The following is a 103706-nucleotide window of genomic DNA, read 5'->3' on the forward strand; positions in this document are numbered from 1 at the left end:
CCTGTTTTCAGCTGCCATCGAGGTGGGCAGCTCCAGGGCAGACCCCCGGTCAAGTACACACTTTGAGTCTCTGCTTTTGGCCTGGGGGCGTCTCTGGTTCCAGGGTGGCCTCTCCCACCTGTGGCAGGGGCAGCCCAGCCATTTGGGGGAGTTACTTGTGGTGGGGATGGGAGGGGCTGGTGGCTGTCCCGCCTCCCAGACTTCTGAGGGCCAGTTGCACTCCCACTCCCTACAGTTTGCTCTGCTTATGTCTTCCTCTCTGCCGGTCAGCGCCTAGCGCAGTGCCCCGGAGGAGGGTCAGGGAGGGGACACGGAGGCCCCCCAGGGGCCTGGCATTTCCTCCTTGGGGATCCTGACACCAGGAGCCTCTGAGCAGCTCTGCTGTCCCCGGGGCTCCTGCTTTCCAGCAGGTCCTGCCTGTGGCTGGATGCCGGGCAGGTGAGGCCTCTGCGAAGGCCGGGAGGAACCGAACGCGACAGAACCCTGTCCTCTGGCCAGGCTGAGCTCATGACTTCTTCCCCACTCTGAGCCAGCACTGTGAGAGCTTTTACCAGGGGCCCCGTGACGAGAGCTCGGAGGGGCTGTGGGAGCCTAGACGTCAGGGGCCAGCTGTCCACACCTGTCCCCCCGACCGCCGCTGAATTGGGTTCTCCCACCCCGCAGCCCCGGCACAGGCTCGCCCAGCCTCCTTGTGAATCCTTCCAGCCACAGAAAGGGCCCGTTTCTCTGCGGACCGCATCGTAAGCACCCTTACTCCCGGCAGCATCAGGAGCCTCCCAGACCCCATCACGGGGAGGGCGCCCTGGGCAGCAGGGGGGAAACTGAGGAAATTGGGTTAAGTCCAGACTCACAGCACCTGCTCCTCCCACTGAGCCTCTTCCCGGTGCTCTATCAGCCGTGGAAATCTCACCTCCCCCCGGAAGTCCTTCAGCCCGTCCAAAGGAGAGAAAGAACTCCCAATTCTTTGTAAATGGGACGTCTTTTTCAGATGTGCTCTACTGCGCATAAGTCACCATGCGCTCCGCAGCCTCGCTATATTTAGTTGGAGTGTTCTAAGTGTATTACGTGTTAGATCTCAGTTAAAAGAAGGGAGCGCCTTCCCAGGACCACCCTCCTCTACTGTGCAAAGAAATAAACACGGGCCGGCGCTGTGGCTCACTTGGCTAATCCTCCACCTGTGGCGCCGGCACCCCTGGGTTCTAGTCCCGGTTGGGGCGCCAGTTCTAGTCCTGGTTGCTCCTCTTCCAGTCCAGCTCTCTGCTATGGCCCGGGAGGGCAGTGGAGGATGGCCCAAGTGCTTGGGTCCCTGCACCCGCATGGGAGACCAGGAGGAAGCACCTGGCTCCTGCCTTCGGATCAGCACAGCGCCGGCCGTGGTGGCCATTAGGGGAGTGAACCAATGGAAGGAAGACCTTTCTCTCCATCTCTCTCTCACTGTCTAACTCTGCCTGGCAAAAAATAAAAAGAAAGAAAGAAACGCAGCAATTTAAAAATGAAACAAAATCATAGCAACCACCTCAAGCAGCTGGAGTCTCCAACGTGAACCACTCAAAAGGGTAGAGCACACACTTTGAAAAGTGCCGGACAAGGAAAGATGCAGAAGCTTCTAAACCAGGTGGCTTTTACTGTGCCCTCACATAGAAGGTACTATGTTCATCAAGAACATCCCAGGGCAGTGGCTAAGACGCTGCTCGGGAAGTCAGCAGCCCGTATCCGAGTGCCTGGGTTCAAGTTCTACCTCTGCTTCGGATTCCAGCTTCCTGCTAATGTGCACCCTGGAGGCTGTAGGTGGTGGCTCCCAGATATGGGTCCCTGCCACACACACGGGAGATCAGGATGGCGTCCACGCTCCTGGTCCAGCCGCAGCTGTTGTGGGCATTTGGGGAATGAACCAGCAGATGGAAGATATGTTGTCTCTCTGCCTCTCAAAGACAGAAAAGAGAGACAGAGACAAAGAGGAAGGAGGGAAGGCGGACAGAGGAATGGATGCAGGCAGGGAAGGAGGCAGGGAGGGGGGAACCTCTTCGCCAACGCTGCAGTTTGGAGAGCAGCTGCCTGCAGCTAGCAGCGGGGGCAGGAAGGGCTGCCCTTGGCTTGCTGTCTTTTTTTTTTTTTTTTTTTTTTGACAGGCAGAGTGGACAGTGAGAGAGAGAGACAGAGAGAAAGGTCTTCCTTTGCCGTTGGTTCACCCTCCAATGGCCGCCGCGCTGTGGCCAGCACACCGTGCCAATCCGAAGGCAGGAGCCAGGTGTTTCTCCTGGTCTCCCATGCGGGTGCAGGGCCCAAGTACTTGGGCCATCCTCCACTGCACTCCCTGGCCACAGCAGAGAGCTGGCCTGGAAGAGGAGCAACGGGGACAGAATCCGGCGCCCCGACTGGGACTAGAACCCGGTGTGCTGGCGCCGCAAGGCTGAGGATTAGCCTAGTGAGCTGCCGGCCCATTGCTGTCTTCAGGGTGGGGTGCAGGGTCGAAGGCAGAGGCTGCAGCCCATGTGGCAGGCCGCCCAGGAGGAATAAGCCTGTCCATGTGGGCTCTACCGGTGTGCTCAGGCAGAGGTGCACACCGCTCGTGAGGGACCTGGGGGTGAGCGCACAGCAGCAGCCCCCGGAGGAGATGGGCGTGTGCTTCTCCGCTTCCCCACTCAGAGGGACCCTCAGGGGCTCAAGGCCTTCACGTCCACTTCCTTCTGGCCAGATTCTTTGCACCTGCGTCCCGTGCCCACCACGGCCACTTCTCCCCCACCCTTTGGCAGCAAGAAGCACCTGTCAAATGAGAACCCTGTCGGTGAGACTCTCCTCCTACAGTTAGACAGGGCCCCTCTGCCGTCCAAGGCCCAATCAGCCAAGGCGCAGCCCGACCAATGCCTCTACTGTGCTGGCAGCCTCCTCCCCGCGCCCAGAGCTCTCATCCTCACTGCGGTTGTCAGTCCTCCTCTCACGGGACAGATGATGCTGCGCTTCCAGTAGTCAGCTATTCACTGCCCCACCTCCAAGGAGAAACCTCCTTGTTAGTGCCACAGGCATTCACGTGTTCACGCATTCACTGCCGGGCCATTCCTGGCAATCCTTCACACAAAGGCCGGCTTTCAAACGCCAGCCCAGGACTTCTCCAAATCCTGTGATACCTAAGCAGGCATCTGTGTATCTGGGAGGGCTCATTCATCCCAAGCTTCGTCCAGATCTGTTCCAGGTGGCAGCAATATGGTGCAGCTGGTTAAGCCGCAGCCTGCGATGCCAGGATCCCTTATGAGTCCCGGCTGTTCCACTTCCCATCCAGCTCCCTGCTAATGCACCTGGGAAAGCAGCAGCAGATGGCCCAGGTGCTCGGGCCCCTGCACCCATGCAGGAGACCCAGATGGAGTTCCTGGCTCTTGGCTTAAGCCTGGCCCAGCCCCAGGATGGAAGATCTGTGTCTTCCTCTGCCTTTCAAATAGACAAATCTTAAAAAAGTCTGTTTTGAGAAACCTGTTCCATAATTTCGTCTTGGCCCTGCATGCTCTTCTGGAATGCCCACCGTCGGTTGCTACAGTGCAGCTCTGTGCCCAGTGGGCCGGGCCGCTTGTTAGCTATGAGATTAGGGAACCAAAGGCTCTTCGGGCAGGTGAGGCTTTGACACATCAGCTGCTTATCACCTCTTCAGCCCCACCTCAGCAGAGCTGGGCTTGCAATGCACGCCTGCTGCCCTAGCTGGGCAAGTTTCACTGTAGCCTATGACGTCACTGCCGGCACCTCAATGACCATGGGCAGCGTTGGATTCTAACCTGCCCAAAGCATTTTTGTATCTGGATTCCTAAGACTTGAGCATGTGGTGCTTAGCCATTGGAAGAGAACATGTCACATCTCCAGATACAAACTTCCGAGTCATTTGCAACTGGAGAGGAAAAAGTTTAAAATTACTTTGACCTTCTTGAAGCTGCAGGATGCGTCCAAGGCTGTTTTATATTTAGGATGGCGTGAATTATACACGGAGAACCATGGTTGGTGAGGAGCTTCCAAATACTGGAAATTCTATTTCCCTACCTTTTGATCATCAGTTCAAGGGCTTCACCACAAGTGACATCATGTCTCAGAAGCAAAAATAGGCCACTGTGAAGACGATGTAATGTTTTTGTCCAGCAGATCCTGTTTCCTCCGAATGCCCTCGTCTCACCTTCCTAACCGGCTCTCCCACCCCTGGAGGGCCTGAGCTACATGACACAGGGTGATGATGCGGGGCTAGGAGCTGGCCACGCTGATGGTGGCTGCCTGCCTTAGGGACCCAAAGGACCCAGGGCTGTGGAAAATGGGCTGGTGAGCACTCAGGACCTCAGGGAGCACGGCACAATGTCTCCGCACAGAACTGGCCATTTGGAGTTTAGGCACAGCTGAGCAGGGGAATAATTCATATCCTCTGTGAACTCAACAGGGGTGGGATAGAAGTCCTTACCTAATGGATAATACTGTTCCAGTGTCCTGTTTTGTGTACATGATCTCATTTAACATTGAAAAGAACTCTCTGGAAGTTTCCCATTCAACATACGAGGGGAGTGAGTTGAGAGGGTAAGGACAGAGATGGGGTTGCACTTGATCTTAGCCAAAAAGCCGAGAAGCGATAGAGATGGGATTGAAGTTCATGGGCCAAGTCCTGGTTCCTGCTGCCCTTCTGTGGGTTCCCACTTGGACAAGACTTTGCCCTTGGTGCCATGATGGAGGAGGACTATGGTGCCAGAGACAGTCAACCTAGAATTATCACTGCCAGTTTCAAATGAGAATGACTATGAGACTGAAATTGTTACCCCCTTCAATGTTAAGAGAGGCATTCTCTTCAGCTTCTGCTACATAGGGTAAAAACAATAACATGTATTTTACTTGTATGTCTAAAGACATAAATCATGGATTTCAGACATTTTTTTGTGAGTAAAAAGTATTTCCCTACAACAGCTGAAGGGGAACATTAGTTAAAAAAATAACATTTAGGCTGGCGCCGCGGCTCACTAGGCTAATCCTCTGCCTTGCGGCGCCGGCACACCGGGTTCTAGTCCCAGTTGGGGCGCCGGATTCTGTCCCGGTTGCCCCTCTTCCAGGCCAGCTCTCTGCTGTGGCCAGGGAGTTCAGTGGAGGATGGCCCAAGTGCTTGGGCCCTGCACCCCATGGGAGACCAGGAGAAGTACCTGGCTCCTGCCATTGGATCAGCGCGGTGCGCCGGCCGCGGCGGCCATTGGAGGGTGAACCAACAGCAAAAGGAAGACCTTTCTCTCTGTCTCTCTCTCTCACTGTCCACTCTGCCTGTCAAAAAAAAAATTACCATTTAGGTTTGGAAATTACTGTATTCACTTTAAAATTGGGGAAAACGAAAATATAGAAAGAAGCTTTTAGATACACTGTCCCTTTAACAGTTGGACTTAATCCTTTGCATTTAACTCTTGTTTACCAAACACCTGTTCAGAAACCTGAACAGAGCCAATCTCTTGTTTTTGGAGAAAATGTCTGAATGGAAGTCAACAGAGCTGGTTCCAGTCCTTTAGTTCTCATAAGCAGCCATTTCAATGCCGCCAGCAATGGACCAGGACTATACCAGAATGGAAGCTGCCATCCCAAAACAAGGTAATTTCCAAAATTCTGCTATTTCTGAAATCCTAAAAGGCAATGACTTAGGCGGCAATGTCAAAAATAATACAATGATTACTCCCAACAAAGCTTCTTTCAGCCAGGGGTCCACTGGATCAACATGGCGTACAGGAACTGAGGGATGGTACAATAGATCTAGGCCTCTTCCATGGTCTGGAAACTCAGAGCATCCCCAGTGAATGGAAATCACGGGCAGCCTTGTCACAGTGCGAGAAGTCTCCAGACTTACCTAGTGTTTTCTATACCTGAGGACTTTCCTACTGGGGTAGCTCATCTTCAAAGATGGCTCCCCAGGGGCTGGCATTCACAGCCTGCTGTAGGCCATCCGACACGCAATCTGGACTGGACCTGGGAGCTGCTTTCCCAAATGAAGGCAGCAGCAGGAGACACTCCCCCAGGCCGGGGGCTGTGCTCTAAGCCTCTGCTCATGCCTTTGGGAACCACACACAGCCACGGCTCATTGTCCCACATTAAATAAATCAGAATAACGGGCCCAGGCGGCCGCTCCAATGCCATCCTTTGTCCTTACTAGAATGTAAGTCAGGGAAAGACACAGAGACCTATTGTGGGCTACAGATGCCTTGACTAAAAGAAGCGTTTGTATCCTCAATATCTGGAAGCGTCCCTTTGTTGGGTGTCCTGGAGGGAGATGCCTGACGGCTGAGAGGTAGGCCTTTCTTCTGTAAAGCGGGGCGTTCCTGGAAATGGGAGGTGGGGGCCTCTCCAGAGTCTTCAGGGAGGTCACTCTTAGACCAAAGCTCACGCGGCAGTGGACTCCCCCCGGAGAGTGTGTGAGCATCAGGGCTGTGTGCACCTGTTTGTGGACAGCAGCCTCCGGCCTTCCCTGTCTCCTGACACTCCTGCTTCCTCTTCCTAGCACTCCGAACCAGGAAGTGCTGCTTTCTCTGCTTCCAGGTAACTGTTTCCCCCCCTCCCCCATCAGCTGGTCCTGGCACAGTGCCGACTGGTGACACAACTGAACACAGCCCCTTTCAAGGGAGTTCTTGCATCAGAAATGAAACAAAGGGATGAAGACTCAACAACTGGCATTTAGGGGAGGGCTCGCAGCTCTGTTTGCTCAGTGGCACCAGGATACTGCTACAGGCACAGAGTGGCTGAGAGCTCTCTCTTGCTTCAGGTAAGGAGTGAGAACTTAACCACTGAGGCAGAATGCGTGCCAAGGGGGAGGCGACACCTTTCCAAGGGAAAGCTCAGGCTGAGCTCTGCAGGAGGCGGCAGACTCGCTGGCAGGAGACACGCTCCAGTTTCTTCTTTCGTGAACTGAGCATCGAGCCAGGACTGCCCTGAGCAGGAAAGGACCAGGTCTCGCTTCTGGGGTCAGCCGATCCTCTTCCCACATTCTGTGTCCGGTTCTCTGCACTCTGTACTGCTGGGACTTCACATCTCGCAACCCTCCAAGAGTTAAGAACACGGCTACCCAAATCCTGAGAGATACACATTTATTGATTGCTATCATATTGGCATGTTTTGATGCAGTTATACCTGCTCATACAGCTGACTTTTTCTTAAGAGCCAAAAGAGGATTTTTTTTCCTTTAAAAATACATATTTTCAGCAGGAAGACACATTTTGTAAACAAACACTTTCATATTAAGTTGGAATTAAAACCAATGGCTTTCCTCCACCAACTCAAGGGGATGAGGGCCGGTCAGCAGGTCTCTAAGTGCTCACAACTGGCTTGAATTTAGGGCCTCTGCCCCAGCAGTCTGCCCTTTGTCTTCTCAGAAAGTAGGGCCAAAAAAAAAAAAAAAAAAAAAAAAAGCAGTCTAAGTCTAGAGAGAAAAGCAGAGGTAGAAGGGGAACTTAACTACTAACTTTTTGTAAGACCATTCAAGAAGTTTTAATACATTTCAATTTTTTCACTGGGACAAAACATATTCTACAAATACCTAAACCACTGATGCTTTTGATGCATACAATCTTAGAAATGTCTACACTGAGTTTACTTAGCTTTGAGAAACATAAAGCAGAAAACCAACTTTAAGAACATACGAACTTTCCATATATTTTAGAAGTTTATCTTTGTTAAGTTCTTCAAAGTCAAAAGCTCTCACTCTGTCATGCTGATGTTCCCACAGCTGGTGCCCACACCAGGGTCAGAGAGAAGAATGACCTGAGGCCAGTGAGTAACCAACAATGAGGAGTTCACTCAACACTCACAGTTTAAACAAAACAAAGCAGGCTGAGGTGGACGTGTGCTGGAGACACTGGTTTCCAAGAGCCAACTGTTAACTTTTAGAATTTTGCCAGCAGTTGTTAAACACCCATCATTAAAACTGGGTTACATACACTTACAATTAGTGCTGAAGCTAAAGGCAGTTTTAATGAATATAATTCATGCAAGGGTAAGAAGCAGTTTAACAACAGACCATACATCAGTCTGAATGACAATAAACTGATGGAGAAATGAGTAAGTGGATTAGGAGAGAACACCATTTTTCAAATCATGGTTGAAATGTAATCACAGGCTGGCTATAAGGGGTCAGCAAAAAGCTGACAATCAATTGGCTTCATGGAACTTATACTACAGTATTTATAGTGTCATTATTTAATTGTGTCATACATCCTTGCTATGTAACTCACAGGTACCTGTGTACATAGTTTTTTCCGCAGGAGAATGGGCTGTGAGCCGCTCCCCGCACGCCCTGGGCGGGAGAACTGGAGCTTTCCCACTGGATTCTTCAGTTTGCCCGCAGCATTCACTGCCCCAGCTCTGAGGCACTCCTGCAGGCGCCAACACCCAAACAGCTCAGGTAGCAGGCAAACCCCCACTGCCACTACTCAGAATTAAAAGCACTTCATTTGAAAAAAATCAACTTTATTTCTCTAGGTTTTAAAAAAAAATAGAACCAGCTATTAATTTTTATTGAGAAAATGTTTCTTTTGGTGTTCACAACTAAATATCTGAAAAGGTGATCCGGTTACTAAGATCACCCCGATGCATTCATAAACCAGATCCACATGTGACCAGCCCTTTACAAAAATCAGTTACAGTTGCCACAGCCTTTACATTCATCCTTACCACACATTACAACATGCAGATCCTCAGAGAAAGAAAAGTCAACAAGCTGAAGAAGTAAACATTACAGCATCAGGAAACGAAAATCCATCTGTATCAAATAAATACAACTTTGTAATAACTGTAAAGAAAATGAAAGCACTTAATAAAAATAATGGCAGCTGAATGGATAACTGTCTCATTACCCGGTCATAACCTAAGCTGCTGTAAAATGCATAGACTCCTCACATGGAAAGGATTTGTGCATCACAGTCATGTGTTCAACAGTTTTACACAAGAAAAATAAAGCCATTCAAAATGTGGGCGTACTTTGCAACTAGGATACACTTAAAAAATGTTTGCTCTTTAAACTGTTTTAAAAAAATATTAAATGTAAAAATCCTCAGATGGAAATTGTGCAGAAAAGCCCCCATTTTGTCTTCCATATGGCTACAGTCACCCTCCCCCAACAGGTCAGCACCCTCAGCTTGGGCCCAGGGTCCAGTTCCTAACTGCTGGGGATTGGTGCGAAAGGATTACAAGAAAGCACCAGCCAATGACTGCTCCAGAGTACACCGGCCCCTCTGTGATCCAGAACCTTCCAACTTAGGTGATTTTGGTCCCAAACATATTTGTCTCCACCCCTGCTGAACTGAGCCAGTACTCCTGCTGCCTGTGCTGCTCCTGGCTTTGCCTTCTCTGTTAACAGATGTAAGGCTCACAGCACTGCAGGGCAAAAACAAAACAAAACAAAACAACACAAAACAAGAGAGTGAGAACAAACCATTTTTATCCATCCTTGTGGACCAGAGCTGAGCACACTGGCAATGGTAACCCTGGAGAGAAGTCTTGTGTAATGACTTCAGAAAAAGAACGGAAGAAAACAATGAACGCTTCCTATTCAGTAGTGCAAACAAAACATTTTCTTTTTAAATATAAAAAGAATCCAAGAAGACTACCCATGATTAAAGACTACTTTCTATGTTTATAAGCAGGTCCAACCAGTTCAGGAGAGTCTTTTGGGAGGTGATTGTCAGAAAACATTACTCAGACGAATCCACAAGAAGTGAGCGACGGGGAGCAGAGGAGGAAGCTTTCTCCACAACACTGGCCGCGGGACAAGCGCAACACCCCAGGGTGCTCGGCGATCAAGGGCTCCACTCAACAGAGGCTGGAAAGCAGCTTTTACTCCACCAGCTCTGGGCCAGTGCAGGGATGGCTTTGCTAGCCTACAGGGTTCTCGGGTGCTTGCCTCCTCTTCTGACAGTGGCCTATCCGACATGCGCGTCATTTCCCTGCTTGTTAACAGCCACAGATCCATAGGCAGAAGGAATTAATAAACAACTCAGTGTATTTTTAATTAGTAAAGAAAGTTTGATGAAAATAAAAATTCAAACTCCTAATAAAATGAAGAGTTTTGGTTCAGCTTGGCTTATTACTGGATTCATTATCTATTCATTAATTATCCAGTAATCCCTCATTCCTTTACCATGGAAAATTAAAGATTTAATAATATTACAGATCCAAACTTACAACTATATTTTTAAAAATCTACTATTTAGATTCGCTACTAATTTGCCCACCCAAAACATCATTTCCACTCTTATTTTAATTTACCTTTCATTGCTTGTAGGTTGTTCTACAATATATGTATATTTCAACAGCAATAATTATTCCTGAAGTTCAGAGTGAACTGCTAGCCTGGTGACTTCTGAAGTCGCTGGACCTGCCCATGGCCAACCACAGGCTCCATCTCTGCGACTGACTGACGCCAGGGTTCCAGCAATGGATTCTTCAACCCTGTGTTCTGTGGGAATCCAGGCAGCACAACCAAGACCAGGAGGTGCTACAAGTCTCCAAGATACCGGTAGAAAACGGGCCCAGTTTTACCTTCTTTCTCCTTGACAACACATGCATCACTTACACCTCCTGTCGTCTCACTTCACAGAGAAAGCACAGATAGGAGTAACTGCCCAGTTCTGCACAGTGGCAGTGTGGTGGCTCCCCAGGCTATTTCAGAACACCGATTCTCTCTTCACACTCCCTAGTGGAAGCAGGTGAACTCCAGGTACCGATACAGAAAGCGCCAGCAATGTGCTCAAACATACTTTGCAAACAGAAGAGAGAGAACATGTTGATAAAGGATCAAAGAGGGGTAGGGCAGATGAAATACACAGCTATTTACACTCACAATCTCTCTCAAAGATTAACTCACACACCCACCGGTACTCGTCACTCTAGAGACTGCGGGAGGGCGCCCTGCTGGAGAAGGAAAGCGTCCTGCTGGAAGGTTCCTTCCACGTGTGCAGTGCACCTAACGGTATCCCGCTGCTCTGGAGCAGAGCGACGGCAAAGGTGGCCCCGGGCCGCGACTGCACGTGCATGAATGCAGTGGTTTTGGCCAGGAGAACTGGCACTCGACCCTGCGGCTCGCTTTAGCAGCAAGGACTCAGCCTATCTTCCCGCATCTTGGCATGTGCATGTTATACTTCACGGTGGGCAATTTCTTCCCCAGGCGGCTGACTGATCTCTCAAACGATTCCAATTCATCTTGTAATTCAGCGGTGTTTGCTAGGCCTTAGACAGAAGCATCGTTAAGCTCCTGTCTGGCTTCTTATCATCATCTACACCTCTAAACGGAGATGAGTTTCACTTATTCACCGTCACCAGAGAACACATAACAAAATGCTTACATGTTGAACAGCGTGCATTTTATAACCACCGTTATACCCAGCCAGACACACGACACTGTCCCCTGCACTGTGCCAGCGCTGGCACAGTATTCAGTGAGGTATTTCAGTTAGCACATCAGCTCTCTATAGAAGCACTGAGTTCCCCAAAAGAGGAAGCTGCTGTGGGCTTTTATTTGGTGTTGCTTTACCTTTCCCACAAAACTGGGGAAAAATTCACATCTTTTCCATTTTTTTTGGTGTATTCAAAAATAGGAAACATTAGCTTTTAGTTTTGATTTATAGCCTACTTCTCAGAATTGTTATCCGTGTAGTTAGTGACAACCGGGGAACCTAGGATACTCCCATCACAGAAAGCTACGGCTGGCTCACTGGGGTCTCAGCAGGCTCTGAGCCCGAGCCCGGAAATGTCACCTCCACCCTGCTGCAGCGCCAGCACTGGTAGAGAAGTGTGGTTCTCCTGGGAGGTACATCACAGGAACACAGAAACAAACAACAAAAACGGTTTTTCTAGAACAAGAATTGTGACTTTGCCCTCTTCCAAAGCAAAGGGAAGCCTTCCCTGCTGGTCTCTCTCCTGGCTGCACCCACCCTGAGAGGCAGCTCCTTGATGTGGCAACAGGACACACACTGCTCCAGTTCTGGGGGAGCTGTGTGCACACTTGTCACCATGAATAAGCCAGTGTCTGGCTTTGGCTCTTATTTTTCTAAGAAACAAGTCTATTTCCTCCTAAACCGATCATTGAAATTGGACATTAATTTGTTTCCATTGTCCCCAAATGTATTTGGTGCTAACATGTCAAGATGGAAAGAAAAAAAAGCCCTCCGTCAGGTCAGGTGGCATCAGGCCGTGTGGCATCAGGTTGGGTAGCATCAGGCCAGGTGGCATCAGGCCGGGTAGCTGAGGCAGGCAGGAGGTCCTGCAGAGCAGCTCCAGCCAACACCAAGTGGGACGGGAGACTCGCACTCCCCTGTCCAGGCCACACTCCGCATCTTCTGCTATATCTGCATCCGATAACAGTGCATTTTATAAAATACAATGATCAATCTGTGATACGCCTTCTATACAAAAAGAGAAGTCGGGTGAGCCCCTCCCCGCAGGGGGAAGGACCAGTGCCTGTAAACAAGGTCTGGTTTAAGAGCACAGTCTAGTACCAGCAGGTGTTCAGCCCACAGAGAATCCCGCAACACTGCGCCTCGTTAGCGGCCGTGGATGGACTCAGTCCTGTGGAGGGTGCCACCGGCGGCAACACAGCACAAGTGGCAGCGACGGGGATGCCCGGGACACTGCCCTACCACGGACTCCTGGCTACCGGGGATGAATACAACTTTGCGAGCTTGAACTAAGTTATCACGTCTGTCTGGAGCAACAGTATTTCTCTCAGATAGTCTTCTAGGATGATTTTATGATTTCCTTTTCTTCAAATGTGATGTTTGCTTAAATACGTGGTAGAGCGTATCTTTTTAAAACATGAAAAGTTCTTAAAATATATTAGCAGGTCATTATATTACCGATCCTCATTTTAGTAGAGTTTTAAAATATCCCAAAGGGGGATAAATATTAATCCATCCATTGAATTTCCTCTGCTTTATATATATATATGTGTATATATATATATATGTATTCTGATTTGCATGTGTAAAATAATGCACACTTATGAAAGTCTGAATTCCTATGTGACCTTGACAAGTCCAAGTCAATTCTTAAAATAGGCAGTGGTAAAAATACTGAATGATGTTGTACCACATATAGCCTGACAAAAACGCAAAAGACTGTATGAGAAAGATCCACGTGTTGCTGAGGGTCATCTCCCTGGAAACAGCTTCCTTCTGGCCCTTGGGAGGTGGAAAAGCTCCTGAAAGACAAGAGAGAGACACCGATTTGCTTTACCGCAGCGGCAGGGGTATAACTAGGTTGCAGTTTTTAAAAAGCACCATGTGACCTTCCATTGCTCTTGAAGACGGATCTTACTCGAACTGCAAATTCCAAACTGCCTGCCCCTGCACCACTGCTTTACGCTCTCGACTGGAAGGCGGCCCCTCCATCTCAGCAAACATCAGCATCCTCCCATACCAGGGAAATGCCCACTCCCCTGGCCCTAGTCACTCTCCCCCACAGCCAGGTTTGTGTCCTTCCTGGCTCTTCCCCACTATGGAATGGTCTAGATCCACCACCTATCTTCCTTTCCTCCCCCTCCATCTCCCCATCCCTCCCCCCCTTCCTTCCTTCTTCTCTCTCTTTTTTAAAGATTTATTTATTTATTTGAAAGGCAGAGTTACAAAGAGGCAGAGAGGGCAGAGAAAAAGAGGTCTTCCATCCACTGGTCCACTCCCCACATGGCTGCAACAGCTGGGGCTGGGCTGATCTGAAGCCAGAAGCCTGGCTTCCGGGTCTCCCACATGGGTGCACAGGCCCAAGGACTTGGGCCATCTTCTGCTGCTTTCTCAGGCACATTAGCAGGGAGCTGGATTGGAAGAGGAGCAGCCAGGACTCAAACCAGTGCCCATATGGGGTGCCGGCACTGCAGGCGACAGCACCCCCCCCCCATCTTTCTACAGACTTGTTTACTACCTGTCTCCCACAGGAGTGGAACCTGCATGAGGGCAGGTGCTTTGCCTTATTTCCCCAACAGATCCTTAGAGGTTTCCACCATCCTGGCCAGGTGAAACCGACATTGCATAATTTTTGAAACAGAGTGCAATTTATATCCTCTATTTGTAAATGAAATCAGGTTTTTTCTTTTGCCACAAAAAGTGGTCTTTTAACACTGACATTTTCGAAATGCCATATAATTTATGAAATATCTCTTAAAAAGGAGAAAAACAAAATAAACAGATGTCTTTAAGTTCTTTTCTGGGAAGGAAAGCGACATCATCACTCCAGAGCGACAGTACCTAAGGTCATGGCCATTACACTCTGCAGCACTTCAAACAGTCTTTGTCCTTGCGATAATCCCCCAGGGTAAGCTGATTCATGAGGGGATTTGCTTCTCACAAGCAATTTACTGAGTGCACTTCCAAGTTTCAAAGTCTAACATGCAAAGAGCTTTCTTAAAAAGAGGTCTCCATTATTATTGGTATAATTTAGGCCAAGTGTGGTAAGGCAAGGGACCAAGGTTGTGAAAGGAGGGACACACAGTGGGCACCTTGTCACCTCCTGCCTTTCAAGCTCTGTTAATCTAAAACCTCCCGCCCGCTGCTCACTCAGGAGGTGGCAGGCACTAGAAAACAGGTGCAGCGCACAGCACTCTGGGAAGCAGTCTGCTAGTGACTGACCTTCTACCACGGCCCTTTCGCTGCGTTTTAGTCTTCCCACAACATGGAGAGTAATAATAGAAGGGAAATAGTCTTTATTCCTCCCAAGGAGAAAAGTCCAAGACTATATTCATGAAAACTTAAAAAGTGAGCCTATTCCTACTTGTAAAGAAAAGATAAACATATAACAATGTACTTAAAACGATCTCAAATGACCACCCTATGATGGTATTCAAATAATCAAGTGCAATGCCAATGTAGCTTCACCCCACATAATCTCACACACAACACATGTCGCCTGTGCAGTCCCCTGAATTAGATACTTGCTGCAACAGGTTCATGAACACTTAACTTGTCATCACAAAAATTTAAAGCTGAAATTCTTAAATATAGAAATATTTTTATTCCTTTATCAGAAACATCAAAAGACAGTTATCTCCCCCAAAGTCTACCTTTGGAGTCAGCAGTACCTTCAGAAAAGTTCAGAGAATGCTGGGTACCTGTTTCATAAAAATGTGACAAGAGGTCCTCTTTCTCAATGAACCGCTGGTAGAGCCAATTGGAAAGGTCATCGTCAGTCTCCAAGGGCACATCTTTGATGGGGAAGATCCTAAGAAGAAAAGGGCAAATTCAAAAGTCAAAACCACGAGAAGGATCGCTTAGCTCGGGTAATGGCCAGCTGAATAAAAATGAGAAGCCACCTTTTGCTTTTGTAAAGGTTTTTCTCTTCAGCTTCTCAGGGCATCTTGGTTTTTGTAAACCGTTGTTGTGAACTGCACAATGGAGACCAGGTATGCCTCCTTCAAACATTTACTGGCCCATCATGTGTTGGGTCCAGTGACAGATGCTGAAGACATACTTTTAAATTATACCGCATCTATAAATAATTACTGAGAAAACTATGACTTTCTGTACTTGTGGATTAAGTAGGAATAGTATATAGAATATATGAAGTTTTAAAATGCAGCTAAATCCAAAGATGCAGTCATATGTTTAAATGTTAGGCCAAATAATGTATCTCAGCAATCAATGCTTTTTTTCGTAGGTCTAAGAACCAAACAGAATCTGCCCAAATTGGTGGATTTTCACTAATTACGTCAGAGGTACTGGTTACATGGGTAGAGACAACGTTTACTGACAGAATGCCACTGGAACCCTACTGTGAAGAGGCTGAGACCATGTCTGACTCAACAGGACACGGGTGGTGATGTTCAGTGACACCCACGGATGTCAGAGGAGAAAGGGGTAGCATGAGGACCCCCCGTATTTGCTGACTTTGAAAAGAGTTTCTTTCCTTTTCTGTTTTCCAACTTTGTGTATGTGGGAGGGATTTCTCTTATTTCCTTTTCTCTGTATTAAGGTACACAGTTTTTCTAAGATTTCTTTATGTATTTCAAAGTCAGGGAGGGGGTGAGGGGGAGGGAGGTGGAGAGTTTAAGGGACAGGGAAAGGTTTTCCCCAGGCCATTAGCAGGGAGCTGGACCAAGACCCATATGGAATGCCTGTGTGGCAGGTGGTGGCTTTAACCACTATGCCACATCATCCCCCAAGGCACACAGTTTTACAACTGCAAAAGGTTTGTTTGTATTAAGAATCACAGCCCTGTCTGTCCCTCCAGAGCACTGATTTTCGCCTCTCTAGCCAGTTACCTTGGTATTTCTCAGCAGAATTCTCACTCAAGTTTAGGCCTTATCTACCAACTCCCCACTGTGGAAGATGGGGATTAAGCTCTCTCATCTTCCTTTTCCCTCTAACATTCACATCCTCCCACTTTTCCAAAGGTGATGTACAATAATGTGAACTAGCTCAGTACTAGACGTCCCATTATTATGTAAATAGATTCACCTTTTCTTTCTTGCCCTATTTTTATTTGCCCTGGCTTGGGCAATTATATTATTTTTCATTTGCTTAATTTTCTATTTACATATAACTAATTCAACCACCAGCTTTCAGTCAAGGTCTGAAGTCTATTCTCTGAAGAGGGTCAGCAAAAAAAATTTTTAAGGACCAGAGAGAAAATAGTCTAGGCACAGGCAGATATTTGGCACTGCTTAGGACGCCTGTATCCCACACTGAAATGCCTAAGTTTGAGTCCTGGCTCTCTTCTCATTTTCGCTAGTGTGCACCCAGGGAGGCAGCAGATGATGGCCTAAGTAGCTGAGTCCCTGCCATCCATCTGAGAGACTCAGATTAAGTTCTAAGGTTCTGGCTTTAGCCTGGCCCAGCCCTGACTGTTGTGGGCATTTGGGAGTGATGGATGGAGATCTCTATCTCACTGCCTTTCAAATAAATAAAAATTTTTAAAAACCCAGACAAAATTTTAGGTCTTACAGGCTATATAGTCTCAGCCACAGACAGTGTATAAGTGAATGTACACAGCTGTGATTGAATAAAATTTTATTTAAAAAACAGGCAGCAGCAGAGTGACCTGTGGTCTGGATCTCCCAGCGTACTCTCCTCCATCACACATCCTTTCAATTTCACCTTCCTGAAGAAATCTCACCTAGACTACGGACTTGCTGCCTGTAGTTTCCATTCTTTTTTTAAGAAAAGATTTATTTGAAAGGCAGAGTTAGAGAGAGAGAGAGAGAGAGATCGATTTCCATCTGCTGAGTCACTCCCCAATGGCTGGGAGAAGCCAGGAGCCGGGAGATTCTTCTGGGTCTCCCACGTGGGTGCAGGGACCCAAGGACTTGGGCCATCCTCTGCTGCTTTCCCAGGTGCATCAGCAGCGAGCTGGATCAGAAGTGGAGCAGCTGGGACTCAACCTGGTGCTCATACGGGATGCTGGTCCCCTGAAGCTTCCATTTTGCAGAGTCCCTTCGCTGTTGTCTTGGTGACGTCCCACACTCCTGAAATGGATGAAGAGCTTCCTGCACCTCACGCCTTCCTCCTTCTCTAAGACAGATTGTGATAGGGGACATCCTCCAGCTGTTTCTTAAGAGAGGGCTACTTGAAGCCTTGCAGTCAGCCAAGGTCTTGTTTAAGGATCCCTTTATTGTTTTAAGCATTCTTTTTTTTATAGTTCATTATTTTATTGTTATCGTATATTTATGAGAAAGTTTTAAATTGTAATGGAAATTTCTAGCCACAAAAGTAAAGGGTTAACGCACTCCTGTGCACTCTTAGGAGTCTTGGAGGACATCCTTTCCTGGAGAATCTCTTGCTCAGAGCCACCTCCTATGTCTGTTTTAGTTTCTCTCTTTCAACTGGTTGGATTACTGGATACCTGGTAATTCACTGTTTGCTGACAGCTCAGTGAAAGCTCTCAGCAACTGAGTGCAGTCCATGGACCTCAGGTCTCATGGAAGATTATCTGGGTGGGCCATTTAAATTGACCTTTCTTCTTCAACTTGCCCATCCCCCCAGCGCAAGATCCTCAAATTTCCTGCCTAGATAAAGAAGGCCTAGAGAGAGGTTGCTGGCTTTGAGGTCCCAGTGAGACAAGCGGGCTGGGACTCTCAGTGCTCAGCACCCTGACTTCACTTTCTCAGGCGTCTTCATTATGGTGCCCCTATGTTTGCCAAGGTAGGGAAAGAATCGCCACACTGGGGAAGGCGCTGTGGCATAGCTGGTAGAGCCCACTGTCTGCAATGTTGGCATCCCATATAGTCGCTGGTTTGAGTCCTGGCTGCTCCCCTTCCAATCCAGCTCTCTGCTATGGCCTGGGAAAGCAGTAGAAGATGGTCCAAATCCTTGGGCCCCTGCCCCCACGTGGGAGACCTGGAAGAAGCTTCTGGCTCCTGGCTTTGGCTCAGCTCAGCTCTGGCCATTGTGGCCATTTGGAGGGTGAACCAGCAGATGCAACACCTCTCTCCCTCTCTCTGCCTCTCTGTAACTCTGCCTTTCAAATAAATAAATAAATCTTAAAAAAAAAAAGAATCATCATGCAACTGTGGGGTGCAGGTTTAGTGTTTTAAGGGTCTGAATTCTTAAAATAGATTTGAGAGGCAGGCATTTGGCACAGTCATTAAGATGCCAGTTGGGACATCAGCATTCCATATTAGAGTGTCAGGGTTTGAGGCCCAACTCTGCTTTCAATTCCAGCTTCCTGCTAATGTGTATCCTGGGAGACAGCAGGTGATGGGTCAACTGGATGGGTCCCTGACACCCACGTGGGAGACCCAGGTGGAGTTCCTGGTGCCTGGCACTGCCCTGGCTGTTGTGGGTATTTGAGAAGTAAACTAGCAGGATGGAAGATCTGCCTGTCTGTTTTTCTCAAATGAATATTTTTAAAAAGAAAAAAAAATATTTCAACCAGGGTTCCCAAACTCAGCAATGCTTGTAACCTCACTTCCACGGGTACAGGTGCTGCCTGCGTTCTGGAAGTTCTATGGTAGGATAGGTGAGTCCCTGGCTTTCCCATAGGTGGCTGGTTCTGTTACCACATGTAATACTCTGTTTTTCCAGCTTCCCAAAAGTTTTGTTGCCATCGTCTTCCCTGCTGTTCTTCTTATGCTTGTGAGCTTATACTTACAAACAAACAAACCAAGCCTCATTTCAGGGCAGGCATTTGGCTTAGCAGTGAAGCAGCCCATCGCCCACATCAGAGCATCTGGTTTAGACTCGGCTCTGGCCCCCGTTTCCAGCTTCCTGTTACTGCAGACCCTGAGGGGCAGAGGTGATTGCTTAAGTGACTGGGTCCCTGCCACCCACAAGTGAGAGACTTGGATTGAGTCCCCTCTTCCCAGTTTCAGCACTGGGCCTGGCGCAGGGCCAGCGTAGCCATTTGGAGAGTGAACCAGAATGTGAAAGACTCTATCTGTCTCTCAAATAAAAGTAATTAATTTTTTTACAAAGTGACCTTTGTTAAATCTGCTTTCTCATTTAGTGTTATTTTATTGGGGTTTTCAGAGGTCATCAAAGTAGACAGGAGGGTAACCCACAAGCTCCTCTGCGAAGGCGCCCTGTTATTTCTGGAAGGTCTATGATGATTTTTCTACCTCTGGTTAGGATTTACAACTTGCCATTCCTCAAAGGGCCTTCTGCTGTTTCAGGTTTAGGTAAAATGCATGTCAGTTACTTAGTAAGAATTTGAAAATTATAGTGATGTTGACAATCACAGAAACTCAAGCAAATTTCTATGGTATGATCAGTAGAATATCCAGTATACACACAAAGGATTCCAAAAGGACAAGAATGACTATACTCAGATGCCTTCAAAGACTCGAATTCACCACCAGACTGCTTTCTCTCATTATTTAAACATCTAAACATCAGGTCAGGGGTATCTTAACATTCAAAATTATTAGGGGCCGGCGCTGTGGCATAGCGGGTAAAGCCGCTGCCTGCTGTGCCAGCATCCCATATGGACGCCGGTTCAAGTCCTGGCTGCTCCGCTTCTGATCCAGCTCTCTGCTATGGCCTGGGAAAGCAGTAGAGGATGGCCCAAGTCCTTGGACCCCTGCAGCTATGTGGGAGACTTGGCTCCTGGCTCCTGGCTCCTGGTTTTGGATTAGCACAGCTCTGGTCGTTGTAGCAAATTGGGGAATGAACCAGCGGATGGAAGACACACTCGCTCTCTCTCTCTCTGCCTCTCATTCTCTCTCTGTGTAACTCTGACTTTCAAATCAATCTTTTTTTTTTTTTTTTTTTTTTTTGACAGGCAGAGTGGACAGTGAGAGAGAGAGACAGAAAGAAAGGTCTTCCTTTGCTGTTGGTTCACCCTCCAATGGCCGCCATGGCCGGCACACTGCAGCCGGCACACTGTGCTGATCCGATGGCAGGAGCCAGGTGCTTCTCCTGGTCTCCCATCGGGTGCAGGGCCCAAGCACTTGGGCCATCCTCCACTGCCTTCCCGGGCCACAGCAGAGAGCTGGCCTGGAAGAGGGGCAACTGGGACAGAATCCGGCGCCCGACCGGGACTAGAACCCGGTGTGCCGGCGCCGCAAGGCGGAGGATTAGCCTATTGAGTCGCGGCGCCGGCCAATAAATCTTAAAAAATTATTAGTACACAGAAAAAAAGAAGTGAGGAAAGAAAGGAGCATGGTTTGAAAAAAATCTACTATAAATCAATTTCAAGAACTCACACAGTTTTAATTAGAATTTTACTTTCAAAAACTTAAAAAGAGGGGCCAGCATTGTGGCACAGCAGGTTAACCCAGTGCCTATGATGCTGGCATCCCTTATGAGTGCTGGTTCGAGTCCTAGCTGCTTCCACTTCTAATCCAGCTCCCTGGTTACGAGCCTGGAAAGGCAGCAGAAGATGGCTCAAGGGTTTGGGCCCCTGCACCCACATGGGAGACCAGGATGGAGTTCCTGGCTCCTGGCTTTGGCCTGGATCAGCCCTGGCCATTGTAGCCATTTCAGGAGTGAACCAGTGGATGGAAAATCCTGATCTCTCTGTCTTTCCCTCTCTCTCTCTGTAACTCTGCTTTTTAAACAAAATAAAACAAATAAACCAAAAAAACTTGAAAAGATAAAAGGTGATCAAAATCCAGGTATGCCAAAACATTTGTAGATAATGGAATTACAAGATACATTTAAAAGAGTCTTCAAAAAGTTCATGAAAGGTATGCTATGAAAAACCTTTTCATGAGTTTCAAAATCTCTTTGCACCAAAACAAACCTATCTCTAAATTCCCTTTCCCATAATCTTTTTGAATCTCACATCTCCTCATCTGCTAAGTCTTGTTTCCTTGGCTACAAATAGCCAAACTCCAGCCACCATCACCATGTAAAGTGGATTTGAAAGCAAAATGATTACCAAAATAGCAAGTCAGTTGGTGAAATGCCTTTCCTAACTCTTTCCTTTTTCTAAGAAGTCTCGTAAGCAGCCAGCTGAGTGAAGCTGCATTCACATACACAGTTAGGCTCTAAACCAGTGAATGAGTGAGTGTCTGTGCACACCAAGTTCAGTAGCTTTCCCATTCTTAATAATCTTTCTATATCCCAACATATAATACCACGGTGATCTAAGGCAGCGATACAGAAATGCTTTGATTGCCCAGGTATTTTAATGAAGCAGAAGATGAGCAGGTGCAGAAACCACGAGTTCTGGCTTTTTTCCCAAAATCCCCCTCAGAATGTATGAGAGGTTTCCTCTGCTCTGAATGAGTTAACAGCATGATACATCAGAGAACTGGAACATTTATCATACTGCATAGAATCGTCTGATAGGCCACTCTTTTGTAGCCCTCTGAAGACCTGCACTCCCAACTGAAAGATCTCCTTTTGAAGGGACAATTCCCCTCTGCACTCTCAACATCAGGTCTGATGTGCCTCTGAGCTGGGCGAGACTCCCCAGCTGAGATGCCCCCTTACACACTGTGTGTGTGTGTTTCTTTCTCTCCAGTGTCTTTGCTTTTTAGGCACCACTAAGTAATCCCAGAAGACAGTGTGGCACAGTAAGTGAGAGCATACATCTGGGGCACACTGCCTAGGAATGAATCCTGACTCTACCATTTACCAGCTGTGTGACCTTGGGAACATTATTTAACCTCTGTAGGACTCAGTTCTGTTATTCGAACAATGGGCTAGTAAAACTGTTTACCTTACAAAGCTGTAAAGTGCTGCCGATGGTATATGGGCTAGGGTAAGAAAGGTGAGTGGTGGTGTGGCAGACACATGCCGTGCCTCCAGGATTTCAGGTTCACCCAGCAAAGTGGCTGGACCCACAGCCGAATTTTCATCCAGTGTACTTTACACGTGCAGTGAATATGTTCAGTTTCTTCCATACTAGCAAAGCAATAAAGAAGCCAGCCTCAAACCAGTAACACAAAAGGACAAACAGCTGCTATCAAATACAAATGATGCATTCTTGACAGAGCTTCTACAGGCTCTCTTAACATCAATGCTGACAGAGCCAGAGAAACACAGACAAGCAGATGACATTTCAAATGAGGAGCCCCTGGGCTGTTTAAAAAGCTTTCTCTTTCTGATTTTTTAAAGGGTAACTAACCGCAGGCTTTGAATTAGAAGAAATGCTTACATTAGAAATGATGTTCCTAGAATTTTACTGCTGTTTCCCCCATTTTTACTAAGAACGCACATTCTTATGGGGAATGCTTGGACAGGCCACTTTACCACAGGACTCAAGCACAGGTTTCCATGGAAAAACATCTAGTGTTCACCTGACAGTGCTAAGCTCACATCTCCTCACCTGCTGTATCTTGTTTCCTCGGAGGATTTGAAAGAGAAATGATTACAAAAATAGCAAGTCAGTTGGTGAAACGTCTTTCCTAACTCCTACCTTTTTCTAAGAAGTCTCTTTATTAGCTGGCTGTGTGAAGCAGCTGTTCACATACAAGGCTAGGCTCTGAGTCAGTGAAAGAATGAGCGAGCATAGGTACCCACCAAGGAACTTTATCATCTTCATTTGCAGGTAGGAAGGAAAATTAATGCAAATAGTGAGTTTTATTTTTATCTTTCCTAGTTTACTCTTAAAGATTTATTTATTATTTATTTGGAAGGCAGAGCAAAAGAGAGAGAGGGAGAGACAGACAGATTTCCTATCTGATGGTTCACTCTCCAAATGGCTGCAACATTCAAGTGTGAGGCCAGGCAGAAGCCAGGAACTCCATCCAGTCTCCCAAGTGAGTGGCAGGGCCTAAGTCACCTACTGTCTTCCCAGCACATTAGCAGGGAAGTGGAGCAGCCAGGACAGGAACTAGCACTGGTATTATGGGATGCTTGCATGAAAAACAGCAGCTTAACTCACTGCACCACAGCACTGCCCCTGCTCAGTTTAAACTTTTGATTTCTTTTTGTTGCCTTGTTGTCTTCCTTAGGATCTTTGGTATGCTGCTGATCAGAAGCAGGGATCATGAGCATTTTTTAAAAATATATTTATTTGAAAGACAGAAAGAAAAGGGAAGAGAGAGAGAGAGAGAGAGAGAGAGAGAGAGAGAGATCTTCCATCCACTGGTTCACTCTCCAAATGGCTACAATGGCTGGGGTTGGGCCAGGCCAAAGCCAAGAGCCAGGAGCTTCTTCCAGGTCTCCCACATGAGTGCAGGGACCCAACTACTTGGGCCTTTTTCTGCTGTTTTCCCTTGCGCATTAGCAGGGAGCTGGATTGGAAGTGGAGCAGCCAGGACTCAAACTGGTGCCCATAAGGGATGCCAGCACCACAGGCAGCGGCTTTACCTGCTACATCATAGTGCCAGCCCCTAATACACACATTTTAAGGCTATAAATCCATGCAGAGATTAAATTGTATCCCACCAGCTTTTAAAAATTAATTTCAGAGGCAGAGAAGAATTAGTGGGAGAGTATGCTCCTCTCCTCAAGTTCCCAAGAACTCAATCCCAGTCTACAATGTGGTGAAAGGAAAAAACTACTTGAGCCACACCACGGCCTCTGCGGGTTTCATCAGCAGGAAATGCAATCAGGAGTGGACAGGTACTGAACACTGTGGCAATAAATGACATATAAATGACCTTAATATATATGCACGTTTACCTATCGTTGCTAGGACCAAAGTGAAATTCATTAGTAGTTTTCAAAGACATTCTTATTGTCTTTATAAAGACTATACCAATTTATATTTCTACTAGCAATTTTTTAGACTGGAGAATAACAATTCAGAAGGATCTTATTAGATATAGATGACAACTACCAGTATTTGTCAACTGATCTATGTCCGTTTGAGGACATACTACTCTTGGGACTCCTTCCATGATACATTCTTGGGGCCCTTCCATTCTAAGAACACAGACATCTTGAGTTTTCATTTCAACATTCTTTTTTTTTTTTTTTTGGACAGGCAGAGTTAGACAGTGAGAGAGAGAGACAGAGAGAAAGGTGTTCCTTCCATTGGTTCACCCCACAAATGGATGCTACCACTGGCACGCTGTGCTGATCTGAGGCCAGGAGCCAGGTGCTTCCTCTTGGCCTCCCATGCGGGTGCAGGGCCCAAGGACCTGGGCCATCCTCCACTGTACTCCCAGGCCACAGTAGAGAGCTGGACTGTAAGAGGAGCAACTGGGACAGAATCTGACACCCCAACCAGGACTAGAACCTGGGGTGCCAGCGCCGCAAGCAGGGGATTAACCTAGTGAGCCACGGGGCTGGCCAACATTCTTTTTTTTTAATATTTATTTATTTAATTGAAAGAGTTTCAGAGAGGCAGAGGCAGAGAGAAAGAGAAAGAGAGAAAGAGAGAGAGAGAGAGGTCTTCCATCCTCTGGTTCACTCCCCAGATGGCTGCAACGGCAAGAGCTGCACTGATCCGAAGCCAGGAGCCAGGAGCCTCTTCCTGGTCTCCCAAGTGGGTGCAGAGGCCCAAGGACTTGGGCCATCTTCTACTGCTTTCCCAGGCCATAGCAGAGAGCCGGATCGGAAGTGAAGCAGCTGGGACTCGAACCAGTGCCAATGTGGGATGCCAGCATCGCAGGCAATGGCTTTACCCGCTATGCCACAGTGCTGGCCCCTCATCATTATTAATAATAAATACATTCTGAGACATAAGCATCTTATTATTTAGTGCTGCCGTGTGATATTGGTGCACATTTAAAATCATTTTGAAAAAAAATGAAAAAAATTTAGATACACTGTGAAATTACTTTAAAAGTAAAAGGCTGGGCCAGCGCCGTGGCTCACTAGACTAATCCTCCGCCTAGCGGCGCCGGCACACCAGGTTCTAGTCCCGGTCTGGGAGCCAGATTCTGTCCCAGTTGCCCCTCTTCCAGGCCAGCTCTCTGCTGTGGCCCGGGAAGGCAGTGCAGGATGGCCCAAGTGCTTGGGCCCTGCACCCCATGGGAGACCAGGAAAAGCACCTGGCTCCTGGCTTCTGCCATCGGATCAGCGCGGTGCGCCGGCCGCAGCGCGCCAGCCGTGGCGGCCATTGGAGGGTGAACCAACAGCAAAGGAAGACCTTTCTGTGTCTCTTTCACTGTCCACTCTGCCTGTCAAAAAAAAAAAAAAAAGAGTAAAAGGCCAGAAAAGCAGACAGAGGCACACTGAAGAGCAAAACATATTCTCTCACCTCTTAAGCTTTGAAATTTAGCTGTAACTTTCCCTGTGACTTTTAACATCTATTAAAATAAAGTAGGAGAGGGGTTCTGCTCCTTGTAATGGCAGAGTAGTTCATGGGTAACAATTGGAAATTCTGGACAAAACATAAAAAGTAATTAGTGGACAGCTCTGGAAAGTGACTAGAAGCAGGCAGATATTGGAGAAGTGCCAGTACTTGGAAGGTGGGAATGGCACTGGGTGAATTTCTCATTTTTCTACAACTTTTCACTTGAGAATAGTTCCCTGCTAGTATCAAATGGGGAGACGAAAACTTAAACAGAAACACATTTCAGGTCCTTACAGAAACGTAATCTGTAAGTCGTAATGGTTGAAAGATTCAGAAGAGAGATTAGGGTGACTGTAGTAGGTGGGAAGCGAGGAATCCAGAAAGGAGTGAAGTAGAGGCCGGGGCCGCAGGTCACTAGGCTAATCCTCCGCCTTGCGGCGCCGGCACACCGGGTTCTAGTCCCGGTCGGGGCGCTGGATTCTGTCCCAGTTGCCCCTCTTCCAGGCCAGCTCTCTGCTGTGGCCCGGGAAGGCAGTGCAGGATGGCCCAAGTGCTTGGGCCCTGCACCCCATGGGAGACCAGGAGAAGTACCTGGCTCCTGCCATTGGATCAGCGCGGTGAACCAATGGCAAAGGAAGACCTTTCTCTCTGTCTCTTCTCTCTCACTGTCCACTCTGCCTGTCAAAAAAAAAAAAAAAAAAAAAAGGAGTGAAGTAGAGGAGGGTGGCCATGGCCTCTCAGTAGACACCCTGCTGAGTTTCTGCATGACCCCTGAACTGTGCACAGGGGAGGGGGGGAGGCAGACTCCAAGCACGAGACAGCCCTTGCTTCTTAGGCAACACAGTTCCTGGTGCAGGAAATGTAATCATTTCTCTTTCCTCCAGTTTAAATGTCCTTAAATATTTGAATGTTTAGGAAGGCCAGAGATGTCTTATGTTAAAATTTAAGTTACATTACAGATTACATTACAGATTATAGAATTTTTATTTTTAGATGATTATTTTAACCCAGTTTCGCAGTATAAAAGAATCATATATTTTTTTAAAAAATTATTTCTATTTATTTAAATGGTGGAAAGAGACAGAGAGAGATATCTCCTATTCTCTGGTTCACTTCTCAGATGCTCACAACAGCTGGGGCTAGGCCAAGCCAAAGCCAGAAGCCTGGCCACACCCAGGTCTACCATATGGGTATGTCAGCAGTAAGCTGGAATTGGGAGTGGAGCTAAGACTCAGACCACAGCATGCCAATGCTGTCCGGCTAGGCCAAATGCCTGTAACCTCAAAGTACCATTTAAAAAAAAAAAAAAAACAAACTATTCACCTTTACCACCTGAGTATCAGCCAAATACCTGCATTACTTTTTCACTCATCTTTGCCATGTGACAGTATTTAACATAAAAGGTTTATCCACACAGGCACTCTTAGGGATCCTCTCATCAAGAATCTATTTATATTTATTGATTCTTTTAAAAATAAAATAAGCCATCCAAAGCAGAGGTCTGCAAATCTGTTATCACTCAGCTAACTGTGGTAGTCCTGGCATCATGACCATCAAGAACCATGTCGGAGTCTGTTGTCACATACCATGCCCTCGTTGAAGAAAAATCAAAGTTAATCAAGTTTTTCCTTAAGTTCATCTTTAATGGAAGTGTGAGGTCTTGACTTTTTTTTGGCTTTGTAGCTCCTGGGTGAGGATGAAACCAACACACGAAGGAGAGAAGAACTGGGGAAACAGCTTGAGTCAGGAGATTAAGCCCTTCAGAACCTGTCTTACTTTGGATGTCCGGTTATGTGAGCCAATACATTCTCTTATGGGTGAAGTCTAATTCCATTTGAAGTGAGTTTTCAGTTACTGAGAGCTACAAATATTTAGCTTGACTTTTATGAAGCACCAAAATCTGAACTTGACTTTCTACAACTTCTCTTTATGCATGCTATGTTATAGACCACTTACTGTTTCCTACACATGTGCTATGCTTCCACTGTTTTGTGTTTATTCATACAGTCACCGCACAAAACATCTATCCAATATACCTTTCCCCTTCCTACCTATCTAAATTCTATCATTCCTAAGATCTAGTACAGATAATTCACTGAAAAGCTTTCTCTGGTTGAAGCAAGTTCTAAGCCCAGCGGTTAGTGCAGAATAGTAGTCTTTGTAAGGGAATCATATCAGATAATACTTGCAGTATATATTTTATTGTATAAGGGTAATGTAGTTTCTGTTAATATAAAAACATGTCTAATTAATTTAATAACTTAGCAAGAGCCACAGGGCTAAAGAAGATCTTCAAAAAGCATTTAAGGCCGGCGCTGCGGCTCACTTGGCTAATCCTCCGCCTGTGGCACCGGCACCCCGGGTTCTAGTCCCGGTTGAGGCACCAGATTCTGTCCCAGTTGCTCCTCTTCCAGTCCAGCTCTCTGCTGTGGCTTGGGAAGGCAGTGGAGGATGGCCCAGGTCCTTGGGCCCTGCACCCCATGGGAGACCAGGATAAGTACCTGGCTCCCGGCTTCGGATTGGTGCAGCGCCAGCCGTAGCATCCATTTGTGGGGTGAACCAATGGAAAAAGGAAAACCTTTCTCTCTCTCTCTCATTGTCTAACTCTACCTGTCAAAAAAAAAAAAAGCATTTAAAATATCTTTAAAAGGAGAAAACTGACATTAAAAATAAGGCTACATTAAACAGAAGCGGTTTAGGCTCACCAATTGAATGTAAGAATGTGGAAAGGTTGGCGAAGCATCTGTCACTTTAAATGGGGTGAGCATCGGGGAAGACTGTGTTTGACAGGGAGCCTAACCTACCATCTGCCCAGAATAGTTTGCATATTCTCTTGACTTAAGAGACAGCCAGGCGGGCAGACCAAATGCTCCCTCAAGAGCAATCTACTCCTATTACTCTGATTGTTTGGTCACCATGGGATTAAAATATTAAAATGACTAATCCCCTAATATGGCAAAGGATCAAATGCATTGAATACCATGTCCTCTTAGAATCAAATAAGAGGAGTTCTTGTGAGATTGAAATCCATACATACAGATAGACCAGAAATAAACTTTTACAATACCAATAGCTATCCAAATGAGAAACTAGCTCCTAATTTTTGACAAACAAAAATTCTTATTATCAGTCATCCATAATGTGCTCTTAAATACAAAGTATTCTATCAAACTCCCCAGCATCAGACTTAAGAGGAGTAGGCAGAACCGTACCTTCAAAAACAGATGTAAAGCAGGTGTTTCGATGCCTGTCCCCCGCACTGGGGTGCCTGGGTTCTAGTCCTGACTCCACTTCCAATTCCAGCTTCCTGCTAATAATAACATATGCCTGCTAGGACGCAGCAGGTGATGGTGCAAGTCTTTGGGTCCCTGCCACTCACTTGGGAGACTTGGATGGAGTTCTGGGCTCCTGACTGCAGCCTGGCCCAGCTCTGGCTGTTGCAGGCACTAGGGAGTACACCATTGTGGAGTTAAAACATTTGAATTTTTATGCTGCCAAGACTCCAAAATATGAACCAAGAAACAAAAATATGGCTAAACCCTCAATTAAATTATGTAACATATGTAAGGAATTTAGCACTGAAGGAGATGCTAAGATTAACAGTTCTTACTTTCAAAAAGCTAATAACCTGGCAGGAAGATAAGAAAAGTAAACAACTAGAATATGCTAAGTATCAGCTGATGAGTTTAAATGATGGAATGTGCATGTTTGCTTATGGTACAGGATATATGGAAAACATATCACTTGCATTTGGCCTAAAAGAGAAAGTAGGACTAAAACATTTAAAACAAAAAGTTTTAACTGACACATGCATAGATTTTTTCAGAAGTTACACCGAATGTAAGGTAGATGATGAAGAGTGACAGCCCTTGTGCGAGGCAGTGGTGCAGCAGCCTAAGTCCCTGGTTGACCACTGGCTCGGGATGCCCGCATCCCTTATCCTCTTCGCTTTCAATCCAGCTTCTTGCTAATACACGGATTAGGAGGCTGTAGGTGATAGCCTGAGTACCTGGGTGCCCATGCAGGAGACCTAGATGTAGTTCTGGGCTCCTGACTTTGGCCTGTCCCCGTCCTAGATGTTGTGGGACTTGGGGGAGTGAAACAGAAGATGGAAGAGCTCTCTCTGTCATTCTGTCTCTTTGCCTTTCAAATAAAATGAAAATAAATAAATAAATAAAAAAGTATAATATTCCTAAACTTTCCCTCCTCAGATGTTTCCTAGACAGAATCCCTTCCAATTGTTGCTTCTGCTATTTACTTCCATTTAACTTATGAACATATGAATGCACTAATTCCAAATTATCTCATTTAAAATGTAATGGTTGACTTCCTACCCTGGATGGTAAATTACTATTTTACACCACTGTCGTCTTCCCCATCATGTTCCTCATCATCATCTCTTACCTAAAAACTTCCTTCACAGTGCCAACTCTGTCCTTTGTAATCTATCTACAATCATAGTTATTAATTTGTATTCTATTTTATATAACTGTTTTACCCTATGAGACTGTGCTATACTCATCTGTGCAATATACAAATCGGTACCTGCTCCTTGGTGGGAACTCAGGTTTACCAAACTGAATGAAACTGAGCATAATCTGCCAGTGTGGACAGCCACCCAGGTACCATGGGCTCAGTCATGTTCAGTATGACAAAAATAACTCAGAAATTCAGAAATCACTTGGTACCAAAAATAGATTATGGACAAGCCATCAAATTTGACATTATCAGGATATCTCTTATCGCTGAATTCCCAAAAGTTTCACTTTGAGCCATTAGCCTGAGGTAAGCTCCTCTGGCCTAATCCTCAGTATACTAAAATGTAGTATTTAACAGCTTCCCCTTGGAACCATCAGAAAGGTAGAAAAACAAGCAAACAAGCCAAACCCCCTCAGTTATCTGACAACAGAATTCAGAAGCTCAGATATAAACTTTTACCTATGGGAGATAATTCAAGGCAGCTTTTTTCCAAGACTCTACTGGCAGCAAATCTATAGTCATGCCAGGAAGTAATTCCAACCTTAAGGTCTGTGTAGATAGGAACATGGGAAACAGCACCAAGCCACTGTTCCCTTCACAGTCAGGGATAGTTGCACCCCTTGCCCTTGAACCCTGCTGCCCGCCACAGCCAAATCTCCAGCCAACCATGATGCCCCTTGAGGAAATAAGGAAGATGGCACTGCTCACAACTGGAATTCAGTTATTACATCTGTATTCAATGTATATCCTTTGAAACCCAGTAAGAGGCTTACCAAATGCTTACTGAATGAATGGAAGCGAACTATCCGGTAGGCAAAATATGACATGGATCAATTTGCTTGGTACAGTCACGTTTGTGCTTCCATGTGTACAGTGACCTTTAAAAACTCTTTATTTTGAATTTCACACTCAAAGGAAAGCTGCAAAATCAGTTAAAAATTCACATATATGTTTAACTGAGACTCTCCAAATATTACTACTTCCCACATTTGCTGTACCTCATCACCTCATCATTCTTTCTCTCCATATACAAGGGTACTCCATATACAAAAGCCCAAGAAAAATGGAATCAAGAAATACATTCATTTTGGTGAAAAGAAAGGAAGGAAGGAAGGAAGGGAGGGAGGGAGGGAGGGAGGGAGGGAGGGAGGGAAGGAGGGAAGGAGGGAAGGAGGGAAGGAGGGAAGGAAGGAAGGAAGGAAGGAAGGAAGGAAGGAAGGAAGGAATCCATGCATATGACATTACTTTGGAAAAAAAAAATCAAAGAAATTTTTTGTACCAAAATAAACATCTTTCAAATGTGTTTCTATGTGTTTTTTTTTTTTTTTTTTTTTTTTTTTTGACAGGCAGAGTGGACAGTGAGAGAGAGAGACAGAGAAAGGTCTTCCTTTGCCGTTGGTTCACCCCCCAATGGCGTTGGTTCACCCCCACAATGGCCGCTGCGGCCAGCACACCATGCTGATCCGAAGCCAGGAGCCAGGTGCTTCCTCCTGGTCTCCCATGGGGTGCAGGGCCCAAGCACTTGGGCCATCCTCCACTGCACTCCCAGGCCACAGCAGAGAGCTGGCCTGGAAGAGGGGCAACTGGGACAGAATCCGGCGCCCCGACCAGGACTAGAACCCAGTGTGCTGGCGCCACAGGCGGAGGATTAGCCTATTGAGCCGTGGTGCAGGCCATCTATGAACTTTTGAAGTTCCCTTGTATACATATATTTTTTCTCAATTTTTGAGAGTAAATGAGAGGTTAGACAAGAAGACCTAGGTAGCCCTTGCATTTCTCAGCTTCAAGGACTGTAACTGAAGGATAAGCAATGATTATAAGAGAATTATGCTTAACCATAATTCAATTAAAGCTTAAACCCTAAAAAGTTTTAGGCCTGGAGACTTAGTATTTCCAACAAAGCTATAAAAAATTAGAAAATAGTAAATAGCTTTGAATACCAATGGCTCGTTTCTAACATTGAAGAGAGACTGGAGGTGGGACAGGGCTCTTCATTTCTAGTCACTCACCAGCTTATATAGTTCTACAAATCATATCGTGTCTAGATTCATAAATGAATACCATCTCAGTAAATCAGCTTCATCTATGACCATCTTGGCTCTTTATAGGTGTGGAGGCTAATTTTACACTTCCAGGCTAGGTCTCAACAGGCTAAGGGATGCTCAGGACGCTGTAAGAACTATGTGAGAACCCAGAGGCAACAAGAAAGTGGAGGATGGGCAAATTCACTCTGAGCCAGATGGCCATTCCCGCCCCCTAACATCAGACCTCCTGGTTCTTGGGACCTACACAATCAGGTCCCTGTTGCCAGGCCTCAAATCTTGAACTGGGCCTTACTCCACAGGTCCCCAGTTCTTGGGCCAGGCCTTAGAACACAGGTACCCGTAGTCGTGGGGCTACACTGCAGGCTTGGACTGGAACTGCACTATTGGCTTTCCTGGGCTTTCAGCTTGCAGACCACATATCAAGGGACTTCTTAGTATCCATAATCTCATGAGCCAGTCTCTCATAATGAACCCCTTTCCCTAAGTTTACATAAATATCCTATTAGTTCTATTTTCTGGAGATCCCTAATATGCTACAGTAACATAAGGAAATATTTTCATGTATAACTTTTCATCTTCTAACCACAGGATGAAGACTTTACCATATTTAAAATTATGAGAAAAAGTAAAAAAATTAAATGGTGATTCACTGAAAAGATCAAGGAAATACAAAACAGGGCTAAATACCATTTTTTACTCATTAATAGCAATATTGGTGAGGATGCAGAAAAATTGGTACAGCCTATTCAGATCATCAACTTCATTTCAGAAATACAAACTTCAGAGGCTGGCATTGTGGTGTAATGGGTAAAGCTGCCACCTGCAGTGCTGGCATCCCACATGGGCACAGGTTTGAGTCCCAGCTGCTCTTCTTCTGATCCAGCTCCCTGCTAATGTGCCTGGGAAAGCAGCAGAAGACGGCTCAAGTACTTGGGTCCCTGTACCCACACTGGAGACCCAGAAGAAGCTCCTGGCCTCAGATAGGCCCAGCTCTGGCCGTTGCAGCCATTTTGGGAGTGAACCAGTGGATGGAAGATCTCTCTTTTCCTCTCTCTCTCTGCAACTCTGCCTATCTTTTTTTTTTTTTTTTTTTTTTTTTTTTTGTACAGGCAGAGTGGACAGAGAGAGAGAGACAGAGACAGAGAAAGGTCTTCCTTTGCCGCTGGTTTACCCTCCAAGCCGGCGCACTGCGGCTGGCACACCATGCTGATCTGAAGGCAGGAGCCAGGTGCTTATCCTGGTCTCCCATGGGGTGCAGGGCCCAAGCACTTGGGCCATCCTCCACTGCACTCCCTGGCCACAGCAGAGAGCTGGCCTGGAAGAGGGGCAACTGGGACAGAATCTGGCGCCCCAACCGGGACTAGAACCCAGTGTGCTGGCGCCGCAAGGCGGAGGATTAGCCTATTGAGCTGCGGCACCGGCATAACTCTGCCTTTCAAATAAGTAAATAAATCTTTAAAAAATAATACAAACTTCAACCCAAACTCAACTAAGACCACTTACTTAATGCCTCTATCTTGAGTGGTGTCAAACGAAAATGTTTTATTCTTTTTTTAAAAGAAAGGGAGAAAAATCTAACCTGGTGTGGGAGAAAAAAAGAACTTGTGGGTGGTGAACAATAATAACAACAGACAAGCAGAACTGAAGATTAAACTTCACATGGAAGTTTCCATTTTCCAAGTAGAAACGGAAGAGTGATTGATGGCAAAAAGGTCTGGCCTTTGCATGGAAAAGCAGGGCACAAAGGCAAAGCAACAGACCACAAGAGAGGTAAGAAGAGCAGACAGGAACGAGAAGACAAGCAGTAGCCAGCAGAGGTAGGAGTGACATGAGCAATAAGCACAAGCACTGATGGAAAAAAGCCCCACTTGCAAGGAGAAGCGGAGGCGAGGCGCCGCTCCCTTCCGCCGGAGGACATGCCGCTGGGAGCTCCCGAGCCTTCAGAGGTGATCTGAGCACGCCCAGATGGGCTGTCTGCCGGAGCGGAGGCCGGTGGTCTCTGAGCATGTATCGTCAGTACCCGAGTGTCCCACGTATGTCTGTACCACTGGAGTTACTCAGTTACTGGGGGAAAAGCTGGCTTAAAACTTAGCTCCGCCGGCGCCGTGGCTCACTAGGATAATCCTCTGCCTTGCGGCGCCGGCACACAGGTTCTAGTCCCGGTCGGGGCGCCGGATTCTGTCCCGGTTGCCCCTCTTCCAGGCCAGCTCTCTGCTGTGGCCCGGGAAGGCAGTGGAGGATGGCCCAAGTGCTTGGGCCCTGCACCCGATGGGAGACCAGGAGAAGTACCTGGCTCCTGGCTTCAGATCAGCGCCGTGCGCCGGCCACAGCACGCTGTCCGCGGCGGCCATTGGAGGGTGAACCAACGGCAAAGGAAGACCTTTCTCTCTGTCTCTCTCACTGTCCACTCTGCCTGTCAAAAACAACAACAACAACAAACAAACAAACTTAGCCCCTAATATGCTGAATAACTGACTGTTACCATAGTCATTCTATTCTACTTTGTTCTAACTTTTACATCAAAGAAGTATTGTTATATGAAGTCAAATCTCTTAAAACTTTTCTTTTAGGAGATATATTTTATTTTTTAAAAGGATTTATTTATTTATTTGGAAGTCAGGGTTACACAGAGAGAGAGGAGAGGAAGAGAGAGAGAGATAGGTCTTCCATCTGATGGTTCACTCCCCAATTGGCCGCAATGTCCGGAGCTGCGCTGATCTGAAGCCAGGACTTGGAGCTTCTTCCAGGTCTCCCATGCGGGTGTAGGTACCCAAGGACTTGGGCCATCTTCTACTGATTTCCCAGGCCATATCAGAGAGCTGGATCGGAAGTGGAGCAACTGGGTCTCGAACCGACGCCCAAATGGGATGACAGTGCTTCAGGCCAGGGCGTAAACCCGCTGTGCCATAGTGCCTGCCCTTCTTAAAACTTCTTTAAAACAATGGGTAAAATGCTACAATATGAAAATCTAGACTACTGATGTAATTTGAGTATTTCAATATACTAGATTCAAAAGGGAAATATCTATTAAATGGGGTGCATTTTAAATATGAAAATGCATTTTATTGCAGTTATTCAAATTGCAAATTCTAATTTCTGTGGGTAAATCATTTTTTCACTTGATTTTCTTAAGTGAAGAATTAATACACTCAAACCAGACACACACACAAAAAAAAAAACAACTAGTACATTGAGATGCAAGAGTCCCTCCCCAGGGCAGCCCCCGCTGCAGACAATACTGCAGCCACCACTGCGCTGCCCGCCTGTTTCTGTGCAGTGGGCGCATCCATTACCTTTTAGACTTCTGCAGGCTTGAACTGCTGCCTGCCAAATAGCCAATTAAACTATAACCACTGCTTTATTATATTGATTTGAGGATGCCTCCAAATTTCAGGAATGTTAATATGTAAAAAAAAATGCATCTGAATTTATGAAGTATAGTATATGACTTCTTGCTTATTGTACAGTTTTCATAACTTAATTCTGATCTCTAAAAAGTGACATTAATTTAAGGAATAGCCCTGAATTTCACTTTCATAACTCTCAAACACAGGAAATACAACTGGAAAATCATCATCACCCCCAAATCTACCATGAGGCACACTGGGCTAGGGGAACAACTGCAATTTTAAATAGGTTGAGGGGGTGGTGCCTGGTGCAGTAGGTTAATTCTCCGCATGCGGCGCCTGCATCCCATATGGGTGCTGGTTCTAGTCCCAGCTGCTCCACTTCCAATCCAGCTCTCTGCTGTGGCCTAGGAAGGCAGTGGAGCATGGCCCAAGTCCTTGGGCCCTTGTACCCGTGTGGTAGCCCCGGAAGAAGCACCTGGCTCCTGGCTTTGGATCAGCACAGCTCTGGCCATTTGCGACCATTTTGGGAGTGAACCAGCAGAAAGACCTTTCTGTCTCTCCCTCTCACTGCCCGTAACTCTACCTCTAAATAAATAAATAAATAATTTAAAAATAAATAAAAATAGGTTGAAGAAACTACATTTGAACAAAGATTTGAAGGTACTGAGGGAATAAAGCATGCAGATTTTTATAAGGGGAGATTTTTTGTAGAGGAGGAAACAGCCAGTAAAAGCCCCCATGGTGAGAACGTGTGAGGTATGTTCCCTAACTGCAAGAAAGCCAGTACAGTCAGTGGGGAGCCAGCAGAAGATGGGCAGGTGAGGTCAGCGGGAAGAAACAGGTGAAATGGGGCTGCCACACCTTGGTAAGACTTCTGGGTTTTTAGATGGGAAGCCGTGATGGGATTCTGAGCCTAGGCTGAAGGAACTAACTGAGATATTCAAAAGGATCACTGGATACTATGTTGGAATAGATGCTAGAGGGACAAAGCAAAAGACCAAAACCACTTGGAGGTTAGGTAGTAATCTAGGGGCAGTAATTCAAGTGGTGGTGGTGGCTGGGGCCAGGGCGAAAAGAAGCGGTCAGAACCAGGATATATTTCTGAACTTAGAACCAAAAGGACGTGAGAAGAGAGGAGCCAAAAATGACTCTGGGCTTTGATCAGAGAAAGTGCTGCTGTCAATACTGAGACAAGCAAGGCTATGGAGGAATATGCATTTTAGGAAATCCAGAGCTCGTTTTAAAGATGGTTATTCAATTTCCTTGTGAAGAAGTCAAGTGGTCAGACCTAGACATCTGTTAAGCACATTCCTTTGAACAATACACACACAGCATTTTTTTCAGCCACTCCTCTCTGGATGGACATCTTGGTTGTTTCTAATTTGTCCTTCTTACAAAAAATCCTGCATTAATATCCTTGTCTTTAAGCTATGTGGCTCTAAACACAACTGTTGCATCAGAGAGGATTTAAGACACCAACAAATGCTCTTCAAATAAGTCACATCGGGGCTGGCACTGTGGTGCAGCGGGTTAACGCCCTGGCCTGAGGCACTGGCATCCCATATGGGCACCGGTTTGAGACCCGGCTGCTCCACTTCCCATCCAGCTCTCTGCTATGGCCTGGGAAAGCAGTAGAAGATGGCCAAAGTGTTGGGCCCCTGCACCCAAGTCGGAGACTCGGAGAAGGCTCCTGGCTTCGGATCAGCACAGCTCTGGCCATTGCGGCCATTTGGGTAGTGAACCAGTGGATAAAAGACCTCTCACTCTCTCTCTCTGCCTCTCCTCTCTCTGCGTAACTCTTTCAAATGAATAAATAAATCTATAAAAAAAACACAAATAAGTCACATCAGTTTATATATTAATTCTCATATAACCTCAATAATATTTGTTATTGATTCTAAGACTGAAGGATCTTAGATTTCTAAAAGCATCACTGGATATTATGTTAGAAATGATGAGTAAAAAATAATCCTTTGCCCTATTTTGCACTTCCCTGATCTTTTCATATGTTTATTTCTACACATAATTAAAAGCTTATGTCCTTTGTGTATCTTAAAATTGTACTTAAAACTTTTTTTACTTATCTATAGAAACTAGTTACATATATACTCAATATTAATCCTTAATATATTCATTACAAACATTTCACTTCGTTTATAGTCTCTTTTGTATACTATAGCTTTTGGTTTGAAACAGATCTTTGCATCTTATAAGGAATGCTACTCTACTGTGAGGCCATTAAGGGTCTCCAACATTTTCCTCAAACACTTTAGAAATCATTAAATTTATTTTGGCATATGATTTGAAGTGAAATTCTAATTTTATTTTCTTATGTATTGTGAATCAGTGGCCTCAAAGCCATTCATTGAATAGGTCATCCTTCTTCCATTGATATATAATATCTACTCAATAACATAAGAGTTCTCACATATACCTAGATCTAGATTTTTCTAATCTTTCCATTCATGTGGCCCTGCTCCTAAGTTAGATATCAGGTATGAAGTATCTTGTGGTGGAATGAGAAGGCAGTGCCACAGCAACAGTATCTCACTGCTATATTCCCAAAACTATTTTAGCTACTCACTTATTATTAGTCTCTCAAATGAAAATTAGAACTGTTTTGTCAAGTTTACTATAAAAGCAGCATCTTGGATTCTGGCTGCAATCACATTAAATTTAGAGATTAATTTGGAAGAAATGTCATTTTTATAATTTTGAGAATTTCCCACTACAAATATTCTATCTCTTTCCATATGTTCAAGTCTTTTATATTTTTACATTTTTAAAAGATTTTATTTATTTATTTGAGAGGTAGAGTTACAGACAGTGAGAGGGAGAGACAGAGAGAAAGGTCCTCCTTCTGTTGGTTCACTCCCCAGATGGCTGCAACAGCCGGAGCTGTGCCGATCGAAAGCCAGGAGCCAGGTGCTTCCTCCATGCGGGTGCAGGGGCCCAAGCACCTGGGCCATCCTCCACTGCCTTCCCGGGCCACAGCAGAGAGCTGGATTGGAAGTGGAGCAGCTGTAACTAGAACCAGTGCCTACATGGGATGCCAGTGTTGCAGGTGGAGGATTAACCTACCGTGCCATGACGCCGGCCCTATATTTTTACATTTTAAAGAATATGTAATGAAATAATTACAAATGAAATGATGAGATATCTAAGACCTGCTCCCAAATAACCTAACAGGGTCTGGGAAACAACACTGACCATAAATTGATAACTGTGGAGGGTGCTATGGGGACGTGAGGCTTTGTCTACAGGCTTCCGTAATAAAGAGTTCTGGAGAGGTGTGTGTCACATATTTGAGTGCCTGGCTTTGATACCTGCCTCCAACTCCTGACTCCAGTTTCTGCTAGTGCAGAGCCTGGGAGCAGCAGGTGGTGGCTCAAGCAGCTGGGCTCCTACCATCTACATGGAAGACCTGGGTTGCTGATCCCAGCTCTCAGCTTTGACCTTGGACCAGTCCTGGCCATTGTGCACATCTGGGGAGTGAACTGGTGGATGGGCGCTCTCTCTTATATATACAATTAAAAAAGTTTTAAAGAGAATATAACAATTTTTTTATTTGACAGGTAGAGTTACAGACAGTGAGAGAGAGGCAGAGAGAAAGGTCTTCCTTCCCTTGGTTCCCCAAATGGTCACTACGGCCGGCGCCAGGTGCTTCCTCCTCGTCTCCCATGCAGGTGCAGGGCCCAAGCACCTAGGCCATTCTCCACTGCCCTCCTGGGCCACAGCAGAGAGCTGGACTGGAAGAGGAGCAACCGGGACTAGAACCTGGTGCCCATATGGGATGCCGGCACTGCAGGTGGAGGATTAACCAAGTGAGCCACGGAGCTGGTGCCGGGAATAACAATTTCTGAAATTATAGAACCTAAAACTTATCTTGTGGTTTTTAAATTTTGTTGCTTTGAGGAATAAGGATAAAAGTGGAAGAGAAAACCAAAATGATGTATTGATCATAAATATACTCATATCACTTCTCAGCCTTTTGACTGAGATCAAGCATAAATACACTCATAAAGATTTATGTTTAAAACTACTAAATGCTATCCTCTATTTTTAAGTGTTGGTAAGTTTTCTTCTCTCTTTGATAATCACTCAATGGATATGTTATTTTAATACTCTCAAAACTAATGTATGATACACATGTGCCACTAATGGAACTGCTAGATCATAGGATCTGTCCATTTTCACCCTAATGGGTGTAGGTCAGATAGTTCTCCAAGTGGTCACAGCAGATCACAATCTGATTAGCAGTATACAGGAGATCACTTTTTCCTATATGTACATCAAAGTCATCAACTGATTTTTACAAATCTGATAGGACTGAAATGGCTTATCATTTCTGTTAATTAAAAAAAACCTCCTAAAGTAAATATTCCAAAATGTTAATATTTTTAGACTCTCATTAGTGAGTATGGCTTTAAGAATTTTAAACGTTCCTTTTCTAAATTAACATCCCCCTCCCTCACTACCACTACGCAATAAGATCATGCCTGAAGTCCTTGACTGAGTGTCTTCTCCAAGGTAACCAAAGTCCTAATCAAATTAGGCATGAAATAAAACCTCTGCTTTTAGTAATCTATCCATGCTTCTACACTTAACCCTAAGTATATTTTTTTCACAAGATTCAAAAAATGAAAACCTAAGCTACTACTACAGAAGAATATTGTATCGCTAAGTCACTGTCCTAATTTGGAGTGAAGCAAGCATTCCCTATAAACACTCTATTCCTATAGTTAAAATATAATTACACTTAAAATTTCTCTTAACCATTCAACAGCAGCATATTGTGCCCACTACTTATTTAACAGGAATAAACTATCTTCCAGTTTAACAGAAATAAAAAACCATCAAATATTCCAAATAGCTGAGTCTTAGTTCCTCTTTTATTTTTATTTATTTATGTTTAAAGATACATTATTTATTTGAAAGGCAGAGTTACAGAGAGAGAGGAGAGACAGAGAGAGACCTTCCATCTGCTGCTTCACTCCCCAAGTGGCCACAATGGACGGGGCTGGGCCAGGCTGAAGCTAGGAGCCAGGAGCTTCAACCAGATCTCCCATGTGGGTAGTAGGGGCCTAAGTACTTGGGCCATCTTCTATTGCTTTTCCCAGGCCATTAGCAGGGAGCTGGATCAGCAGTGCAGCAACAACATGAACACCAGACATATGGGATGCCGGCACTGCGGGTGGAGGCTTTACCCACTATGCTACAGCGCTGGCACCCTAGTTCCTCTTTTCAAACAAGCCTTACTTTTGAAAAAGATCAGTAACAGTTGTTGTCCTACTAATAAAAAAAGTTTCCCTACTTAAATAATATATACTGGAGAAGGAACTAATAAGAAATCTTTTCTCTTAAAGTAGTAAATGGCTGAGACTCGATATATGGGGAATGCTGTTTTACAAATACTGTACTTATCAAAAAGCCATGCATATTTTATATGTCTTAACATAGTATTTAATGGAGCTGGCATGTGGAGCAGTAGTTAAGACACTGCTTGGCATGCCCGCATTTTATATTAGAGTGTCTGGTGGAGTCCCAGTTACTCCTCTTTCAATCCAGTTTCCTGCTAATGTGTACCTGGGAGGCAGCAGATGATGGCTCAAGTACTTGGGTCCCTGCAACCCACATGTGAGACCTGCATTGAGTTCCAGACTCCTGGCTTTGGCTTGGCCCAGCTCTGCTATTAAGGGCATATGGGAAGTAAATCAGCAGATGGAAGCTCTCTACGCCTTTCAAATAAAATGAAAATTAATTAATTAAAATATTAATAATTCATATTTGTAAAGGGCTTTGTAATGTAACATTTTCTTTGGTCAGTTTGGTGTTCACAACAATGAATTCACTGAAGTTGGGCAACTCTGGCCACAGAAGTCCCAGCAGGCCAGCTGCCTGAGAAGCTGTGTACCCACTGGGTTTAACCTACACAGTGGTCTGGGCACCTAATCTCCACTTACCCCAAGTTTTCTAAAGACTCAGCTTTAATACCTGTCCTAAAAGCTCAACTTTTGAAAGAAAACAATAGTACCTATTTGTAAGAAATGATCTATTATATAACTGTGCCACAGTGTTTATTTTCTCATCAAGGTGGCATGTTAGATATTACGTAGTCTTTTATAATAGCATTCATATTTAGAGTTCATCTCTTCCTGAAACTCAAAAAATCAAGATATGCCTAAGAAGTAAGGAGTAAATTGATGTAGAAAACTGCCGCTTTCCGAAAGAGTTTATTTCAGAGCACTTGAAACAATCACAGTCATGCTTTTGTCTTAAGTGTTAGGATAGAAATATAGAATCTAGAAAACACTCTGCTGCCCGTGCTGACAATCTAGATATTCCTTTCCCACTTGAATAAAAGTAAATGTTCTTTTTTTCAGGAAATTGTTAACCCAGTTGGAAGGGAGGCACTTGGTAGGGAAAATGTTACTTTTGCTCAGAGACTTCATTTACTTGTCACATTATGTTCCAGTGAGGTACAGAAAAGGCAGTAGAACTTGCTTGGTAGCTTTAACTTCAATTTATAAGAGAGAAGAAACATATTACAGAAATTCATATATAAAGTAAAAGACCATTTTTAACGGTCTAAACACCGACTAATGCCAACTGCCTTGTTTCTCCAGTGGATTCTGAGGGTAAGGACCAGCACGAGACATAGTGAGCCAGACACCCAGGGCACATTTAGAGGTTATCAGTAGTGCCAAGATGTACTCTACAGATGTGGACAGCTGCTTTGGATTAAGCTAAAAGTACCACCTTTGAAGGAGCACTAGTTTTCTAGCATTTACTTATCATACTTCATTTGATAACCTTTCACTACTATTTTATTTATTTTAAAATGGAGAAATTAAAGCACATGCAATACTTTATGTGGCTTCAGGGAAAGTCTGAATAAAATGGAAGAGCTACTTTCTGAATCTCATACACCATACTCCTGAAAAAACAAACAGTGGTATTAACTTGCCCCTCTGCTGGATTGGAAGTGGATCATCCAGGACTCAAAGGGGCACCCATATGGAATGCTGGAGTTGCAAGGGTTGGCTTAATCTGCAGTACCACAGCCCCGGCCCCTAAACTTCTCTCTTAATTCCACTTTTCAATGACCTTTTTGAAGTACCCTCATCTCTTTCTTTATCAAATGAACCATTCCACATCTTCTCTTATTATTTGGTTTTGATCTTTAAGTCAGAGTCTTTAATCTCTTTTTAGGTCATGGATAATCTGGAGAAAGAATTGAAAGCTATGTTTCTCTGTAGAAACACACAAAATTCTGCAGAGAGATTTGGTTAAAAAAATTCTCTGAGGTCCATCCATAAACCCTCAGGTTAAGAATGGCTGCTTCAAGTGAATTTAAGAGCCTTATACTTGCTCTTGTTAATATTGTTTTGCTAAAAATGGACCAATCTTTCAATTGTCTTATGATCCTAATCATCTTTTTAAATTAGCTTTAAACTAAAACTTCTTCTATTTATTGTTTAAAAAAAGAAAAGCAGGGTCAACTATAATTGAACGTCTATATAGTAGAATGTTTTCATCCTTGTCTCTTTTGGTAGGATCTTTTGGTAGGATCTTCTAGGAAGATCTATATAAATCCAGTGCAGATACAATCTACCTGAATCCAACACATACAGCCATACTGTCATGTATCCTAAGCTTGGGCATTAACACTGACCCTCATTTATAAATTACAATTACGAGGCCGGCGCCGCGGCTCACTAGGCTAATCCTCCGCCTAGCGGCGCCGGCACACCGGGTTCTAGTCCCGGTTGGGGCGCCGGATTCTGTCCCGGTTGCCCCTCTTCCAGGCCAGCCCTCTGCTGTGGCCAGGGAGTGCAGTGGAGGATGGCCCAGGTGCTTGGGCCCTGCACCCCATGGGAGACCAGGAAAAGCACCTGGCTCCTGGCTCCTGCCATCGGATCAGCGCGGTGCGCCGGCCGCAGCGCGCCGGCCGCGGCGGCCATTGGAGGGTGAACCAACGGCAAAGGAAGACCTTTCTCTCTGTCTCTCTCTCTCACTATCCACTCTGCCTGTCAAAAAAAAAAAAAATTACAATTACGAAACTTACTGAAAGCTAGGTATATTTCACATATACAGAAATAAAACTTTTCCTAAAGAAATTCTTCATGGACCTATCACATCACCTTATGCATAGTAAGTGCTCAATAACTTAAGTAAAATAGGTAACACATGTGGATGGAGTCACAACAGTCATCAAGAACCATATTCTTACCTTAACATGAGCTTTAGAATTTGGCAGTCACACATTAGAATCAATTAATTTTATAATCATCCCTTACACAGCAAAAGCCCAAACTATAATATTTAACTTTCAGCTTCAAATTTTGTTTTATATTTTTCCAACTCTACATTCATATTTGTAAAAATCTTATGATTTTCACATAAGAAAATACACTACCTATCTACCATCAGTAGGTATATAATTTGAGTATTTCTCCTCTTGATTTGCGAAATTCTGGTCTTCTGGGGTCTATAAGTTTAGCCGCCATGGGGTGTGGTCATGGATGAGCAAACAGAGTAAAGCTAAATGGCCTAGAAAGTGATCAAGTCTATACAGGATTTATCAGCACCATGATTTAATATAAATACTTCAACACATTTACATGAAACTCCTGCCCCAAAAATCTATACTAAAAAAACCTCAAGATGTTAGCATAGAATATTCAATAAATGTAATTGTTGTTATTTACACAAATAACATAAGCATATTAAAATACTAAAAATTTTAAAATTGAAGTCATGTCTAAATTATCAATTTAATCACTGAGAAAATCATACTTCAACACAAATTCTATTTCTATTAATACATACCTTCTTAGCCCAAGTGAATATGTGTTTATCCTTTAAGCTGGCAATGGGATAATAATAGGGCCTCTAGAAAGTCATTTTTAAGATATTTATCATTCAGTGAAAATAACTTCAAAAATACAGCATAAGAATGACTTTTGAGCCAAACATGTTCACTGTCTGATTAAAAATGAAATATTAAAATATTCACACATCTGGAGGAAAGACTGTTGGATATAACTAAGTACTAAAATAGAATTCTTACCTGTAATGTACATGTGTGACTGTTGGCTTCCTGTATCCAAGGATCCAGGTTTGAATGTCTATAGGCTCAGCTTTGGGATAAGCTATAGTTGTATCTATTATCCATTGGAGGCCTTTGGATTTGCTCTCTGAGAACAAAGAAAAAAGTGACCTAAAATTGGGTCAATTTTTAAGTAACCTGCAGTAAAAAACATAGTATAGATTACTCAAGCATATTGATATACGTTCGCATTAAAAAAGAGGATGAACTTTGTTGCTAATGCTCTATAACACATTTAAGATGAAATTAAGTGTTATTATGATATAATATAAACTTCTTCAGAACAAATTAACAAATAAAATAGCACTATAATTTAGTGAAACATTAACCATTCAAGTACTCAATACAATTAGCACTATAAAAGTATAATTTATATTTCATCACGCCAATAAAAATTGACCTATGAAAAGGCTAGAAGCTAAAGTATTACATCACAAAAATGAAAATCAGACTTCAAAATAAAACCATTCACTAAATGTATTGTAAGACAAACACAAAGATTTGTGATTCTTGGGAGATATTAATAAATATTGGAACACGGAAATAACATTAAGCATGTTTCACATACATTACTGTCCTCTTGTTTAAAAGGAGGCCAAAAAAACCTCCTCCAATTTTAGCAAGAGTTACATACAAATAAAGCAATAACCCTGCCTGCCACTTGGGAGTTACAACAGGCAGCTTAACTGCTGTGGACAGGGGATGGGGAAGTTCTGTTTAGATGGTCCTTTGTACAGTGTTTTTTTTTTTTTTTTTTTTTTTTTTGACAGGCAGAGTGGACAGTGAGAGAGAGAGAGAGAGAGAGAGAAAGGTCTTCCTTTTGCTGTTGGTTCACCCTCCAATGGCCGCCACGGCTGGCGCGCTGTGGCCTGCACATCACGCTGATCAGAAGCCAGGAGCCAGGTGCTTTTCCTGGTCTCCCATACGGGTGCAAGGCCCAAGGACTTGGGCCATCCTCCACTGCACTCCCTGGCCACAGCAGAGAGCTGGCCTGCAAGAGGGGCAACTGGGACAGAATCCGGCACCCTGACCGGGACTAGAACCCGGTGTGCTGGTGCCGCAAGGCGGAGGATTAGCCTATTGAGCCACGACACCGGCCTTCAACAGTGTTTTTAAACTTTAAAAATATTTTTTTTTTTTTATTTAGCTGAAAGGCAGAGAGAGAAAAACAGAGAAAGATCTCCCCACAGCTGATTCACTCCTCAAATGCTTTTAACAGCCAGGGCTGGACCAGGCTGAAGCCAGGAGCCAGTAACTCAATCCAGATCTCCTGTGTGGCCAGTAGGGATGGGGATTCAAGTACTTAAATTAACACCTGCTGTGGCTCAGTGTACGCATTAGCAAGAAGCTGGAATCAGAAGACAGCCTAAGGCCGGCACCGCAGCTCACTAGGCTAATCCTCCTCCTTGTGGTGCCGGCACACCGGGTTCTAGTCCTGGTCGGGGCGCCGGATTCTGTCCCGGTTGCCCCTCTTCCAGGCCAGCTCTCTGCTGTGGCCTGGGAGGGCAGTGGAGGATGGCCCAAGTGCTTGGGCCCTGCACCCCATGCGAGACCAGGAGAAGCACCTGGCTCCTGACTTCGGATCAGCACGGTGCGCCAGCCGTGGCGGCCATTGGAGGGTGAACCAACGGCAAAGGAAGACCTTTCTCTCTGTCTCTCTCACTGTGCCTGTCAAAAAAAAAAAAAAAAAAAAAAAAAGACAGCCAGACTTGAACCCAGGCTCTGATATGGGAAAGAGATGTCTCAAGGAGTATCTTAACCACTCCCCCAAACTGCTGCCCTGAACCGTTTTCATTCCCAGAATCGAACACAAAGTCGACCAAGAACTGAGAGAGAAATCCTCCAAAGAATGCTAATAGTCAGATTTTAAAGTATAACCACTCTGCTTCATAAATCATAAATCAAAATGCACATTAGGAATCAGTGATATATTATGTTTGTATACAAATAATTGAAAATTGCCCTTAAATTCGTTAAACATCTTAGAACAACATTCTGAAAGGAAAAAAATTGTAGAACAAAAGTAAATAAAGGGATCAGGCTTGAGATGTTCTCACTCTACACGAGGGTTAAGTCCTGGCTCTGATCCTGATTCTAGCTTCCCACTTGTGTGCACCTGGGATGCAGCTGGTGATGGCTCAAGTACTTGGGTCCTGGCCACCCACATGGGAGACCTGGACAGAGTTCTGGGCCCCTGGTTTCAGTTTGGCCCAGCCTTCGCTGTTGGATTTGGGGAGTGAACCAGCAGATCTGTCTCTGTCTCTGTCTCTGCCTTTCAAATAAAATGAAGAAAAAAAAAAGAGCGAGAGAGAGAAGGAGAGAGAGAAAGAAATTAATATTTAAATAATATATTGCTGGGGCCGGCGCTGTGGCGTAGCGGGTAATGCTGCCGCCTGCAGTGCCTGCATCCCATATGGGCCCCAGTTCAAGTCCTGCCTGCTCCACTTCTGATTCAGCTCTCTGCTATGGCCTGGGAAAGCTGCAGAAGATGGCCCAAGTCCTTGGGCCCCTGCACCCGTGTGGGAGACCTGGAGGAAGCTCCTGGCTCCTGACTTCAGATCGGCGCAGCTCCAGCTGTTGCGGCCTACTGGGGATTGAACCAGCGGATGGAAGACATCTCTCTTTCTCTGCCTCTCCTTTCTCTGGGTAACTCTTTCAAGTAAAATAAATAAATCTTTAAAAAAAAATATTGCCAAAGTAACAGAGTTTATGTAAAGAAACACATTTTAAAAGCTGCCAGTGATACACATGCTGAAATGTTTAGGGGTATAGTATGTGTGTATATATATATATATATATATATATATTTTTTGACAGGCAGAGTGGACAGTGAGAGAGAGAGACAGAAAGGTCTTCCTTTGCCGTTGGTTCACACTCCGCACTCCCAGGCCATAGCAGAGAGTTGGCCTCGAAGAGGGGCAACCGGGACAGAATCCGGCGCCCCGACTGGGACTAGAACCCGGTGTGCCGGTGCCGCAAGGCGGAGGATTAGCCTAGTGAGCCGCGGCGCCGGCCTAGTATATTATTTTGATATGCATTAAAAAAATCCCAAGAAGGACTAATGGATGGACAGAAAGATGGAGACAGATGTGATAATGAAAATATAGTAAAATGTTAATTATAGAAACTAGTTAGTCAGTTCACTGATATCCACTGTAAAATAACTTCAACATGTATCTATGTTTGAAACTTTTTATAATGCAATGATGAGGGGAGTCATTAGAATTCCATTTAATATCTGCTAAATCATACAATAAATACTTTAACACTCTTAACCTTTTCAAAGTTCATTAGACAGAACTTACACTGATACATGTGTATGGCTCAGACATTTAAACAAAGTCAGGGTTTGTGTTTACAGGAACTAAAATGTCAGAGAATATGGAAACTATAGAAAATAAAATGTAAAATACCAAAACACAGAGAAGAAAACAGTAATATACAGATAAAATTAGTTTTCCAGTACACTTCTGGTTTTTCCTAAATAGCTAGAATATAACATTTTAATTAAAGTAGGATAAATCATACACTATTTTGCTTTGGTTATAAACAAATGGTTTCTCGCTAAAAGAAAAGGCCACGTTTCCTCAATATCATTCAATCTATCTGACACCTGCCCTTCCTGTACCAACTAGAGTACCACAGGGCCTGACGCTGGGGGCCGGGGGAGGGCACTATTTGAAAACAGGAGTCTTTCTGAGTGTAATGAATCCTTTCTGGAAGACCTTGGTCTTCAAGCTTCGGCTTGGCTGACATTGCCACAGTATCTCTCCACTAGTGAAGCTATTCTGAACTTCCACTTTCTATTAAAAGACTTTCAATTTGTCTTTTTAATAGATGATGAATGATTAAAAGAGCTGACTGCCATGCAGCTGCTTGAAAAAAAAAAACAACAAATGAAAGGAAAAAGTGCAGTCTCATGGGCATTATTTTTGTGGCTGGTCCTTATCACTATTTAAAAACACAAATGTGGGTACTTCAGGAAGTTCATGGAAATGGAATGAAAAGATGTCAGGGTACAAGGAAATTTTTGAAATTCCTGCATAGCTTTTTCAGAATACACATTTTCCATGAACATTTTGAAGATCCCTTGTATTTCTGATTCAATCATTTCAATCTTTGCTTTACTTAAAAAACAGTAAAAGAAATAACAAAATGCTACCAAGGAAATAGGCTTAGTAAGTTTCTTTCATCTTTAAATTTATACCCTATCACCAAACTTTCACAGCAGTAGTATCTGAGATCAACTTGCTCAAAACAGTCTCCATGCTGGTGGCACAAATATCTATTGCAAAACTTCACAATTTACCAGATTATCTCCAAGTTAAGGGTAACTTTCTCCTGGCCATAAAAGCAATCCATACTTATGATATTAAAATTTGGAAAATCCAGAAAAGTGTAGAGAAATGGGGGGATATAATCCATAATGTGACAACTCAAGAGAAATGATCAGTGCTCACATTCTGGTATTCTTCCATGCACTTGCTACAGCCTACTGGTTATAGACCTGAGCTAATATTACTGTCACACGAGTTGTCATATTCCCCCCACTCACATTATAGCACAAGCATTCTTCCAAGCCAATAAAAACTCCATAAACACCATCTGTAAGGTCTGTGTTGTTTTCCATTGTACAGGTAGTACATAGTTACTTATCCATTCTCCCTCCTGGCTATTTCCAAATTTTTTGCTATCATAAATAATGCTGTGATAAATTTCTTTGTTTATATTTCAGATTATTTCCTTTTGATAAGTATTATTTGCAGTAGAATAACAGTCATTTATTAACACTTGAAGGTTCTTAGTACTTACTGTTAAAACTGTATTAAACTCATTCTCAGTATTAAAATCAAGCAAGAAAACTTTCTATAGTTAATAAATGAAGAATGACAAATCATTACTGCTCATATTTACATATCTAGGAATAGTTTTTCAAACAAGTCGTTTCTGTATCGGTATCTTTTAGCCTGGCAATTCTAGTTCTAGGAATTGACAATGCAGATACAGTTTCATAGATATGCATTTACAGAATGCTTCCTGCTGCAGTGAGAGTGGCCTGGGGTGGGGCTGGGTAGGGCAGGGGAAAGACTCCTCTATCTTTAAGCATTGTTGTTTCACTTGAATAGATTATTGTAAGCATAAACTACATTTATAAATAGAAACATGTTATCAGTTTCACATTCTCCCTGAGTACTACTTCTACTGAACAAAAACTATACATATATTTTTAAATGACATCTTCTGAAACTCCTTTAATTCCAAAAACATAAAAAATGCTAAAAGCCACCACACCTAATTCTTTAGCATCTCCTCCTGCTGGACTTCCATTTTCCTGTCGTGCTACAAGTGCACTCAAAATAATTTTCGTTGCACCAAACCGTGGCAGAGTGACATGTGTAAGAAACGGCAAGTTGTTCTTCCTGGCAAACGCCTGGCTGGTTTCTCGCCTCTTCCTGAGGAAGCCCCCTTCTGGAAACAACACGATCCATTTTCGATCTCTGCTCCTGTAATTACTTTCCAGGTGCTTCTTGAGAAGCAGCAGCTGCTGGTCCCGATAAGATCTCCCCTAGAAGGCACACACACACACACACACACACACACACAGAGTGAGTACAGGTGCACCTGAAATCACAGTGCCATGAGATTAAATAGGAATAACAGGTTCTCAGTCAAAACCCAACCATAAAACAGAAAAGTGATCTTCCCTTCCCCAAACCCTCTACTTATTTATTGTTTTTACCACAGTGGAAAAAAACGAGAGGTTATTAGCGCTCATATGAGTAAACCATTTTTCTGAAGGAAAAACAGATTGTTCTGATTGCCCCTGGAAATCGATTTACTGAGTGCCTACAATTTGCCAAGCACTGCCCTAGACTCTAGAGTTAGAGGAGTAAACGGAGACTTGCGTGGACCTCCCACTCTCCGCGGGGAAGTCGGTGATTGTGTAGTGTAAGTTCAACTGGTGACGTGTGAGGAGAAAAGAACACGAGAACAGGAGGGTCAAGAAGGACGAGAGGGAGAGCTGCCTTGAGGAGGTGACATGTGTGAGGGAATAAGCCACGTGCAGGCGAGACACAGAACATTCCAAACGCCACAAGGCCCTGAGGTGGGCACAGCTGGGCATGTTCCAAGAGCAGCACACCAAGGCCAGCCTGGCTGAAGTCTGATGAAGCAGGGACTCAGTGGTAGGAGATGGAATTGCAGAGGGGAACAGAGACCAAATAAGAAGGACCCTGGGCCCAGGTCAGGAGCTGTGGATTGTTCTGAACCAGGAAGCGTCATAGCTTTAATTTCATTTGAAAAAAATCTGCTGGTTCCTTTGACAAAAAGATCACAGAAGCTAAGTTAGGAGACTAGTGCCACAGTGCACACAAGGGCATCTGGTGAGATTCAACCATCTAGGGTATTCATGAGTAGTGGGTACATTCAGGAAACAGTGTGAAGGTACAGTTAACGTTCTGATGGGCCTGGATCTTAGCTGGAAGCGAAGAGAGGAAAGAGGACGGCTTGAAGGCTGCAAAGAGGAACCCAGAGAAAGGTATAGGAAGACTCCAAACCTGTAACCAAACACTAAAGCTCTTCCTTTCTGTGTGATCAATTTGCTTATAATTTCCAGTCAACCAAATCACAGGAATGACTAGAAATAATTAGCATGCTCAGTCTTTAGAGGAGGTGTGTTCCCAATGCAAAGCGAGGTTATTAGCTGAACTGGACTGATTGCGGTTAAGGAAACTATTAAGTAACATATTTTTACTCTTCTTGGTGATTTTGTCTAGTAACAAAATCTCAAGGGATTTATTTATTTACTTATTTAACAGGTAGAGTTATAGACAGTGAGAGAGAGAGACAGAGAAAAAGGTCTTCCTTCCATTGGTTCACTCCCTAAATGGCCGCCACGGCCAGCGCTGCACCGATTCGAAGCCACACGCCAGGAGCTTCTTCCTGGTCTCCCATGCGGGTGCAGGGCCCAAGCACTTTGGCCATTCTCCACTGCCTTCCCGGGCCACAGCAGAGAGCTGGACTGGAAGAGGAGCAACCGGGACTAGAACCCGGCGCCTATATGGGATGCCGGCACCACACGGAGGATTAACCAAGAGTTTCTTTTAAACATTAATACTTTTCCCTTCACAACCCCTACATTATAGATTCTTATTACTAACCTATCAGGGAAAAATGTTCCCTTTAGAAATGAATTTGCAAATCTCCCAACTACTCTGGAATGCAGTCTTTAAGTACACAAAACTTCACATTAATACATTCATTTACATTTACTTTAACAACAAGGAAAATATTTTAGAGTATGGAATTTTCAACTTTCATTCCCTTAAAGAACATGGAAGTCAGCCTCTTCTCGATGCCTGAGGACCGTCTTTAGGATCAGCTGTTGCACTGCTCTATAAATCCAATGGCTGCCCCAGACTCCCCTGCGGCAAGGGGCTCAGCTAGGGCTCCACTGGATTCCCCTGGACTACCAAGCCTCCTAGTTCCGCTGCCCTCTCTGAGATACCTGGCCAGGCTCTCAGTTAGGTGCTTCTGACCACCGTCTTATCACTTGTGGTCAATCTCCATTGTCACTTCTTTCTAAAGCTCCCATCCACAATTCCTCTGTCTCTCTGTTCAGAAGAACCAAGGGTGTTTCTAGAAGAAACTAGAAAACTGCACAGCATGTGAGAAAAAAAACCATGTTGTGTACATAAAACTGTCTAGAGTGAAGTCCATGTGTTTTGTGACACCTACTTTTACAGAGCTTAGAAGAAGCTTCTTTCTGAACCTGAGGTTCTTTTTTTAAAATTTCTGTTCATATACTTTGCATTTTTAAAAATATTTTATCTTTATTATTTATTTGAGAGGCAGAATTACAGACAGAGAGCAGGAGAGACAGGGAGAAAGGTCTTCCATCTGCTGGTTCTCTCCCCAAATGGCTGCGCTGGCTGGAGCTGAGTAGATCCAAAGCCAGGAGCCAGGAGCTTCTTCTGAGTCTCCCACTTGGATGCTGGGGCCCAAAGACTTGGGCCATCTTCTACTGCTTTCCCAGGCCACAGCAGAGAGTTTGATTGGAAGAGGAGCAGCCAGGACACAAATTGGCGCCCATATGGAATTCTGGCTCCACAGGCAGAGGCTTAGCCTACTATACCACAGCACCAACTCTCAATCTGTGGCTCTTTTAGAAAAGGCTTAATTAGATTTTTGGTTACTAACTACTTATTATTTGCAAAGCACTACACAATCTATACAATCCAGGTAAAGTTCCTAAATATACAATACCTAATAAGTGTGGCATTACCACACCTAAAAACTTATACACATCTAGGGCTGGCGTTTCAGTGTAGTGGGTAAAGTCACCACCTGTGATGCCAGCATCCCATGTGGGCACCAGTTTGAGTCCCAGCTGCTCCACTTCTGATCCAGCTCCCGCTAATGTGTCTGGGAAAGCAGAGGAAGATGGATCAAGTGCATGGGCCCTGCCATCCATGTGGAAGACTGGGAAGAAGCTCCTGGTTCTGGGCTTCAAGCTGGCCCAGTCCTGGCTGCTGCAGCCATTTGGAGAGTGAACCAGCAGATTGAAGACCTCTCTTCCTCTCTCTGTGATTCTGAATTTCAAATAAATAAAATCTTAAAGAAAACAAACAAAAAAATTTTTATATATCCATGTCAGTTACATACTTTGGGGACAATGTGTGATATTAGTAGCATATCAGGGACACACTCCAATGCAGTGCTGACCTGTTAAGAGGTTATCAATCTTTTCTCTCTGCTGAACATTTCCTAACACTAGGGACCCTTTCTCAATTCACCTTCATCCATCAAGTCTATATCCATTCTTTAAAATTTATGCTGAATATTATCTTCTCTAAAGTTTCTCTGGATTCACAGTGAATTCCCAAAATACTTCCTTTTATGGTTATACTTACTTGATAATTTCCCTACTGGTAATTTAGATGTCTTTTACACCATACAACAAGACCTTATAAATAAAAAATAGGGGCCGGTGCTGTGGCGCAGCAGGTTAAAGCCCCAGCCTGCAGCGTCAGAATCCCATATGGCGCCAGTTTCAGTCCCAGCTGCTTCACTTCTGATCCAGTTCTCTGCTATGGTCTGGAAAAGCAGTAGAAGAAGGCCCAAGTCCTTGGGCCCCTGCACCCATATGGGAGACATGGAAGAAGATCCTGACTCAAATGACCTTACTATGCTAAAAAAGGCTTTTCAAGAGTCAGACCCTGACTCTCCCGACTTTGGACAGGTGCTCACACAATGGGCAGTGAACCTTCAAACTCATTTTGACTGGGTTACACTGCTCAAAGCATGTTTGTCGAGACCACAGTTCTTAACAATGGAAAGCCTCCCATGAGGAAGAGGCTGAAACTATGGCAAGGAATAATGCTGTCTATGGAATAGCAGTAACCTTTGATATGCTTAAAAGCCATGGCACCTACATCTATCCTCATGAACAGGCCCGCATTGGAGTAGTTGTCTATTTTGATCAGGTCAGAAATTTGGCACTTAGAGCCTTAAAAAATATAAATCCTAATTATAGTCAGCTCTTTAGAAACCTAGTTGAAGGCCCAGGCGAATGGTTCCCCAATTTCCTTGCCAGAGTCTTGGAGGCAGTAGAGAAAAGATTACCGCTTGGCCCTGATCAAGACAATCTGGTCAAACAATTAGCTTGGGAAGGTGCTACCAAAGAGGCAAAAGCTGCAATCGCCCCAGTCCGTAATGAAGACATCTCTAAATGGATAGTAGCCACAAAGGAGGTAAACCCTGCTGATACACCCATACAGGCCCTAACTGCAGCCATTAACAAACTGAACACAAGGAAGTCTAATGACCGTCCAGTTTGTTGGGGAACGTCAGGAAATAGGACACCTCCGGCGAAACTGCCCATAGCCACATCCGTTACTGTTTTATACTCCACTAGCTCTGGTCAGCCACTCAAATGGCCCACAGCCTGTGTGCGGTCATGCCATTCCTGATTACCATTGTTCCTCATTCCTACCCCCATCTGAGCAAGCACTCCTGTGGTCTCCCGTTTTCAGCGCTGGTTAGTCAATGATGGGTAAGATCCCCTGGGGGACAACCTAAGACAGGCACAGCCGCGTAAGGAGACCACATGGAAATGGGGTCAACAATGGTATGGCCAAGAATCATGCCTCCCGTTGTTCAAAAATAAACAAAAAGGGGAAATGTGGTGGGATGAGAAGGCCATGCCAAGATGGTCACTGGCAAGTGAGCGTCAGTTACTCAGGAATGGCTTTGAAACCCACCTGGCAATGGAGCCTGCCTGGCAACAGGCTGTGTGATTGGTTAGGGCATAAACTGCCCCTTGACCGGATTGGCTGCCCTGGCTATTTAAGCAGCTGTACCAGCTGAAATAAACGAGTCTGCCGGCTGCTCGCCTCTGGCCCGCTTTCACCCGACTCCCGGGGTCTGTGTGGTGACTCCGCACCTCTTGCCCCCACCACGCTCCTCCTTTCAGAATGAATCCACAGCAAAGGAGACCAGGAAGAAAATCCTGGTTCCTGGTTTCAGATCAGCTCAGCTCTAGCCATTGCGGTGATGTGGGGAGAAAACCAGCAGATGGAAGACCTCTCTCTCTGGCTCTACCTCTCTCTGTAACTCTTTCAAATAAAAAAATAAATCTTTCAAAATAAATAAGTAAATAAATAAATAAAAGTGATAATATAGATGAGAGGGATAGTCATGATAAAATAATAATGAGGGTAGTAGGCACTGTTGGAGGGTTTTACATGTATTGCTTCATTTAAAAGAATCGTCTCAAGGGAATACTATCTATTATTCTTATTTGAAAAACAAGGACACTACGAGCATTTACATAATTTGTCCAATATGTGAATAGCTAAGAGTTGAAGAGCAGGGAATGCGGCAGGTGCTTGATAAATGTTTACTGAATTCAACTGTACCCTCCAGAGGGGAGGAGAGCAGAGATAGAATATGCGCATGAAAAGTGCTTTAATATTTATGCATACTTAAATTCAGGTTAAAATAAATGTTTCTGGAACAAAAATACAGAGGACGCACTCCCTGAGACATAGGAACTGGATCTACTTACTATGATTGGTTTTTTTATGCATCATTTAATAATCAAGAATTGGTTGACTAGGCTACCACTGTGGGAAAAAATGCTTAGCACTTACCTGTCTTATAAAGAAGTCTCCGTGAATTAGAGAAACAATTCCAAAGTTTGTGTACTTAAAAATATGATCCATCAACCACATCATTTGAGCAACAACCTAAAATATTTAAAAGCAGGAGATAATTAAATGTTATATAAAAGAAACCTGACCACAGCCAAGTCTTCAAGTTTTAAATAAATTCATCCAAGCATAATCTTATTTAACCTAAACTTCTTAACACTAATACCTTTCTTACAAAAACAGCACAATTACTAATGGAATCCATATGAAAAATTACAGGTCTTGATTACAAGTCTTATAATCCCAAGTCATCTGTACAATAACTGAAGCTGAATTAACTTATCTTTTTAATGAACTTCTTAAATTGGACTTAATGATTTCAAATTTGCTCTGTCCTAAACGAGGTGTGGTATTTCTTACATATAACTTATAAAAAGACATTTCCAATCAATCAAAAAACTGTTAAGGCTATCAAATAAGGGCTATTGTTTAATTAATAAGCACTAAAGCTTTGTGAAATGTGAGTGTACCTTAATGGCTAAAATGTAAAAAGTTTATGTCCAAAATAAAGAGTATTTTTTAAAAATAATCTAATAGAATGATTTATACATTCTGTTATGCTATAAAGCATATTTGTGAGTTTATCAGGAAAGATTCTTTGCCAGCATAAAAATATTTATAATGCTAGTCCTTAAATACAAAAATACATCCATTGCTGATAAGCATTAATACCCATACTGAGGCCGGCGCCGCAGCTTACTGGGCTAATCCTCCGCCTGCGGCGCCGGCACACTGGGTTCTAGTCCCGGTCGGGGCGCTGGATTCTGTCCTGGTTGCCCCTCTTCCAGGCCAGCTCTCTGCTGTGGCCAGGGAGTGTAGTGGAGGATGGCCCAAGTACTTGGGCCCTGCACCCGCATGGGAGACCAGGAGAAGCACCTGGCTCCTGGCTTCAGATCAGTGTGGTGTGCTGGCCACAGCACGCCGGCCGTAGTGCACAGGCTGCAGCGGCCATTGGAAGGAGAACCAACGGCAAAGGAAGACCTTTCACTCTGTCTCTCTCACTGTCCACTCTGCCTGTCCAAAAAAAAAAAAAAAATACTGAGAGTAGACTTCATTTCAAGCAAATTTTAAAACTAACAATAAGTTTAAGCAGGAAATTAACGAATTGGTTAATTGTTCTTTCCTGCTGAGGAAACAGCATTCCTTGTTATAAACCTTAAATAAAGTAAAAGCTACAACCTCAATCAAGCATGTAACCCATGCTCCTGTAGTTTCTCACGGGATTTTTTTTAAAAGATTTTATTTATTTATTTATTTGAGAGGTAGAGTTACAGGCAGTGAGAGGGAGAGACAGAGAAAGGTCTTCCATCCATTGGTTTACTCTCCAAATGGCCGCAATGAACTTCTTAAATTGGACAGTGCTGTGCCGATCCGAAGCCAGGAGCCAGGAGCTTCTTCCTGGTCTCCCATGTGGGTGCAGGGGCCCAAGCACTTGGGCCATCTTCTACTGTTTTCCCAGGCCACAGCAGAGAGCTGAATTAGAAGAGGAGCAGCCGGGACTAGAACTGAGCCCATATGGAATATGGGCACTGCAGGCAGAGGGTTAACCTACTGCGTCACGGTGCTGGCCCCTTCTCACGAGATTAACAAATGTAAACATCATCTCTAAGCACCAAATTATGTGACTTTATATATAAGGAAAAAATTCAATACTTATGTGCTACTTTTTTTTTTTTTTTTTTTGACAGGCAGAGTGGACAGTGAGAGAGAGAGAGAGAGAGAAAGGTCTTCCTTTGCTGTTGGTTCACCCTCCAATGGCTGCCACGGCCGGCGCGCTGCGGCCTGTGCATCGCGCTGATCCGATGGCAGGAGCCAGGTACTTATCCTGGTCTCCCATGCGGGTGCTGGGCCCAAGCACTTGGGCCATCCTCCACTGCACTCCCAGGCCACAGCAGAGAGCTGGCCTGGAAGAGGGGCAACCGGGACAGAATCCGGCGCCCAGACCGGGACTAGAACCCAGTGTGCTGGCGCCGCAAGGCAGAGGATTAGCCTATTGAGCCGCGGCGCCAGCCGCTACTTTTACGAAAGCCAGATAATATAATATTACAGCTTCTGCCTTAATTTCTCAGTTACCCCTATTCCATCAGCTTTACTGAATTAAATTACTTTAAAAAATAAGGTATGTGCCTAGTGAACAATTCAGTCTCCAAGTCAATTAATAGAGTAAAAAATAATCACCAGCATCTCACTTTTCAGTATTGTTTTGCTTTGCAATGATGATTACTTTGTTCAAATAAAATGAGATTTATATCAAATGGAATTTGTTGAAAAGTGACCCGAGAATAAACAAACATAAGTGGGCTGGCGCCGCTCACTAGGCTAATCCTCCGCCTGCGGTGCCGGCACCCCGGTTTCTAGTCCCAGTTGCCCCTCTTCCAGTCCAGCTCTCTGCTGTGGCCCAGGAAGGCAGGGGAGGATGGCCCAAGTGCTTGGGACCCTGCACCTGCATGGGAGACCACGAGGAAAGCACCTGGCTCCTGGCTTCGGATCGGCGCAGCACTGGCCGTAGTGGCCATTTGAGGGGTGAACCAACGGAAGGAAGACCTTTCTCTCTGTCTCTCTCTCTCTCTCTCTCACTCTGCCTGTCAACAAACAAACAAACAAGCAAGCAAACATAAGTGGACTCAAACTGTGGCACAGCAAGCTAAGCCACCACCTGAGACACCAGCATCCTGTTTGAGGTCCAGTTCATGTCCTGGCTGCCCCACTTCCCATCTAGCTCCCTGCTAATGTGCCTGGGAGAGCAGTGGAAGATGACCTAAGTAACTGGCCCCTGCCCCGATCTGGGAGACCCAGATGGAGTTCCTGGCTCCTAGTTTTGGCCTGGCCCAGCCCTGGCCACTGCAGCCATTTGTGGAGTGTACCAGCAGATAGAAGATCCCTGTCTCTCCTCTCTCTGTAACTCTGCCTTTTAAATAAATAATCTTTTAAAAAATATCTTAATTTTATGCTTAGTAAGAAGTATAGCTGTGATTTATGCATCTCTGGGATTTTTCATTTATGATGGGTTTACCTCTTATGTCCAAATGATCATTAAAAAACCAAGTTCAGGAAGACAGTTGAACTGTATTCTGAGATTTGTCCTCATTTATTTTAGAGGAACTCTCATGAGTCAATATAGAGTTATTTTTGCAGAAATAAGTGTTCTTAGCTTTATTGCCATAAAAGGACAAAATGCCTTACTTCACAGACACTTATTAAAAAGATATCAGCCAGCCCATTTAGGGAAAAAAAAAAAAAGTAAAAAGCTCATCCTTGTTTCATATTCCTCAAAAAACAAACAAACAAACAAACAAACAAAAAAACGGTCAGTAAAAACACACTGCCTGAATTAACCATCAGTGCTGGACAGGTCAGACACTCGGAACTTTGTTAGTTACCTCTAGGAGATGAAACTGGTCTACATCAATTGCTTTTCATCTGGAAGCACAGATTTTCCACCCACGAAAGCATCACCTAGACAGACTTAAACCAATGACTCTAGTCTTTACTTCTGTTTGAACTTAGAATGAGGGCAGTGGTTCTCCTCTAGATGAGTAAGTCAATCTGGAAGGACAATCTCTGTTGTCACAGTGACAAGGGAGTGGTGCACCTGTTCAGTGGGTGGCTGGCCAGTATGCAAAACATCCAGCAATGCCCAGGACAGCCCCCACTGTGTTGTGCTACAAAAATGCCAATGGTGCCCCCACTGAAACACCGACCGTTGCTCCAAGTCTCCTGAATTCAAAAAGCTATATTACAACTGCATCACCATGAAGGTAGTATTTTTAAACTTGCTTACAATTTATCAATGCCTTTCTTTGAATGAACCATGGAGTAATTCATTCATCCAATAAACTTTCGTACTGTAAATGTAAATTAGTTCTGCCCTGTAGTTAGTAGGCAATCTCTACTAGGAGGTAGAGATTACCATGCCTCAACCTCTGTATTTCTCTATTATTTCTTTATGAGAGATTTAAAAAAACTCTTTTGGATTTCAAATTACTGAAGTACCACAGCATTAAATGTTCAGTGTTAACTAACCTGAAAGTAAAAACAAATTACTTAGTATAAGAAAATGAATGCAAACAAACTCAGATCTTTTTCAGAAAGGCAAGCTAACCAGCCTTTCATTTGTCCACATGAATTTCATGCTAATACTCTGGTTAGCACAGTTAATATCCATCCCAAATTGGAGTTAGAAAACAGGCATATTTATACTGATGATTTAATCATTCCTTGAGACTCAAAAACCACTTAAGGATGCTGTATTCCCTCAGAATAATTATCACTATAAATGTAATTATCATATTCAGCAAGAATAAAACTGTTAGCCAACTGGAAGATTTTCTTTCACAGAAGGCCAAATGATACTTGTTTTTACAAAAGTTTAATATCATGAATTTAAACGACAGGCCATATGTATTATCGTTAAGTGCAAATACATCTACACAATGATTACTCTAACACTTCAAGATTCTGAATATAAAAAGGGTTGCATTTATTCCACATTCTAGCAAGATTATACTTCTTGCTTTTCAAATAAATAATAAAAACAGATTCTGCAATAACCAAAACATACTTTCCTTTAATCTCACCTCACTTTCTGACCCTACCCTGACCTGGTGATCAAAATCTGTAGGAGCTAATAAACACACCTGCCTTACTCTCAGCTCTTGTTTCTGCCAGGATGGTTTCACTAAGGCAGAAAGAAGGCCCTGCTCCAACACTCTACCCAACTAAATTCTACTTATCCTTCAAGGCCAAGTTTATGTCCTGTCCCCTACACAAAGCTTTCCACATCCATCAGGTACCTGGTGATCACCCCCCACTAGAGACCTCTCCTGCAATTACTATGGCTGGTGATACCCTCTCCTCCGCCTCCTACGTGCACGTCTATACTTCTTTAAGTCACTCTTTTGGACTAATAAGCTCTGAATGAACATCAGCATTTGTTGATTTGTTCATTTACTATTAAGCCAAATATTAACTCCATTAATTTTATATACTATTTATCTAATTTTCTATGAACATAACTTCTTTAACTTCTAAGATGACAACTCTTTTTTTAAAACACTTTATGGAAATACAGTACACATACCAAGTAATGCACATAAATGTGCAAATAAATGATGTTATTTTTGCCATTTGATTACACTCATAAGCAACATTCAAATTAAAAACAACAAGAAAAATACAGAATGCTTTACAAATTTCTGTGTCACTCCTGCACAGGGCTGTGCTAGTCTTTACTGTTCCATTCTAATTTTAGTATATGTGCTACTAAAGCAAATATAAGGTGATAATTTTGAATGATAAAGACCAAATTTATTTTTTAATTTATTTTTAAATCTACCCAATTTGTTGATATATTTTATTATTTTTAAAACTGGTTTTTTTTTTAAATATTTATTTGAAAGGCAGAGTGTCAGAGAGAGAGGGAGAGACAGAGAAATATCTTCCATCCACTGGTTCACTCCCCAGATGGACACAATGGCCCAGTCCAGGCCAAGTGGAAGCCAGGAGCCAGGAATTCCATCTGGGTCACTCAGACGGATGACAGGGTCCCTAGCTTCCTTCCCAAGCACGTTAGCAGGGAGCTGGACTGTGAGCAGAGCTGGGACTCAAACCAGCACTCTGGGATGCCAGCATTACAAGAGGCAGCCAAACCCACTATACCAAAATGCCAATCCCTATTGATATATTCCAATACAAGAAATATATATATATATATATATACACACACCAATACAAGAAATGTAAAATCAACAGCCCAAATATAGCAAGACTGGATAAAGCAAGTCTAATATCTTTTCTTTCAATCTACTTTGTAAATAAAATTTAAAATAACACTGACCAAAAAAAAATAATAACACTTACCTTACTTCCTTCTGCTAGAGATCACCAAGATAACTAATTCACTAATTAATTCTACTCTTCCATCTTAAGCAATACCTCTTCTTGAGTTTCCGTTTCTGAAACTGACAACCTACTACTTCACCTCAATTTGAACTATATTAGCTTTTCATTCAACCAGTTGTTACTTTTTCAAAATAGTTTTGAGATGTATTACCCCAGGTATTATTTTTAAAGTCTCTAAATCCCCCTCCTAGAGTGACTTAGAATTAAATATATACTGATACAGCCATCTACCTATATCTACAACATTTTAAAAATATATAGGTAGATCTTTCTTTTTAGCATTTCCTAAGTTTTCAGGAAAGTGCACACGTTTCATCCACATGTGTGATTCCTCCGCAGCCTCCCCCGGAAGTCCCTCAGGCCCTCGGGTAGCTTACCAGCCCTTTGTCCTGGAGACACATCATCAGTGTGCACACGTCTCCTGTCGCCTGATGATTCACCAACATCATTGCTTCGTCTTTTGAAATTGCTTTAATATCTTCCCCCCATTCCATCACTGTAAGAATAAAAAGTTTTACAGCTGTCATTTTAAATATCTTTACATCATTAGAAACCTTCTATTAGAAAAATATTTCTGAAAGTTTAGAACAAAGTTGATTTCCTATAAAAACTTGAATGTTGATATAACATTTATAAAGCCTCTAAATATCCATTAAAATATAAATGTCATACCTTTGGTCTAGAAGTTCTAGTTCCTAACATTTATCTCACAGAAGAAACATTAGTCCAAACAGGCAAAGATATACAAGGGAGCTTCAAAAATTTCAAGGAGAATTAAATTTAAAAATCATGCAAATTCTCCATGAACTCTTTCAAGTCCCTTCTCATAAACATAAACACACACACGTATGTACATATATGTTATTTATTACAACTTAAATGTTTACAAACAGAGGAATAGATCAGAAAATTATAACAAAATGGATATATTACCAACTAAACACAGCAAATCACAAAATCTTACCCATAGCATGATTCTATCTTTTTAGAGAAGGAATACAACTTATGCTATATTAAGAGACTGGAAAAAGTCTGAGGGAATGGATTGCAAACTATCTATATGATCATCGCCAGAAGGTGGTTCTCAGATCTTCCAATTCTGTAGAAGAAAACACTCAAACACTACAAGTATATTTATGTATCTTCATTTTAAGGAAGCTAAACTTATTTAAAATATACAGATGAAAAGTCATTGCACCAAATCCTGTGTATACACTATTAGGAAAGGAATGCTCTCTATGTTATTATACTTCACTTTATTTAGTTAAATTGATTTATTTCACAGGAAAAAAACAGAGCAACATTTTCAAATACCAGGATTCTACAAAGAAGCTGCTAGAGTTCTAAATACCTGGCATGAACTATCTATCAGGCAGCATTCACTTTTACCCTACCCCTACCTTACTCCCTGCTATAAGGACAGAGTCATGCCTGCTGCATTTAACAGTTCTGGATCCAGCAGAGATGGGAGGCCTGGAGCCACCTGCTTCACCACCCCTCGCCTGCCTCTTTTCTCAGTCAGCCCTCACATCACCCCAAAATACTGAAGCTCCCTGTGATACAGTGCAGCTCTACAAAAGAGTTTGTTTCAAAGAAGGATTCTGTTTGTTTCTCTATTAAAACCCACTTGAGCAAGGCATCTATTCATTCACTGTTGTTTTTTTTTTTTTTTAAGATTTATTTATTTATTTGAAAGGTGGAGTGATAGAGGGGAAGAGATGGAGAGATCTTCCTTTTGTTGGTTCATTCTCCAAATGGCTGCAACAACCAAGACTGAACCAGGAACTCCATCCAGGTCTCCCTCAGGTAGCACAGGCCCAAGTACTTGAACCAGCATCCACTGGCTTCTCAGGCACATTAGCAGGAAGTTGGATTAGAACCAGAGCAGCACGACTCAAACCAGCACTGCAATATGGAAAGCTGGAATCCCAAGAGACAGCTTAATCTGCTGTGCCCCAATGCTGACCTCTATTCATTTATTTTAAAGATCTTAAAATTTTATATGAAGGAAATTTGCAGTAGGGCTGAACATATAAGTTGTGGTACCTACTTGCAAATTGAGGTATTCTAATCATTCTACCAGATGTTATTACTAATGCTCAAATAGCTTACAATGTTGATGAAAAAGATTTTTCTTTAGAAAGATTTAACAAACCAGGGATGGTGCCAAATGCTTGCTAAGGAACAGAGGTAGAACCCTGGGGAGAGCAAACTGTAGTGGCACCGGCTTTTCTCAGAACGGCCTGTCTTCCCCAAGCTTCCGGTTCAGTTCAGCTGACAAGCTAACTTTCCCAAAATATTCAAACAGCTTTGACTTTGCTGGTGAAGTATAAATTGGTACAATCTTTTTGGAAATCAGTTTGTATTAAATGTCAAAATTATGAGGCTGGCGCCAAGGCTCAATAGGCTAATCCTCTGCCTGCGGCGCAGGCACACTGCGTTCTAGTCCTGGTCGGGGCACTGGATCCTGTCCTGGTTGCCCCTCTTCCAGGCCAGCTCTGTGCTGTGGCCCGGGAGTGCAGTGGAGGATGGCCCAAGTCCTTGGGCCCTGCACCCCATGGGAGACCAGGGGAGGCACCTGGCTACTGGCTTCGGATCAGCGTGGTGTGCCGGCCGCAGCACGCCGGCCTCAGCAGCCATTGAGGGGTGAACCAACGGCAAAGGAAGACCTTTATCTCTGTCTCTCTCTCTCTCACTGTCCACTCTGCATGTCAAAAAATAAAAAATAAAAAAATAAATGTCAAAATTAAGAAATGCACAAACCTTTTCCCCAGCAATCCCATTTCTAGGAATTCATTCTACAGACATACTTGTGTACAAAGTGACACATATGTAAGGAGATTTACTGTGGCTTTGTTTGCAAGAGCAAAGATGAAAACACCTAAAGCGGGGGATCAGCTCCAATCCACAGAAACGGGAAGCAGAGTGGCTGGTGGCAGCAGGTGGGAAGGGGGAATTCATTGTTTAATGAGTGCAGCTGTCCCTCCGTGTCCCTCAATATCAAAATCCAGGGATGCTCAGTCCCCTAGATAAAATGGTACAGCATTTGCATATGCTGTATATGCACAACTTCCCGTATACTTCAAATCATCTTCAGATTACTTATGATATTGAGTACAATATAAGTGCTATGTGAATAGTTTTTCTGTATTGCTAGGGAAATGACAAAAAAAAATCTGTACATGTTCAGACAAATGTAACTGTTTCTGAATATTTATGCTGGTTGACTGTTTCACTGGTTGAGTCCACGGATACTGAACCCACAGTTATGGAGGACCAACTGTACAGAGTTTAATTTTCGCAAGATGAAAAGTTCTGGAGATTTGTTGCACAGTAATGTGAGGTGCTTAATACTAATGTGTATATTTAAAATGGTTAAGAGGGTAAATTTTATGCTGCATGTATATTACAAATAAAAAATTGGAAAAGAGAGATGAGCTAAATAAATGATTTACCAATGGTATATCATGCAATCACAAATTTATATATTACTATGGAATGATCTACTGTAAGCAATAAAACTGTAGAATAGTGTGAAGATGCCATTGGTTACATTTTTAAAAATAGAATATATTTACTGAACGAAAACTCTTTATATCATAGTTCTGCTAATAACCCTTCACACACACACACACACACACATTCATTAATTCAGGCACTGTTAGGTATTGTTGATATACAACAAATAACAACATTTCAAGTACTATTCTAAAGTGAATAAAAGTGAAAACACTCAAGAAAATTCTAGCTTGGTTCTGTAAATGTCAGCTAAGAGTAACATGAAAAGTTTGCTGGCTCCACAACTGTACAAATAAGATGTTTCATAACCAGTGATTCCTTTAGTGGAATCTCTGCTAGATACCTTAAGCTCCTGCAGGAAAGCATATATGTGAATATAACTGCAAAAAGGGGGGTGGTTAAAGATGTATTTATTTATTTGAAAGACACAGGTAGAGAGAGAAGGAGGGTAAGAGAGAGCCAGAGTCAGAGCCAGAGCGAGAGCAAGAGAGAGAGATCTGCCGGTTCACTCTCCAAATGGCTGCAATAGCCAGGGCTGGGCCAGGCCAAAATCAGGAGCCTGGAACTCCATCTGAGTCTTCCACATGGGTGTAGGAGCCAAGGACTTGCATTATTTATTCTCCACTGCTTTCTCAGGCACATTAGCAGGGCACTGGATTGGAAGTGGAGCAGTCAGGAATCAAACCTGTGCCCACATGAGATGCCTGTGTTACAGGCAGTGGCTTAACCCACTATGCCACAACGCCAGCCCCCAGGGTAAATTTTTTATAGATTTATTTACTTGAAAGGCAGAATTAGAGATGGAGAAAGATCTTACATCTGCTGGTTCACCCTCCAAATGGCTGCAACTGCAGGGGCTGGATGAGGCTAAAGCCAGGAGCCAGGAGCTTCATCCAGGTCTCCCACATTGCGTACAGAAGCCCAAGGACTTGGGCCATCTTTTGCTGCTTTCCCAGGCACATTAGCAGGAGGCTGTATTGGAAGTGGAGCAGCTGGAACTCAAACAGGTACTCATATGGAATGTGGGCATTGCAGGTGGTGGCTTAACCTGCTTTGCCACAATGCCGATTCACCAAAATAAATATTTTAACATAAAATGCAACTTATTTGTTTGCTTTATATAAACTATATTAAATACAATTTAAATATAAAAATGTAAATTGAATTTGGATCCCTCTATGTTGAATTGTGTGACCCTAACATTCGCATCCACCTAGAAGCTGTAAACCAAGTTAAGATAAAGTCACACTGGATTACTTGCTCTCTCGTTTCTCACTCTTGCCTCCTCTTGTCCTTCTGCCTTTTAGCAATAGGATGATGCAGCATGAAGGCTAAACCTAGTATGACTGCAGTCCTTAAAGAAAGGGAGAATTTGGACACAGGAGCACAGAGAGAGCCAGGTGATTATGCAGGCAGAGTTGGAGTGACATCTACAAGCCAAGGGACCTACAGCCTTCACAAAGAGCGCAGCCCTCTAACACCTTGATTTCCAATTTCTAACCTCTGGAACTGTTGAAGAACAGATTTCTGTTGTTGTAAGCCACCCAGCTTGTGGAACTAAGAAATTAATATTACTACCCTTAGCTTTTTTTTTTTTAAAGATTTATTTTATTTGGCCAGTGCCGCGGCTCACTAGGCTAATCCTCCGCCTGCAGCGCCGGCACACCAGGTTCTAGTTCCGGTCGGGGCGCCGGATTCTGTCCCGGTTGCTCCTCTTCTAGTCCAGCTCTCTGCTGTGGCTCGGGAGGGCAGTGGAGGATGGCTGAAGTGCTTGGGCCCTGCACCTGCATGGGAGACCAGGAGAAGCACCTGGCTCCTGGCTTTGGATCAGCGCGGTGCGCCGGCTGCAGCGGCTATTGGGGGGTGAACCAACAGAAAAGGAAGACCTTTCTGTCTCCCTCTCTCACTGTCCACTCTGCCTGTCAAAAAAAAAAAAAAAGATTTATTTTATTTACTTGAAAGATAGAGTTATAGAGAGAGGTAGAGACAGAGACAGAGACAGAGAGAGAGAGAGAGAGAGAGAGGTCTTCTCACTCCCCATATGGTCGCAACGGCTGGAGCTGTGCCGATCCAAAGCCAGGAACCAAGAGCTTCTTACGGGTCTCCTACATGGGTGCAAGGACCCAAGAACTTGGGCCATCTTCCACTGCTTTCCCAGGCCACAGAGGAAGAGCTGGATTGGAAGAGGAGCAGCCAGGATTAGAACTGGCACCCATATGAGATGCCGGCGCTTCAGGCCAGGGCTTTAACCAGCTGCGCCACAGCGTCGGCCCCTACCCTTAGCTTTCTCTATACTCTCTCCTCTTTTCATTCCATTTCTCCCAAAGTTATAATCTTTTATTCTTATCAAATATAGGAAAAGAACTGCATTTTGCTTTTTAATATGTAGAACACTTTAATAGACATCTAACATGTATTATAAGTGGTTCAGTGTTCATTTCTAAATACTTTCAAAGTATAATCATCTTTAAGAGTTGCTACACGGGCAGGCTAAAGCCTCAGCCTGCAGCACTGGCATTCCATATGGACACAGGTTCAAGTCCTGGCTGCTCCACTTCCGGTGCAGCTCCCTGCTAATGTGCCTGGGAAGCAGCAGAAGACCTCTCTCTTTCTCTCTTTCTCCTCTCTCTCTCTCTCTCTCTCTTTCATTGTCTCTGCATCTCTCTGTAATTCTTTCAAATAAATAAAATACATCTTTTAAGAAAAAGAGTTGATACAACATATGTTTTGTGTCTCCACCAGAACTTAATCAACTTATTTTCAAAATAAATATCCATTTACCAAGGCTCAGATGCATACTATACAGAGAAGTGAAGTTAAATGGATGAACTTTGTTGAATTTTGTAACAGTCCAAATTTCATTTAACAACAAATTTAATTTCCTATATATGGTATTCTTCTTTTAGAATACACATTGGGGCTGGCACTATGACCTAGTGGGTTAAACCACCACCTGCAACAGCAACATCCCATGTGGGTGCTGGTTCGAGTTCTGGCTTCCAAACCAGCTCTGTACTAATGCACCTGGGAAAGCAGCAGAAGATGGCCCAAATCCTTGGGCCCCTGAACCCATGTGGGAGACCCGGATGAAGCTCCTGGCTCCTGGCTCTTGGCTTCAGTTCAGCCCAGCCTCGCTGTTGTGGCCATCTGGAGAGTGAACCAGCAGATGGAAGACTTCTCTCTTTCTCTCTCTCTATCTCCTTCTCTCTTTCTGTATATCCCTCTCTTTCTGTAACTGCCTTTCAAATAAATAAAAATAAATCTTTAAAAGAAGAACATAGGAACAAGGATCCCTGTTGGAAAATTAAATGACAAAATCAAGATAAAAATGTAGGGAAAGGACAATTTATTTTGTGTATGAAATAGCTCTGCTCCTCAGACCACACCCTGCTATCCCAGGACTAGTAATACAATAATAATAAAACTAATATTGGTGGCAAGTGTCTGGCCTAGCGGTGGGGAAGCTGTTTACGATGCCCACAACCCATACTGTAGCACCTGGGTTCATTACTCCCCTCTGGCTGCTGACTCCCGCTTGCTGCTAATGCAGAACCTGGCAGGCAGCGGTGATGGCTCAAGTGACTGGGCTTCTGCCACCTACTTGGGAGACATGGATTGAGTTCCTGGCTCCTGGCTTTGGCTTTAGTGTCATGGGCATTTGGGGAAATGAACCAACAGATGGGAGTGCTCTTTGTCTCCATTTCTCTGCCTCTTAAAATTTAATATCTTAACCAAGGGATAGGATTATTCACATATTAAAAAACAGAAGCTGTGGATGCCTGCCAGTTCTTACATTGCACTTGATTAGAAGAACAAAAATATTCTAACACTCTGTTCTGTAAAATGAATTCTCAAAAAAAGAACTGGGTCAGGCCCACTATTTCAAAGGGAACGAAGGGCAACTGAATAAAAACTGGAAGAAAAGTTCTCCAGGGTCAATGACTTTAAAATTCTTGTTAAAAGCAAAAGCTAAGGATGATCACCTACTAAACTTTCTCTACGTATCAATACACTGCTCCCAAAAGTTATAGGTAAGAAAGAATCAGGACAGTTCATATTTCAAAATGAAAATAAACAACCCATCAAAAACTCCTAAAAACCCGTGGCACGAAAGACACTCTACCAACCCACAACACAGAATTGATGTGGAGAAGAATGGTTGTCTAATATATAATCCTAATAACCTGCCTTTCCAAGTTCAAAAAGCATTATGCAGGCTGGCGCCGCGGCTCAGTAGGCTAATCCTCCGCCTTGCGGCGCCAGCACACCGGGTTCTTAGTCCCGGTCGGGGCACCGGATTCTGTCCCAGTTGCCCCTCTTCCAGGCCAGCTCTCTGCTGTGGCCCAGGAGTGCAGTGGAGGATGGCGAAAGTACTTGGGCCCTGCACCCCATGGGAGACCAGGATAAGTACCTGGCTCCTGGCTTCGGATCAGCACGGTGTGCAGGCCGCAGCGTGCCGGCCGCGACGGCCATTGGAGGGTGAACCAACAGCAAAGGAAGACCTTTCTCTCTGTCTCTCTCTCTCACTGTCCACTCTGCCTGTCAAAAAAAAAAAAAAAAAAAAAAAAGGCATTATGCCTGCTAGCTGATGCCACAAACTACTTTATCTTTATGCTAGTTTTCTCATTTATGAAATATTAATACTATCATCAATACTACTCAAACATGTTGTGAAATGAATGGGATACAACTGATACTGCCACAGAGACCTTAGGTAACTGAAGTCAGTTTTGGAACCACTATTAAATAAAAGGGCCATATACCTAATGCGTCTCATATGGTCAGACATTCCAATATGAATAGTAAAGATTAAAGAGCCAAATAGCTCATGGATGAATCTCACACAGCTCGAAAACTGTGGCTTCCAGAAGCCCATGTTAGAGGCAGATTACATTGGACTGACCCATGGTTAGAGGTTACCAAAGCAAACGGGACAAGGAAGAGAGAATGAGGACAGTACTCAGAGGTGGCTGTGAGAAAGTGGCTTTAGGTACTGATTAATGGATGGGAGACTGGTGAGGCCTAGAAGCCAGATAAGAAGATGATTAATGAGAAGAAATGAGAGGAGTGAGGGCCATAATGACAGAGATACCTCATGCCACCCTGATCTCCACAACATTCTATTTGAACTAATCAAAGAGAGGCCCAGACATTTTCAAAAGCCCCCAAGGTGAATTTGATGTACACTTTCCACCCACTTTGCTCAAGAGGCAGAAGAACACACGAAGAAGGGGAGAGACAGGCAAACAGCTTCTACCCACAGGCTCACTCTCCAAATGCCAGCCACTGGGACTGGGCCAGTGTAAAGCCAAGAGCAGGGAGCTCAGTCCAGGTCACCTTATGGGCGGCAGGGGCACAGGTACTTGAACCATCACCTGCTGCCTCCCAAGGGCTGCACTGGCAGGAAGCTGGAATGGGGATCCAGAGCCAAGAATCAAACCCAGGTTACTCCAAGACCACCTTTGATTCCCCCTTTCCTTTATCTTTCACATTCAATCTATCTCTGTGCACTGTGGACCCTACCCCAAAAGCACATCCTGCATCCTCGGTGTCTCTCCTTCTACCATTCTAGTTTGAACCACCATTATATACCTCATGTCTAACTTCCACAGTGACCTTCTAACTGGCCTTCATGCTTCTACCCTGGCCACCTACTTCAAAGAAATCTTCCAAATTCCAATTCCAATTATAATTAAAATCAGAATCATCACTGGTAAGCATAACTTAAGGAAGAGCAAGAGAGTCAAAGATAATAACTGGTAATTAACTTTAACCAGTACTAAGATTTGCTCTAATGTAGACTTGCCCTGCTCTCAAAAGGGCAGCTATTTGGCATTACGGGTGATGCGACTGTTCATCCTACAACCATTAGCACTGCAGAACTTTTAGCATCCCTGGCCAAGGGTCTCTATTCCAATCAAAAGGCAATTCCAAACATCTGCTTCCATGTCATCCTATCTGAGAACCATTAAGTTAAAGGGTTCAAAATCAATTAGGTCAATATAAGCCTGTGGTAACTTAGGGTCAGGTTAAAGAACAAACAAGAATCATCCTAACAACCCAAGGGCTAAGTAAACAGCTCTCTGATCCCCTCCCTGCACCCACTCAGTCCCAGGCCATGGCAGCCAGGAGTTGGGAGGAGTGTTCTCTAGGAATCCTGACCAGCCCACGAGGAAAGACTAGGAACACTGACACCTGGAGTTCCCTGTCAACGTGTTCCAACCACATCGCCCTGCAATGAGGCTCACTGCTGACACTCCTCAGCCACTTGCACGGCTAGAAGCAACTTTTCAGTCCCTTACTTTTTTTTTTTTTTTTTTTTTTGTGACAGGCAGAGTGGACAGTGAGAGAGAGAGACAGAGAGAAAGGTCTTCCTTTGCCGTTGGTTCACCCTCCAATGGCTGCCGCGGAGGCGCGCTGCGGCCGGCGCACCGCGCTGATCTGGTGGCAGGAGCCAGGAGCCAGGTGCTTTTCCTGGTCTCCCATGGGGTGCAGGGCCCAAGCACTTGGGCCATCCTCCACTGCACTCCCTGGCCACAGCAGAGAGCTGGCCTGGAAGAGGGGCAACCGGGACAGAATCCGGCGCCCCAACCGGGACTAGAACCCGGTGTGCCGGCGCCGCTAGGCGGAGGATTAGCCTAGTGAGCCGCGGCGCCGGCACAAGTCCCTTACTCTTAAAACAACATCAGATAGCTGAAAAGATCATATTATGTCATCCCAAAATATGTCACTTTGGCCTACCAATTCTTTTGAGCTGAAGCCAACAGATGGGGCAAAGCCTCTCTGGAGTTCCTGTTTCTGCCAGAAGCATGGCACAGACTCCCTGTGAGAAAGGTGCCCTCCCACTGCCAAGAAGAAAACACTTTTATCACAGGATAAAATGAAGGCGGAATCGACGGGAAGATGTGTGTGCACAAACTTTACTAAAGTAACCCTTGGTCCCCCCACACATTTGCTACTCACTGTCCCACAATTTATCACCCCTGGAAGCCCAGGCCCCTTTTCCTGGTCTAATCCCTTCCCCACCATGCCCTAACCTTTGTTAAATGGCACACAAGCTTCGGAGTCTAACTGCTTCCTTGGAATTCTCACTTCTTTTCTAGGAAGCACCTCCTAATCTCACATAAAATACAAATATCAAACAAAATTTGTATGCTTTTCTCTGGCCAATCTTTTGTTGGCCCCAACCATAAAACCCAAGATGAGGAAGGAAAATTTGTTCCTCCCTTAAATAATCATATATTACTAGATACCTGAAAAAAAAAAAAAAGTAGAAAAGAGAAACTGAGCAAAGCAAAAAGAGAAATAAAGAATCTGAGGGAAACAGAAAACAAATGAAATAGAGATTAATGGTATGTTAAGGTAAGAAATGAAAATAGTGGCCAACCATGAGACATGAACAACGTGGTATATTTTTTAAAGGGCACATCATATAAAAAATAAAGTCTCTATAGAAGGACTGAAAAAAAAGTTGGGAAAATTTCCCAAACAGTAGATAGGTCAATAGCAAACAGAAGAAAAAAGATTTGAATCACAGGGGACTAAAACACAAAATCCAACATTCAAATAACAGGAATTTACAGAAAAAAGAAATAATTAAATATCTGCTACTGTTTGAATGTGTCCTCCAAAGCTCATGTGTTGAAAATTTCATCCTCGGGACAGTGAAGTGGTACAGTGGGTTAAGCTGCCATGTGCAGTGCTGGCATCCCATATGGGGGCCAGTTTGAGTCCTGGCTGCTCCACTTCAGATCCAGCTCCTTGCTAATGCACCTGAGAAAGCAGTAGAAGATGGCCCTAGGCCGGCACCATGGCTCAATAGGCTAATCCTCTGCCTGCGGCGCTGGCACACCAGGTTCTAGTCCCAGTCGGGGCGCCGGATTCTGTCCCGGTTACCCCTCTTCCAGGCCAGCTCTTTGCTATGGCCCGGGAGTGCAGTGGAGGATGGTCCAGGTCCTTGGGCCCTGCACCCACATGGGAGACCAGGAGGAAGCACTTGGCTCCTGGCTTTGGATCAGCGCGATGCGCCAGCAGCACACCGGCTGCGGTGGCCATTGGAGGATGAACCAACGGCAAAAGGAAGACCTTTCTCTCTGTCTCTCTCTCACTGTCAAAAAAAAAAAAAAAATGATGGCCCTAGTCCTTGGGCCCCTGCAGTTACATGGGAGACTGGGAAGAAGCTCCCAGCTCCCGGCTTCACCTAGTCCAGTCCTCCCGTTGCCGTCATTTGGGGAGTGAACCAGTGGATGGAAGATCTCTCTCTCTCTCTCTCTAATGCTGATTTTCAAAAAAATAAACAAATAAATATCTAATGCTGATTTTCAAAAAAATAAACAAATAAATATCTAAGGAAAAAAATTCATCCTCAGTGCGATGTTGGGAGGTGAGGCCCGATAAGAAGTGATTAGGTCACGAGGGCTCTGCCCTCAGAAATGGATTAATGTCATTACTTTGCAAGTGGGTTAGTTGTCATAAAAATTAATTTAGCCCTCTCTTGTTGACTCACTCTTGCCTTCTTATCCTTCTGCCTTTTGCCACGGTTCTTCATGAACTGTAGAAAGTTCACAAGCATGAAAGTCCTTGCCAAATGTCAGAATCATGCTCTTGAACTTCCTTTCTTCTATAAATGTGAGCCAAATGAGCTTCTATTGTTTATAAATCACTCAGTCTAGGCCGGTGCTGCGGCTCACTAGGCTAATCCTCCGCCTTGCGGTGCCGGCACACCGGGTTCTAGTCCCAGTCGGGGCGCCGGATTCTGTCCCGGTTGCCCCTCTTCCAGGCCAGCTCTCTGCTGTGGCCCGGGAGTGCAGTGAAGGATGGCCCAAGTGCTTGGGCCCTGCACCCCATGGGAGACCAGGAGAAGTACCTGGCTCCTGGCTTCGGATCAGCGCGATGCGCTGGCCGCAGCTCGCCGACTACGGCGGCCATTGGAGGGTGAACCAACGGCAAAAGGAAGACCTTTCTCTCTGTCTCTCTCTCTCTCTCACTGTCCACTCTGCCTGTCAAAATCAATCAATCAATCAATCAATCAATCACTCAGTCTATGAAACTGGTATAGCAGCAGTAAAAAATGGACTAAGACAGTATCTGAGGATGTAGACTCCCAGAATGATACGAGATGCCCAGTAATTAATACAGTGGCTAAAAGTAGACCCACACCAAGCCATACATCCTCATGAAACTTCAGGGCAACCAATCAGAAGATCCTACAAACTCTTTAGGAAAAAGAGGCCATATACAAAGATTAAGGAATCCAACTACTTTGAACTTCCCAATAACTCTAGAAGGCTGAAAGATCATAGTTTTACCTTTAAAATCCTGAAGAAAAATGACTTACTACCTAGAATTTTCACCCAGCCAAACCATCAATTAGTGTGACAACAGAAAACATTTTCAAGCATGCAAAATTTGATAAAACTACTCTCTTGCTTTCAGGATGGTATTGGATGATTTTCTTCAGTAAAATGATGGAATAAACTAAGAAAAAGAAAGATGTGTGACATAACAAATTAAGAATGCAGCCTAGGAGAGAAGCAGAAAGAATTCCCAGCATGATATAGATGGCAGATAATCAGGGTCCTGGTTATACAACAGGCTCAGTGATTGGAACAACTTTGAAGTTTCCCAGAAAGATTTTCTAAAAAAAGAGAAATAGCATTTGAACAAGCTGAGGGGGAGATCTAAAATTGATAAGAAGCTTGGGGATAAGTTAATGATCACTTCATAGAAAAGCAAAGGAAAAAATAAAAATTAATCTAGGTAAAACTGTGCAGGAAAGTAAAAGTAAAAACAGTTTCACACAAGGCTCAGCTGAGAAAAAAATTTGTATGTTCTTAATAAAGAAAAGAAATGAATATTTATATAACCAAAAGTGTAACAAAATTCATATCCAAATTTAAAATATACTTTTAAAATTATTTTATGATTTTAAAATGAAAGTTGATCTTTCCAAAAGGAATGGCTTTCTGTATATTAAAATAATGTATGTTCATTTGTAATACCAAAAAAGACAAAGAAAATCACCCAAATCCTACCATTCAGGGATAAGAAAACACCATTAAAATTCTGTAGTACATCTTCCAATGTTTCTATGTGTGCAAAGATAATTTTTAAAATTATTTATTTGAAAAAGAGAGAGAGAGAGAGAGAGAGAGAGAGAGAGAGAACTCTTCCATCCAATGGATCAATGGCCATAACAGCCAAAGCTGTGTCAGGCCAAAGCCAGGTGCCATGAACTGCATCGACATCTCCATTGGGAGTTGCAGGAACCCAAGTACTTGGGCCATCATCTGCTGCCTCCCAGGTGTATTAGCAGGAAGCTGGATAGGAAGAAGAGGTGGGACTGGATTCCGGGCACTCTGAAATCCCATACGGGATGTAGGCATCTCAAGTAGCATCATGACATGCTGTGCCACAACAATCACCCCCAAGGATAACTTGTTAAACCAAAAAGGAATGATGCTTATCATACCATTTTTATAATGTTTGAAATTTAATATATCATGTACAATTGGCTGTCATTAAGTAATTTCCCCAACATGTTTTTTAATAGCTATATAATAACTCATTATATTTATGTCCTATAGATTGGTTAATTCTCTAATGATGGGTACTGGGTACAGGAAAGTGGTAGACAAATAAGTTTATAAAGCAAAGAATTACAGAGTTTCTGCTCTAAAAAGTACGGTGTCTTTCTTAAAGAGTAAAAAGGTTTCTTCCTACACATGTGAGTCACCAAAAGAAATAAATTTAGAACACAAAAGTTTTTTGGGGGCAGTATGGACTATTCTATATCTTGATGGAGGCTTTAATAGACCTGCAGAGGTCTGTCAAAATTCATAGACTATACACTAAAAAGAATGAATTACACTATTTTAAATTATACTGGTATAAACTTGACTAAACACACACAATGCTTTAGAAGACACAAAGACATTTTAACATTTTTTGAGCCAATGAATAAATTCAAAGAGAAATTTAAAACTTTGGGTATATTAATAAATTCTAGATTGAGAGAATACCAAAGAGTCAAAAGCAACAACAGAAAAAGAAAATTAATGAAATTAAAAGTGACTCTTTGAAAATGTTAAATATTTATAAAGTTGGCCAGCGCCGTGGCTCAATAGGCTAATCCTCTGCCTTGTGGCGCCGGCACACCGGGTTCTAGTCCCGGTCGGGGTGCCGGATTCTGTCCCAGTTGCCCCTCTTCCAGGCCAGCTCTCTGCTGTGGCCCGGGAGTGCAGTGAAAGATGGCCCAAGTGCTTGGTCCCTGCACCCCATGGGAGACCAGGAGAAGCACCTGGCTCCTGCCATCGGATCAGCGCAATGCGCCAGCTGCGGCGGCCATTGGGGGGTGAACCAATGGCAAAAGGAAGACCTTTCTCTCTGTCTCTCTCTCTCACTGTCCACTCTCCCTGTCAAAAAAAAAAAAAAAAAATTATAAAGTTAATATCCAGGGCAGATATTGTGTTAAGCCACCACTTGGAACACCTGCATATCACATCAGAGTGTCTGGAATGGAATCCTGCCTACACTTCTGACCTAGCTCCCTGCTAATGCACCTGGGAAGCAATGAACAATGGTCTAAGTACTTGGGTCCCAGCCACCCATATCAGAGTCTCAGATAGAGCTTCTGTGTACTTTGGCCTGACCCAGCCCTGGGTGTTGCAGGCATTTGGGGGGTAAACCAGTGGCCAGAAGATCTTTCTCTGTTCTCTTTCTGACTTTCAAATAACTAACTAAATAAGTAAGCTTAAATATTAAAAAATGAATTTAGAGATATTTTGATCCAAACTCTTCCTTCACAGGTATTTAAAATCAAACACAAGCACTGAACGTTAAGGTTGCTCTTTGCCTGACTGAATAGTTGCAAAGAAAAACACACAGATGGTAAGTATGATTAATTCACATCACCCCCTGTGCTCACCATCCCCACAGCACTTACTGATGTGTTCATTCAACTTGTTTGACTCTCTTTATACAGACACAGGACACAGAGTTCTACCACTATGGGTATACAAAAATATACCTGAGTTCTATAATGAAGTGATTACTTACGAAATTCAACTACATGAGCTTAGCAAAAAGAAAAAAGAGAAAAGGGAGAAGGGAGAAGGAGTGTAGAAGGAAAGAGAAAGAGGCAAGCATTTTCAGTAGTCCATGCCACTGTGCCAGTCTTTGCAGGCAACAGATGCACGCCCTGGTGCAAGCACGAGACTGGAACTGCCAGTCTGCTCTTCCCTGGCATGTGCAGCTCAGGTGCCTGTCCTCATACCAGCAGCTCACGGAGCTGTAGAACTGTAGGTTTTTCAAGATACATTTTCTTCTATATGAAATTTAAGCCCATTTTTAAATTGAGGTAGTACGATCCCTGCACTCAAGAAGTTTGCACAATTCTTGGGAATAAAAGACAAACTAGGGCTCATGAAAATAGGTACCACATGAACTAGCAAAGGAGGAAATCACTGTGAGTTGAGACATACAGGGAAGATACAAAGACAAGGGAGTATACGTCTGAGTAGAGACCTTAAGGAAGACAAGGCTGGTGCTGGGCTGAAGAGGAAATAATGTTACACCTGCACACACACCAGTTCCAATTATATAATTGTTCTTAAAAGTCAGGAAACAAAATATTTTTATGTCACCAAGTAGGTGACAACTAAGGACAGCAGGCTTCCTGCATGACAGGCAGAAGCAATGGACTTTATTTATTTTCATTTTATTGGAAAGGCAGAGAGAGAAAAACATAGAGATCTTCCACATGGTGGTTCCTCCCCAAATGCCCACAGCTATCTAGGGGTAGGCCAGGCTGAAGCTAGGAGCCAGAAACTCTATCTTGGCCTCCCATGTGTGTGCCTCCCAGGGTATGCATTTGCAGGAAGCTGGCTCAGAAGTGGAGAGTAGTCAGGACTCAAGCTAGGCACTCCAATACGGGATGTGGGTGCCAAGCCACAGCTTAACCATTGTACCAAATGCCAGCTCTTGGGATGTGGGTGTCCCAAAGCCATAGCTTAACCATTGTACCAAACGCCCGCTCTTGCATATAGGTTTATGTAAGTACACTCTCTGATGCTTGCGCATGGATGAAACTAGCTGCTCAGAATCCCCGTTAAGCAACACATGACTGTAATTGGAAATTCCAGAATTTTTATGGAAATTAAAGAAAGAGAGAATAAAGAAGATAAAAATGGAAGAAGGTCCCTGGGCAGGCAGGAAAGGAAGGAATCTAAACAAGGGGACAGGCTCTTGATAAGAGGAAAACTCCATCTTGCAGCTGGAAGAATAAAGAGAAAGAGCAGCAAAGACACGGGCTGAAGAGGGAGGCTTGGGCAAGGCCAGGAGAGCACAAGAATTCTGACATCACAAACAACAAAGGGCCAGCAGATGAAAGGGACCGACAAGACAATTAACACAAATGATAGCTTTAGGGAGGAGGCAGAGTAGCTGTTTGTAATGGGGGGAGGGGGGAAGGTATTTTTCTAAAGATAAGAATGCATTTAGTATCCTCATATTCTAGAAAATAAGAGAAGATAGTATTATCAAGGTGAAGTAAGAAAAATGGGATACTTACTAGCACTGGATAAGGGACAGCCTATAGATGACTGACAGTATGAATAAATTAGGGGAGGATGATCAGAGAAAAGAGGGAGAGATTCCAGAGTATACCCCCAAACCACCAACCAAAGCCACAGCAAAGCACGAATGAGAGCAGTTACAAACTGACCAAGGAAAGAGAACTGCTCAGAAAGTTAGCACAAGCATAGCTATCTTAAGTGGAGCTGAGCAAGACGAAGTTGGGGAAGTCCATTAACATTAAAGAGCACCAAGCGGAGTAGAAACGTTCACACCAGCCAAATGCCCGAGAGCAAAGAAATTCAGTCGGGGCTAATGGAGCCTTTGGTTTGAGGCTTGGCCATATTCCCAAATTTTGAAATCTAGGAAAGTAAAAGAAGAAAGCACTAAAAATATAATAAAATGAGAGACTAATTAATTGTACCACATATCAGTAATATTTTCCTATTTGGAAGGGCTTTCATTCATATTCTCTCTTTTTCTGTAACAGCCCCAAAAGACATACAAGTCAGGTATTAGTTGTACTTAAAGCTGAGGATCAGACAAGATACTCAGGCAAGGTAACACTTCAAGTAGGCACTGTCCATCTGATTGAAATCCAGGTCTGCTGACCTTGAACCCAAAGCACAGATGGCCTGGTCTAAGGAGATTACCAACCACTCAAAGTGAGCTGTGCCATTTCTCATGGTACAATGAACGGGCTTTGATGCAGAAGCCCTTCCTTCAAAAACCAGCTCTGCCCCTTGCTAGCTGCAGCATGCACACTGAGCAAGTCACTTAACGGCCCCCAGTCGTCATTTGCTCCATGTTGCCTCCCCTCAGGATTGTTCTCGGCATTAAAGAAGAAGCCACGCGCACGCACTTGCTGAAGAAGTGCTCAATTGAGCCAAGGTTCTTTGCTCACTGGAGGCGTTACAAGTTACAGTTGGCACCAGAGTTAGCCTCCCTACTGCAGAAAGATGTAAAAAGGCTTGGGAAAGACTTTTCTTTTATATTAAGTTTTATCAGAGAATGAATAGTCCCTAGAGGAATCAGAGAAATTAACTCAAAGAACAAATTACAAATTGAGGAACCTAAGATCACAAGAAAAGAAAACGTCATTTTAAGACTAGTATTAATAAAATAGTGAGTGTAAAAACATGACACAGAGAAAAGAGAAACTAAAGAGATTACATAGGGGCCAGCATTGTGGTGCAATGGGCTAAGCCCCCACTAGAAACACCAGCATCCCATGCTGGAGTGCTGGTTCAAGTCCTAACTGTTGTGCTTCTGCTCTAGCTACTGTTAACACATCTAGGAAAGCAGCAGAAGGTGGCCCAAGATCTCTCTCTCTTTCTCTCTCTCTGCTGCTCTGCCTTTCAAATAAATCTTAAAGGAAAAAAGATTTCAGGGGCCAGCACTGTGGGCTAATCCTCACCTGTGGCTTTGGCACCCAATGTAGGCACCAGGTTTTGTTTTGTTTTGTTTTGTTTTTACAGGCAGAGTTAGACAGTGAGAGAGAGACAGAGAGAAAGGTCTTCCTTCCATTGGTTCACCCCCTAGATGGCTGCTATGGCCGGCGCGCTGCGCTGATCTGAAGCCAGGAGCCAGGTGCTTCCTCCTGGTCTCCCATGGGGTGCAGGGGCCCAAACACTTGGGCCATCCTCCACTGCCTTCCTGGGCCACAGCAGAGAGCTGGACTGGAAGAGAAGCAACCGGGACTAGAACCTGGCGCCCATGTGGAATGCCGGCACCACAGGCAAAGGATTAACCAAGTGAGCCATGGCGCCAGCCCGTGGGCACCAGTTTATGTCCTCGCTGCTCCTCTTCTGATTCAGCTCTCTGCTATGGCCTGGGAAAGCAGTAGAAGATGGCCCAAGCACTCGGGCTCCTGCACCCAGGAGACCCAGAAGAAGCTCCTGGCTCCTGGCTTTGGATCAGTCCAGCTCTGGCCATTGTGGCCATTTGGGGAGTGAACCAGTGGATAGAAGACCTCTCTATGTTTCTCCTTCTCTCTGTCTGTAAATCTACCTTTCAAATAAATAAAAATCTTTAAAAGCAGTGCTTGGGGCAGGTGTTTAGTGAAGCATAGACACTGCTTGGAAGACCAACATCCCACTTCAGAGCACCTGAGTTCAAGTCCGAAGTCCACTCCAGGTTCCAACTTCCTGCTAATGTGCATCCTGGGAAGCAACAGGTGATGGCTCCAGTACTTGGGTCCCTGCCACCCATGTGGGAGACCTGGGTTGAGTTCCCAGCTCCTGGCTCTGGCCTGATCTGGCCCTGGTTGTTGTAGGCATTTGGGGAGTGAACCAGTAGACAGGAACTCTCTCTATGTCTCTCTGTTTTTCAAATAAACTAAATAAATAAAAACTCAAAGAACTCAATAGCTTGTCAAAAATATAGGTCCAGGCTCAAACCCTGATGAACTGAATCAATCTCTAGGATAAAAGAAATATATCTCTCTTATATTTATACATATATATATATTTGTTATTTACTCATTTAAAGCATCTCATATAATTCAGGTGCTATGATAAATTCTGGTACTATTACTATAAGGCAGGGGTTGGTAAACTTTCTAAAAAGGATCAGATAGTAAAAGGTTTAAGATATGCAGGCCAAGGCATCAAATTGAGGATATTATATAGGTTCTTACACACATTTGCTTTCTAACAAATTTCTACAAGGTTTTTATTGACAAAATATAAAAATAATAATTGAATATGCTTTTTGGAAATACAGGTCTACTAATGAGAATAGCATTCTTACTCGGTAGAGCCAACATTTTGCTCAGTTGGAGTTCCAGCATGTTTGTATCATCAGATTGACTGCAAATGCCCATCTGTACAACCTCCTTATCTGGAGGAGACTCCCAGAATTCACTGGCTGCAGTGAGGGAGATTTAACCTCTGCTGTAAAGTATCAAAGAAGAAACCACTGCCCTTAAGCAATTTACAAGTTACTTAAGAGACAGGAGTAGCAGAAGCAAACCAACGTGAGGAACATGAAGCAGAGCCCTGAATGTTGTGTGTTGCAGACCGATGATTCCTAACCTTTCAAGTGTGAACATTCTTTCATAAGGTCAAAAAGTATGGCAGGGGACCAACTGTTGTGGCGTAGCGGGTTAAGCTGCCACCTGAGAAGCTGACATCCCATATAGGCACCGGTTCCAGTCCCAGCTGCTCCACTTCCCATCCAGCTCCCTGCTGGTGCACCTGGGAAGGCAGTGGAGGACTGGTTCAGTGCTTGGACCCCTATACTCACCTGGGGGACCCCTACACTCACGTGGGAGACCCCAGTGAAGCTCCAGACTTCTGGCTTTGACCTGGTCCAGTCCCAGCAATTGCAGCCTTGTGGGGAGTGGACCAGCGGGTGAAGGATCTCTCTTTATTGCTGTCTCTCCTCTCTGTAGCTCTACCTTTCAAATATATAAATAAATCTTAAAAAAAAAGTGTGGCAGACCTGTATGTCATAGTTCTTTTCACACTGAGTGAAGAACATAGTTGCATGAGAAAGCAACTATAAAGTCTACAATGCTTTTAAAAGATTTATTATTAATCAAAACAGGAGTTACACAGATTAGAAAAACATTCACACATACTTACCAGATACCTTGGTGCATCATCCTCAGATGCAACCTAACATGCATATGGATTCCTGACCCATAACTCAAGCCCAGGGATAGGACCAAAGGTTATAAAGGAAATGCCAAAGAGGTTTGGAAAGAAGGATACAGTGGAGGCTGGATGATGCCTGGATGAGGCTGGAAGGGCATTCTGGGGTCAGACAGGCAGGTAGAAATCGTCCAAGGAATGGAGGACAAGATTTTAAGGAAAAGAAGAACATAAATAAGAAAACAATGATGTAGGAGAGCAGCCTTCCCTACTGAATAGTTTGGGACTGGACCAGACCATGGAGCTCTGGACCCCTTGGCCTGTTTCTGCCATTTGCAAACATTTCAGTGCTTTCCTTGCATTGACTGCTGAAATGTATTCTCTCCTTCAGTCCTTCCCAAGGGTAGTTTCCTAGACAGCACTAGGTAAGGAAGTAAGCTACCTTGGTTCTATGAGGTACAACCCTAAATGGGCCAGAATCTAGATAGTTCTATCTTAAATACACAAAAAAACCAAGATTTAAAAAAGAGCTTTCCCTTGGCCCTATAACCCTCTTGCAACAACTACTCCCTGTTCTTTCACAGCAAACTCCTGGAAAGTCATTCATTTTGTTTCCGTTTTACCTTCGCCCATTCATCACTCATCTCCAATCCACTCCACGATCCAGTGTCTAATTCTATCACCTCAGTGAAGTTTCTTTTGCCAAATGCAATAGAAGATATACTGGTTCTCATCTTATAAAACACAAACTCGGGCTCTGCCTTTAGACACTATCTGTTGTTGACTTCTGTGATGCCACCCTCTTGAAGATAGATCTGTGTCTATCTCACAGCTCCACCTGGATGCTTCTCATTTACCCTATGTTGAACCCTTAAAATCTTGCCCCTCAGCACTGGCCCTTCTCTGAGCTTTGCCAACCGAACCAGCAGCTCACCCCCAGAAACCTCAGGGACATACCTATCCCCGGTAACTTCCCTTAGCATATCCTGACAACTGTCCCTCCTGTAAATTCACTTCTTCCCATCTCCTTAGCCATCACCCCTAGAAAAAGTATCACCCTCACCTGGATAAGGTGGAATCTTCCAGAGGATACACACACACACACACTCTCTCTCTTTCTCTCTCTCTCTCTCTCTCTAATCTGTTTCCACAAAGCAAGCAGAGCACGGAATTACAAAAAAGTTACAAAAAATAATCTAATTTCACTACTCTCTTACTTGAAATCTTTCAGTAGTTTCATCCTAAAATAAATTTCAAAATTCTTACTTGTAGGTGCAATTTGAACACACAGTTCCTATCAAACTCAACTATTCCCCAAACCATCCATCAGAATAAAAACTATACCAAAAGCTCTTTTGGTAGGAATTAATCTAAATCACAATCTCTAGCCTAGCATTTTGTGTATCAATAACTTTGCCAACTGCAAGTACTTATCTGATTGATAAACCACAAAATACTTTCACAATTAATGTCCTGAGTTTTTGAGAGAGTAAACAGGAAGACAGGATTCTCAGTAAGGCAAGTATTAATGAAACATACGACTAGTAAACATTGTATCAACATGCAGACAGGAAGGGGTCATTTAACACAATTATGTATATTAATTCTTGAAAAACACTGCTCTGATTCAATAAAGACCTTTTAACCCAAAACAGCTTTTTTTAAGATTTATTTTTTATTTATTTATAAGGCAAAGAGAGGGAGAGAAAGAATCTTTCATCTGCTGGTTCACTCTCCATATGGCTACAATGGTCAGGAATGTTCCAGACTGAAGCCAGGAGCCAGGAGCTTCATCAAGGTCTCCTATACGTAGGTTCAGGGGTCCACATACTTGGCCATCTTCTACTGCTTTCCCAGAAACATTGGCAGGCAGCTGGATCAGAAGTGGAGCAGCTGGGCCTTAAACTGGTGCATATATGGGATACTAGCAGTGCAGGAAGTGGCTTAAACTGCTACACCACAATGCCAGCTCTCCCCACATAACAGTTTTAAATTAGGATTTCTGAGTAGTGAATTAGTCTCTTATCAAAGTCATGATAATAATGAAAAGGATCATGAGTTCTTAAAGAATTAAAATACTTGAAAATACACTTAACACTAAAAATAGACTATAAAAGTATAGTAATTAAGACAGAGTGGTACCAGCATAAGGACAGAGAGACCTGTATAGATCAATGAAGCAGAACTGTGAGTCCAGAAAATAAATCCATACCTCTATTGTCAACCGATTTTTAACAAAGGTGCCAAGATTGTTCTATGTGGAAAGAATAGTCTTTCTAACAAATGACACTAGGACAACTGGATAAACACTTGTAAAAGAATCAAGCCTGGACCTTTATCTCATGCCATATAGAAAAAAATCAGCTCAATATGGATCTAAGAACTAAATACAGAAGTCTATTTGTTAGCTTTTCATCACTTACAACAAATGCCTGAGAAAAGCTGCTTGCAAGGGAAGGAGGTTTACTTGGGTGTTTAGTTCTGGAGGGTCACAGTCCACGATCAGGTGACTCCCATGGGTCTCACGTCTGACTCAGGTTGGGGCGGGGGGTAGAACACATGCAGAGAATGGTTTCATGTGGAGGATCACATGGCAATCCAGAAAACACAGAGAGAAAGGGAGTGCACTTATCTTAGGTAATGAAACCTCTGTGAGAATTACCTTCAGAAAGCAAACCCCACTGACCAAAAGACCTCCCACCAGACCCACCTCCCAGATACCATAATTATATCAAGCTTTCACCTATAGTCTATAAGCAATTACTATTAATCTAGTAACCATTAACGTAAGACTTTGGGGTTTAAACATCCACATGAGTAGGAATATCAAAACATGTTCTAACTACAGCAAAAATTCTTAACAGAAAACAGAGGTATAAATCACATTATTTGGGATTATACAATGATGTAGATATTAACACTATAAAGTAAAAACAATCAACAAAACAAAAGTATGATCTAGTATCCAGTGGTTAGAAAGAATTCTTACAATGCAACAATAAAAAGACAAATGACTCAACTAAAGAATGGGCAAGTGACTTGAATAGATATTACTCCAAGAAGATTTACAGATGGCCAATAAACAAATGACAAGACCATTAGTGATTAACAAAATATAAATCTAAACCACAATGAGATACCACTTCATAACAACTAAGATGCCTGGAACTGAAAAAACAACAGGGCAGGCATTTGCCCAAGTAGTTAAGTTGCCACTTGGGATGTCCAAATCCCATATGAGGTTCAAGTCCCAGCTTCACTTCCTATTCCAGCTTCCTGCTAATGCAGACCCTGGGAGGCAGCATACAATGGCTCACATAATTGGGTCCCTGTCACACCCATGTGGAAGACCTGGATTGAGTTCCTGGTTCCTTTTGGCCCCAGCTTTGGCTTCAACTGGGGGTTGTTGTGGGTGTTTGGGGAGTGAATGAGCAAGTGGGAGCTCTGAGTCTGCCTTTCTCTCTCTCTCTCTCTCTCTCTCTCTCTCTCCCTGCCCTATTTCTCTTTTTCTCTCTGCTACTCAAATAAATAATTAACTAAAATTCAAACAAAAACAACAAAACAAATAGAATAACAAGTATTAGTGAAGCTATCGAGAAATTGGAACATTCCTAGATTGTTGGTGGGAATGCACAATAGTGCAGCTATTATGGAAAACAGTTTGGCAGTTCTTCAAAAGTTAAACACAGAATTACCACATGATCCAGCAATTTAACTGCAGGAGCTTAAAGAACTGAAAACATATGTTTATACCAAAAAACACACATGAATAATTATAGCAGCATTATTCATAATAACCAAAAAGTGGAAACAAACCAAATGTTTATCAACTCATTAATATATAAACAAAATGTGGTCTATCCATACAATGGAGTATTACTCAACAATATAAAGGAATGAAATAATGACACGTTATAAAACAGATAAACACTGAAAAACATGAGAGGTGAAAGAAACCAGGCACAAAAACATATTACACTATTCTGTTTAGATGAAGTGTCCAGAACAGGCAAATCCAGAGACTAAACATAGATTAGTGGTTGCCCAGGGCTAAAAGGGAGAAGTAGGAAGTAAACAGCTCATGTGTTCACAGTTTCTACTGCAGAAGTGATGAAATGCGCTGGCATGAGAAAGGTGGTGATAGATGCAAATCAAGTGAATATACTAAAGAAAATCCTGAATTATGTACTTTAAAATGGTGAATTTTTATGGAATATGAATTATGTGCTTAACACCAAAGCTGTACTGAACATAGTTTATCTTTTGATAATTCAGAAACATCTTGATATACTTCAATCAAAAATGTTTTCCCTTTAAAATGTCAAATAATGTAAATTTATAATTAACAGCATATGCAAAATATGTACTAGATAATGTGATTCATATGGTTTCTTAATCTTTAATGAATAAAATGTTTAGGAAAATGTCCTTCTAGAAAATTTGATTAGGTCTACTGAATCTCAAGAAAAAGATAAAACCTCATAATTGATCTTTTTATAACACCATTTTTAAGTTATCGGAACTATAATTTAAAATAAGGCTTGCTTCGCTTTTCATATTTTTTTTATTTGACAGGTAGAGTTATAGACAGTGAGAGAGAGAGACAGAGAGAAAGGTCTTCCTTCCGTTGGTTCACTCCCCAAATGGCTGCTACGGCCGGCACGCTGCGCCAATTCGAAGTCAGGTACTTCCTCCTGGTCTCCCATGCAGGTGCAGGGTCCCAAGCACTTGGGCCATCCTCCACTGCACTCCTGGGCCACAGCAGAGAGCTGGACTGAAAGAGGAGCAACCGGGACTAAAACCCGGTACCTATATGGGATGCCGGCGCTGCAAGTGGAGGATTAACCAAGTGAGCCACGGCACCAGCCCCCATTTTTCATATTTTAAATATGAAACAGCAAAGAGAAATAACTAATTTTTTTAAAGATTTTATTTATTTATTTGAGAGGTAGAGTTACAGACTATGAGAGGGAGAGACAGAAAGAAAGGTCATCCATCCATTGGTTCACTCCCCAAATGGCCGCAATGGCCAGAGCTGGGCTGATCCGAAGCCAGGAGCCAGGAGCTTCTTCTGGGTCTCCCACGTGGGTACAAGGACCCAAGGACTTGGGCCATCTTCTACTGCTTTCCCAGGCCATAGCAGAGAGCTAGTTTGGAAGAGGAGCAGCAGAGGACCAATCTACTGCGCCACAGTGCCAGCCCCAGAGAAATAACTAATTTTAATGATGTAGACTTTATGTATTACATTCATAAGAGTAAATGCAACATTTTACTAATAAGGCACAAACAACAGGAAACAATTCACTAGGTTAATAATATGGTACACAAAACTTGAAAACCTTGTGACTGCATTCTTGCTCATACCACTTCATTTTTCAGGTCCCAGAGAACTGCTCTGCCTCATGAAATCCACAGATGAGATCATGAACAAATGTTCTGTTTTTAACAATAGAGTTTATCAGTTTTAGGCACTAGTAAGGGGTATAATGCAAAACAAGTATCATAAGCCTTACAGAAATAAACTAGTAACTATAATTTAAAGTTGTTTTTTTAAATGAATATCACTAGTGCTGGCGCCGCGGCTCACTAGGCTAATCCTCCACCTAGCAGCGCCGGCACACAGGGTTCTAGTCCCGGTTGGGGCGCCGGATTCTGTCCCGGTTGCCCCTCTTCCAGGCCAGCTCTCTGCTGTGGCCAGGGAGTGCAGTGGAGGATGGCCCAAGTGCTTGGGCCCTGCACCCCATGGGAGACCAGGAAAAGCACCTGGCTCCTGGCTCCTGCCATCGGATCAGCGCGGTGCGCCAGCTGCGGCAGCCATTGGAGGGTGAACCAACGGCAAAGGAAGACCTTTCTCTCTGTCTCTCACTGTCCACTCTGCCTGTTAAAAAAAATAAAATAAAATAAAAATAAAATAAAATGAATATCACCCATGTCTCTGGGGTCCATCAGGGAATATAAAACAAGCTCAAAGTCACACAAGGAAGGAGGCTGGTATTGTGGTGCAGTGGGTTAGGCCACCACTTGCAACACCAACATCCCATATTGGAGTGCAGGTTCAAGTCCCTACTGCTCCACTTCCAATCCAGCTTTCTGCTGTTCCGTCTGGGAAAACAGCAGATGATGGCCCAAGTGTCTGAGCCCCTGCCACCTACATGGGAGGTCTAGATGGAGTTCAAGGCTCCTAGCTTTGGCCTGGGCAGCCCAGGTGATTGCAGCCTCCTGGGGAGTGAACCAGCGGATGGAAGATCTCTTTCTCTCTCTGTCTCTCCCTCTCTATCACTCTGCCTTTCAAATAAATAAAGTAAATATTTTTTTTAAAAAGGCAAAGAAGAAATGGGATCATGGGTGAACTGGAGAGCATGGGCCTGCTGAAACAGGGCAGCCAGGAGGCAGTGCTGGCAAATCGCTGCCAGGCCTCTAGTTTCCCAAGAGTAGTTAAAGCACAGAATTTTTCCTTGTTTTGTGAAATCCACCTTAGTTTAAAATGGTGGCAACTAAACTTTTTTTTTAAAAGGTCAAACAAATCTAGCAGCACTTGTGTGTGGCCACTAGTTTGCAAATTCCAAAAAGTCAGTCTTAAACAAAGACTCAGCAAATCCCAATGATAAAGAAGGAATGATAAACACAGGAAAACTATACTGATTTAAGCTGGGTGGCACTGGAGATGCACAGACTAGACCCTAGACAGCAGTATTAAGGTCACATTTCTTTCTTTTCTTTTTCTTTTTCTTTTTTTGGACAGGCAGAGTGGACAGTGAGAGAGAGAGAGACAGAGAGAAAGGTCTTCCTTTTGCCGTTGGTTCACCCTCCAATGGCCGCCGTGGCCGGCGCGCTGCGGCTGGCGCACCGCGCTAATCCGATGGCAGGAGCCAGGTACTTATTCTGGTCTCCCATGGGGTGCAGGGCCCAAGGACTTGGGCCATCCTCCACTGCACTCCCGGGCCACAGCAGAGAGCTGGCCTGGAAGAGGGGCAACCGGGACAGAATCCGGCGCCCCGACTGGGACTAGAACCCGGTGTGCCGGCGCCGCTAAGGCGGAGGATTAGCCTAGTGAGCCGCGGCGCCGGCTTATTTCTTTCATATTTATTACTGAAGCATCAAAGGTAACTCACTTCTCCCACTTGTTTTGATGACTTTTTCTTACTGCAGCCAAGTGGCAACAGAGTGGATGTCTTAACTGTATGCCATTGGAAAGTAGTCCAAGAACCACAAAACCACTGGGGGGCGGAGGGAAATACATTTTGGAGGCTATTTGTTTTTGGACAGATCTGAGAAAATTAATTAAACAGCAAAATTGGTCTCCCTTTTATGACAGTCAACTAAAGTAGGTAAAAAGGTGACAAAGTTATCTGAACTATAACTATGTACTTAACCCAGAATCTTCTGTTGTACCTTCTGGTATGAACATGGTACCATTACATACATGAACATCTCTGGAAAACACACAAAGCAATAAGCACACACATACACACACATACACCACTTTTTCAGCAAACCTAGGAGAAAAAATATGTATAAAAACTCTGAAGTGGCCGAGAGTAAGACTGTGGCCAAATGGGCCAGAATCCACGTTGGGGTGGAGAGCAGACGCAGAGAGAGCCGGTGCCCCACGCATGAGGACCCAGCAGCAGCAGCTCTCCGAAAGCAACACTGACTTCCCTAAGGAAAGGGGTGTGCAGGGGCACGCCGGGGCCATGTCCTCCAGCTACAGCTGCAAAGGAAGGAAGGGAAGTACAGAACCTGCGGCCAAATGCCCGGATTCAGATGGGCTTGGTGAGGCCAGTGACTTGTAGCAATTCTAAGAAACCCATATGTGGGTGCCACGTGTCAGAAGCATCATCTCTGAGGCAGAAATGTGGAAATCCAACTTGGCCCTACCCAACCCTCCTGCAAATAACAGACTAAGGAAATCTAATTCATTAAATCACAGGAACAAAGAGGCAACTGGCATGGCACTGGCTGAAAGATACAATGAGAAGAAATGGTAGATGAGAGCAACACAACGTACTGACTGCCAAAAAACACCGCAAAATTGTACCATGAAGAGGATTAAAACTATAACTGGATATTCTCACAGGGGCTGAAGAAGCCACCACCACTATGAGCAAGACCGCAAAGCAGAAACACACGAACAAGGAGACAATGTCTAGACAACGGGGAGCCAGGAAGCATGTGCTGCTAGAACTCAAGAAAGAAATACACAGGAGTGTCAAAGAGTTCATGGAAATTTCTCATTATCTTCTAATTCCAGTTGCCACGAACTTTTTCATGCTACCTTACAGAAAAGTAAACAAAATCATCACAGAAATGAAGAAACAAAAAAGAGAACAAAGAGACATCGCAAAAAATACAGCAAGATACAGTAAAGAAACAAAAAATTGAAAAGGATTAAAGGGAAAATAACAGGTATAAAAGACACACAAAGGAAGAAGCGAAATACATATAACTAGGATCTCCAGAAAAGAAAATCAAATCGATGAAACAAAATTTAACTATAATTTTAAAGAAAATTTTCATGAAACAAAAAATAGATTGGAGGGGCTGGTCGTGTGGTACAGCAGGTTAAGCCGCTGCCTGAACAACTGCATCCCATATGAGCACCACTGAGTCCTGGCTGCTCCATTTCCAATCCAGTTTTGTTGCTAATGCACCTGGGAAGGCAGCAGAAGATGGCCCAAGTAATTGGGCCCCTGCCACCCACATGGGAGACCTGGATAGAGTTCCAGGCTCCTGGATTTGGCCTGGTCCACACTGTAATCATATTGGGAAAGAATCGACAGATGGAAGATCAATCTGTCTCTGTCACTCCACCTTTCAAATAAATAAATAAATCTTTAAAAAATATAAAAACAGATTTGAATCCACATATTAAAAGTGAACATATATACCAGCAAAACTTGAGCTGAACAGTCAATACCAATATATCCCAGCAAAGTTACTAGATATCAGAGAAAAAGAGAATCTTTTAGGCAGATAGATTAAAAAGATCAAGTAATTAATAATGGGAAAAAAATTCAAGTTAGCTTCACACATCTCCATAGTAACATTTAACATGAGGAGACATTTGTACATCTGTAGGTTACTCAAGGAAAGAATGCATAAGCCAAGGGTTTTATAACCTGTTACACTGTCCTTCAAATGTAAAGCAACAAAAAAGTTCCCAACATGTTATAATCATGTTCCCCTGAAATTTATTCCCATGAACCTTTGCTCCCATGAACCTGTATTGAGAAACGACTAAAGGATGAAATTGAGCCAACCAAAGAATAACTAGGAAGACCTGCAAAAGTACTTGGTCGAGCTTTACATATATCTAACTAAGGAGCTGAAACAAAAACAGATGGAGCTATAAGGATAATAAAACAGAACATAAATATTGCAGACTATAATGCTATATAAACACAAATAACATAAATAGGGAGAAGGGAAAAGAGCAAGAGGGACATATAATAAGCTTACTGATTACCCTGATGAAATAGCTGGAAGTCAAAGGACATCTTTAAAGTCACAAAGCAAGTCACAGAGTGCAGGCATACGTAATAGTGCAAATGAAGCATAAACACTACTGATTAAAGTTGGGCGAGGGAGAAAAGGGAAGACAGAAGGATTAAAGAGCTTCACTCGGATTCACAGACTATCAGTGAAGATTGAAGAATACTAGATAAGGTAATTAGTAAGACAAAAATACAAACCTTTCTAAACATCAGAAGAATCAAGCAAAGGAAAACAGATGACACAGTGAAAGACAAAAACAACACAGGGGGTGGCATTGTGGCACAGCAGGTTAAGCTGCCACTGTGACACCAGCATCCCACATTGGAGCAGAGGTCTAGTCCCTGCTGCTCTGCTTCCAATCTAACTCCCTATCAATGCACCTGGGAAGGCAGTGGAGGACAGCCCAAGTACGTGGGTTCTGGTCACCCACATAAGAGACCAGGATGGAGTTCCTGGCTCTTGGCTTCTGCCCGGCCCAACCCTGGCTGTTGCAGCCATTTGGGGAGTGAACCAGCAAATGGACGATCTCACTCCATTTCTCTGTGTGTGTGTGTCATGCTGTCTTTCAAATAAACAGAAAACACAAAATAAGATGTAACAACAGTGCCAAGACAAAAACATCCTTACTATGAATAACTGTAAATGGATTCAGTTTACAGAATGGTGAATGAGATTTTCAAATTGACTAATAAAGAAAAACTTAACTCCATGCTATATATTATAGACACACCTGAATCAAAGTAATTTTTAAAATTTGGAAATAAAAGGCTCGGCAAAGATATCAGGTAAAAGTAAACAAAAATACAATAGGCATTGTTTTATCCAGCTCCTTCTGACTCTAAGCCTGAGTTTTAATACAAATATTGTCCTATGTGCTTCTATATACTGCATGTGGGTGTGTGTGCTGGTAGAAATATATACACATGGTTTAAAAAACTATGTAAAATAAATTATTCAAGTATAAGCCATCTTTGAAATAATACAGATTACTGAGTTTAAACCATCTAGTAATATTAACTTTAGTGGAATATTTTCCAAATAAAAACCAAAACACTGTCCTGAAAACTCTTCCCTTGGATTCATGTCAAGATCAGTTGTCAATATCACATCATTCACTAACTGTTCAAGCTGAAGACAATCTGCTTTCAAACACTCAAAAAGTGAAATTTCAGTGGAGTTGTTGTTCTTCATTGAGGTAGCTAATTAAGGAAGTGAGAGTTTAAGAAATTTCTAGTATACTATAAATACTTCCATTGAAGCAAGGATTTTTAACCTCTTGCAGAAATCCATAGCCACGATACTGCTTTCAGATGGTAAAACTTCTAAAGAGATTTCATGTCTCAGAAACAAAAGGGCAAATGGACAGTAAAAATTAAAAAAACATTCTAAGAACATTATCTAAAGATCAATATTAGCTTGTTAAATACAAAAATAAATTTGTGGCCACATCAACGTAGTTAATGCTTAAAGGGAAGTAGCTGTGAATCTGTTTCAATTTCAATATCAATAACAAAAAGAGAATGAATAACAGTACCGACCTGACAAAACTGTCCTGAGCAATAAATGACTAAAGGTTGCAGTGAAATGACACATTCATTAACGTGAAGTACTTAGAACATTACTTGGCTTACATTTCAGTAAACGTCAGCTAATGCTATTGCCACAAAGATATAAACTTCAAACGTACAAGTTATTCATCCTAAATCTATTTTTATAACTACTGATGACACAGATGACACACCCACAGGGAACTATTTCCCTAATAAAGAACAGAACTTGAAAGTCTCCCCTTCCCTAGGTCCTATTCCCTCCCTGCCACAATCTACCACTCGAGTTAGATCAGGAGCCCCATCCACTCTCATCCCGTGCTACATTCTGTTAGAGCATTCCTCCTGGCGACGCTGTGGGTGCACCCTCTCTCAACCAATGCCAATGAGAGTTCCTTACAGTCAGGGATTAACATGCTGTGTGTCTCAGCACCTCCCGGGCATCTATTACCACACAATACAGGAGCTCAAGAAAGGTGTGCTAGGTTAACAAACGTGTATTGCAGGAGATTATACATATGCATATATATACAACATGAACCATGTGGGGTTTCAACTTTATGGATTCCAAAGATCTTAACAGCAGACTTTTCAAGTGAGATAGCTAAGGATCTTCAGTTGGGATCAGGAAAGGGATTCTTCAAGAAACAGACATTCACTAAGCACTTTGTGAACAGCAGGCAACACAGGGCCTTTATTGTTACAAAGAAGGCGCCTGGGCACCGTGCAGGTAATGCTCACTCTCACCAGTGAACACAGATGTTCGAGTTAAAGGTAGATCAAGACCGTGACCCCCGGAGTTCTCCCAAATTGAGTGCTCTTTCCTCTAAAACAATGCCTTTCAACTGCTTACTGCACTCAGAGGGGAGAAAAACACATTTGTAGCACCACTTAATACAGACACATGCATTTCTGGTATTTTCTACTTAATTCTATTCTATTTCACTTCTTATTTATGAGACAGACGAAGACAGAGAGAACTCACACACTGGTTCACTCCACCGAGCGCCTGTAACGGCGGGGCTGGATCTCCTCAGCAAGAAGCTGGAACTGGGAATGAGGCTGGGACTCAAACCCAGGCGCTCTGATGCAGGATGCCCATCCCTATTCCACCTTCTTTAAACGGGCATCTTTTCTTTTTCTTTTTCTTTTTTCTTTTTTTTTTTTTTTTTTTTTTGACAGGCAGAGTGGACAGTGAGAGAGAGAGAGAGAGAGACGGAGAGAAAGGTCTTCCTTTGCCGTTGGTTCACCCTCCAATGGCCGCCGCGGCAGGCGCGCTGCAGCCGGCGCACTGCGCTGATCCGATGGCAGGAGCCAGGTGCTTCTCCTGGTCTCCCATGGGGTGCAGGGCCCAAGCACTAGGGCCATCCTCCACTGCACTCCCTGGCCACAGCAGAGAGCTGGCCTGGAAGAGGGGCAACCCGGACAGAATCCGGCGCCCCGACCGGGACTAGAACCTGGTGTGCTGGCGCCGCAAGGCAGAGGATTAGCCTATTGAGCCACGGCACCGGCCTAAACGTGCATCTTAACACACTAAATTGGTTTTATGACTCAAAGGTTAAAGAATACTACTCTAGGGATAAGCTTTTGGTATAGCAGTTAAGAGGCCACTTGGGACACCAAATCCCACATTCACTTCCAGCTCCTGGGAATATGCGTCTCAGAATGCAGCAGGTGATAACTCACGTAGTAGGGTCCCTGCCACCCATGTGGGAGATCTGGACTGAGCTCACAAGTTTGGCCTGGCCCACCTCTGGCTGTTGTGGGCATTTAGGGAGTGAACTAGCAGATGGAAGATCTCTAGCTATCTCTGTCTCTGTGCCTTTTAAATAAATAAGTAAAAGAAATACTGCTATAAAAGATATGTTTTTAAAATTTTCTCTAGAATTTCAAGGTCAGAAACAAATCCTAAAAATTTCTTACACAACAAATCCATATCTCAATAAAAAATGTAAAATACTATCAAATAAAGCAAAAAATTAACATACAATCATGGCAGCTGTCACTTGAGGAGTAGGAAGAAGCCAAACCTCATCTCCATCAGCTTTCTCTTAAGCTACCCCAAGTAAACACTTGATCTAAGGAAAACAAGGTTTGCTAAGCAAAAACAGCTTGGCAGCAAGTCTTCTGGCACCTGGTTCCTGTTCAGCCTGACTCTGGTCCATAAGACTCTCATCCTGTATAGAAATTCTGGAGCATCCATTTACAGTGAGTATCTTTAAAGCATTTCATGAACAAGGGCTTTAATGAAATGTGCTTGGACAATAATGATTTTATTAAAACACATGGATGAAAATCAAAATGTTTTAAAACCACATTGTGTTTTGTACAAAATCTCTCTGAACTTTGCCAATCTTCATTTATATGGGGAAGGTTTCTACCAGTGGCAAATAAAGCATGCAGTAGTGTATCATTAGTTAGGCTAGTGTCTCTTTTGGTTTGCTCTTAAAATACTAGGGCAAAGGCAGCATGGAACTTCTCCAACATGAGGTATCTGCACAGCACTTCCCACTAGAGGAAACATGATAACAACAATCATCACCACCTCAGAGCACTGTCTTGAGAGTTCTTTCAAGAAATGCGTTTCCTTGAAAACACATAAAGTCAATGGGGGCTGGTACTGAAGTATAGCAGGTTAAGCTGCGGCCTGCCAACTCCGGCATCCTGTGTGGAAATGCTGAGGCAGTGGAAGATGGCCCAAGAGCTTGGTGGCCCCTAACACCCATGTGGGAGACCGGGACAGAGTTCCTGGTTCCTGGCTTCAGCCTGGCCTAGCCCTGACTGTTGGGATCATTTGGGAGTCAACGAACAGATGGAAGATGTCTGTCTCTATCTCTCCCTTGTTCTCTGCTGCTCTGCCTTTCAAATAAATAAATTAAAAAAAAAAAAAAAAAAAAAAAAGAAGCAGGCAGAAGGACCAGAAAATCTCTTTTCCATCTTTTGTGTCCCAAGGCAGTTCTCTAACTTGGAAAATGCAAAGTACAAGAAAGTTCACTGATGTTCTTGGGCTTCCCGACCTTGCCAATCCCCATCCAAGAAGCAGGCCTGAGTTTAAAGGACTTATTTTTGTAGCATTTGCCTCAAATAAACAGGCAACTTTCTAGAATTAATAAATCTTCCCATCTCTCTAAGTCTGTTTAGAATTAGAGAAAGATGTTCTTTTCATAAAGATGAAATATAATTTTCCTAAAAAAAAGGAAGAAAGTCCTACGTACTATTTTTATTAGCTCTGTCTGTGATGGTAGAAGCATTGTGTATCTGCTCTGTCCAACACCATGGCCACTAGCCACCCAGTACTGAGCCCTGGAAATGTGGCTGGTGTAACTGAAGAACTGAATTTTCAGCTTTATTTTCATTCATTTCCATTTAAATGGTCTCCTGCAGCCTGTGGCTACCACACGGGGCAATGTAGTAGGTTAGGTAATCCACATACATCCTCAATTCCAGAGCCAGGGAACTGACTGGACTTACACCAAATGCCACTTGACAAAAAAATGACATTCTATACCAGCACTCGATTTTCAGCCTACTAATTAATATTTAAGGCTTCCTCATCAGCCTTTCAACAAAATTTTGGCAATCTTTCTTCAAAAATATGAACATACTAAATCTGCTGAGTGGACTCCTTTGGCAACATGCAAGTTTCCATTTGTGAAACCCAGACATAGGGAAAGAAAAAAAAAAACTTTTTAACAAGCCTACTCTTCTCTTGACACAAAGAGAAGAAATAAAATACATAGCCCAACGAAAGGCCACTATATCCCTTGAGATTCTTTCACAGGTACACATGAATGAACTTACATGTCCATGTAAGCTCAACTGATGTACGGCAATAGAAAAGCTAGATATGCTCTTCCATATTTCTATTTCTCTAAACCCAGTTGCAGTTTTCAACAAAATTCACCCCTACCTTTGTTTGACCTCTTGGCTGTGTTCTGTTATGATCACACTCTGACCAGACCCACTAAAATCAAGTATTCTATCTATGGGAAAACAACTTAAAATATGAGTATATACACTAAAATATCCTATATTTAAAAGAGATAAACTGATCAAATTGTCAAAATGCAATAGCCTGAAGGGCAGATGCTTCAGAGACTAAATTATGCAGATCAAACTTAGACCACTTTCTAAGCAGGTGGCAAAAGAAACCACACGGTTCTACACTCGGCAAGGAAAAGATATACCCCTCCCCAAAAATATGCTTAAAGATACACTGCAGCCATGCAAGGGCCATCGGATAACCAACCACAGCTCCCAGCAGCACCACTGTACTCTTTACAACCTCAAGGTCAATGTCAAACTAATTTTCCCCTTCCCAACATGCTAACACTTACATATAAACATAACACACCAGCACAAACATCTCAATAATTTCACTATGAACTTCCAGGACCTGTTTCTAAAAATGCTATGAGCATATTTAAAGCAAGCACACTTAAGTATACTGTAGAAAGAATGAAGCCACTAATGCTACATGGCTCAAACTACACTGAACAAAGCAAAGATACCAGTACCACCACAGAATAGAATTTCATTTTTTCTCTACCAGTGCTGCTGGTACTACCAGGACCTAAAAAAGGACTGGAAGCTCACCTACTGTATCTCAAAGAGCACTGGACTCTCAACAAGACACAGGACAAGGAAGCAATGCATACACCATCCTAAGGGCTTCAGCTCTTGCAGAGTAAGAAATGACATTGCTGGAAGGAGAACAGGCTTCATCTGGCACAAGGCAGAGCACTAGCTATCAGTTCTTTTCTCATGTCTATGGCTAAGATCTGCAAAGGCCGCCTGGGCAGGAAAGAGGGGGATGGAGAATTTAAGATGGAGAACTGCCGTGTGGCTCGACTCTTAGAGTACCCTCTCCGCTCCTCCAAGTCCTGAACTACAGACTCCTGACCACAGCATCTGCAGCCGATTCCCCAAGGAACTGCCTACCAATTCTAAATGTCTGTGATAAAAGCCTCCCTATCTGACAAGTGCTAGAAACTCCCGTGCTTTTCTCATTATCCTAATTCCTAGAGGAAAAAAGTACAGCAAATAAAATAAAGCATACAGACTTTTCACAGCAGAGGCCTAAGATCTCAAAGCACAAAAGCTTTATAAACAGAAAATCAACACTATAGAACTACATTTAGTTCTAAAAAAAGTCCACTTTAGAACCACATTAGTCCTGCTTCCCAAAGCGCAACTTAAAAACAGCAATATAAATCCACTTAAAGACACTCAGAAGGTAAATTAGCGTAACAGATAATTTAATATGCTCAGATTTATGAGAGAAAAGTATAGGTTCTAGAAAACAAAAGAAACAGACGTAACAGAAAAGAAAGCCATTTTTGGCTTGGCTTAAAATGTTAACACTGCACAATGTCACATCAAGTGGAAAAAAAAAACTGAATAAACCATCTTGGCACACACATGGCTCATTTCTCTAAATCCCCTATATTTATGGGTTAAACATCTTATCTCTTCTCCTTGTAAGCCCCCAAGTCTTAAATAACACACTCTCATTCCTGTGTGAGAGCTTTTGCAAACCAGTGTGAATAACTGAATATCAACTGCATTCAAAACATATTATTTAAGGGATTTGTCATATGTGGTTATGAAATTATACTTCTGAAAACACCACGCTTCGTAATTAAGATCTTGAGGGGAAAACCCAATCGGATTGTTTTCCATTAGTTTTTCCAAAGCCAAAGCATAAAAGCATCTTCAACCCAAAGTGCAGCACATATGTGATCATGGCTCCTGATTTAAGCACAACATTAGGCGTCTTTTCTCAAGCATGCAGCCACAGAGCCCCAGCTCTCACCTGTGTATCCAGCGTACCATCCCCAGGAAGCCACCATCCCTAAAAGCCATTTGTACATGATTCCTTCAATGTACCAGAACTGCTTGCTGTCCAGCACGCGAAGCGGCTGCAGGATAATCACGTAGCAGATGTAGGAAGGAATGGCAACCAGGTTGTTGGCGACCATGAAGGCAAACCTCATCAGGGCTTTCACCAAGATCCAGCCCAGCCACGGAGCCTCTTCCAAAGTCACAGCCATCCTCACGCTGCAGTCCGGCCAGTCTTTCTGGGGCGAAAGGAAAAAAATTCACTTACAAAGGAACACGGATCAAACCTAGCCAGCACAGAAGTCGCCTGCAGCACAAAAACCAAGGACAACGCGAGGGTCTGAGGCTCCGGGGGGAGGGGGAGGGCGAGTACCTCGGGGAGAGTGCACCGGGGGACGCCGGCGAGGGAGGAGCAGCAGCGGCAAGGTCAAGGCAGCCGGGCGGCCAGGCGCGGGTATGTCACAATATAGTTAGCAAATAAGCCAGTTGCCCCTCGCGGCGCGGTCGCCGTGCTCGTGCCGCGTCTCCCCGCGGTCGTCCAGGTGGACTTGGAGGAGGAAAGAAACACGGACCCGCTTGCTTCGGGCACCCTCAGTGTGTCCGAACCGGCGACACGGGTGACACGCGGGAAACGTCCGCTACAGGAACCTCTCGGTGGGATTCCCTGGGTCTCCTCACCGCCACCCTTCCTGCACAGTGATTCATTCCTTTTAAAAGGTCTGGCGCGCGCACCAGCGAGGAGTTAGCTCGAAATTCTCAGGTGCAGCAATTGGGGTTTGGGCTCCTTTTTTAAAAAAAAGAAGAAGTGGGGGAGCTAGCAAGAGAGCATAAGAGGGGAGGAGGGGAAAGTGGGGAAAATACGGCGAAAACGAGAACGGACAGGAGTAGGGGGAGGGGAGCAAGAGCCCGCGGAGGAGAAGGCAGAGGGGCCAGGGATGAAGGGAAGGAGATCTCCGGCCAGACCGGGAAGCGAGGGATGATGGACGCAGCAGGGGAGAAGAGGCGACAGCAGCCTCGGGGCGGGTGGAGCCAGCAGCGGTTTCCGCGAAGGTGGACCGGGTCGGGGCGGCGGGCGCGGCCCGCGCTCCGGGCTCACCTCAGCGGGCACGGACGGCGAGCGGCGGCAGAGCGCGGGGGCGAGCGGGACCGGGGGCCGGCGGCCCGGGGCGCGGGGCGGGGCGGCGGCGGCGGCGGCGGCGGGTGTCCCCGGCCGAGGGGTCGCGGTCATGGACGCGGCGGCGGCCGAAGCGGCCCGAGGCGCGGCGCGAGCGAGCGCGCGGGCGCCCTACTCCCCTCGCGGCTGCCTGCGGACAGAGGGACGGCGGGGACTCAGAGGCCGGACCTGTCACCGGGGCGGGTCCCGGGGAGGCGGGCGGATGCCCCGCGCCCCCGCCTCCTCCCCGGGGCCTACCGCGCCCTCGTCCCTCAGGCCGCGCCGCCGCCTCCTCCCCGGGCCACGCGACGACGACACCCCTTCCCCGCCCCCAGCGCCTCCCAGAGCCCGTCTCCACCGCCGCTCCGGGGCCTGCGTCCGCCGAGCCTGGGGTTACCTCGGGCTGGCCCAGCCCCAGCCCGGGCTGCGGGAGCCAGAGGAGCCGGAAGAATGCATGGCCGGCGGCAGGGCCGGCGGAAGGAGGCGGCGGCGGGCTCCGGCCCCGCTCCGGCGGCGGCGGCGCGGCCCGCGCGCGGTCCCAGGCGGCGCCGAGACTCGGTCCCCGGGACCCGGCCGCGTTCGCCCTGGCTGGCGGGGAGGGGCGCGGGAGGAAGCGGCGGGAGCCGGGACTGCGGCGGAGCCGCCCCCAGAGCGCCCTCTAATGAAGGCGCGGCCGCCGCCGCCGCCGCCTCCCGCGCCGGGACCCCGCGGGCCTGCGGGTCACGGGCCAGGGGGCTGCTCGGCCGCTAGGCCCGGGTCCAGCTGAGGCCAGAACCGAGGAACAGGGCCTCTCGGAAGGGTTTAGGAATGAACAGCCGCCCTTACACCACGTGAGGAGCGCTCGGTGCGAACGGAGAGCCCCTTTCAGCCAAAACGGTCGCTTTTCATTGTTAAGACTCCTTCTCTGCCCAAACTGGGAAGCAGTCCCCCGGAAGGCTGAAATGTCCTCCCTTCGTTCCTAATGAAGCCCAGGTGCGCTGATGGCTTTTCTGCTGAACCTCCCTGGAGTACTAAGGGCTCGAGTTTTAAATCAGTTCTTTCAAGCGCCAGAGCTCTTATTTCTGGAAAGCACCCGGAACATCAGTGGCAATTCCCATTTCCCATCCAGCACCGCCCAGCCACTGGGAATCCGGTTCTGCACGGAGAGACCCAAATTTGGTTGGTCGAGGAGGGGAAAACTCCACCAAGTGCCTGGCCTCGAATAACTGCCCCAAAGGCAATGACCACGGGAACTCCCAGGCAGTGCTGGGCGCTCCTGGTCCATTCTAGTTCAAAGTCTGGACCACTTGAAGGAAACGCTAGAACTATCCCAATGGCCTGCCCAACTGAACGTTCTCAAATGGCTTACGTTTCAGCTTTAAGAAACTCAGAAAACCTTGAACCCCTTAATAATAATATTTGTAGGGCGGGGAGCGAGGGAGGCCTGTTAGGGCATTCTTTTGTTTGTCCCTAGGGAACCGTAATACCAGTATTTTTCATCAGAATGCTACGTAACTCTGCTTACTTTGAAAAAATTCTCTCCCTGCCCCCTTTTTCTTTTTCTTTCTCTCTCTCTAGTTCCTCTTTGGTCCACAGATTAAGGAAAGAGAAGAAAATTCACCTTATGCTACTGAAAGAATATGTTGTGTTCCCTTTCCCTTTGGTGGTGAGGAAATATTAGGACTCTTCAAAAAGTTCGAGGAAAATGCACCTTATCTTTTAATTCCATTTTCCATGAGTTTTTGAAGCACTCTTGTAATAAAGGACAGAGCCTGTTTGAAGTACTTATTAGATTCCTCTCCATTTAGTATTAGCTTTTTATTTATATCATCTATCTTATTAATATTATATCTGTTACTGTAACATAAATATTTAAAAAGACATAAATCATGTCCATATAAGTTCAACTGATGTATAGCAATAGAAAAACTAGATATGCTCATTCTATTCCTTGCATTCTTGCTGTTAATTTGGGTACTAATGTAATATAATCTTTAAATAAGTCTCTTGAGAGAAATAATTTGTATACTGTAGGTTATTGTTCAAACCATACCGTGATAGTCCTGAGAGAGGTGAGACCCATATTTCTGTTGAGAATCAAGAGTAAACTCTCAGCCGGCACTGTGGCTCACTAGGCTAATCCTCCACCTGCAGCGCCGGCACCCCGGGTTCTAGTCCCGGTTGGGGCAATGGATTCTGTCCCAGTTGCTCCTCTTCCTGTCCAGCTCTCTGCTGTGGCCCGGGAGGGCAGTGGAGGATGGCCCAAGTGCTTGGGTCCTGCACCGGCATGGGAGACCAGGAGGAAGCACCTGGCTCCTGGCTTCGGATCGGCATAATGCGCTGGCTGTAGTGGCCACTTGGGGAGTGAACCAACGGAAAAAGGAAGACTTTTCTCTCTGTCTCTGTCTCTGTCTCTCTCTGTCTAACTCTGCCTGGGCTTTGAGATGCGACTTTTGGGGACACACCATTCAGCCATAACATCATCCTACTCTTTACACTGCAAAATTCTGCCATTTTAGTAGCTCTTCGTAGAGGGACATGGAAGCCCTAATCTGTCTGATCATTTCAGTTATTCTCTTGACTCCAACCTCATTAGACTTTTCTTGAGGCTCAGCAAACAGTACAATACATCATGTTCCAGGGGTAGATATGCCCTCGCTTCGTGCCAAGGGTGTAGGGGGAATTGGCTTTCTGACCTCAGCAGCACACTCAGTTTCTGCAGAGAGTTCAGCACCCATGAAGCATGAGACTGCATTCGGGTGAACGTCAGGGAACAATTTCAAAGGACGCTCATATTTATTTCTTGTATTTGAAAGTCCAGCTGAGTTATGCACTTTATATTCTTTTGCCTTACACGTGTTACCTTCCTCTTGCCTCTTATACAACTTTTTTGCTCTATTGTCTTTAAGTCACTTACACACGCTCCTGTGACCCTTCTCTGACATAAGCACGACAGGCAGACAGATGGAGGCTAGAACCACTAGCTCTTTGGGCGAACAGATCTGAAGAAAGCGAGGACTTTCTTCAATGACTACTTAGCTTCTAGCCTCCTATCCTACTTGTGAGCCACCGTTACCGAAACACAAAAATGAAGTCAGTAATCTCACAGGCTTCTTGCACGCCCCAACTGGGAGAAATTGGGAAACAAACAGACCCTAGCCTATAGCCACAGGTGTTACAGTTTCTGTTTTGAAAGTCTGTATTGGAACCGCAAGAGAGATGATCCTTTGAAAGGGAAACAGGAATTCTCGCATTTCCTGGAGTCACCGACATTCTAACCGCAACACCTCAGAAGGCTTAATTCCACCCATCTGGTCCACATACATACAACAAATTAGGTTATAACCAGGGAGGGGCTCCCATGGGCAGGA

General features: G+C 44.1%; 1 protein-coding gene and 1 non-coding gene across 7 annotated transcripts; both read right to left on the reverse strand.

The window, feature by feature from the left end:
- Positions 1 to 8428: 8428 nt before the first annotated feature.
- On the reverse strand, positions 8429 to 101404 carry LPGAT1 (lysophosphatidylglycerol acyltransferase 1). Of its 6 annotated transcripts, XM_051820547.3 has the most exons (9): positions 100754 to 100892; positions 100300 to 100507; positions 99178 to 99442; positions 62011 to 62129; positions 55673 to 55768; positions 49812 to 50085; positions 44481 to 44607; positions 15071 to 15180; positions 8429 to 13171 (listed from the first exon to the last, which is right to left on the reverse strand). In XM_051820547.3, the coding sequence occupies exons 2-9, from the start codon at positions 100429 to 100431 to the stop codon at positions 13020 to 13022; spliced, it is 1275 nt and encodes a 424-aa protein (XP_051676507.3). In that variant the 5' UTR covers positions 100432 to 100507; positions 100754 to 100892; the 3' UTR covers positions 8429 to 13019. The 6 variants fall into 6 exon arrangements, with proteins under 6 accessions (XP_051676507.3, XP_069911354.2, XP_051676512.3 ...); XM_070055253.2 differs by lacking the exons at positions 100300 to 100507; positions 100754 to 100892 and adding an exon at positions 101182 to 101404; XM_051820552.3 differs by lacking the exon at positions 100300 to 100507 and having other exon boundaries at positions 100754 to 100979.
- On the reverse strand, positions 60902 to 61003 carry LOC127483618 (U6 spliceosomal RNA). Its single transcript, XR_007910057.3, has one exon. It is a non-coding gene; the product is annotated as a U6 spliceosomal RNA (small nuclear RNA).
- Positions 101405 to 103706: the final 2302 nt, after the last annotated feature.

The sequence above is a fragment of the Oryctolagus cuniculus genome, chromosome 13, assembly GCF_051225735.1.
Source record: "Oryctolagus cuniculus isolate XC-2025 breed Fujian yellow rabbit chromosome 13, ASM5122573v1, whole genome shotgun sequence".
NCBI lineage: Eukaryota > Metazoa > Chordata > Mammalia > Lagomorpha > Leporidae > Oryctolagus > Oryctolagus cuniculus.

Excerpts from the sequence above, each read along its gene's own strand:
- LPGAT1 (XM_051820547.3), bottom strand. The coding sequence starts at position 100,431 with ATGACCGCGACCCCTCGGCCGGGGACACCCGCCGCCGCCGCCGCCGCC. Across the intron at positions 62,130-99,177 it reads ATGGTACGCTGGATACACAG|TGATGGAATGGGGGGAAGAT; the intron begins GTGAGAGCTGGG and ends TTATTCTTACAG. Across the intron at positions 50,086-55,672 it reads GAGACTTCTTTATAAGACAG|GGGAGATCTTATCGGGACCA; the intron begins GTAAGTGCTAAG and ends TGTGCCTTCTAG.